This window comes from Apodemus sylvaticus, chromosome 2 (genome assembly GCF_947179515.1).
Source record: "Apodemus sylvaticus chromosome 2, mApoSyl1.1, whole genome shotgun sequence".
In the NCBI taxonomy this organism is placed as follows: domain Eukaryota; kingdom Metazoa; phylum Chordata; class Mammalia; order Rodentia; family Muridae; genus Apodemus; species Apodemus sylvaticus.
Genome location: NC_067473.1, coordinates 131,876,653 through 131,987,470, shown reverse-complemented (window position 1 = coordinate 131,987,470; position 110,818 = coordinate 131,876,653). Strand labels below are relative to the sequence as shown.

Sequence of the window (110,818 nt, the reverse complement as noted above, 5' to 3'; positions counted from 1 at the left end):
AGAGAATACAATTTCAATATTGTTGTTTTTCTTAATTTTCAAGGATCTCCTGTTTCCCAAGATGGAAGATGACCTTATGCTACTTATTCTTCTGATTTCACCTCCCAAGCGCTGGGATGATAGAGATGTTCCACCATTCCTGTTTTTATGGGTGCTGGGATACAAACCAAGTGCTTGGCCAGCATTTTACCAGCTGAGACACATTCCAGCCCAGTATGCCTTCCCTTTAATTTTGTATAGACATCTAGTTAGTTATGTATTGGGGGGGAGGAGGTGTACTACAGCATGCATGTGGAGATCACAGGATAAATTGGGGAGTTGGTTCTCTAATTCCAGCTCGTGGATTCCATGGATGAAAACACAAACCCCTCAGGCTTCTGGTAAATGCCTTTACCTGCCGAGGCACCTCCCTGGCCTCTCTGCGTTTTCAAAATAAAACAGATCTGGACTCAACTTTGATTTTGGTGAGAAATAATGGCTCCAGCTGAATATCTAGAATCTGATAGAATCTAGAAGAGCCTGAAAATCTAGAATCAGCTGGAGTCTTCTCTCCCTTGGGTAAGGCCTAGTGGCCTAAAGTCAAGAGTCCCCAAAGCGTCACTAAGTATGTGAGCGCTCCAGAGTCCTGCTCACCTGTAGTCCCCTGGTCCTTACACATGTCCACCCCCCAACCCCACCCCCACGTATAAAAACAAAACCTTTTTTTTTTTTTTTTTGGATTTTTTGGTTTTTTTCGAGACAGGGTTTCTCTGTATAGCCCTGGCTGTCCTGGAACTCACTCTGTAGACCAGGCTGGCCTTGAACTCAGAAATCTGCCTGCCTCTGCCTCCCAGGGTGCTGGGATTACAGGCATGTGCCACCACCGCCCGGCTAAAACAAAACCTTTTAAGCAGACATATTGAACAAATGAAATTGTGGATAGGAAGCACTCGACAGACACATTGGCTAGCATTCTGAAGTGTGCAGGCAGCTGCAGTTTTATTATGGGTATCAATCAGTTCTCACAAGGAGAGAGCAAGAATCTCTGAGAGGATCTTCAGCCATGGCGGATGGATGCAAAGTGTGTCAGGACACTTCTAGAACTACTTGACAAGTGGAGACAGAGTGTGTCAAGACAGTTCTAGAACTCAGGACAGCTGGCTCTAAACCAATATGGAGTGCTTTGTAACTTTTTCTGTGGGCCAGCGAGGTAGCTCATCTGGAGAAGGTGCTTAGAGCCAGAGTTCAGTCCATTGGGTTCATGTGGCTGTCATCTGACTTCCATTTTAACACGCATACTCGGGCACACACAAAATAATTTTTAAAAAAAGAAAAAAAGAAAAACTATTGCTTGTTCTACCTTCTCTTCCCGAGGCCTACATACCATGCCGTCCACAAGGAAGGGGTGAAGCCTGTTGCCAGACGGAACTGAGATGCTAAGAATCTGGACACAGTCATTACAAAGTTGACATTAAAAAACATGTTTCTGGCTCTAACCTTGGGCTTCAGATGCAAGCAAAATCCTCCCTCACTCAAAATATCTCTGCCAAATTTTGCTGCCAACCAATTGTTCTATGTCTTTAGGCCACTATTGATGAACGTGTGTGTTCAGAAATCACAGAAAGATTTCAGGGGAGGACAATGTCATGAAACTACTGGCGATGACTTCTGTGTGCCCAGGTCCCTCTGGCTCTGAATGGAATCACTAACTCCACAACACAGTTTACCATCTCCTCTCCCCTCTCCTAACCACCACAGGGCCCAGTTTCTCACACAGAACAATCTGCTGTACAATACAGCCACACTAGCCAAGTGCAGATATTTAAATCTGAAGAAAAAAAAACTCAGGAAAATCTCAAATTCAGTTTCTAGATTCTTCACTTAAAACCAGTTCCTCAGGCCCCAGCCCTGTTTCAAGTGGCTGGTAGCTCTCATGTTCCATTGTTACAGGGTTCAGGGAGTTCTACTAGAACCTTCCAGTGGAGAACAAGCCAGATCCATTCCTGCCACTCTGCTTTGTCCCTTGCGTCACTCTCAGCTTGGGTCAAATTAAGTTTGTTTTATGGCTAGTCGGAATCCACCTGCCGCTTTTCTGTACACTGGGGATCAAACCCAGGCCTCTCACATGCTAGGTAAGTGTGGGTCACTGAGCCACACCCCACTAATTAGATGTCTCTCCCCCATATTCCTTCCTCTTCCTCCTCTCCCCCTTCCCTCCCCCATCCTCTTCCTCCCCTCTCCTTCCTTCTCCCATCCTTATCTCCTCTCTGTTCTTCCTCTACAACCTTTTCTCTCCCTCTCCACTTCCTCCCCTCTTCTCTTAGTCTCTTCCCCTCGTCTTCCCTCCATGCCATGTCCTCCTGTGTCTCCCACTTCTCCCTCTGGTCTCTCTTCACCTCCTTCTCCCCTTTCCTTCTCCTCCTCTCTCTCCCGCTGCACGGCCGTGCGCCCTTCTCTTCGGCCTAGTACCTTATCTGTTATTTGGAGGTCAGGCTTGTGAAGACAGTAGAGGCAAGGGAGGAGGGCCTGGCTTTTTGGGTTTCTTCCTACTTCCTCCTAGAACTCTTAACTGGGCGGCTTCCTGCTAAACTTTGTTTTTAATCCCAAAGATGGGAAGAGAAAGACCACCCACTCAAATCATCATGGCCAAATCAATTAAAGCAAGCAATTAATTAAAGCGATCTTTTTTATCAGTGTAATTGGGTTGCCTCCCTCTAAGGCAGAGTTCGAGAGGTCAGCCTTGGATGCGAGGAAGACAAAGTTAAAAAGCTTTTAAAGCTCAGGGGTAGAGGGGCTCTAATGGGGGGTTTGGCAAGCAAAATACTTAGTGTTACAGGAGCAGAACATAAGAATACACATTAGTCCTAACAATCTCTTGAAACAAAGGCATAATTGCAATGTGGTCATAACAACAGGTTGTCAGGACAAGGTAGCCATAGCAATCCTTTGAAGCAAAGGAAGGAGGGTTGCAGGATGCTTATTAGCTTTTTGAAACAAAGGCATGACTGCCATTCCTGGAGCAGGCAGCACAGAACCATTTGTAGTTAGGGTTACAGGGGCCATAGCCCAGTGCTTAAGAAACAGGTTTAATCATAAAAAGGAATGAACCTAGTTTGTCTAAGATGGAAGCAGGCTAGGTGGGCAGTGGTGGTGCACGCCTTTAGTGCCAGCACTTGGGAAGCAGAGGCAGGCGGATTTCTGAGTTCGAGGCCAGCCTGGTCTACAGAGTGAGTTCCAGGACAGCCAGGGCTATACAGAGAAACCCTGTCTCAAAAAAAAACCAAATCCCCCCCCCCAAAAAAAAGACTTTGATCATAAAGACATGGTAAACATTTGTGAAGATTGATAAGCTTACCTTGATTTAAATAGCACACAAAAGCCAGACCAGGTGACATACTCCTTTGATTCCACGACATGGGAGGTGGAGGCAGGTGGATCTCTGAGTTCAAGGCCAGCGTGGGCTACATAGTGAGTTTCTGGACAGCCAGATCTAAATAAAGAAACCCTGTCTCAAAAAACACAATATAAATAAAATCACATGATACATAGATGATACCCATAAATGCTTGCAATTTTTATATATTTATATATCAGTTAAACTAAATTCAAATGTTCTATATAAATCCTGGAAAGTTCTGTGATTCCTGTGGCCTTTTGTTTATGCCTTTGAGTCCTTACTTGTACATCACAAAGCATAGGGATATAAAGCGGAGGTAGACAAATAGACCGGTTATAACGTTCTAAACAGTATGGCCACTACTTCCCAAACCCACTGGGTTTCATTCATCTCCCAGACTCTCACAAGCTAACAGGTTTTTAGTGAAAATACGGGGAACTTAGGTCTGCTCTTAAAGACTGGGGATTGCTTTCTGTAGTACCATGGTCAATGCTGCTGATGACCTGCAGCTTTCAAGCAGATAGAGGAGAGACGGACAGGCTAGATAAATGTGTCTTCATTCAGCCGGACCGCCATTGTGGAAGTGGGCTTCCAGAAATCTGGAAAAAGAAAACAGGAGACTGTTGGGAGGGTGGAGTATTCTATGAGATTGGGACTTCCACCCTGCCCACCAGCTATCCACTACCCCCAGCCCTGACCCTTTCCTTCCTCTTTGCCTCCCTATCTTGCTCTCTGAATCTCCCACCACTTCATTCTAATTAGATTGCTAAGGATACTAAATAATATGGTTCAGCTACAGGCAAAGTATCTGGTTGACTGACTCAGGCCAAGTGTCCATACCACTATACTAGGAACCAACGTCTCGTATAAATTTGGCTATTGCTGGCCGCTAAGGCAGAGTCCAGGTAACAGAAGTTCCCAGAGAAGGGGGTGTGTAAAATTTGCACACATCTGTAAGTATGTTTCTGCATGGGGGAAGCGTCTGAATTGGAAGCCAGAGGGGAACCGCTGGTCTTCTTTAATGTGGGCTGGGCCCCTTTTAATGAGGTAAAGTCCTCAATATAACAATAGTCTTTCTCTTCCCCAAAGTGATCTTAAATGACCTCTGTCTGATTGGCTCTGCCCAGGACCTGGTTTGTCAGGTCACCCTGTAGATTGTAGGGCTGGCAGCCTGCATGATGTGAGCCAATGTTCTGACAATGCTTATAGCAATTCTCAACCTTTCTCCTCCCTCTCCTCCTCACCTGCTCGCCTTCCCCAGTGCTGTCTGTGTGTCTGTACACATCACACTACAAAGCACAGAGTGTGGGTGTCTAATCCTAGTGCTGGGGAGGTGGACAGAAAAATCTTTAGGGCTCACTGGCTCACTGAGTTCCAGGCTCAGTAAAAAATCTTGTATCCAAAAAACCCCCCAAAACAAAAAACAGTGTCTCTCTGTCCCATATTCACTATTTCTGTTTCTTAGGAAAACCTCAGACACACACGTATAAACATAAAGATACACATACACTATCAGTAATTGAATGTTATTTCATTGAATGTTCTCCTGGTTTACATAAAGGTCTAAAATCTGACATCTGGGTTTAATTCCCTGCTTCCCACTTCCTGATTGTGTGAACCCAGGTAAATCATTAATGTCTAAAATGCCTGTTTCTTCAGCTGTGACCCGAAGAGGTGACTTAACCAGTTAAGCCAGTGGCTTGCCTCAGTGACTACAACCTGATGTTCTTGTTTTGGCTGACTGACAAAAATATCTGTGAGTTTGCTACTTCTGTCTTCTGACTAATTTCAAATGCAGAGAGTCACAACACTAATACAGGAACACTTTCTCTGAGATGCTTGAGACTTTGAGGTGCTGAGCAGGTAGCCACAAGCCCCTGCAAACCTTAGTGTAAATTCTTACCACAAGGACCACCGTGTTTCTCTTCATTTCCTGAAGAATTGAGCATTAGCATGCTGCCTCCATCTGCCACAGAGCCCTTCATCAGAGTAGACCCCAGAAAGCACCATGGAGGGGCCCCTGGCAGGAACACCATGGAGAAATGCTGTGCTCTCTTTCCATGACATTGCATGGCACACCGTCCAGTGTGTCCCATCATTAAAGATAGTGACGTTAATCATGTCATCATGAGTGTGTCGTGTTTCTATGTGCGTTCCTTACCTACCCCCTATAACTATATTTGTTTTCTGTAAACTGCAGTGATGATTTACTACTAACTTCAGTTGCTTAAACTAATGGAAACAAACTATCCTTCTGCAGCTCTGGAGAAAGGGGGTCTGAAGTCAGGGCAGAGGATCTGACTCCTGAAAGCCAGTTCAGGACCTGTCTCCTCCTCTTCTGCCAAACATTCTCTGTCCCTGTCACCTTTCTCTTTATGTCTGTGTGTGATGCTGATATATCTCTGTGTCTGTCAATCTCTCTCTCTCTCTCTCTCTCTCTCTCTCTCTCTCTCTCTCTCTCTCCCGCATTTCATCTCATGTAACCCAGGCTAGCCTCAAACTCCTGTATCAGAGGATGACCTTGAACTTGTAATCATTCCGACTCCACCTCCAAAGTGTTGAAATGGCAGCTGTGGGAGCTCCTGGGTCATGTTTTGTTCTTGTTTTGGCTGACTGACAAAAATATCTGTGAGTTTGCTACTTCTGTCTTTTGACTAATTTCAAATGCAGAGAGTCACAACACTAATACAGGAACACTTTCTCTGAGATGCTTGAGACCCTGAGGTGCTGAGCAGGTAGCCACAAGCCCCTGCAAACCTTAGTGTAAATTCTTACCACAAGGACAACCGTGTTCCTCTTCATTTCACGAAGTAATGAACATTGGCACGCTGCCTCCATCTGCCACAGAGCCCATTTGGGAGCTCCTGACATCACCCCTGGGTCATGCAGTGCTGGGGAATCGAACCCAGGGCTTCATGAAAGCAAACAGCTCACCAACTGAGCTATCCCCTTACCCCTCTTTTGATTATTTTGGACAAAGTCTCATGTAGCCTAAGTTGGCCTCAGACTTTATATGTAGCCAAGGATAACCTTAAATCCTCAGTCCTCCTATCTCTACTCCCTCACAGGCATTCCTGACCTTGTTTGGCAATCTTTACTCTTACTCTTAAAAAAAAAAAAAGATTAAATTAGTGTGTGTGTGTGTGTGTGTGTGTGTGTGTAAGAGTGGCATACAAATGCACCTAGGTGATCTGAGCACTACTTGCAGGCATCAGTACCGTCTTTCCACAACGTGAACCCTTGGGGATCAATCTCAGGTTGTAAGGTTTGGCAACAAGTGCCTTTCTCCCATCAAGTGGTCTCACCAGCCCCACCCTTTGCTTTAAAAGAACTCTAATTGGGGGGGGGGGCTGGGAAATGGCTTAGTTACTAAAACTAAACTAAACTAAGCTAAACTAAGCTGTTGCGGTCAAGGAGGTGAGAAGAGGGCTGGTGGGTGTGAAAGAACGGAGAAGGAGGGGTGGAAAGGCCTGTGGGGCCTCGATAAACTCTCAGAGGACATAAACTGAAGGGTTACTTGGGTTTGAGTTGCGTATTGTGAGTGAGTGACTGCACCCCAAGCACACTGGGGCAGAGGGCAGGGCTCAGCGTGAGTGCCTTCTTTTGTACTTCTCTGCCCATTGCCTTGACACGGGGTCTCTTCCTGAACTGGAAGCTGCATGCATCGGCTAGGCTGGCCACCCAGTGTGTGTGGGGGGGGAGGGGGTGTGCTTGTGCTTGTGTGCCCCTCAATGCTGAGCTTACAGCACACACGCAACCAGAATGTTGCCTTTCTGGTTGGCCTTTGGCCTGCGTGCTGGGGAATTTGATCTTAAGTCCTTGTGCTTGCAGAGCTACACCAGCCCCTACAATGGAATGGGTTTTTCTTCTGATGGTATATTTGTTTTTGTTTTTAAACAAGATCTTACCATATAGGCTGACTGACCTGGAACTCTGTCTGTGTAGACCAGGCTGGCCTTAAACTCACTGAGATCTGTTTTGCCTTTGCCTCCTGAGTGTTGGTGTTAAAAGGCATGTGCCACCACGTCTGGTGACAATGGAATGTTTTATACACCCAAATGACAGACGCTGGTTCATGCTTGTCGAAATCCTCAGTGTTCTTGTTGAATCTTCTTTTCTTGGACTCTCAAGAGAACACTCACCTTTTAGAGATGCCCATGTCCTGACACTCCTTCAAGTATTCTAAAATCTGCCACTGATAAGACACCACTAGACTAATAATTCTCAATTTGTAGAGTGAACTGGAGTTACCTGGGAAAGTTTGACAGGAAAGGGGACATTCTGGCTCCTAAATCCCAGGATTCCAAAGGCCTTGGGTAAGAGCCAGCACTGTCCAGTTCATCCAGAGACTAAATCGATGGTTCTCAAGTTACCCGACCGGCTTATTCAAACACAGATTGTGGGTGTGGCTAGCAGTTCAGAGGCAGAGTGTTTCAGCTTGCCTGAGACGGTTGTCTTGATCCTTAGCACCACTAAAGTGGCCACCAGCACCACCCAAGAGCTGGCTGTGCAGTATACTTGCAGGTTTCAGATTCAGTTAAGTCTGTGGCAGAGTCCAAAGATATTCCTTACTATCATGTTATCAGTGATGCGGATGCGGATGCTGCCAGTCCAAAATGCACACTGTGAGAACCATGGTCATGGGGTTTGGGATGGGGAATACTAGTAAATGTGGCCCCTGAGACTGCGCTTGGAGAAACATAAGCTCTTAGAGAAAGTAGTTTCCCAGAAGTGGTGGTGCACACCTTTAATCCCAGCATTCAGGTGGTAGATGCAGGCAGATCTCTGGGAATTCAGGTCCACTGGTCTGCATAGTGGATTCCAGGCCAGCCAGGGGTACACAGTGAGATGCTGTCTGTGTAAAATAATTTTTTTAAAAAAATCTTACCCATGGCAGATGATGAGTCAAAGCTTTGGGTTGTTTCCAAGTCTATAGAACTGTGGGTAGATAGGTTAGGGGTCAGAGAGGAAAGCAGGGGGGCGAATACAGCACATACTATCAAGGAAGTCCCCACTGTTGGACTCTGAACTCCTTCTGCTGGAGGATTCTGGGGTGAAATTGTGGAGCAGGCAATTCTATTACTGACCCAATGGGAGCTAGCCAAGTTATAGACATACTATATTGGTCTATTTAGAAGACTACTCCCGGAATTGTTCGTTTTCCAGTGCCTTCGGCATGCCATTAAGCAGGCAGAGCAGGTGTCACCATCACAGAGGATGGCCTTGAGACAGCCAGGGCTGGGGAGGTGAAACCGGAGCCGCTTTGCATAGAAATCATGTGTGCAGAAAGGAAGAAAGTCAAACGAGAAGCTGTGCACGCACACACTGTCTGAAGAGACGGAGGGCAGCTTTAGACAGCTCCGGTACTGATGCACAACAAACCAACTACTTTCATTTCTTGTTCTTTTAACCTTTATTTATGTTTCATGTGTATGGGTGTTCTGCCTGTATGCCAGTGTAAATCCAAGGTGTTGGGGCTAGAGTTACAGATGGCTTGTGAGCTCCCCTGTGGGTGCTGGGATTCAAGCCCTGGTCATCTGAAAGAACAGCCCGTATTCTTAACCACTGAACCGTCTCTCCAGCCCTCATTAATTTTGACTTTAAGTGTTTTCCCTTTGGAACACAGCTTAGTTTTTTTAAACTATTGCCCCTATCACTGCACACATGCCAGCAATAGCAAGCCATAAGAGGGCTTGTTCTAATCACCAACCAGGTTTCAAATACTCGTGTGCCCAAACTGGTATGATTTCTTCATTTTTCTTTTAGCTCTGTATTTTTTAAATAATTCCTCATAATAACTTAATGAAAAACCCGGTTTCTGATTCAGTGAGATGGCTCAGCGTGTAAGATCACTTGCTGACAAGCCTGACAGCCTGAGTTTGATTCCTGGGTCCCACCCAGTGGGAGGAAAAAAATTCATTCCTACAAGTGGACCCCGGATCCCCACACGTGTTCTGTAACACGGGCATGTTACAGGATACTTGACCCTGTTTCTACTTAGTGTATGGCTCAGCCCTTAGCACACACCTTTAATATCCCTGGCTGGAATACAGACACATCTTTAGGACACACCTTTAATCTCAACCAATTAAGGTAAGGTTAGTTTGTAGAAGGAAGCACTTATATTTGAAAGTGATGTCTAATTAAGTGGCAGACAAGGTGATAAATCAAAGAAAATTTTGACAGATTAGGATGTTCCCAGTTCTCATTAGAAGAGGGAGGAAAAGGAAGCTACTTAAAAGAGCAGTGCAGAGAGAAGGGGGGTGGAGGAGGAAGAGGAGGATGGGAAGAAGAAGAAGAAGACAGTTTTACTGGGGCAGTTGTGCAGAGACAGGTTACAGAGAGAGAGCAGCTAGACACAGGTGAAGACAGAACAAGGCAGAGAATAAGAAGGAGCAAGAAGATCCAAACAGATTGCCAGCATTAGTATGGAGAGGCCAAATCATTTTTAACTCAGACTCCATTTTAGAGAACCTGACCTAAGTTTGAACTCAGATAAACTAAGAGGCCGGTACCTAGCATCAATTTCCAAGTTAACTCTCAACAAATCCAAGCCTAGCTCCAGTCTCCAGGTTACACCCCCAACAAGCAACTCCAGGTTATTATCCCAACAGATTTCACCCCCAGGTTACAAGCCCACCCCTGCCTAACTACCGCCAGTGCAGAGGGAAACAGAAATTAAGTTTATGGTATGACTTCCAATACCAGTCAATTATGTTAAAGGCCACAGAAGCTCTCCAATTAGATGTTTAAATATACCCCTACACACACACACACACACACACACACACACACACACACACATTTGTAACTTTATAAATCCTTGCCCCAATACATACTTTTGGCTCCCCACCACCAAAACTGTCCTATGTGAAGGCATGCTAGCCCCCTCCTCCCAGCTAGCTTGAGTTGAATAAAGACCTTGCCGTGAGTGGCATTAGATCAGCTCCTGTCTGGTTTGGAGGAGGGGGCACTAACCTGTCCCTGGCACTACAGTATAAGGCCAAGCAGTGAAATTCAGGTGAGGACAAGAGAGAAAAGCCAGATTGAGTTAGTCAGCTTGGAGACAGCTTTGAGCCAAAACAACTCAAAACAACTTTGAGTTGACCAGCCAGTCAGAGATCCAAAAGAACAAGAAAGGGTGAGCTTATTCAGCATTAAGTATCAGAGGCTAAAAACATTGTAGGCCTAGATAAGATTGTGGTGAGGCAGCTAGAAGCTAGGACTAGGTTAGCAGACACAGGCAATAAGCCTCCAAGACAGCAGTTAGAGCAGGATAGTAAAAGTTACATGGATGTGTGTTATACACAGATAAAAATATTTCAAAAAGGATCCAAATTTTGCTGGGCAGTGGTGGTACACACCTTTAATCCCAGCACTTGGGAGGCAAAGGCAATGGATTTCTATGAAGAAATCATATATATATGTATATATATATATATGATTCTTTTTTATTTTTGGCTGGTTGGTTGGAATATATATAATTCAGGATATATATATATATATATATATATATATATATATATATATATATATATAATACACACACACACACACACACCTGATTCATCATTTAACACAACATGGCCATCCCAGAGAAGGAGAATATTAATATTTTGATATGTCCTATATGTTCAGTAAGAGTAGGTGTTCTCACAAGGCCTGTCAGTCACATTGTACATGTCATAAATGACACACACTACAGGTGTGTAGAGGATACATTTACACTCATGACTTTGCCTATAGTTGTAGGGACTGCTAAGTGAGTCCTGCCCAACAGATTGGGTTTATGACAAGATCCCTCCAATTATCTCTTTGGTTAGATTATGGATTTTTTTTTTTCTGAGGAGGGCTTTAGGTGGCCAATGGTTGTTTACCATTCAGGGGAATTGAATGTTGTAATTATATTAAATCAAACTCCAGGAGAATAATTTTCTTGATTCTTTGGCGGCTTAGCTTGGCAATGTCATTTTTCATCTGGATGTGGAGACAATGTGTTTCTGCAGATGGTAAGATGCTATTGTAAGGACATGAACATTTTATGGCTGGGATCCTAGAAGGATGGCCAATGGATTTCAATAAAAATGTTAAAGACAAAAACAACTTGAAAGATACATTTCCCTTGATATTGTGTGAGCCTTTGAATACACACAGATTGCTGGGGTTGGTTGAGGGGTGGAGTGGGGTGGGGCAGGAACCTTGTCACTTACATGAGCCAGTCCATATTCATATTGTCTCTTTGTCTCTCTCTCTGGCTCCTGTCTTTCTGTCTTTGTCTCTGTCTCTCTCTTATGCGTGTGCACGCGCGCGCGCGCACACACACACACACACACACACACACAGAGTTTCTGACGGGGTCTCACTACAGAAGCCTGGCTGGTTATAAACACATGATCATCCTACCGCAGCCTCCCGAGTGCTGGGATTGCAAGCATGCGCTGTGGTGCTGGCTTAGAAATGTATCTTTTAGCCATTATTATTTATTTGCTTTCTATCATAGCAGCTTGCTTTCCTTTTTTCCTTTCCTCCTTCCTTTTCCTCTTCCCCTCTTTATTTGGGGGCAGGGGTTGCGGATTGAACCCAGGTCCTTGTGCATGCTAGGAAAGTTAAGTTACACCTCTACCTTTAAGTAGCACCACATTGAATATAGCTTCCACATTTTCAGAATGATACCTTGGGGAGACATGCCAGCTTCACGCATGGTTGGCACTGCCACCTCCTTTCTACTTTGTATAGAGCTTTCAGGCATTGGCTCTCCACCTGTGGGTCACGATCCCCTTTACATTACAATTCATAGCAGCAGCAAAATCACAACTATGAAGTAGCAACGGAATAATTTTATAGTTGGTGTCAACACAACATCAGGAACTATATTAAAGGGTTGCAGCATCAAGAAGGCTGAGAACCACTGCAAGGGAAAGCACGTGCTCAAAAAAATGTTCCCTTATTCTGTATACATTAAGAACAATGTATGTGTAATGGTGGTCCTACCGGTCTAGAGTCAGACAACATTGCTTTTACTCCCTTCACATTTTAGCATCAATAACATATTCACCCACTAAAATGAGTTTAGAGATGCCATGAAATCTCAGATGGAAAACAAGAGATATAGTCAGCCAACCTCCCATCCCATGCTACCTAGGTCAAGGGCCAAAGAAGTCAAGCCTTTGGATTTGGGTTGGTACAATTGGGTTGATTGTACAAGTTCCTATTTTGGTAGATAGGTCCCTGGTGGTAGCATTAGCTAGTGTTCATGAGTAAGCTGAGTGTTTATCACATGACAAGCATTTAACATACATTTCTTTGGTTATTCCTCAGAATGTCACATAAGGAGAATCAGAGTTTAGTCCCTTAACAGACGGCTGGTAAGGTATAGAGGGTTACATTCTATCAGACAATGGTGGCACTAGTATTTAAATTTAATTTTTAGAGGTTGGAGAGATGGCTCCCCTTTTAAGAGCAGGTACTGCTCTTGCAGAGGAAGTTAAGTTTGGTTCCTAACAACCACACTGAGCTGCTCACAACAGCCTATAGCCCCAGCTTCAGGGGATCTGATGTCCTGTTCCAGCCTCCTCAGACTCTGTACACATAAGCATATATGTGCACACACAGACACATAATTAAATTTAAAACAAAACACTTAACATTTAATCCTAACTATGAGGAGAAAATTCAGTAGATGAACTGAACACCTTGTGTTGATTTTAAAAAGAAATGATAGAAAAAAAATATTTTGATGAGCTGGAAACCTTTGAAACAGTTATTTTTGTATGTGCTGAGGTCAACAAGTCAAGTACAACTTTGCTAAACACAACAAGGGATTATAGACAGCTCATTTTCACACTTTCCAAACTCCGTTCATTCTTCCTCAAACAGAGAAGACTACTCCAAACAAATAACTTATGACAACACTATTATAATCAAGGTAAAATTTTTAATGGTTTTTTAAAAAATAAACTATTCTACGTATTAAATACTCTTTACTAGTTATACATACTTAAGATACAGTTTTAGGCTTAAAATCGTATGAGGAAAAACATACATGCACAATTCAAAAGCAATATCAAATAACACATATTTAAAGCTTTTAAGTTGTTTTTTTTTAAGGTAATAAGCAAGAGATGAAACATTTAAAAAGCTGAGACAGGTCATCTTAGTTCTTGTCTTCCATTTTAGTAACTGTAATAATTCCTTTTCTTTGGATTGTTCTTTTTAAAATGTATTTCTTTGCAAATAAAATTACAACAACAAAAACACCAAAGTTATTTGAACAAACAAAACAAAACACAACCTGTGTTCAGGGACTCCTTAGGAACTCTGAACAGCAGACAAGCTTTTTCAATGACAATGCAAATGTCAACCCAGTGAAGTCAGCAATGCATCTGGTTCTCACGTGTTCACACATATGGTGACACACACAGAGCTTTATGCTGCAACTCAAGAGAATATTTCCAGTTTTGACGTGTGAAAAACCAAAACTAGATCAAAGCTCTCTCTTTTGCCCAAGAAATCTTGTCAGAGGTAAAGGGGTACAAGGCTGTTGTGAAATGAACGATTTTAACGATGATTCTTCAACTCACAGACAGAGTAAAAGGTGGTGTCCCTTTTAAAAGGAATGTGGCGTGTGTGTATGAGTGTGTGCAGGTGTTAGCCTTTTAAAATGTCTGAAACAGCCCCAATCATAGACGAGTGGATCTAAGGTCTAGTTAGAACTCTCTTCTACCTACACAGCAGTTCCCAAGTCCTGTCACATCTTCCAAGAAAGCCCTGGTTCCTATACTACCCAGAAATGTATATCATAGACAGAAAGGGAAAGGCAAAAATGGAAAATATGAAAATATAGCAGGAAACAAAAACATAAGAAGAGTTGCCTGCCACCCTGTTAAAAGACACTTTCACACTGAGAATGAGAATGAATTTCCAAATCAGATCATAAAATGATGCCCATTTTGGTTCATCAAATGTGGCATCTATTCTTTATGAGTAAATACCAAATATTACTTCGTATAATTCTACAACATTTATGTGGCAGGTGTCCTGTTTGCAGATCAGGCTATAATGATTTTAACTTACTGAATCATTATTTTATGACTACTCAGTAACTTTTTTTCCCCCTCAGACATAACCATGTGCATGTGCACTTGGTTTTTCTTTTTGAGAAAGGATCTCACTATGTAGCCCCAGCTGGCTTGGAACTCACTCTATAGACCAGACTAGCCTTGAACTCAGACATCACCTGCCTGTCTCCGGAGTGCTGGGATTAAAGGCATGGGCCCTGCTTGGGTGTCTTTAACTATTTAAAAAATCACATGTATGGGCATTGAGTCTGCATATATGTCTGTGAATTACACACCTGCCTGTTATCCTAAGAAGCACAAGAGGGTGTCAGATTCCCCCTTAGAACTGGAGTTACATATGGTTGTAAGCCATTAGTAGGTACTGGGAATTAAACCTAGGTCCTCTGGAAAGCAGGACAGTCAGTGCTCTTAACCATCTCTCCAGCCTCTCCTCCAGCTGTTTTTGAGAAAGGCCTGAGTACCAGGTCGACCAGGCTAGCTGCTAACTCTCAGCCATCTTCCTAGGATGATAGTCTCGCGCCACTGTGCCCAGAGCTACCACTCTGGATGGAGATTTGATTATGTGCGGTTTGCTGTGCTTGTTGGCTTTCACTTATGGACACCACAAACACATCGGAGATACCAGCCAGCCTCTGGGCACACATATATGTCCATTTCAGAAGCAGACAGTGCAAGTGCAGATGGTTCACAGTAGGGCGCTGAATATGGCATCCAAATGTCACAAAAACTGAAGCCAAGAGCATTGTGCTAAACCACAATTGTCAAAGTCAAGGAGACAGTCAAGTTGATTTTGCAGATGGGACATATTCAAGTATTAGAATTTTCATGTAAGTCACAATTTCTCAGATTTAATAAACAGTAAGAAGCAACCTCAGCCTTCCTACTAAGCCTGCCATTGAAATGTCACTTCCAATGCATGCAAAAGCATGATCTTTTCAATGTGCTCTGACACTCTACATAGACAGACACAGTCATGTCTGGGAAGCAGACTTATATATCTATATCTATATCTATATCTATATCTATATCTATATCTATATCTATATCTATATCTATATCTATATCTATATATAAAAGAGAGCAGGCAGCAGAGAGGCAGAGAGGAGATGTCCTGGTTTGAATCATAATGCCCCCCATAGGCTCATATACTTATTTGCATGTCTCGTCCCCAGTTGATGGGAGGTGTGCTCTTGTTGGCAGTGTGTCATTGGGAGTCTCTCTGCCTGAAGAAGAAGCAGTGGAAAGCTATCAGCTTCAGTCTCAGCACCATGCCTGTCTGCTTCCCAACATGGTGACAAAGGATTAGCTGGTGAATCTGTAAGCAAGCCCCCAATTAAATGCTTCCTTTTATGAAAGATACATTGGTCAAGGTGTCTCTTCACAGCAATAGGACAGTGACTAAGACAAGAAGGAAGGGTGAGGAGGGGAAAAGAAACAAGGGCAGAGCTGGAGGAGAGGAGACACCATCCTCAGCTCTTGCAGGGGTAAACGCAGTGCGGCCTAAGGACCTCAAAGGCAGCCTTACTTATTGCAGATCACAGGTTTTAGAAGTTCACCAAATAAACATGTGCTCTCAGATTTCAAAGGTGTTTGCCAGGAAATACCAAAGGCAGAGAAAACCCAATAATTACCACTTTTAGGTACAAAGGGTTGGAAGAGATTTTTTTTGCCCTTAAATTCTCTACTGAACCTAAAATTGTAGGCCATACCGTGGGGAATTCCACATGGGGAGTGGTGTGTGTGTGTGTCATACTAGATTTTTAAGGTGTCACATGATCATGGCTGATCCTTCTAGAATGTTTTCAAATTCTGTCATTGAGCTTCCGTGCCAACAGGGCTGTGTATGCAGCTGGCATCAAGCAGTTGTCAGTGCGAGTAGACCTGCTTTCACAAAACCAAAGGCAGCGTTGTATTTTGTATTTGAAGGCTTCTCCACAGACTTGATGGAAGGCCTTTGGATCTGGTAGCCAGTGAGGAGTCTAAACAGCACTCATGGGTTCACTGAACATACGACACAGAGCAAGACTGGAATGGACGTCAGGGCTTTGTGTGTACATTCTGGTCCCATCACTACAACCCAGACTGTGGGTAGTTACCCGACACCCGTGTGCCCGCAGCCGGAAAGACCCAAATCAGATGTCACATCTGCTGGTGAGGACACAAAACAACAGTAAAAATGAGAGTGGCGCACCACGAGGTGATTTCCCTAACGGCAGCAGGTGGTAGGCAAGAGGAGAGAGTGGCTGGACCTTAATCTGCGACTACAACAACTGTGCCATACACTAGCTGCCACCGCAGGGTTCCTCTGTAGTACTTCTGCTGATCCAGGGGGCTGTGATAACCTACTGATGGATGGGCTCTCACACTTCATAAATAAGAGTTTTATTTTGTTTTCTTAAATTTTCACTTTCAGATTGCTGTGTAGGATGAAGAGAACTCAAGATGTTTATTTTTAAATGTTTTCCTCCCTGGAAAATAGGATCCATCTTATACCAACCTGTATTTTATAGAAATGTACTTATATTGGGGTTGTTCCTTTTGCTGTATTAAAAGCAATTAATTAAAAGAAGACGACTTTCCTTCTCTTAACCTCATGGAGATGCTATGGCCCCCTCCCAGTTCTCTAGGCTGCAGGAAATAACAACAACAAAAGTCATGTATGCAAAACTCATTATGCAAAATGGCCCTACATGGATACCTCCTGTATAAGCATCTAGGGATTAAGTCAGATCCCTTTGGGGGACAGAATAAGAGCTTTCTCTCTTGTAGCTATGTGCTAGGGTTGTAAGGCTTCTAAGCTAAGAGCTGGCTAACCACGGTGAAAAAGAGTCCTGAGGCTGGCAGGAATTTGCATTTTCTTGGCAATGAAATTATCTGAAATAGCTACTTTGAGCAAATTAAATCTGCAACTGGAGCTGGGTGTGGGGGTACACATCTGTAGATCCAGGACCTACCTGGAGGTGGAGGCAGGCAGGTTGTGAAACCTTGTCTTTAAACTACAAAACAAAACAGCATACAGGGATGGGAGATGGGTCCATGGTTAAGAGTGCTTGCAGCTCCTGCAGAGGACCTAAGTTTAGTGTATAACGCGTAAGTCTGGGGCCTCACTGCTTATAACTCAAGCTCAAGGGGATTTAATGCCCCCCCTCTTCTGGTCTCCATCAGCACCTGCACTCACACACTGGCACAGACACAGACGCGTAGTTAAAAATACGATTAAAACCACAAAACCCAAACAAACATCTAAAGTTGTCCTTTGATTTCTGACCCCTGCCCAGTAGTCTAATCAAGTGATCTTGTCTGTAGAGAAACACAAACTCACACCTCTTTGCTAAAGAGATCCCTTGGGCTTTTAGAAGCTTTTGTGGCATAGAAATCTCTCATGATTGAGTCCTCCATGGAGCTCAGCAAGCCTTCTGAGATGCGCCCTCAGACACATGCTTCATCTCGAAATGCCGTCCAATTAGCTGGTTTGAAAGCCTTTTCCAGACACAGCATACCGTAATTATCTCGTCTGACTGTTTAGTCTCCTATATGAAATCTCGGCAAACAGGCTGCGCTTGACTGAGGTTGTATGTTTTCAACATGTTGCAGTGGGAATTACAGAAGCCACGGGAGTTTTAAGGAATCTGGAAGGAAACGCATTCAAATGGTAACAACCTTCTTCAAGTGGCTGGCAGGATTGGGTCTAATCTAATTTCGATTGGGCCACATTGACCTATATTCTCTTCAAGTTTGTTTGTCCCATAACATATTATTATTTTTTAATTTTTTAAAAAAGTTACCATTTTATTTTATGTGTAGGGGCATTTTCCCTTCATGTATATCTGTGCACACTACTTATGTGCATAGTGATTGTGAAGAAGAGAAAGAGCATTAGATGCCCTGGATCTGGAGTTATAGATGGTTGTGAGTCATTTATGTGAGTGCTGGAAATGAAACCCAGAACCTCTGGAAGAACAATCAGTGCTCTTAACCCCTGGACCATCTCTCCAGCCCCTATTATTATTTTGATACTACATTTCTTTACTTGTTGGTGTGAGTGTGGGCACACATGCAGGTCAGAGGATAACTTGGTGGAGTTAATTCTCATCTTCCACCTAGGGAGTCGACCACAGGCCATTAGGCTTGGTGGCAAATGTTTTTACCACCTGAGCCATCTTGCCAGCCTCAAAACATACTGCTTTTTAATAGGATATGAGCGCAAGTTGCCTAGGAAGAGTCTCAAGAAATCCAGATAATTATGATAGCTGCATATATCAACAGGGGTTCATATTCGAGGGCTAGAAACAGTTCCCCTTTCTCTCTCAACCGACTGGCACAATGTAAAATTCATAAAATAGTTTTAAAAATAAAAGATAAATAGGATATCAGGAGAAAATAATGAAAAGCATATTCCCTTGTAGGGATAATTAACTTAGCAAAATACAATCAGGCTTTTGAACCTCAACAGTCACAGAGCACCATTAAATATTCACACACAAATATCCAGGCAGTGTAAGGATCCTCGTCCTCGGTTACAGACACCAGGCTGGCTTAGCGCAAGAGGACACACTCAGCTCCTGGGGTCAGGACCCATGTGGATGATGACGTGCTTCTCGTAAGCTCTTCTCATCGTTTTCTCAATCTGCTTGAGAAAAACCTGGGGGATCCGTCCACACAGGGTATGCACCATCTCCAGAAATTTCAGCTGCAGAGGGTAGTACATAGATTGAAAAAGATTGTCCTGAAAGGGAAACTGAGAGATAATAAAGAGAGAGAGAGAGAGAGAGAGAGAGAGAGAGAGAGAGAGAGAGAGAGAGAGAGAGAGAGAGAGAGAAGCTTATTATTCAAGTGCTGTTTATTTTGTTTTTTGTTTGTTTGTTTGTTTGTTTGTTTGTTTTGAGACAGGGCTTCTCTGTGTAGCCCTGGCTGTCCTGGAACTCACTCTGTAGACCAGGCTGGCCTCAAACTCAGAAACTGCCTGCCTCTGCTTCCCAAGTGCTGTGATTAAAGGTGTGCACCACTACCGCCCGGCTCAAGTGCTGTTTAAAACATTAGTCACTCTTATTAAAACACATAACACAGTGTAAGCTTACTAAGTTTTGGCCCAGTGGTACGGCCCTATGGAATCATGTAACTCTCTGGCCTCTCAACTCTGTTTTCTCTATTGTTCTTTGACGTAGTCTTCTATAACTAAGACTAACCTTGGACTTGGAATTCTTTTGCCTCCACTTCTAGTGTATTGGGATAATAGGCCTAGACCATGGTGCCCAAAAACCCTCCCAAAAACCACCAAATATGATTTGCTTATCTTCCTAAGGCTCTTCAAGTCTGAAGACGCTGTCTATATCTAAGGGGTAGAACACAAGGTTAAAGCAGACAATCAGCTGAAATCTACTACAATAAAACATTGAGTTTATTATTTTCAAAAGGGTTATTTATTTTTATTTTCTGCATATGTGTATATGTGTATACACTACCTGCATGCCTGGTACCCACAGGGGTCAGAAGAGGGTACTGGATCCCTTGGAACTAGAATTACAGGCAGTTATGAGTCACTTATGTGGGTACTGGAATTTGAACCTGGATCCTCTGCAAAAGCGGCAAGTGCTCTTAACCTAGGAGCAATCTCTCCAGCCCAAATTAATAGTTTGCCATCCAAGAAACTTAAGGGAATATCTATGGTGGCTATAGAAAGCCAAGAGTTGAGCAAATACAAGTGTCTTAGAAAGCATTCTGGGCACCAGAATGGGGATCCATCATATAGGGTCAAGTGTGGAAGGTTGGGGGTAAAGTAATCAAGAGGCCAAAGGTCAGTGAGTCATTTTGAGTTTTAAAAATTCACTCAGTATTGAATGTGTGAAGATTTGACTTGTTTAATATCTCTTTACTTCCCCATGGGATATACGAAAGACTAGTATTTTCCAAAATAAACCTTTTGGACTACTTGGATATTAGCATGTGCCAAATTTTATCACCATCCTATTGAAAGAGAAAGGGTAGCTGGTAGATCAAATCAGAGTTTAACTCCTGCCAATAAAAACCCTGGGGAGAAAAAGAGGGAGAAACAGAAAGGTCAAAGGCCAAGCCCTACTCTAGCCCCAGAGCAGAGTGGATGGGTATCTACTTTCCTAGAACAAGTCCCTCAGTCATCCAAGGTCACCAGAAACATTGCTTCAGCATGTAGATCGGCAAGGCAGTAAGGTAACTTGAAAATGTGCCACGTACCAGCTATGGCTTGGAACACAGTTGCTTTCTGCCACAACCCCTAGCCAGACAACCAGAAGTCCCATTCTCACAGCCCTGGCCTCCTACCTTCCTACTTCCACACAAACTCCCTCTAGCTCAGTTCTCAGCTGTATGGCTGCTATCAACCTCACAAACAGTCTGGTGCCTCCCTTTTGCAAGTCAGCAATTAGTTGGCATAAGCCACCATTAAGTCACAGCTGTCACTTTCCTGCCCAGACTGTAGTCTAACTCTTGCTTCTAAAGCTCCAGGTGATCTGGAACCCTGCCACATCTTCCCTCCCATTCTTGCTCTATGGAGGCCGAGGTGATGATCCTCCTGTGCCCTGGTACAGCTACTTCATTCCCCACTGGGGAGTTTCCTGATTGTGTCTTCTGGTTGGCAGGATCTTCCCTGGGTTTCCCCATGAATGCCCCCACCTGACCCAGTCCCAAGCTGACACAGGTTTTTTCTGACAACCTGGCTGCTGAAACATCCCACCTGTTCCTCTTAGAACTTTAAACCTTTCCATTCTGATAGGATCTTTCTTTCTTTGTTACAGAAAACTTTTACATCCTCTACTGGAACAGAAATTTTTATTTGTTTGTGTTTTAAGATAGGGTTTCTATGTAGTGCCTTGGCTGTCTAGGAACTTACTCTGTAGACCAGGCTGGCCTTGAACTCAGAGATCTACCTGCCTCTGCTTTCCAAGTGCTGGGATTAAAGGCATGCACTACCACTGCCTAGCTAGAACAGATTTCTCAACCACAGGACTTGGTCTATATTGCTAGACTCCAAATTCCGGGCAACTGGAATTATTTCTGCCTAAACTAGGCTTTATAGATGACTGTTGAAAGAATTACTGAAGAGTATGTCTGATGACTGTTGAAGGGTCATGATGGGGGAGCTGTTAGACCAGTCCATCATACAAACACATATATGCAGGGTTTGGCTGTGTGTATGCGAGAAAGACAGAACACCAGGGAAAGAGGTGTTTGCCATTAGGACAATGACTACATACTGAATCCAACTGTCAGGTGTGTGATTAAAGTTTAAAAGCCATCATTTTTGTTAGTCCTCATAACTATCTCATTAGGAAGATAATACTTTTTAAAAAAAGTCTTTCTGTTGTACATGTCCACAGAAGCCAGAAGAGTTTGTTGGACTCTGTTGAGCTGGAGTCGTAAGTGGATGTGAACCCCCTGACGTGAATGCTGGGGATAGAACTCAGGTCTGTGGAAGAGCAATTGTTCTTAACCTCTGAGCCATTTCTCTAGACCTTAGAAGGTAACATTATTATCTTCATTTTATTTTTTAACTTTATTTTATTATTATTTCATGTGCATTGATGTTTTCTCTGCATGGATGTCTGTGTGAGGGTGCTGGATCCTCTGGAACTGGAGTTATAGACACTTGTGAACTGCTATGTGGATGCTGGGAATTGAACTCTGGTCCTCTGGAAGAGCAGCCTGTGCTATTAGCTGCTGAGCCATCTCTCCATCCCTCCATTATCTTCATTTTACAATGATGAAATCAAAGAGGCTCAGAGAGGTAACAGCAGTTAATGACTAATCAGAGGGAAATAGAATTAGGGTTTGAGCTCAGGCGGAAAGCCAGCTCTGATCCTTTTCTGTATGGTAAAAAACCATGTCAGAGCCTGGTAGAAGAAGGCGGCCATAGGGGAACACAGTGGAGCATATTCACTCCTGTGTTGATTTGGAGCTAGTGATTGTCCTGATGGAAATGCCTGAATGAAAGCTGTCTTTTAGGGCTAAACTGTCGAACCCCATGGAGTGATTATGTAGAACCGTTTAAGACACAGAGTCATTTGGCTGTCTTTCTGATCCCCGAGAGAACAAAGCAAGATGAGTCAGAACTCAGCCACAGTTGCTCAATCCCCAAGCAGGGCCAGATCACAGGGGAAAGCAGAGCCCACTCGGCTGCATGCTTTCTTGATTTCTACCCGTGCCAGGGATGGGTTTCCCCCTTGAGTCAATGTTTGAGTAACCAAGTGTGAGAATGTCGCAGAGTGCATAACAGATTGTGTAATTCAATCACTTGCCCTTTGAAAACTAAACAGCAGGAAGCAGGAGAGGTGCTTAGATGCACGACAAGTGATCCCCTGTGAGGAGGACAGCCCTGGCATTTCCAGAACTGGAATTCTTTAGTAAAATGCTCATCTTCATACAGAGGGATGTGCTACAGGCTGGGGGATGGGTCACGGTAGCCTGTATCTCTAATTCCTGTGCTCGGAGACAGAGATGGTGGAGGCCTCAGAATCTCACGGACCAGCTATTCTGACAAAGGAAGTAGTAAAGGACAGAGAGGCTCTGCCTCCACCAGGTAGAAGGTGAAGAGCAGCATTCCCAGATCTTCAAGAAGAAAGAAAAAACTCTCTAATACAGTCTATATCAGGGAATCCGCAAACAGTTCTTGTCAAGGAGGTGGGGCAGACAATAGTGGACAGCAAACGGCTTGGGCATTGTAGACCCCATAGTCATTCTGCTGTTGGAATGCCAATTCATCCAGTGTCAGTACATGAATGGAAACGCTTACTGTGCTCCTCCGTGACCTTATTTATGAATGCCGAAACACAAATCTTCTATGGATTCATTTTGGAAAAATCTGCTGATCCCTGCTCTATGTCTTGGAAGGACAGTTGAAGGAGGGAGTTCCTTGTAAGTACCTGCTATTGGCTTCCTACTAGTCATTGCAATATCAAGGTAAAAGGTACTGGGCAACACAGAGCCCTGAACCACTCCTTAGCCTGTGCTCACACATCTCTTCAAGGAAGAAGGAGTGGGCTCAATCTATTTGAGGTTCCACTTCCTCCATGTCAGCACTGCACATACTATCACCCTTTATTCATGGGGGTACATTCCTACATTCTTGGTGGATGCCCAAGACCATGATGAGTAAGTACCAAACCCTACAGGCTGGACATTTTGTGGCTACTACATTAATGGTGGGTAACAACATATCCCCTGTGGATACATGTACAAAGAGATGATTCACATCCCTGGCAGGATGGAGCAGGATGGCATCAAATTCCATGTTACTGGGAATAGCCCACAGCTTACAACGAACAAAGTGTGTAACTCTGGAATTTTCCATGTAATATTTTTGGACCATGGTTGGACATGGTGACTGAAACCATGTGAAATAAAACCCTGGGGAAGGGGTTCTACCACGCGTGATCTCTGAAACCAAACACATGCAGCTACAGGGTACTAGCTCCCTATTCCTGATTCATGGTTCGGGATGTATATAGCTCAAGACCCCTGGGCTATAAGAAGATTCCTATCATCTGGGAGGCATCCATGCAACCCTTACATATCCCCTTTGACGGAAATAATGACAGGCACCTCTTTTTTTGCTTCTTGATTGCACTTTTTAAGTCAATAAGGTCCGGGCAGTGGTGGCACACGCCTTTAATCCCAGCACTCAGGAGGCAGAGGCAGATGGATTTCTGAGTTAGAGGCCAGCCTGGTCTACAGAGTGAGTTCCAGGACAGTCAGGTCTATACAGAGAAACCCTGTCTCGAAAAACCAAAAAAAAAAAAAAAAAAAAAAAAAAAAAAAAAAAGTCAATAAGGGCTTGGTTGGCTGATGATATGGCTCAGTTAGCAAAGAGCCTGTATACAAACTTAAGGCCCTGAACCAACCTGATCCCCACGCCCATATAAAAAGCTGTGTGCATCGGAGTATACCTATAATCCCAGGACTGGGGAGGTACAGATGCTAGGATCTGGGTTTACTAGCCAAACCAGTGTACTCTAGGTTACGTCTCAAAATATGAAGAAGAGGGCCTGGAGAAATGACTCAATAGTTAAGGGTACTGGCCGCTCTTCCAGAGAACATGGGCTCAATTCCCAGCATCCACATGGTGTCTCACAATCCCCTATAATTCTAGTTCCAGGAGATTCAATGCTGTCTTATGTCCTCCAAGGACATCAGGCACACATGTGGTGCACAGGCATGCATGCAGGCAAAACACCCATACACACATTTAAAAATGGTGGATCGTGATTGAGGAAAACATCCAGTGTCAACCTCTGGTCTCCATATGCACACTTGCCCACCCATGCAGCAGATACAAACATGTACACACACACACACACACACACACACACACACACACACACACACACAAAGCAGAAAAAGAAACCAACTAATTGCTGCTTTCAATGTAGCAGCTTCTGATTGACCAGCCTGAGACGTGATTGCTTAAGAGCTTAGAGCTGGTAACCAGGCAACATGCTTAGCTTGAACTAAAGAAAACAATCTTATTTTTGTTGCATTCTCTTTACCTGGAACTCTTACTCTACAGGATGGCAAAAGGCATAGGAGTTATCTTTAGGAGTATTTGGCATTCAAGGTACCCATGAACCCCAGCACTTGCAGTGCATCATGTTGGTAAGCGTATGTCTGCTGAGAGGTGTTTTGAAGAGCACACTTACATCCCGGATTGCTTCATAGAGCGCTCTGAAAGTGGGCTGCTTGTCGTCGTGGTAGACGCCACGGTTGCCATGCAGAACAGACACGCCTTCCCGCTCAGCCTCTTTGCAGTTGCTTCCATACATGCAGTGATCAGGGCGGTAGTTCCACTGGCAGGGGAACACGTAGAGACACTCTGGTGGCAACAGAGGAAGAGATACGGCTGCGGTCAGTGCCAGCTGTCACCTGCTATAAATAATAAGCTTCAAACTTATTATTTATAAACCACACACGGTGCACAATTTCAATGCTTAGGAGTGTGGCTATGAGTCCCAGGTCAAATATACCACACTTGTTTAAATTCCGAGATCAGTGATGGAAGGGGCACCCATGAGTGAGGGTGGGAAAGGCAAACGGCATCTAAAACAGCACCTTATCCGGGGCGTCCAGTAGCCTAGTGCCTTAGTTTGTTTCTCTGTTGCTGTGATGAACACCATAGGGGTTTATTTCATACCAACAACAGTTTGTCACCAAAGGAAATCGGGGCAGGAGCTCAAGGCAGGAAGCTGCGGGAAGGCACTGAAGCAGAGGCCATGGAGGAATGCTGCTTACTGGCTTGCTCTCCATGTCTTGTCCACTTTGCTTTCTTATACAGTGCTGGACCACTTGTCCAGGGGAGGCATCACCCACAGTGGGTGGGGCCCTCCCATGTCAATCATTAATCAAGAAATTAATGCCCCACTGATATGGCCACTAGCTAATATGATGGAATTAATTCCTCACCTGTGGTTTTTCTCCTAGGTAGCTTAGCCTGTGTCAAAGTGACAAAGACTAACCAGGACACTTGAGGTCTGAACCCCAACTCCTCACTCATGAACAGTGAGACCTGGAACTGGCCCCTTCACTTCTAGACACCCCAGTCTCCTCATTTATGAAATAGAACTAACGGGATCTCCCTGATTTTGTTTATTAAAGTTTTAAAGGATGTCACGCTGAGATGTGAGAAGTTGCTTAACATTCATGAAGCCCTATGTTCAATTCCTGGAACTCCAAGGAGGGCGGATCAGATACACAGCAACCATGTACCTAGCACACAGGACTACCCAAGAGTGTCAGCAATGAGTCATTTCTCATTGAAAGGTTTTGTCAAGTGGAGAGACTCACAAAAGAGGGTTTGAGATTCCAGAATTCTCTTCGGATTCAAAACAACCCAAACACACTACTTTCAGTGAGGCTCCACCTCCTAATGGACCTCAAAACAGGCTGGATTAACTGTCCAAACACAGGCATCTAGAGGGAACATTTTATTTTAAGGCACGCCAGTGGACAGCAGCACATAGTACACCTGTGATCAGTGTTAATGACAACCATTCCTGGACATGCAGGGCCATTCTTTACCATCTCACGAGCCACAGGTCTCTTTGACAATTGAATGGAACCTTTAGACCCTGAGTATTGAAAATGACAAGTCAGGAAAAACACAGACTTAAAAGAACCGTTGCTTGTAAGTTCAGGGCCTCGCACGCTTAAGTATCCCAGCTACCAAACCTCAAATACAAAACGAAATTCAGGAAGAAATTCAATTCACATTTTGAGAGAATTTTCTGAAGTGAGAAATCTAAAATATACATGTAGTCATGAGAAGAATCTGTCCCCTGTGTCACTTGCAGGAGGGTAGTGATGTCCAGTTTTGACAGTTTCCTTTAAATGCGGGCTTTATTCAGGATGCAGTTCTGACAGAAACAAAGGCTTGGAAGAACACTCCAGGAAGAATCATGTTAAAATTTTGGAGATCAGAATGTGTTTTAGAGGAAGATAAGTCCTCATCTGGGTTTTGCTGGAGAGAAGATCTCTTCAATGTGGAAGATGACAAGCTATTAAATCCATTGCTTTGGTCTGAAATCATCAAGGCAGAAATCTGTGCTGGCTGCAGATGACTAAGCAGCTGATAAAATCTGAGGTGAGGCTGAAGTGGAGCCAGAAGTGGAGCAGGTCCCAGCTTCTGGGGTGGGGTCTAATTACCATTGGCTTTTCAGCCCTGCCGCCTGGGTAAACCAACCATGGATTCTGCTCTTGGGTTTGCAGGACGTAGAAACCTGGGAATGGATAGTCTGACTGGTTTAGCAGGGATTCACTGGAGGGCAGGGCTCTCTTGGACAGCATGAGAAGGGGAAAGAACAATTCTGTCCAGCAATGGGGACACTGTTACCAAATTTAAAAAATGAAAAGAAGAAAGAAAGAAAGAAAGAAAGAAAGAAAGAAAGAAAGAAAGAAAGAAAGAAAGAAAGAAAGAAAGAAAGAAAGAAGGTGAGAAGGCATAAAAAAATAAGATCTGATCCAGGGGATAGCTTAGTGGGCAAAGTGTCCATTTTACAAGCTTGAAGGCCTGATTGATTCCCAGAACTCATGTCAAAAATAGTCAGGTATTTTCTTTTTTATCCTTTTTTTTTTTAAGTTTTTCGAGACAGGGTTTCTCTGTGTAGCCCTGACTGTCCTGGAACTCACTCTGTAGACCAGGCTGACCCTGAACTCAGAAATCCACCTGCCTCTGCTTCCCAAGTGCTGGGATTACAGGTGTGCGCCACCACTGCTTGGCTAGCCAGGTATTTTCAAGCAGAGAAGGCAAGAGCCCTGTCTGTGACTCACTGGCCAGTAAGCCTAACCTATGTGGTGAGTACCAGGCAAGGAGAGATCCCGTCCCCCAGCCACGGTGTAGAGTGCTTGAGAAACTACACCCGCGGTTGTCCTCTGGTATGTACACACATATCACACATGTACACATGCACCTCCTGGTGTATCCCCTCCATCCCTCCACCTTCTCCAAATACTCAGATGTGTCTGTTTATTTACAGGTTAACTTCATATGAGTTACTGTTTGAACTGTGCATCTTAGGGCTAACCACACACCACCGAGAAGGTTCAATGCAGGTTGCACAGGGAAACCCTGAATGCAGACTACACAGTGAAACCCTGTCCAAAAGTAAATTAAAACTATAAAAGACAAATGAAAATTCAAGTCACTGTTTCTTGAATCCCTAGGTCTTTGCTATTTTCTCTCTCAAAGTTTTATACACAGTCTACACAATGCCAAGGCCTACTTGTAGTTCTGATGATTCATACGCAGTGGGTGCTGAAGATTTCAGAATGGTTCATGCCTGGTCATTTTAAACTTCACAGAAAGATGAGCTTGCCACTCAATTACTACCCTCCAGCAACAGAATGGAGGCTTTTACACCATGATAATTGTGTTTGGTTGTGGTGGTGCTGTACACTTATAATCCCAGCACGCAGGAGGTGGAGGCAGAACTGTTACCTGAAAGTTAGTCTGTGTGGAGAGATGCTCATTTTTTTCTCTCCATGTGTGCATGCATGTGCGTGCGTGTGTGTGCGTGTACACGTGTGCACAGGCATGCTCATGTATACATGCTGAATGAATGAATGAATGAGTGAACTTTACATACTATGCAGTAAGTATCTCTGTCCTGTCTCTTGCTATATTCTTCCTTCTGCCCCCACTTCCTTTTCCCCTCAGTTCCCTGCCTGTGATTTCGTTTCTCTTCCTTTTACATCACACCTCACTCTATTTTCCTAATTCCATCCATTCAATGGACTAACTCTTCTGAGGCCTTGCTCTGAAACGATAAGGAAACCAAAACCATAAACCGCGTCTTTCTCATATGGACCCTAATATCCTTCTGATCTCTTGTGCTGTACATAGTCGTGGTTCATGAGCATCTTAGTCCACCAATATCCAGAATGTGAAATAACTCAATTGATCACCTGCACAGTACTGTAAAGAGAACATCTTGTGTATTATATGGATGCATCACCTGCCAATTAAAAAGCCTATGGCCTATGGCTTAGGCAGGAAATGGAGGCGGGGCATCCAGGAGGAGAAAGAACTCTGGGTTAGAGCCAGGTGGAAGAGTAGCTTTTAAGATGTGACATGACAGACGCATGGTATCTGAGGACAGGTAACCAGCCACATGGCAGAATGTACGCTAGAACAAATGGGATATTTTAAGTGATATCTAGTCAAAGAAGAACCTAGCTATTTGGCCAAGATATTTGTGAATATAATTTGAGTCTGAGTCTTATTTCTGGAAGCATGAGGCTGAGAGGAAGAACCAAGGCCCTACTTTAACACAGCCCAGCACAGCACAGCCCAGCACAGCCCAGCACAGCCCAGCACAGCACAGCACAGCACAGCACAGCACAGCCTAGCACAGCACAGCCCAGCACAACCCAGCCCAGCCCAGCACAGCACAGCACAGCACAGCACAGTCCAGCACAGCCCAACCCAGCACAGCCCAGCACAGCCCAGCACAGCCCAGCACAGCCCAGCACAGCACAGCACAGCACAGCACAGCACAGCACAGCCCAGCCCAGCCCAGCCCAGCCCAGCCCAGCACAGCACAGCACAGCACAGCACAGCACAGCATAGCACAGTCCAGCACAGCCCAACCCAGCCCAGCACAGGCCAGCACAGCACAGCACAGCACAGCACAGCCCAGCCCAGCCCAGCCCAGCACAGCACAGCCCAGAACAGAACAGCACAGCACAGCCCAGCCCAGCCCAGCCCAGCACAGCACAGCACAGCACAGCACAGCACAGCACAGCACAGCACAGCACAGCACAGCACAGCACAGCACAGCACAGTATAGCACAGCACTGCACAGCACAGCGCTGCACAGCACTGCACAGCTAAGGCCAGAGCTCTGGAAGGCCTGGGAAGGGTGAGGATTAGGACCCAAAATAAAGCCATCAATGAGATTTGACCTGTGTGACGGGGACCCTCCTATGTGTGTCCCACTGGAGATCTTCTGACTCTAGTATCACATACCTGACTCCTGGTCTACTCTGCCCATGCCGTGGGCACGCTGACTCTTCTCTCTCCCTTAGAGAACTCTATACTTCTCCTCGGGTGGGATCCTCTGCCTTGTCGTTCACTCCTGGCTTGCTTTACTTTCTTTGCAGTATTTTCTGGAAATTTGTCCAAAGTGACAGTAGACGTATGTGGTGGGCAGGAAAACTGCTCCTCTGGCCCCTTGCACAGACCAAGGTTAGTCTTACAGACGATCTATTTCTTTCCCACTTGAACTGTAAGAAAACCATCTTTATTTGCTGTGGTCTCTTATGTATTGACTGACAATCAGGCTGAACTGGGCAAACAGAGAATTCTGTCAGACACTGGAATCTCTTAAAAAGAAAAGTTGCCACAGCCAAGTAGGACCCTGGAGTCTGAAGGAATTACCACATACAGTTCTTGACAGCATCCCCAAAACAGCCCCCAGAAAGCCTGGCTTCACCAGACCCATGTGGCTATTTCTGCCCTCTGTAGCTAGCTGGTCTGAGTGGAAAAATACATCTGTGTTTGTGTGTGTGTGTGTGTATGTGTGTATGTGGTGTGCATTGGTGTTTCCTGAGTTCTCTGGAAGAGCATCCAGTGCTCTTAACCACTGAGCCGCTTTCCAGTCCCTTGGGTGGAGTTTTGATCCCTGAGACTGAAGCTCATCCCAACAGGGTTCCCTTGGGTTTTGGTCAGGTTTTCTCTTTCTATTAAACTCTGGCCAAGACTCAAGCCCAGCTGTCAGGATATGAGCTCAGGGGCCGAAGAGATGGCTCAGCTGGTGAAGTGCTCGTCTTGAAAGCATGAAAACCTAAGTTTGATCCCCAGCACCTGGAAAAGCCAGGTGCAGCAGCATAAACCTGTAATCCTGCGGCTGGGGAAACAGAGACAGGAGGGGAACCCTGCAGGTTTGCTGGCCAGCCAGTCGGGCCAAAATGGCAAGTTACAGGTTCAAGGAAAGCCTTGCCTCATAAAAAGAAAATTAGGTGGAGTGTGATTAAGAAAGACTCCCAAAGTCAACCTCTGGCCTCCATTCTCCACATGCGTGTACTACACATACATGTGTGCACTACACATACATGTGTGCATATACATGAACAACACCCTCCCACACACACACAATGCGCTCAGCCTTTCATTCTGGAAGAAACAACCTTGGCTCACATACCAGGAAATGCCCTGTGGGACCAGCTGCCTGCACAGGCCCCGTGGGCTCCATTAGCCTCCTCTGAGGCAGCCTGTAACCTAGCCACGCACTCACACACCCACAAGCTTACTCTCTAATTATGGCAGGAAGTTTACAACAGTTTTTAGCTAATGACTTTTAAATATATCTAAGTAAGCAGGTTACTGGCTACAGGAGCCTCTCATCAGTGCATGGCTTTATCCGTAGCAACCCAAGAAGCTTCAACAATAAACATGCTTATTTCTTAGGTTGCTGCTGGTATCACCACCCTCTTCTTTACAGTGCCAAAAATAACACATCTTAAAAAGTAAAACAAGATGGTTCTAGGTTACAGAGAGTCCACATACAAAATAAATGAATGAAAAACATATAAGGGGTGGTTATCCTTAGATGTCTGTTAGAGAGAGCTAATGTTTAATACAGTGCCCAGGTAAAGTGTCAATGCGATCAAACAGCCACACGAAGAACGGTGAGTAAGTTCACCCGAGACCAGAGTTCTTGGTTCCTTACCAGGCTCTGCTAAGAACCAGGATTTTGAACAACTTCATAATTATGTCACAGTATCCTTGGCTCCATAGTTCTCAGAAGGACGCACCCAGGCCATCAGACCCAGCTTGGTTCAGCCTCAATTAAAGACAAGGCACTCAGAGTTGAAGTACAAAGGTATTTTCAGTGTTACTCACTGATCCTGCTTAGTCAATGTTCTAGTGCTGTGAGGAGACACTGTGACCACTGCAGCTCTCACAAAAGAAAGTGTTTAGCTCAGCTTGCTTACACCTTCTGAGGTTTAGTCCAGCCTCGCCATGGCAGGGGTGGGGGGGAAATGGTGCTGGAGGAGAAACTGAGCGTTCTATATACATCCAGATCCCAGGCAGCCAAAGAGAAAGCCTCTGGAAACCGGGACAGCATGGGTTTTGAACCACCAAAGCCCAAGTTCAGTCTCACACTTCTTTCTAAAAGGCCACACCTCCTAATCTTCTAAATGGTGCCATTCCCTAGGGACTAGGTATTGTGTTTTATAAAAAAGATAGAGAAGAGGGCTGGAGAGATGGCTTGGTGGTTAAGAACACTGACTGCTCTTTCAGAGGTCCTGAGTTCAATTTCCACCAACCACATAGTTGCTCATGACCATCTGAAATGCCACCATCTGAGATGCCCTCTTCTGGTGTGTCTGAAGAGAGAGACAGTGCATTCACACAAAATAAATAAATATTTATTTAAAAAAAGATTGAAAATAAGGAATGAATATACTTGGTAGAGGCATGGTATGGTGTGGGGGAAGGGGGTGTCTCTGCAGGCCCATGCTGAGGCATCCCTTTCCCCTCTGACGCACCAGCCACGTGTATTTTATAAAATAGAGTTTATTCAGAGCATGGGGAGGGGAGTTGAGAGAAAGACAGAGAGGGAAGGAAGAAAGGAGGTAGGGAGGAAAGGAGGGAGGGAAGGAGGGAAAGAGAGATAGGGAGGGAGAGAGAGGGAGAGAGAGGGGGGAAAGAAAGAGAAAGAGAGAGAAGGAGGAAGAGGAAGAGGAGGAAGAGGAGGGGGAGGAGGAGGAAGAGGAGGGGAAGGGGGGGAGGAGGAGGAGGAGGAGAAGGAGGGGTTAGTCATGAGCAGGGGAGAGGGAGGAGGTAGGGGAATGTGGAGAGAGAGGGTAAGGATCAGAGGTAAGAGGAAAAGAGAGGGGACCAAGAGAGCAAGAAAGTGAGGAGGGGACACTTTTCTAGCGAGTCAGGCACACCTGGCTACTGCCAGGTAACTGTGTGTCAGGCACACCTGGCTACTGCCAGGTAACTGTGGGGCGGAGCCTAGCTAACCCTAAGCACTCAACTCTCTGAGCCTATGGAGGCCATTCTTATTCAAGCCACTGTGGTGGTTAGACTCAGATAATAAGCTATGCTCCATAAGCTAGGACGATTTGTGGCTAAGCCGCTGTGTCTTTCCAGCGGTTCATTCTCAGCTTGAGATTATGGGTGGAGATGCTCATGTCAGATAGTTCTAACCATGTGATAGGGAAAAAACACCTTTTAAAAAAAGATTCATTTTTAAGGGTGGTGGTGGTGTGTGTGTGTCCACATGGGTATGTGCGTGCATGAGTGCATGTGTCTGTGGAAAACAGAGGAGTAGCGTCCTTTGGAGCTGGAGTTCCAGGCAGTTGTGAACTGCCCGAGGAGGTGCTGGAAACTGAACCCCGGGCCTTTGCAAAGAGCAGCACATGTTTTTCACCATGGAATCATCTCTCTAGCCTCCAAAGCTTAAATATGCCATATTTAAAGGAAAGAAATAACAGAGTCAAATGCCCGTGCTAGGAGACCTGTCTGGTGTTCTAAGGTCCTCCACCCCAGTCTAAGATGCTCCGTGCCGCCTCCCTAGGGGTGGAGTTGGAGCGTGTACCTTGGTTGTATACACCTGTGTGGGTATTCATTAGCTTTGCTGCTCATTAGCATCATTGCCTCTTTCCTTTCTGTAAGACGCTGTGTCGTCGTTATGGTGGTTTGAATGAAAATGGCCCCAATAGGCTTATAGATTTCAATACTTGGTCTTAACCGCTGAGATGGCTCAGCTAAGAGCACTGACTGCTCTTCCAGAGGTCCTGAATTCAATTCCCAGCAACCACATGGTGGCTCACAACCATCTGTAATGGGATCTGATACCCTCTTCTGGTGTGTCTGAAGATAGCTAGAGTGTAGTCATATAAATAAAATAAATCTTAAAAAAAAAAAAAGGTGTGGCTTTGTTGGAGGAAGCGTGTTACTGCAAGAGTAGGGGGTAGGGGGGGTTGAAGTTTCAAAAAGCTCACTCCACACCCCAAGTCTCTCCCTGCTGCCTGCAGATCTGGATGTTGAACCCACAATTACTTCTCCAACACCACGTCTGTCTGTGTGCTGCCGTGCTTCTGCTGCTGCTGATAATGGACTAAACCTCTGAATCTGAAGCAAGCCCCAGTTAAATTCTTTCTTTTATAAGAGTTGCTGTGCTCATGTCTCTTCCCTGCAACAGAACACTGACCATGAGTAGTTATGAAGACTGAGTAAGATAAGGCTTAGACCAGCACCTGCTGCTGTAAATGAAGAGCTTTGTCACTCTGTCGTCCAGCTACCTAGCACCAGCAGCTATGTCAGCACCCACTGCCACCAGGTACAGTACATTTCCATTGTTGCTAGTAGTTGCATAGCAACACACACACACATCCTTTAAAAGGTCCCTCTGGACCATCATGGCTCTATCTCTCTCATTCTTTCTGTCTCCCTGTCTGTCTGTCTGTCTCATGTACCCACTCTGAGATGGCCTTTTGCTGTCCCCTAATAAACCTCTTGGGTTAGTTATGTCTGTTGGATGGCAGGATCTTTAGATGTACACCTTGACCTCAACCTGCTGCTCTATCCTAACACCTGCCACTTGGTTACTTGTTGTTATACTGTAGATATAAAATGCTCTGTAAGCTCAGATGGTGAGCACCGCTCTCTAGCTGGTGCCACTAAGTGGAAACTTTAGGAGACTGTGCCTACCTGGAAGAAGTAGGTCAGTGGGAATAAGCCTTTGAAGGCTCTACCTGCCCCAAGCCCACCCCCCCCCAAGCCCTGACAGCCAGGAGGTAAGCTGCATTTGGCATATTCTCTGAGAACATGGCAAGAGCTGTTTCTCCAGATTGTCCCAGATTGGTAACTCCAAAACCATGAGTTGAACAAATCGCTCTTCATAAAGTTGTTTCTGTCAGGAATTTGGTCACAGTGAGGAGAAAGCTAACGCACTGGTACAAGCCAGCCATTATGCCCGAATTCCATGCTGGCCCCGCTAATCCCTGCCAGAGTCCTGTGATGTTTCCCCCTGGGAGTGTAAAACTGGCATAAATCTAGTCTCTGTGGGTGGCTGGAGCCATAGCAGATTTCAGTACTTCACTCTGAGGCCTGAGGAGCACAGGAAAACCTTCAATGAGAGGAATATAGAGTTTCGGTGAGAGGGCATATGTGTCACCGGAATTCCCGCTGGGCCCTACAGAATCAGGGAGGGGTGCATGTCACCTGAATTCTCTTCCAAGTCCCCTACTGCTGCAGTTGCTGGGCTGAGCCTTGGGCATTCCTAATCTTAGTTTCTATGAGACACCATCTGTTTATTTAACCAGCACCTACTGAACTATCTCCAGGATCCTAGAACCCCAGCTGACGCACCTTCCCCTGCAGAAAGAACAATCTCTGCTTAAGAAAGAAAAAGAGGTGTAGACTGTGTTCTCTCTCTCTCTCTCTCTCTCTCTCTCTCTCTCTCTCTCTCTCTCCTCTCCCTCTCCCTCTCCCTCTCTCTCTCTCTCTCTCTCTCTCTCTCTCTCTCTCTCTGTGTGTGTGTGTGTGTGTTAAAAGTCACCCATGCTGACTTCCTTATTTTCTTTCCTAAGATTTGATTATTTTTGATCCAGAGACATACAGAATTAGACATAGCAGATGCTTTTCTTAGGGTGACATGTAACACAGGCCGAATCTTTATCTCCATGGGTCTCTACTTCAGGAAAGGAAGGACCAACGGGAGTATCCAGATTAAAATATATAAATAAAGGATTACTTTATTTCCCCTATAAAAATTTCTTTTTCTTTTCTTTCATTTTTTGTTTTTTGGGTTTTTTTTTTTAATTTGTTTTTTTAGAGACAGGGTTTCTCTGTATAGCCCTGGCTGTCCTGGAACTCACTCTGTAGACTGGGTTGGCCTTGAACTCAGAAATCTGCCTGCCTCTTCCTCCCAGAGTGCTGGGATTACAGGTGTGCGCCACCACCACCCGATGAAATCTTTCTCAAAGGTAGCCATGGTTTTTATTTTAATGAAATTAAATAAGTTTCTAGCAAAGGCTAGGCATGGGAAGAAGGAGCTGTTATTAGATTTAGGTATTAATATGAAAACGGAGACAGAAATTTTCATCTGCCTTTGTTCTAATTATGCTTCTATTCACTGCAATAAAGACCATGATATATGGGGAGGAAAGGGTTTACTTCATCTTATACTTCAGGTAACAGTCCAGTTCTGAACTCAGGGCAGGAACCTGGAGGCAGGAACTGGAGCAGAGACTGCAGAGGAGCCCTGCTCATTGGCTTGCTCAGGCACTCAGAACCAGTGGCCCAGTGGTGGTACCGCCCACAGTGGGCTGGGCCTCCCACACTAACCGTTAATCAAGACAATGCCCCATAGAGTTGCCTACAGACCAGTCTGAAGGCGTCATTTTTCTCAATTGAAGTTCCTTTTCCCAAAGGACCCTAGCTTGGGTGGGGTTCACAAAACAAAACAACAGTCAGGATACCCTTCCCCACTCCCACCCCCAACCACCAAGTTAACAACATAATAAAATTTTCTTTTGCTTTAGATAACAAAACCCTGGGAGCCCAAGAGCTTATTCCTTCGGACATCCAGCAGTTGCTCCACCTCGAGGGTCTTGTGCTGAGATGACGGTGGAAGCATCTGGTTTTGTGGCTTCTGCCACTTTGCACTGCGCTTCAAGGAAGAACGGTGAGACAAGACTGCAAAGATACTCTCTATAACCGAGAGCAGCGCTGGAGGCTTTGACATTCGGCCTTTTGTCTCAGTTGCTGGGGCCCGGCCTCCGCAGATACCCAGGGGCCAAATATAGGGGGTGGGCAAGAGGAACACAGGCCTCTCTGTGCACCGCGTAGGTCCATCAATAGCAGTCTCAGCATGGAATGTTCCCTGTGAAATGTGCTGGGTGTACTCCTACACAGTGGCACTCTGAAAAGAGCACTTACCTGGGTTGAAATAAAAAATAATATTTAATAAATCCTGGTCTCCCCACGTGATGGCATTCTTATACTTCTGGTACAGCGGGAGCAGCATCTCCTCCCAAGCCAGGCCTGTTGGAATCAGGCTGTTCTGGAAGAGACAGAACCATGAAAGCAGGTGAGGCAAAGCCGGTGTGCCTTGTCCCGTGAAAATGCGGACGGCTTCCCTTTATCCTAAAGACAGAGCAAAGGCAGATCACAGAACCAAGCAAAGCAAAGCAAAGCTGCGGTAGAGTTTGGGCGGATGTGCCTGTGGATGCAGAGTGGACCAAAATGTGGAGAGGGCCCTGAGGGTTTCTTATCTTTTCCTGTTTATTTTAAATATTGTTTATTAGTGTGTGTGTGTGTGTGTGTGAGAGAGAGAGAGAGAGAGAGATCATGCGCTGTGGGGTACATGTGGAAGTCCTGGAGGACAGCTTTGTAAAGTTGGTTTTCTCCTATCTCCTACCTTTATGTGGGTTACAGAGATGGAATTTAGGAATTCAGGGCATCAGGCTTGTGTTGTCAGGTGGAACCCCCCCTCCCCCCAGGCTGTTTCATCAGCCTTTTCTTTTCTGAGGTGTGTGAGATGTGTAAGAAGACCCATTTGTGTGTGTGTGTGTGTGTGTGTGTATGTGTGGATACGAGCACACGTGTATCACAGCACACATACACGGGAATGAGATGGCAGCCTTCGGATAGCTGACCCTGCCTTTTCGACCTTGTCTGAGACACAGTCTCTTTGCTGCTAATTGCAGGCTAGCTGACTGATAACTTCCAGCATTGCTCCTGTCTGGACCTTTAGCGTGCTGGGGTTGCAGGCCACTGGATGACTGTGTCCAGTTTTTCAGGGGTTCTGGGGTTCTGAACTCCAGTCATCAGTTTGGTGATGACATATACATTTTTACCCACTGAGTCTTCTCTCCAGATCCAGCCTGTGATTTCTAAAAAACCATGCTTTATTCATTAAAAAATCATCTTAGAACTATTTTATATTTGTGAAGAAACAAAACAGTGATCACAGAGTCAAGGCATTTAATGGAAACCATCTTTCTTTCCCTATTCCTTCATTTAATTAACAAAATTTGGCGTGTCTTGCACTGTATCCAGGCTGATCTTCAATGTGGGTCCTCCGCATTTACCCCCTACATGCTGTGGTTATAGGTGTGTGCCACTATATCTGTCCTGTCCTTGTTTCAGAAAAAATTACTTTTAAACTAAAAGTAGCATACCCACAAGTGAAGTATTCAACTAGTACATTCAGATAAAAAGTTGCAAAGTGTATTTTTTTCTGCTGCCCTTTCTAGATCCTCCTCCTACTTTCCACCAAAGCATCTGCAATGATCAATTCAAGGTCTCTCAGGCATTTTTCTGGAAATTTCTAAGGCATAAAAGTATTATTTTTTCTTCACTTGAGAATTTTGTAAATTGAATTATTGATAGTATTATACAGATTAGCCTGTTTTTAATTTCTTTTTTAATTTATGTGTATGGGTGGGTGTGTGGTGGTTTGAAAATGCTTGCCCCATGAGAAGTGCTACTCTTAGGAGGTGCAGCCTTGTGGGAATAGGTGTGGCCTTGCTGGCAGAAGTGTGTCACTGTGTAGACAGGCTTTGAGGGCTCCTGGTGCTCATAGATGCCTGTGGAAGAGTGTCTCCTGGGTGCCTTCAGATCAAGATATAGACCTCTCAGCTCCTCCAGCACCATGTCCACCTGCACGCTGCCATGCTTCCTACCATGATCATAATGGACTGAATGTCTGAACCTAGCCCTAGTTGAATGTTGTCCTTTATAAGAGTTGCTTTGAGCCGGGCAGTGGTAGTGTATGCCTTTAAATCCCAGCACTTGGGAGGCAGAGGCAGGCAGATTTCTGAGTTTGAGGCCAGCCTGGTCTACAGAGTGAGTTCCAGGACAGCCAGGGCTACACAGAGAAACCCTATCTTGGAAAAAAACAAACAAAAAACAAAAACAAAAAGAGTTGCTTTGGTCATGGTGTCTCTTCAAAGCGATGGAACCCTAACTAAGACAGAGTGTTTTATGTGCATGGATGTCTGTGCACCACATGTGTGCCAGGTGCCCATGAAGGCTAGATGAGGTTCTTTGGTCACAGATGGCTGTAGGCTGCCATTGAGTGCTGGCTCTTTTAACTACAGAGCCCTTAGCCTCTTCTTTTTCATTTTTCATTGTTTGGGCATGCTGTGAATTGAAGCCTTGTACAGACCACACACCAGCTATTCTTCCTCTTTTTGGTATATGTGTGTACAGGGGTGTGGACATTCGTGTTAGTGGTGGTGCAAACTTGTAAGTAAGTGGATGTGAACATGTGTGCAAGTGCTGGTGGAGGCCAATGAACATCAAATGTTGCTTCTTAGAGACCATCTACTTATTTTATGAGACAGGATATCTCAGTGGCCTAGGACTTACCACATAGGATAAGCTAGCTGGACAGTGGTCCCCAGAAATCTCCCTGCCTCTGCCACCCCAGCATTGGGATGATAAGCCACATCTGGCTTTTGTTTTATTTCAAGACAGCGTTTCTCTGTATAGCCCTGACTGTCCTAGAACTCGTTCTATAGTCCAGGTTAACCTTGAACTCAGAGATACCCCTGCCTCTGCCTCCTGAGTACTGGGATTAAAGGCATGTGCCATCATTGCCTGGATTTTAAAAGATATTTTCTGGCTTTTTAAACACATGGATTAATTACAGGCCCTCGGGGCTTGCAAGGGAAGCACTTTATCAACTGAGCTGTCTCCCAGCCTTCTATGCTTCTTAACAGGAGGAGAATGGGGACTGTCATCTAAAGACCTTCATTTTGGTTCTTCTTATTCATGTTTTTACTAGTAGGGAAGAGACCCCAATCAGCGAGGCACAGAGATCAGCATACTCACATAAATACACATCCAGGGTCATTTGGATTGGACACGAGCTCTGAAGCCTTGGGTAAGCACAGTTCAGACACTATACAATTCAGAAACATCACATAGTATTTCTGAATGAAGCTTCCCATTCCACCCCCACCTGAGCTTTTCTGAGCTAAATTCCACCATGTTTCAAATACTTTCCTCTGGATCCTTCCATCCACATCCACAGGCCAAATCACCACAGCCACACCCAAAGCCTCCCAGCATGTCCCCACTGGAAAGGTTAACTCCTGGTCTTTTATTTTTTATTTTTTCCTGATACAGTGTTTCTCCGTGTTGTCCTGTCTGTCCTGGAACTCACTCTGTAGATCAGGCTGGTCTTGAACTCAGAGATCTGCTTGGCCCTGCCTCCTGAGTGCTGGAATTTAAGGAGTTTGTCACCATTGCCCTTAACTCCTGGTCTTTAGATGGCATTTTGAAGCTCGTCCTTACCTTGAAGTGGGTACTTCTTATGCGAGTCAAGTTCATGAGCATGACCCCTGAGTTCACCCCTGCGGAGCCGTAGAAAGGATGCCTCGCAAAGCGACTGTACCAGCCAATCTTGGGGATTTCATGCTCTGGGGCCATGGCAGCAAGCTGGGTGGAGTTAAACTGCCTCAGAAGCTTCCAGATGTCGTCCACGGGCCGCAGAAAGAGGACATCAGTGTCGACGTAGAGAAGTGAGTCCACATCCTTTAAGATCACCTTTGCGTACAAGGGGCGGGGACAAAACAAAGCCAGAAACAATGAGAGTGGCTCCACAGGAGAAATGCCACTGTCGTGACCAATGTCAGATTCTATACCAGGTGCCACTCTTTAAAAAAAAAAAGATTTATTTACTTATTATATGTAAGTACACTGTAGCTGTCTTCAGATACACCAGAAGAGGGCATCAGATCTCATTGCAGATAGTTGTGAGCTATCATGCAGTTGCTGGGATTTGAACTCAGGACTTCTGGAAGAGCAGTTGGTGCTCTTCACCCTGAGCCATCTCTCCAGCCCTCCAGATGCCACTCTTAGCTCCCATTCATCTCTCTTCCTGTCACCTGAGGATGAGTATCAGCCAAGAAGTAGAGACTTAAGGGCAGATAAACCCGACTCTAGACTGACTCGACTTCAGAGACCCTGGTCTAGTTGTTTATGGGCCAGGGTGTTTGTAATCCAAACTGAAAGAAGGGACATTGAAAGTGGAATTTTGTATAATTTTCGGATGTCATAGAATATTCTTGCTCTGAGTTTTAAAATAAAACAAACACACACCATAGACTTTTATTTACCAAGAGGCTTGCTACATATATTTTCCCTACCCTTCTTGGTTGCAGGGGACAACCCTGCATCTACACCCCCAGCCCTGGAGTGTAAAACTTTAAAGCATAAGTTAACAGTAATACCAGTGATACTATTTCTCTTTCTCTCTCTCTCTCTCTCTCTCTCTCTCTCTCTCTCTCTCTCTCTCTCTTTGGTTTTTTGGATTTGGTTTTTCAAGACAGAGTTTCTCTGTGTAGCCCTGGCTGTCCTGGAACTCACTCTGTAGACCAGGCTGGCCTTGAACTCAGAAATCTGCCTGCCTCTGCCTCCCAGAGTGCTAGGATTACAGGCGTATGCCACCACCACTGGGCTATTGTCTCATTTTGTTGTTGTTCCCCAAACTTCGGAACAACTTAGCCAAGGGAAGATTTAACTCTTTCTGAGTCCTCGATGTAATCATACAAGTTATAAATTAACATGTGTGTGTCTCTGGGTCTAAATCCACAATGAAACCCTGACACCTCAAGTGACAGCATTTGGAGACATGGCTTTGGAAGACCACTGGCATTAACTGAGGTTGTAAGGACACCATCGTAATGCATTAGTGCCCTTTGGGCAGCAGGGACCAGAAAGTGCCCTCTCTTCCCGCCCCATTATGACAAAGTGAGAAGGTGGCCAGTCACGCACAGCACATACGGGAGAGAACCTTTGCTTAAACCCAACCCTGCTGGCATCCAGGTCTGGGACCTTTCCCGATCAGAACTGTGGGAAACATGTTTCTGTTGTTTAAGGATCCAGTTACTCTTGTGTCGCTGGGGAGCTGAGCAGGTTAACACAGCACTTGTTCGGTTCCCCAGCATTTAACACAGGTACCATGCGATCCAGTTTCGCAGGGACTTAAACCCGAGTTATTTCAAAGCCTACTTGACTAACCTCAGGCTCTTTCTCTCCTCGTCTATTAGAGGAACAAATTTTATAAATTAGTATATAAAATTAAAAATAACATCTACCATCATATTAAAACAAAATAAAACAAACTGGTCAGGCATAGTAATGTATCCCAGCACTTAGGAGGCAGAGGCAGACAGATAGCTGAGTTCTAGGGCACTTTGGTCTACAGAGTTTCTTGAGAAACTCTGTCTCAAAACAAAACAAAAAACAAAATGAAAACAAAAACACTCTAAGATCCTGATTTCATTCAGACTTATGATGAATTCTGCAATAGAGAGTATAATCCCCTCCCTTTTTTAAAATCTACCAATCAACCACTCAGCCTGGAGTAGTGTCGCATGCCTTTATTCCCAGCACTCTGGAAGCAGAAGTTGGCATATCTCTGAGTTTGAGGCTAGCTGTAGTTTACAGAGAAACCCCATCTCAAAACAAACAAACAACTACGCTGAATTCTCCTTATTTTCCTTATTTCCTATGGAAAGGTAAAAGCTGCCACAGGTTGGCACTAGTCTGCCTCATTCAGAAATCCTAGTGGAATGTGGAGAGAGGGCAGACTCTCCACAAAAGTGTTAACAAGCATGTTATGATACTAAATTACACATCACATGTAATTAGGAACCTGTTGTCTTACGCCTATCCCCAAGACCATCCCAAGGACTTCATGTCCTGCTGATCTAGTCTTTCTTTGGAAGGAAACCAGAACACACCTGCTCCAAATATGAAGAACTGCTCAGCTGAAGACAGCACACAGGGGAGCTATCTGCCTGCCCTGTCTGATTTTCTAGAAACAGGACAGAGACTCCTAAAAACATAGACCCTTCTAATCTTCCCCCACTAGTTCCTACCCAAAGAGAGGAGGTATACTCTCCTCTGCAGACCTCAGCAGCTCAGAAACTGAGACTCTGAAGACTTTTCTCAACTAACCTTCCCCCCCCCCCACTATCACATTGCCCTTCCCAAAATTCCCCTGGAAATTCACAGCTGCTTTGCTTTGCCTTGTCATTGCTTTGCAATTTATTATTCTCAAAGGGCTGGCAGGAGGGGGGAGGAGGGGGGAGGGCAGAAAGGCTTTTGCTGAAAGCTGATGATCTGAGCTGCATCCTAGAGACCCATATGGTGGAAGAAGAGACCCAAGGCCAGCAGGGTGTCCTCTGATCTCTGTATTCAAGCCACAGCATGAATACCTGTACACAGATACACACACACACACACACACAGACACGCACACACATACACACACACACAGACACACACACAGACACACACACATACACACACACACACAGACACAGACACACAGACACACACACACATACACACAGACACACACAGACAGACACACACACACACAGACACACACACAGACACACACATACACACACACATACACACACACAGACACACACACACACACAGACATACACACAGACACACACACATACACACACACACATACACACACACAGACACACACACACAGACACACACACACACACACCCAGACACCCAGACACACACACACACAGACACACATAGACACACAGACACAGACACACACACACACTCGGGCATGCACGCACGCACGCACGCACGCACGCACGCACGAAATAAATAAATAACAAAGTGGTGGTTTGGATAAGGGCGCCCATAGTCTCATAATATTTAAGACATAATATTGCTTAGTCTCCAGGGAGTGGCACTTTTTGAAAGGATTTGGAGTTGTGTGGCCTTTTTAAAAGGAGGAAGTGTGTCATTGGGGGAGGGCTTAAGGTTTCAAAAGCTATTGCCAGGCTCCCCCCCCCCACCTCTCGCTGCATCAGGATCTATCTCTCAGTTACTTCTGCCATGCCTGATGCCATGCTCCCCACCATGATGACAATGAACTAAATCTCTGAGACTAGGCAAGGCCCCAACTAAATGCTTTCTTTTATAAGAGTTGCCTCGGTTTGTCTCTTCAGAGCAATAGAACAGTGACTGAGACAAATAGCGTAATGAAATGTATGGTTCTCAGTTAGATAATTAACTAAGCCAGTCTCCTGCCCTGGGACCCTGTGTGTCCTCCTGTGTTATATATGTGTCATGTGCTCACAAACTTCCTTCTCTTATTACTCTCCTGTTTTAGACTCTGTTTCAACAATGAACTTAAGATGATTGGAGGGGGGATTATATTTCCTCTCCCTCACAGGGAAGAAAAATTGAAGTACAAAAGTATTCTAAGTTCATGTGTTAAATAACGATTGTCTGAGTGGGACCCATGAACCTAAAGCAAGATGAAGTCGTTTGCCAGAAGGGTTTAAGTGTCTGACACTGTAGAGTGTTAAAAAGAAAAAAACTAATTTAAAACCTGAGATGTAGAGAGGGGGAGAAAGGCACTTCAGCTCTTGGGGAAGTTCTCTTTATTGTTGTGTAGAATAAGACCCAATTAAGGCATGTCCTACCAATGCTTTAATTAGCTACGGGTCTTGCAGAAAACTACTAGCAAATTGAAGTTCACCGACTAGATTACCTTCACTGTTTTCCTTGGTCTTTAATCATTGCTATATTGATACTTATTTTAATAAAAAAAATTGGTTATCAACCCTCATCAAAACAAAACAAGGAAAAAAAAGGAAAAAAAGATAGGCGGAAGAGCTAGGAAAGATGAGGAGGCAGGGAGCTATTGTACCAGGAAGGAATGTCGCTCCCGAGGGGAAACCTGATACGCTTGGTAGGACTTTTATAAACAGTCCTTTTCTATCCCATTGTGGTTTTAGTTTCTGGCACAAGCTCTCACTACATAGCCTATGATGGCCTTGAACATGACATCCTCTGGCCTCTGCCTCTTAAGTGCACCACCATGCCCTGGTAGAATGAAAACGGGGCAACATTTTTATTTATAACAACATCTTATTGTTTCACATATTTGTTTTCTATTACAGACAAAGTACAACTTGCTGAAGTCAGTTCTCTCCTTTGACCATGTGGATTCTTAGGACTGAACTCAGGTCATCATGACGACTTAGCAGGAAGTGCTTCTACCAGACGAGTCATATTGCCAGCCCTGCCTTTTCCTTTCTAACAGTAACCATTTAATTGGTTCAAATATATTGTTTGGCTGTCCTGGAAGTGTTGGAGATGTGGCTATTATGGTTAGCAGTAGCAGAGAAGCTGGGCATTGTGGAGAGCTGGCCCTGGGGTCATGAGAGTAGGAGAGATGGCCCTATCTGTCACTGGCTGCAGCACTCTGGAAAGTAGGCCCTGCACCTCTCCTGAGTAACAGGAGGACAAGTGGCCTGGGCTTCAGGGATTGGGCATAAGCCCCCACAGGCATGAGTGCCGGAGAGCTGGCCCAGCCCCTTGCCTGTTGCAGCATTTGGGAGAGCCAGCCTTGCACCTCCTCTGGGCAGCACAGTAGAGCTGGCCCTGAGGGTGTGGGCTTGGATGAGCTGGCCTCTAAGGCATGAAAGCTGGAGTGCTGGGTCTGCCCCTTGCTGGCAGCCGCAATGGATGGGTCAGCCAGGGCAAGGCAGGAGAGCTCGCCATGGTGATGTAGATGTGGAAGAGCTGGTGGGCTGACCAGATCAGATATGTATCAGGCCCAGATCCAGGGCTTTGAATTGTCCCACCCCAGCATCTACCCAATTGGTGAATTGCCAGAAGGCATGAAGGGGCCAGTTCTCCAGTTCCAAAACTACAGCCATTGTCTCCATGACACAGGGAGACAACGGGATATCCGAGAGGAGTCCCCAGTGAAGTTCTAGGAGATTGAGTAACAGAAGCCAGAGGCGTCTCAAACCAGACCAAGGAGTCATTGCCATGAATGTTTTCAAGCAAAGACGTGTGGACCAAAGAGTATACTGTGGGACATTCTGTGACACGCTACGGTTTCCACAATGAGATTTTTTTCTCTGTTGTGGGGAGGTTACAAGGGTAGAGGGCAGAAACAAGGGGAGAGGGAGATGATGGGAATGGGGTGCATGATGTGAAATTCACACAGAGCCAATGAAAATTTAAACATATATTGTTTGATTCTAAAGACTTTAAAGGTTAGAACTGAGAAATGAGAAAAATTAATACTGTTGAGGCTTGGTCTTTCAGTATAGTGTAATGTTAAGTGTGGCCCCCAAGACCTGGAGTCTGCACATAGACCCAAGAGAACTGCCCCTGAATTATTCCTGAATGGCAAACAAAGATGCCAACAGCTGTAGAGAGCCTTATTGGGGTGCAGTGCTGCCTGGCAGGAACTTGACATTGGCCAAGGACAGGGCTTCAAGCAGGAATCTGACATTAGGGCATCATAGGGAAGTAGGTTAAGGCAGGAATTTTTATCTTAGAGTGGAACGGAAAGAAGCAGACTTCAGGCAAGATTTTGGGCTTGGACAAGGAAGTAGGCTCAGGTATTTTGGTCATTCTGACAAGGCCTTGGAAACAACTGTCTCAGGACTTTGCTTATTGCCTTGACAATTTTGTTTTTATTATCTTGCTTGTTCCTCGTTGTACCATTGATCTTAATACCTGCATGTAATTAAATTGTTATAAAAGTGGATTGGAAATTATTAAACCCACCTTCAGGCTCAGAATTGACTGGGGTCATGCTGCAATGTTGTCTAATTGTCTTTTTCTTTTTAATCCTCACACCTGCGCTGGAGAACCTGTTGACTGACTGAGCGGGCTTGGTCAAACAGCCAATACATGGGCAGAAGAGACATAGTGGGGTTTAAGATTTCCTGGCTTGGTGTCCGAGGAGAAGGTGGGGGTGGAGAAGAGGGGAAGGAAAGGGAGAGGGGGAGAGGGGAAGAAGAGGAGGAGGAGGAGGAGGAGGAGAAGGAGGAGGAGGAGGAGGAGGAGGAGGAGGAGGAGGAGGAGGAGGAGGAGGAGGAGGAGGACGTGGTGAGCAAGACGTTCTACCACTGAGCTACATCCCCAGGCCCAGACTTCATAAATTCCCATTTCAGGCCACTCTGTTATAACAACAGAAAGACTATAAGAGGTTGCAGAATCAGTTGGAAGTAATCTAAAAATGACAAAATTAGAGGCATATGTGTCAAGTTCAGCCCAAAGCATGATGATGATGATGATGATGATAATGATGATGATTTAAACATTTTGGCATAAAGAGACTTTTAAAAACTTTGAATTACCTGCCTACTTTTTTAATTACTTGCCTAGTTTTTAAAATTTTATCATTATTTTATGTATATGAATGTTTTGTTTGCATGTATGCAGGTGCACTCATACATGCCTATGCTCATGGAGGCCAGAGGAGGGCAACAGATACCCTGAAAGTGGATTCATTGTCAATGTGAGCCACCACAGTGCTGGAAATCAAACCCGGGTCTTTTGGAAGAGCAGCAAGTACTCTTAACCACCGAGGCATCTCTAGCCCTACTTGCCCAGGGTAAAATTTTTTTTCCTTTGGTGCCAAGCATGGTGGCACAAAACTTTAACCACAGCACTATGGAGGTAGAAAAAGGCTAAGGTCAGTCTGAAACCAGCCTGGTCTACATAAAGGGTTCTAGGCTACATAGTAAGGCCCTGTTTCAGATTGTTTAAAATGTTTACAGTTATCTACTTATTAATTATCATTATTATTATTAGTAGTAGTAGTAGAGTAGTCATAATGTGTGTTGTGCATATGTGTCGGGGCACTCATGCTACAGTGCACACACAGAAGTCAGACTATTTGTAGGAGTTCGTTCATTCACTATGTGGAATCCACTAGGATGGAATTCACATGGTCAGGCCTAGTAGCAGATGCATTTATTTACTTGTTGAGATTTCTTGCCAAGATTGTTCACACTTTCTTAAAAATAAAGAGCTCACAAAACCACCTAAAAATCTATTTTACCATAGGGCAATGTGCTGCTCTTGGTGATAGACACCTGCAGGGTTCTCAGTTCAATGAACTAAACAGTTATGGAAGTCTCCATGAGTACCAGGCATAACCCAGCCAAACAAATGTCTTTACCTATAGGAGTCAGCAAAAAGATAAAACCACTGATTATATAGTATATAAGCAGGTAAAAAAACACATAAGGGAGTTTACAGTTTATTTATTCAAGAAAGGGTTTCACTATGTAGCCCAGGCTAATCTAGAATTCACAATACTCCAGCCTCTGCCTCCTGAGTTCCGAGGTAATAGGCTTGTGCTACTTTAGTTTCTGATCTAAAACTGCACAGCTCGGAACAGGTTCACATTGGGCACATGAGACCAGGACGGGTGTGTCTGACACACTGATAACAAAAGACCACATGGCTGGACACAGTGCCAGGAGCCATTCTCATAGAGATCTCAAAATCCCCCTCCTCTTAGCCATTTTAAGCTTGCTTTCTCTAGGCTGCTTTTAGAAGGAAATGTACTAGTTTAAAGATTAGCCAAGTAAGCTAGATGGTCAGTACATACAGTCTCACCCGAGTGGGCTCGAACAAACAAAGCTCATCTGTGGTTAGGTTACCATAGCAACTCCTTTCCACTTCACCTCCTCATGATCGAAATATGATGCCAAGTTCCTACTGCATCTGCCAAATCTTCCCTGAGATCCTGAGAGACAATTCTGAGAAACTGTTCCTGAAGAATGATGCTAGCCCCCTGAGATTGTTCCCCGAATACAATGACTTTCCCCCTTCACCCCTCCCCACACCTGCTTGCTTGCCTTTATAACGCCTTGTGTGAAAATTAAAGTTTGACAGCTTGATCAGAGTACAGACTTGCTGTCCGATTCTTTTGTGTCTGTCTTGTCTCTCACCTTCCATAGGTGGTTCCAGGGACCCTGTTGACTGTCCTGCGGGTCGGGACAACACAGCAACAACAGGAAGAGCCCGAGATGAAGAGAGAGAGGTATTGGGGCGGATGGTTTAGGGCTGAGGACATGCTTGTTTGGAGTCTGTGGGACGGTAGCCACCAGAGGGCTCTTTACTGAGGGGCTCCATCACTCTGTTGGCTCATCTGCTGAGACCAGACTGTTGGGAAACATAGACGAAGCAGGGAGATTTGTGAGCTGAGATTGGAGGGTGGACAGGCTCTGGTGACAACCAGCACAGAGTTGAAAATGGCTCAGTCCTAAACAGACAGAAGCCGTGGGGATAATAAATGGACTAACTGTGGAAAGGCAAGGTCAAGGCAACTCCAGGAATGTTTGCTCAAGCAACAGGAAACCGTGGTAACTGAGATGGGTCTACATCACCCTGAGGTGCCTCGGAAACACTAGAGTGTGCAGGTGCCAAAGCCTAGCTCCCTCCCTCCTCCTCTTCCTCTTCCTCCTCATCCTCTTCCTCCTCATCCTACTGCCTAGCACGGGCTAGCCTGGGACTCTCTGTGTAGAGCAGGCTGGGTTTGAACTCACAGAGATCCACTCTGTGACACCATATCTGGCTTCCTTTCTTTTCTTTTAGCAGTGACACATATACCTCAACGAGACCAACTTAAGGGAGCAATGGCTTACTTTATCTGTGGTATTGAAGATGCTGTGAGAGCTTGTAGGAGCAAGTCCCATTGCATCCACAAGAAGCAAACTGAAACAAAGTGTTGCGCTTATTTGGTCCCCCTTTTTCACAGTCCACCATTTGTAAACAGCAGAGTTGAAGTGGAAACTTAAGGGCTCTTTGGAAAGTTGGTTGGATGGTGTTTTGCTGGGGCAGATACATGAAGGAACCTTTAGCCAAAGTGGACACAGTTGAAAGACTAAGGCAGATTCATGAAGGAACGTTTAGCTGAAGCAGACACAGGGGAAAGGATGCTCTGCTATAGCAAGCACATGAAAGGACATGTGATGGATTCTTTGCTAACAATATGCATGTATCGGTCCACTTTACACTGTGTAGTTTAGCTGCATTTGTGATATCAGCTGCAGCCAGACCTGTGTAGAGGCAAACACATAGAGGAGTCCACAGACAGTGATGTAGGCTGAGCTAGGCTTCCTTATACAGCTAGCTGTGCAAAGCTTGTTCTTCACTGATCTTCACTTCAGAGAGAGGCACTGCTGAGAACTGGCATTCTGCTGGGTCCCTCCTGCTGACTCTGCGGGTGCTGAGGCTGAGTCCTGGCTGTCTCTGCTGAATAATGCTACCACCACCGGTTCCTGTTTGCTAACCCTACTCTACCCAGTTGGACTGCTAGTGAATGATCTGAGCTGCTGCTGCTGACCTGAGAACCGAACTGCTGATTTCCTGACAATGCGGACAGGAGTTGCTCCAAAGAACCTTCCTTCCTCCTCCTCCTCCTCCTCTACTTCTTCTTCCTCCTCCTCCTCTTCCACTTCCTCCTTCTCCCCCCTCCTCTTCCTCCTCCTCCCCCTCCTCTTCCTCCTTCTCCCCCACCTCTTCCTCCTCCTCCCCCTCCTCCTCCTCTTCTTCTTAAAAATTATTTATCTTATGTATTTGAGTACACTGTAGATATTTTCAGAAGAGGGCATCGGATCCCATTACAGATGGTCGTGAGCCACCATGTGGTTGCTGGGAATTGAACTCAGGTCCTCTGGAAGAGCAGTCAGTGCTCACAACCGCTGAGCCATCTCTCCAGTTCCCCAAAGAACCTTTCTAAACAGGTTCAGTTCCCCTTTTCTTTCTTTTCCTCCACCTCTGATGGACTAAAAGGGAGGGTAAAGCATTTAAGAACCATCATTAAAAATAGGTTTTGAAAAAATTAAAGTTACCTAGAGTCATAGAACTAACGGATCACATGGACATACAAGGCTCTCATATAGCAGCCAGGTAAGTCAATAAGCAGGAGCTTTGTTAGCAGAAACTTCTTCCCTTCCATCTAAACCATCAAGGGCAGGAAGTTATGGTTCACATCAGTGCACACGGCACATGCAGACAGGCGCCAAACATGGGAAGTGTTTTATGTCATCAGAGTCAAGAGGAAAAGAAATGGAGTTTTAGGACCTTCCTAATATCACAATGCACAGCTTATCTTGACTAGAAACTGGTATTAAGCCTTCTCACAATTAACCTGTAAAAAAAAAAAAAATACAAAATGACTGAAATCACACTCCATCCCGGTAGGCCTGCAATCATTGCTAGTTTCACCGTGAAGGGGATCATTGCTGGTTGTGATATAATGGAAGAAACATATTTACCAAAATATATAGAAGTTGCCGTTCTGATTCCTTTATGGAAATTAATGAACACTTGATGAAAGGCTTTTTTAACAAAGAGAAGTAGGGTGGCACACAAAGATCATTTGTCCCCAGTGCTGCTCAACCCTTCCATTGCCCCAACTCTGGACAGCTACTACAAGTGACCTAGCTCAGAAAGATGTGCTAAAAGCGTAGGAGAGATCGCTCAGCAGGTAAGAGCATTTCCTGTTCTTCTGAAGAACATGAATTCAGCTCCCAGCATTCACGCTGGGTGGTTCACAACCACCTGTAACTCAAGGTTTAGGGGGAAGGTGATGTCCTTTTCTGGCCTGTGTGGGGACTTGCATACTTGTGACATTACTCACACAGACACACACAGACACACACAGACACACAGACACACACACACACACACACACACAAAAAATCTCTTTTTAAAAAGAAAATAGAGAGAAAGAAACACATGCTAAGAGTACTAGTCACAGACCGCCTGGTTATCGGGAACTCTCTGGCTCTCTGTCAAATTCATCTTGCTCCATCTGTGAACCAATTTCCACAGTACAACTGGGTACAAATTGTGTGTGTGTGTGTGTGTGTGTTAAAATCTGACTAACCACATTCAAAACAGCTGAATCTGCCCATTTCGCTCCATTTTCTGCCCAACACCAAGGCACGACAATAGTCCCCCAGGAATCTGACATGCTCTGCTTCTGTCTAACCCACTCCTCTCAGATAGCCACGGAGACTCTTAGCTTGCACGTGATTTCATGTTGACCCGGTGGGGATTTCCAGCTGCCGTATTTAATTACTTCGCATTTGGAAGTTACCGGATCTTTGCGCATCCACTGCTGATTAGTTCCCTTGTCGTCAGGGAACACTCTGCATGACTTCAATCCACCCAGCCTTGTTTTATGGCCCAGCATATGGTCTATCTGTGAATGTTTCCTGTAGATTTGTAACACATGTTCGCTCAGCAGTTGGTGGGTGGTGTGTTCCACAAGGTCTGTGGCTGTCCCTGAGGTCACGGGCTTGATAGTGTTGCTACGGTCTTCTCTATCCACACTGATGATAACCATGTGCGCCCCGTGGAGCATCTGCTCCAGACACAGAGAAAGAAGGAAGAGTGAGATAAATTATGGTTTTACCCATGACACTATGTCTGTCCCCTTCCACACTCTGCCCCTTGTCTTGGGTTTTAGAAGAAGCCCCAGCAGGGCACTTGTGACTTAGGAAGGTCAATTTCCCAGCACTAATCATTAAAGGCCATTGTCTTAATTAGCTTTCTGTTGTTGTGATAAAGACCTTCACCAAAAGCACTCTATGGAGCAAAGGGCTTACTTGGCTTACACTTTGAGGCAATGGTCCATTATCAAGGAAAGTCAGGGCAGGAACTCTAGCAGAAATCTGGAGGCAGGAACGGAAACAGGAGCCACGGGTGAACACTGCTCACCAACAGGCTTCTTCTGGCTCGCTCAGTGCAGCTTCTTAGATACTCAGGGCCATCTGCCACATCAGGGGTGGCATGGCCTCTAGGGGGCTGAGCCCCTAAGCATCAATCATCAATAATCTGCCCACAGGTATTCCCACAGGCCAGTGTGGTTGGGACATTTCTTTCAATTCAGGTTCTTCTCCCTAGATAGCTAGCTGCTGTTAAGTTGACACAAACACAAGCCACTCTAGGCTTCCCAGATGCCAGGCAGAGCTGTGCACACACTGGGTAGTGTCCCTAGCTCTGATCCAATGTCGCTTAGAAAGCCCTTCCAAGAACCCCTCTTCTTTCCCTCTGTGTGCCCTTCAACACACCCCAGGACTCCCTTCCTCCTTCCACATCCCAACACCAGTGGTCTTTTCTTAAATCGCCCCCTCCCTCCATTAGAACCGAAGCCCCATGGGAGTTAGAATGGCGTACCCCTCAAGCTCAGGTGTCTGGGACAATGCTCCTGCCACACTGCCTCAGAGCCACTGCCATCTTATTTATTTAACATGCAAATGAAAACTTTGTCATTGTTTTTAAAAAAACTATTTTATTTCCATTGTTTTATGTGTATGGGTATTTTGCCTGCATATATTCACCCCTTGTGTTTCTGGTGCCCATGGAGGTAAGAGAGGGGCATTGGATCCACTGGAACTGAAGTTACAGATGGTTGTGAGCTGCCACGCATGGCTGGGAATTCAACCTGAGCCCTCTGGGGCAGCAACCAGCACTCAATGGCTGAGCCATCACTCCAGCCCCATTCTAATCTACTTTTATTTAGTTGTTTATTTATTTAATTCTTTAATGTTTGTATTGCAAGACCCCCCAAAACCGAGGGTGCCCCAGCACCCCACACCCCGGAAGGTGACACCCAAATCACTCTCGAGAAACGGTCTCGATGCAATAGCATGAGGATTTCTTTATTCCAGAATTCTGGGTTCCACAATCGTACACCATGCAGGGGTAGAGGACTGAGGACCACGAGTGCCGAATTGTGACAGCTTTTATAAGTTTATGACAGAATCACAAACCAATCATTTCTTAGCATGGAGAGCCCACGAAATGCGAGCCAATCACCACAGCTTTTATAAGCTTACAACAAAGCCCGCGAATTACAAACCAATCATTTCTTAGCATGGAGAGCCCGTGAAATTCGAACCAATTGATTTGTACCACTCCATAGTTTTTAGGCCAATCAGTTTAAATTATCGGAGCCCGCGCTCAGTGGACCAATTAGTTTCCTATAATGTCTACAGCTGTGTGAACTCCTGTATAGGGGTAATGGCATTAACTTTACAGAAGCAAGATAAGCTTAGCCCATTTCCAGTTAATTTATGGGGCCAGAATCACCTATTCAAGGCCTGTCTGCTAGGTCTAAACAAAGGGCGGGCTCTGGAAAGTGACCTTTTACCTAGTTTCTAACAAAGCGAGATAGCATTTTAAACTTCTGATTTCTTGGGGTCATTAGAGTTAGGCTGTGTTATTTTGTATCCTTTCATTACAAGCACACATAAGGCCATGGCATGCACCTAGAGGTCAGAGGGCAACTTGTGGGAACTGATTCTTTCTCTCCACATGTGGATCCCAGAGTTCAAACTCAGCTCATCAGGCCTGGTGGTGGCAAGTGCCTTAACCCACTGAACCATCTTGCCAGCCTCACTCTCATTTAAAATACACTTCAAGACTGATTATAGGACACAGAGACAGACTCGGCAGTAGGAAGTGTGTAAGACTCAAAGTCTTGAAGGAAAGCTAATATGCCTACCATACAGAATATTGTTCTTTTGCTATGTGGGCCTGCACATCACCACCCATCCCCAACTGACAAACATCAGTGTCTCCAAGAGCATAACTGCCTTCCCCGTGCCTTCATTTTAAATGGTTCTGTTTTTGTTTGTTTGTTTTATTTTGATTTGTTTGGGACAGGATCTTACTACATAGCCCTGGCTGGCCTCGAACTTATAAGGAATTCCCTGTCTCCATCTCGCAAGTCCTGGCTTTAAAAGCATGGGCCACCACAGCCAGTCATCTTAAATGTTTTGTTAGCATTTATTACTTATATATTACCAGGTTTCCTTATAGCCTTTCATAAGGTACATAAGGTAGTTCTGTCATTTTCTTTTTTTTATTTTTTATTTTTTAGTTCTGTCATTTTCCCTGTCACGCTCTCCTGTCTACCCTCCCCCTCCTGCTGATCCCTTCCGCTTTCCAACCAGTTCTCCTTGCACTTTCATGACTTTTTGTTTATGACCTAATGAGCTTCACTTTGGGTTTTTACAGGAGCATGGGTGAGAGCTTATTTACGGGAGCATAGACACCTTACCAGTGTCTACACCTCTGAAAGCATGCCTTTCCTTCCCTGTCAACCATTAACTGGGTATAAAGCCTTGAGGGGAGTGGGAGTCCATCAGATGCCTGATCTGTGCAGAGTCACGCTGCTTTGAGTTCAAGGATGCATCAGCAACATCATGCCCGGAAGCTGGTGCTCCACACCTCTCCCCATCCTTCCTCTTCTACACAATCTTTCCACATCTCACCTCCATTTTTTTCCAACTAAAATGTAGTTTTCTTCATACATGTCTTTAGAATGTCTAAGGAACATTCTAAGATCATCCTCGATGTCCGTAATGGCAGCAGGTCCTCATCCTATTCCTGTCTGGAAGCATCTGTCATTCCTGGAGCATAACATCTTCCGGTCAAACGCCGTTCCCAGGCTGACACAAACCACCCTTGCCAAGACAGGCACAGGAGCAGGCTCAGTCAGCCTCTGCCAACCTGCCTTCTCTCTGTCTGGGCTTCTCCCAGGTGAGAGACTCCAGGGAAAGTGTCCCATGGTCGCTGCCACCTCACATTTCACAGAAAGATCACAGGCTGCAGCAGGGATTTCAGGATGACGTGGGCAGTTACACAGACGAGAGTTATTGAGCAAACATTGGAAGCCAGGTCTGGGCAGCTATTTGCACTGATGTTTGGCAAGCTCAGACCGCTCCTCTAGCAACAGATGCACTGTGCTTGAAAGGGGCACGAGCCCAGCACTCCAGTACAGGAAATAACAGTGTTCTAACTAAAGAAACTAATTGTAACCATTTGTAACCAGGTGCTACTCAATTAACTATCTCATAAAAGATAGGAAAGAATAGAGACAATTTTATTAAGTTTTGGCCAGCTAAAATAACATTTTCTTTATGCCTTGTGCTTGATATGGAGACCCGAGAGATCTGATACTTTTGGAGAGAACTGGTTGATGAGTCTGAACTCAGGTTTCCAGGATGTAGTTCTCAGGTACTGCTCCAGCACCATGCAGGCTGCATGCTTCCTGCCATGCTGAAGGCTCACCCTCTGAAAAACTGTAATCGAACCCTCAGCTGCTTTATAAGTTACCTTGGTCACAGCATCTCTGAGCAGCAATAGAACAGTGACTAAGACAATCAGCTTGCACAACAAACGTTTTTGCCTGCCAAGTCATCTCTCTCAGAACATTTACATCTGTGGAAAAATACAGGAACCCAGTGTACTTTTTGAGGCAGAGTGCCTTCCCTAGCCGGGAACTGCCTATTCAGGTAGGCTGTCAGTCTGCCTACAGAGCCCCAAGGAGCTCTTTCACTTTGCTTCCAAACGCATGCCACCATACTCGGCTTTCTTATGTGGTTCTGTAACTTTGAACTTAGGAACTCTGAACTTTGAAGTTCATAAGAACTCTGGTCCTTATACTTTACACAAGCTGGGCCATCTCCACAGTCCTCTTTCTATTTGAAAACAAAAATAATTCTAATTTTTCGGTACCATAGGACACTCCAAACTCATCTTGTATTTTCCTCCCCTAAGCCCCGGAATCAATCAGCCTCCAGGCAAACATGGTTCTGAAGAAGAAGCTGCAAGCTCTATGTCTTGGCCAGGAGACTGCCTTCTGCAGTCTTCTGCAGGAAGAGGCTCTAATTCCACACTGGGAAGAGCTTGAGCATAGGAGACCTGAAAGCCCACCTACACAGTGACACACTTTCTCCAACAAGACCACACTTACTCTAATAAGGCCACACCTCCTAATAGTGCCACTCCCTCTGGCGAAGCCTTGAAACATATGAATCTATGGAGGCCAACCAAACCTATACAAACCACCACAAGGACAGTACTCAGAAGCCCAAATCTAAGTGTGAGGTATAATTGTCTCACTACTTTTGACCTCTCTGTCAACAGAACTATTGTGATATGTACCAACCAAGGAATACACCCACTTGTGCACACTCATTCCCAGTCTGGGATTGTATTTAGCTTGGCTGGCTTCACACATGTCTCTCTCTCTCTCTCTCTCTCTCTCTCTCTCTCTCTCTCTCTCTCTCTCTCTCTGTGTGTGTGTGTGTGTGTGTGTGTGTGAGAGAGAGAGAGAGAGAGAGAGAATATGTATGTGCCTATGTAAATGTATCATGTGCCACAGTGGAGGCCAGAGGGCATCAGATCCCCTGGAATAGGAGTCACAGGCAGGTTAAGCAAGTTTAAGAATGCTGGGCTGAGTTCTGAGAAATAGGTATGATCACTGTGACATTGGAAATAGGACAGTAATGGCCATGCATTGCCACCAAGTAGAGGTATGAGGCAGGACATGTGCACCCAGAGGGAAAGACAAGGACAGAGCAGTCTGGCTGGAGCGGGAAACTGTCAGGAAAATGCTGATTGTTTTCCCAGGAGACCTTGCTTGGGTTATGCTACGACTTAGTCATACAAAGCAACAGATGCTCCTAAGCCATCTGATGAGAAAGCCATGCAGGATGGAAGGGACACAGGTGCAAAGGAGGTAGGACAAGAGGCCATTACAATAACCTTTTGTTTTTGTTTTTTTATTGTTTGTTTGTTTGTTTGTTTTTGTTTTGTTTTGTTTGTTTTAAGACAGGGTTTCTCTGTGTAGCCATGGCTGTCCTGGAACTCACTCTGTAGATCAGGCTAGCCTCGAACTCAGAAATCTGCCTGCCTCTGCCTCCCAAGTGCTGGGATTACAGGCGTGTGCCACCACTGCCCGGCCCATAACCTTTTGACCATGTGTTCACCTGGTGCCCATGGAAACCAGAAGAGGGTATCAGATCCCACAGAGCTGCAGTTACAGACAGTGGTGAGCTGATTTGGGTGTTGGGAGCCAAACTCAGGTCCTTTGGAAGTGCTCTAAGCTGCTGAGCTCTCTCTCCAGCCCTCCACAACTTAAATTCTCAACATACAACCCCACGTCTTATGTTATAAAACTGCAGACAATTCAGTGGTTGACAGAGTAAGACGATGTTGAACTAGCCATGGTTATATGTGCTTATAGTTCTGGACCTATGGAGGATCTCAAGTTCATTCAGGGTCATTCTGAGTGACACAGCAAATTCAAGGCCAGCCTGGGCTACACAGGGAGACAGCACAACTCCAAAACCACCAAGGGCTGGGGTAAACCTGAGTAGGATCTGGCTGGTAGAGTACACTAAGAAGTGTTAATGCATTGCAAAAATATTTGAGTGGTTAAAAAAAAATGAGACAAAACCCAAGGGCTAAGGATGAAGATATAATCAGAGTTAAAGAATTCACCAAGTACATAGGTTCTGGGTTTAATTCTTAATCCCTAGCATTGCCAATATAATGACAGTGGCAATACTACTGTTACTACTACTACTACTACTACTACTACTACTACTACTACTAAATATTATGATCATTGGTTTTTACCAGCACTCACCCCTGTCATACCACCATCCCACAGCCTTATCTCCTCTCTGTATAATGTGACAACATACTGGTACAGTATCAGATATTATAGTGTCTGTCTTAGTTAGTGTTTTATTGCTGTGAACAGACACCATGACCAATGACACCTCTTATAAAGGACAACATTTAATTGGGGCTGACTTACAGGTTCAGAGATTCAGTCCATTATCATCATGGTGGGAAGCATGGCAGCATCCAGGCAGGCCTGGTGCAGGAGGAGCTATATCTCATTCTGAAGGCAAACAGAAGACTGGCTTCCAAGCAGCTAGGAGAAGGGTCTCAAAGCCCACCAGTGACACACTTCCTCCAACAACAAGGCCACACCTCCTTAGAGTGCCCTAATAATTCACCCTGTTATTAGTTAGTTAATTGTTAGTTAATTTTGAGGCAAGGTTCATTATGTAGCTTGAGCTGTCCTGGAATTTACTATGTAGGCCAGGCTAGCCTTAAACTCACAAGAGGGCCGGGAGGTAGTGGTGGTGCACGCCTGTAATCCCAGCACTCTGGGAGGCAGAGGCAGGCAGATTTCTGAGTTTGAGGCCAGCCTGGTCTACAGAGTGAGCTCCAGGACAGCCAGGGCTATACAGAGAAACCCTGTCTCAAAAAAACCAAACCAAATAAAAACAAACAAAGAAACAAACAAACAAAAAACCCAAAAAACAAAAAAACAAAAACAAAACAAAACAAAAAAAAAACTCACAAGAGATCTATTTGTATCTGCCTCCTGAGTACCAGACTAAAGGTCAGGCATATTCCTGAGGTTCAATAAGTATTATTGAAGAATAACAACTACTCACATAAATATATATGCATATATACTTATATATACACATGGATATTGTAAATATCAATGAGGTCCTAGTATCCATTCCTCTTCTACTTTGAGGTATTTTTCCTTCATATGTCCAAAGAACAGAGAGCTTTCTATTGAAGCTGCATATGTCTAATCATCCCTCTTAGCATTGCTGAAAGAATTTAAGTGAAGGGAGTAACATGGGGGCATTAGTCATGTAAAATTCTTTATGGTTTAAAAAATAAATATACACTGGAAATTTTCACAAAAATATGTAGTAGGGTGTGTGTGTCTGTGTGTCTGTATGTGTGTGCATTCAGGTTTAACACAGGTTTGGTTGGGTTTTTTTTTCCATAAAGGGGCACATTATGTACCTCAGGCTAGCTTTCAGTTGGCTATGAACTGCTGTGTAGGCCCTGACTGAACTTACAACCTCCTGCCTCAGCCTCCCTAGGGCTGGGATGACCCGTGTGAGGCTAGAGGGCTGTACTGCGTGTCCTCTGTCATTCTTCACCCTGGTTTGTGGAGACAGAGTCTCTCACCGAGGCTGGAGCCTTCCATTTCAGCTAGACCAGCGAGCCCTGGGCCCTGCCAGTGTCTACCCTCCCACCACAGTGAGGGATCTGGGGCTCCAAAGTCAGGTCTTCATGCTTGGGCCTTGAGCACTTTACCCCTGGGGCATCTATCAGTCCCAGTAAGTATTTGCTCTTGGCTAAATGGTATTGCATCATTTTAACTTTTGATTTGAGATTTTAAGGTTCTTTATTAAATTATTAGCCTAACACAGGGTGTTAAAAGTCAAACCATAAATAAAGTTGGTTTTTTTTTTGAGGGGGGGGTTCGAGACAGGATTTCTCTGTATAGCCCTGGCTGTCCTGGAACTCACTCTGTAGACCAGGCTGGCCTCGAACTCAGAAATCTGCCTGCCTCTGCCTCCCAAGTGCTGGGATTAAAGGTATGCACCACCACCACCTGGCTATAAAGTTTTTATTGTTACTTCTACTGTGCCCCCTTGTGGAATTCCAAATAGTATAATGGTATTTATATCATTTCCATGGCATGTTTAAAGACAGACTACCAGTGTCAAGGCTATACTTTGCAAGATTTCCACTGTGGAATAGAATCTGGTGATCCGGCCATCCTGACAAACAAGATTCAGACCTCCTCTGCACCAGACAACTCTAGGATACCGTTGTTCAAGATGGGCTCCCTAAAACCCTGATTCATTGAACTTTTCTTTGGCCCTTGATTTCCTTATCTCAGCTGTGTTGGCCAACTGTTGGCACTGCAGCCCATTTTCCACATAGCTGTCGTAACTGGAGGGATCGGGTTTCTCTGGTGCGTTCTGAGATAATGGCTTTCTCAGATCTTCCATCTGTCCCCGTGTGCCCAGTTGCTTCTGTCCCTTACCAGGTGTTGACATTCGAGCCAGTAAGTTCACCCTTTCCTTATTGGTATCCCAGCGGCCATGGCAACTGTTGTTTAAAGCAGAACTGAGTGTCTTAGTCAGATGATGACTCCCCAGTGCATGTGCTCTCTGCCCAAGTTGCTGAAAATCTGGTCACTAGGACACAAGGACCAGCAGGTCATCAGGATACAACTGAGTTTCAAAGGTTTTCCCTTTCTTTATACACGAGAACCAAATTCAACTAACATTTTCTGAATAGATGTTAGGTTGAAGGTTGGGCACTTTAGGAACCATTTCATCTTTAAATCCTCTTGCCAGCATTTGAAGATATTCTTAACGTTTCCCCATGCACTTTGTAGGGCAAGGTGTAGCCCAGGTTGGCCAGAAGCTAGGACCATTTAATAAGACCATTCATCCATATGTCTTTTTGTCCATCATCCATCCATTTATCTAACAACCCACATTTTCTTCCCCCAATCCTTCCAAATAGTTTTAGGGGATGCTTTCTGTTAACAGAGGCATGCACTACTCTAGGGAACAGAAATCAAAGATCTCAGCACTGACTTTCTATATTCAACAAACAAACAAACAAACAAACAACATCATCAATGGAACAAAAACCAAGTAAATTATCTACAGTCTGATTCTGAGGGTAGCAGGAGGTGGGGAAGCAGAGAGGGGCAATCAGGAGCACAGGAGCCTCACTGCCTGGTAACTGAGTAGTGGCAAACGCTAACAGAGTCCTGCACAGTGATAAGCTCAGGGGACGTTCTGGAACGCTCTGGGAATTCTTCCTACAAATGCAGGAGGAAATGATTCATGAACCAAGGCAGAATAATAACACTAGAGGAGAAGCTGGGCTCCTAACTAGAGCCTAGAGTAGAAATGGCTAAACTTGTTGGAGCAGCATTGTTCTTATTTGCAAAGGGGATGCAAGAAGACTCGTGCCACAAAGAATGGAAAGAGCATCAACTTAAAGGTCCTCAGAGACCTAAGTAAGTCTAGCAAACACTGGCTCTTTGGCTACTTACCACCATACACCTCTCTTCCATGGTATGGCCAAAGATACCTCAGTTATCTTTTTTGGTGCCCAAGCATGATCACCTGAATTTAAAAACTCAGGACCCACATGAAAAGCAGGATATGGCTGTGCATACATCTTGGAAAGAAAGACTTTCCCAGGCTTATTGGCCACCAGCTTAGTTCCTGGTCAGTGAAAGACAGTACTTCAAGGGAAAAAGGCTGAGAGTCATGGAGCAGGACACCCAGAGTCCTCCACACATGTGCATGAGTATGCACACCTGCACCCACACACCACATACACACACACACACACACACACACACACACTAGTTAAGAAAGGATTTCTACTATGTGTATCTGTGGTAGATGCAAACTGTATTCATTTTTATTACACTTTTTTAAAAATTTTAATTTGTGTATGTGTGTGAGCACAGACACCCCAGCATATGTGCAACAATCAGAGGACAGCTCATAGAAGTCTGTTCTCTCCTTCCACCATGGGAGTTTGGGGACTACACTCAGGTCTTTGGGCTCAGGAATAAGCACCTATACTTGCCCAGCTATTTTTCTTCCTGTTTATTTATTTATTTTTTGGTTTTTTTTGAGAGAGAGCTTCTCTGTGTAGCCCTGGCTGTCCTGGAACTCACTCTGTAGACCAGGCTGGCCTCAAATTCAGAAATCCGCCTGCCTCTGCCTCCCAAGAGCTGGGACTAAAGGCATGCACCACCACCTCCCAGCTCTGCTCATTTTTAAAATTCTCTTGTGCCATACCAGCTCCTTTATGGTGGGTTTTATGGCATACCATTTTCTATCCTTTAATATCTATCCTTTCTGTCTATTTAAATATTCAACCATACTTATCAACTCTGACGATCTTTGCTTGTGTGTGTGTGTGTGTGTGTTTAAAAGCATAAGATAAGTGTGGGCAAATGATAACTTGAAAGAATTTATTCTTTTCATATATCATGTGAATCCCAGGAATTGAAATCAGATAATCAGGCTTGGTAGCAAGTAATCTGTCTTATTGACTCCATCTCTGCCTTTTGGATTTTTTCATTTATATTTAGTATTATTTGTATAAGGAATTTATGCAAAACATTTTGCTTTTTAATTTTCCCCTTTTTTATTCCTCTGTTTATTTTGTGTATCCAGTATTTGCTAATATAGAACTTTAAATTTTTCAATATTTTTAGAGTTCAGCAGGACACAAATTGCTCTACAATCTGATTCACTGAACTTTTCAGGCCAAAGGTGTAATGTTCATTCTGACACTAACAAGGTACTACTTAGTTATTGTTGGGTGGGGCTGTGTGTACTTCTGCTTGCATGTTGTGAGGTCCTCGAACAACTTTGAGGTGTCAGTTCTCTTCTTTTACTTTTCGAGGTTTCAAGTATCAAACATAGGAGCTGGGCTGTGATGGCGCACACCTGTAATCCCAGCACTCTGGGAGGCAAAGGCAGGTGGATTTCTGAGTTCGAGGCCAGCCTGGTCTACAGAGTAAGTTCCAGGACAGCTAGGGCTATACAGAGAAATCCTGTCTCGAAAAAACCAAATCCAAAAAAACAAAAAACAAAACAACAACAAAAAAAAGTATCAAACATAGGTTGTCAGACTTTGTCAGAAATCTCCTCACACCTCTCCTTAATGAAGAAAGAGGTTGATTTTGTGGCTTGTAGAATTTAGCCTCTTCAAAACAATGATTGTAAAATGAGAAGTGCTGATGACTTGTCTCTCCTAAGGAGATCCTGGGAACAAGAGAAAGAGGGACCCCATGTTCACCTGCCTGGAACTGAGTTTCCATCACAGTGAGCTGGAAGGGTGTCAGAAGCCACCTAGGACAGACTAAGGTATGCAAGTGAATTTTCTGGAGATGGACCACCATTTCGCATGGCCTGTGATGAGTGAACTCTGAGAATGCAGGGTCCTTAGAGACCTCATCCCAGGATTGCTTTTTTGCTGCTGATATAGCCTAATGATTCTTGGGCATCAGCCCATTCTATTGAGCAAATTTCCTGCAGATCAACAGGAAGATGAACTTTCATAAATTAACCCTGTTTAAATGAATTAATCACTTTATAGATTTCCTATTATGATTCAAATAATTTCAAGAAAAAAAGTTTAAGGAGATGGGTTTTAGTTTTTTGCCAGCAAGACATAATAAAATCAGAATCAAGAATAGAATGTGATCCCTCTTCAAAGAATACTAAGTAAAGGATACATAATAAAAAATAAAACGAGCTTTCACAATTCCACTAAGAAGAGAAATAGGCTTGGAATAAATATGTTGTCCAGGAAAAACATTCATTCTAGGTTAGGGTTACAAGTCCAAGGTTGAAGCCACAGGTGTGCATAGGATAAAGCAAGGCCGTGTAAAACTGTTGCTTTGAACTTATAATGAGCTTACAGAAGAACATTGCTTTAAACCTTCTATCAATATCCTACTGTAAACACCCTTTTATGTAATATTTTATCCAGGAGGTAATTCTTTTTTTTACATAGACAACTTTTTGTCTAAATGCTATAAAAAGCTGAAAGCAATAATAAAAATTGAGTGTGGTCATTTCCATTACATCCCGAGTGTGTGTTTTATTTTGTGTTTGTGAACTCCTTCCTCTCTTTCTTTCTTTCTCTTCTTTGCTCTTTGTCTCAGCAAGAGTTAACCAACTCAAGAGAAGGGACTCTGGAAGCAGAAAGAAAGAGTTCTAGCTATTAAACTTTTTTCTTAATCCCCTGCTGCTGAACGGCAGGAGTTAATCACCAGGCATCATCGGCCTTAGGCCTTAAAATAGCAAAGATCTAAAGAAAGCATTTACCAAAAGTAAGCTACTTTTGCCCCAGCAATCTCAACTTTGCAACCACAACCACCAGTCCCACATTGATGCCTGCCTCAGTTCACCTAAATGCTGGGAATGTCATTGGTAAAAGGGGAGGGAAGGAAATATGTCCTGGAGTGTTCTTTTTGAGTTTAATAAATTTTATTAAACAAATATTTTATTTCTTTAGCCCAGATAATTTAGACAGTTAGCTAGAAAACAATTTCCACCAGTTCTCCTTGCTTCACTGGGATGCAATTTCCCAGAGTTCCCTATTCTACCAGTTTGAATGTTTCTGTCTGGCATTTTTTTTTAAGTGATACAGGATCTCTTTATGTAGTCCTGGCTGTCTGGAAACTCTCTATGTAGGCCAGGCTGACCTTGAACTCACAGAGGTCTACCTGCCTCTGCTCCCCAAGTGTTGGATGACAAGTTCTTTAGATGCTGCTGCTTTAAGCTTGTAGAATTTGGAATCCAGGAATCTTGAGCCATCTTTACGCTCAGCAAATGAGGCTTACACAGGCTGTAGACACAACAGATGATTTTTTTTTTTTTCGAGACAGGGTTTCTCTGTGTAGTCCTGGCTGTCCTGGAACTCGCTCTATAGACTAGGCTGGCCTCAAACTCAGAAATCTGCCTGCCTCTGCCTCCCTAATGTTGGGATTACAGGCATGTGCCTGTCACATGAGCCCCTGGATCTAGCTATGCTTAAAATTAGCCCTCTGAGCTGGACTTCTCAGATTAACCAAAAAAATGATTTCTTTTTTCACTAAGCTAATGTAATAATGTAATAGCGATTTTTCTGTGACTGTGATGAAATACTGTAACCAAAAGCAACTTATGGAAGAAAGGGTTTATTTTTGCTTACAGTTCCAGAGAAATAAGATTCTATCACAGCAAGGAGACATGGCAGCAGGAACAGGAAGCTGAGAGCTCACATTCCCCACCAAAAGCAGGAAGCAGCATGAACAGGAGGTGGGAAAAGATTCAAAACACTCAAAACCGGCCCCAGTTACATACTTCCTCCAGCAAGGTTTTGCCACTTAACCCTCCACCAATTAGAGACCAAGTGTTCAAATATAGAAGCCAAAGAGGGGCATTTCTCACTCAAACCACGACAGCTAAAGAGGTAGGTATCTTCCTCATGTAACCAAGAGCTGGATTTGATATTCTGAGTGCCAAATCTTTAGTCATATGTAAATAAACTGTGATCCTGTAAAAAGTTAACTCATAATTAACACAACCATTTTGCTAGCAATGCTCATTCCAGTGCTTTCGTGGCCTCTTGTTGCTCGGTAAGATTGCAAGCATCACCCAAGGTGATTCCAATATCCCTCTTAGCAAAAGTATTTAATATATCCTTATACATTTGTCAGTGAGTGTTCATAGCCACAGGACTGATTCCCAGGTGTCTTGATGTTAATTGCTAAAATGCTGAGGTGTGACACTGCAAATAACAAAGGTCTGACCGTACACTTAAAAAGTTCAAACAAATCTAACAGGTCACCCCTTCCATTAGCCCTATAGCTCGCTCATTAGGACACCACATACATTCTCACATATTGGAACCAGTTATAGAGCCCTTAGCAAGCTGTAAATGGGCAAGGAAAATGTTGCAATGTAGTTCCCTGGATAGAGAAGACACATGTAATATGTTTGTTTATTTAGCACTGCTTTTGAAATATTTAAAAACTGAGGCAAGTTACCAGGAGTAGCTTGGAGTTGGACTGTGCTCAGGATAAACCTTCAGACAGGTCTCAAAGCAATTTCTTGCTAACTCCTGCCAAGAATGCAGATGCTTGTGCAAGTAATGGTGGCAAGAACTGAAGCTCTTTGCAAAAATCCACATTTGTGTTAAAGATTCTTCAGACTCAGGGACCAACTAGAACTTCCTGCTTGTGGAGAGTTGGAAGACTGTTCATCAGAGGCAGCATTATCTTGTGTCGTGGTTAGCACCCTTAATTGTTCTTCATCACCCACCTCTGTATCTGGCCTAACATACCATTGACTATCAGGCAAAAGCGTTGGCATGCTTAACTCAGCTATAACTAAGTTCTAACAACCCAAATGTAGCTGTAATTAGTTAAACAGGTTTGGCTCCCGGCAGGTCGCACATGCACACCTGCCCAGGAGCTATCTGGATTTGGGAACAAAACACACACACACACATGCATGCACACCTGCATACACACACAAGCCAGTTACTTTTACTATGTCTTGACTAGCTCAAAGGCTGGGCAGTTCTTATCCTTCCCACTGCTAGCAAACACTCCGCACCGGTACTTCTGAGTTAACATCTTTTAAAATCTAGATTTCATCTCTGGTTCTCCAAACATAATTGGGGAAATGGCCCTTGTGATTACTTTTCCTGATTCTCACATGTCCATGGGCTTTTAGGTCTGGTCTTTCTTCTTCCCCATCACTGTGATCTCTCCCTCTACTTTCAAATGTCTAGGTCCTGCCTCAGTCTACCTGTCCAGCCGTTGGCTGTATGGCAATTCTTCATTGCCAATCAAATCTAGCTGGGGGTGGAAACCCTCAGAGTCTGGGAACAAGGCCTTTGGGAGACAAATTAAATACTGACAACATGAGAACCAATCCCTAACACCCAAAGCTAAGAAAACCATCAGATAGCATGGGAAACCCATTGCAGAGACTTCCCTACTGCACTGTAGTTTGCCTGCCTAATGCCGCCAACCTACATGCTTAGGCATTATGGCTGTTTTGTGATGTGACTATAAAAATTTGTGTAGCCACTTCCATACTGGAGCACACCTTTCAGAGCATCCTGAGTCCATGTTTGGAGGGCATTTTCACAATTGTTGGCTCAGAATAAACTATCTCTTATTTCCTTTGGCATAATAGCTGCAGTTTGCATTAATGTGACATCACCAAGAACGACGTCAGATGTTGTTGTAACCAGGAGCACATCAATTAAAACTCGGTCAAATCCTCTCTCCCCGAGGAAAGTCTGAATAGCGTGCTCCTACCACACCACGTGCTCCTTGCCACTCCTGAACAGCCTGCTCCTCTGTTACTTCTGTTGTATTCTAAATATTATTATGTTGCTCATGCCCCTACATTCCCCAGGACCCTTTGTGGCCCAGTGGGCACAGTGGGTAGCGATAGGTGCAGCTGTTAAAAAACACTGCAACTCCCCATTAACTGGGGAAGGACAATGGTCTGCAATCACTGAAGACAATTATCTGAAGAATGAAGGGCTTTCTGATTTGTTTGTTTGTTTTTATTAAATTTGATTTATTTGCAGTTGGCATATTGTTTGGAATACTTTAAACTACCAAATTGCCAGGAAGAAAGATGCATGTTAGAGAATGCCAATCCCCGTAGTAGTGTAGCTTCCCCAATAACAGTCCTACCCCTTGGGCCATTATCCCCAGAAGCAGAAAACTAAACTGATCTCCAGGGCTTCATAACCTGAGCATTGATGAGATTTGAATTCCCCTAATAGTGTGTCAGAATCTGATAGGCATGAGATGTAAACATTTTTTTCTCTGATGGTAAAATATTAGTTGAGGAGTGGGGAGAAGGCTCCGTGAGTAAGAGTCCTTACCGTTTAAGTGTTAGAACTCTAGGACTTACATAAAAGGCTGGTTATGGTCATGCGCACACTGAAGACAGGAGGATCACTGGGTCTTACTAGGTTGGGAGCCCCCAACCTAGCTCTAAGTTGAGAGACAGGCCCTGGCCCAAGGAACAAGGCTGAGAGATGAAGCAGGCCACACAATGTGGTCTTCTGGCGTCCACACTTACGCACCAGCAGGTACACCCTCACAGGTGCAGTGGCCCAGATCCCATACACACTTATTGTCCTATCCAGAGAAATGTATATTAGTTAAGAAAGGGTCTCTACTGTGTGTGTGGTGTGAGGGAGAGGTCAACTAGTTACTCTCCTCACAGTTGTGACAAAACACCCAATGAAAGCAACCGAAAGATGGAACAGTTTGCTCTGGCTCACAGTTTGAGGACATACGGTCCATCGTGGTGGGGAAGGCAGGGCAGGAAGTAGTTTAAAGCAAATGGTCACACTGGGTCTGCAGTTAGCAATCAGAGAACAGGCAGAACATAGGCCAGGCTCAAGGTCCACCAGGCCCACCCCTTGTACCCACTTCCTCTAGCACAGTCCACACACTAGTTCCAGAACCTTCTAAAATAACATGTTCAGCTGGAGGCCAAGAGTCCAAACACTGACGGTGCAGAGGATGGCCAGATCCAAGGTTCTTTCCCAGTCGGCCACCTGCTACAATGCTTGTATCACAAGGCTCCATTTTCCACGTGCAGCCTTAGCAGCACATCAGATCTGGGTTCATAGACAAGGGTTTCATGGGACATAGGACTTAGACTTTACCCTAGATGTCCCTGAAGGTCAATACATCTCAACAGTGCTCCCCAAAGCTACTCCTAATCTGCCATTATGATGTAGTACTTGGGAGAAGGTGAGCATCCCGTCTCACACAATCTCTCTTTATTATTTTTAAAAAGGGCTGCTTTCCATTCTCAGAAGCAGATAAGGAACACTAGCATCCATTTGTCATTCAAAGCAGACACTCACTTAGCTGTAATGAATCATTTTCACTGGGTAAAAAAGTCACAATCCAAGGTCAGAGAGAATTCAAATGTGTTTCCATTGAGTTGCCCAAACCTTGCATAGGGTTGGTAGGCAATTTCCCAACAGTCACTCTGCCTTTCTAATACTTCCCTTTGCCTTAAATAGAGAGAAAAGCAGAAGCTGGGTATCATTTGTCACCTCAAATGACGATTACGAGGGACATCATTATTCTAGAGATTTTAGCTCTGTTTTCAGGCAGTCAATCCTCACCCATGTTTTTGTACAGATAACTCATCTCACATGATGTAGATGGGACTGCATGTGGTAGAAACAGGCCCTTTAATTAAATGGCAGCGAGTCAGTTGAGATGGCTTAGTGGGGAAATGTACACCCTGCCCTTGCAGAGGACCTGAGCTCAGTTCCCAGCACCCTGACAGGAGGCTTACACCCCCGGAATCTAGAACCAGGGAATCGGATGTCCTCTTCTAGCCTCTGTGGGCGTGTACACACATGCAGTATATATACACATAAATAAAAATGAAATAAATACATCTTTAAAAAAATAAAATAAGTGGCAGCAGAGTGGCAGCAGCCATACGCCCAGGCTATGCCCTTCTCTGTGTTAGAAATGCCAAGGTTATCACTTACTATTAGAGTTTCCAAATCAACAGATGGGGAAGCATCCCACCCTCGATAACCCTAGATACCTCCAAATCAAACAACATGCAATTTAAACTTTCTTACCCAAACTGTTGGTACTGTACAACTTCCTTATTTCTTTACAATATCACTATCTACTTCTTAGACAGAGCATTATGGGAAATTGCCCTTTGTGTAGGTCATTAATGATTAGATATTGACAACTGTAACTGAATCAACCAAAACATGGATGAAATCCATTTATCCCCCCCCCCCCCCCCCCCCCCGCCGCCCAACCCTCTCACTTCAACTCCAGTATGAGTTGGTAAGTCCATTCATCAAGAGGGCCTCAAATCTATCACTAACAGTTTGTCTTTAAAAAAAAAACAAAACAAACAAAAAACAACAACAACAACAACAAAAAAACCACCAATCAGGCCATGCGCTTTCCACTCTAGATTCATGCAGTGATTTCCCTCTGCCTTTAAGTAATCAGTGGCCAGCTCAAGGGGCTTCCAGAGCCTGCAGTTTGAGCTCCGGCTGACATGTTCAACCCAATCTCCATCTCTACTATAGTTCCATGAACCTTTATTTTGGGAAACATGTCTCTTCCCACACACTGTTCTCTTGCCTGAATATACCTCTCCCTTGTCTTCCTTCCTTCCCTACCTCTCTTCCTCCCTCCATTTTTCTATCCCTTCCTCCCTTCCTCCCTTGCAAACCTTCCTCACCCAGTAACTTCACTTCATTTATGTCTTGCCACAAATGGTCACTAAGATGTCTTCCAGGACACAGTAGGGCTATCTATAACATATAGTCATGGTGCTTTCTCTCTACCTCAGTCCTGATTAGACTTAAACTCCTGTCAGACTTAAGGTCTAGGGAGCAGGACCATGGTCACTTAATTGACACTGTTGCAAATCTCTATGGGAAGGCATGGATCCCACAGAAATATAAAGGTCGTAGTTCGCAGCGCATTTTCCCTCCCCATTCAATACCTCAGTTTTAATGACCCCTTTCCTATTCTCTCCACTCCCTTTCTCTCTCCCCTCCCACCTCCCTTTTCTGTGTGAACAGGGATTAAACCCAGCTAGGGCCTTGTGCATTGTTGGCAAATCACTGAGCTATATAGCCCCAGCCTACATTAATGATCTCTTTTTTTCTTTTTTTTGTTTTGTTTTTTCAAGACAGGGTTTCTCTGTGTAGCCCTGGCTGTCCTGGAACTCACTCTGTAGACCAGGCTGGCCTCGAACTCAGAAATCTGCCTGTCTCTGCCTCCCACGTGCTGGGATTACAGGCGTGTGCCACCACACCGGCTTTACATCAATGATCTTTAAAAACAAAATAAACAAAAAAAAATCCTATTAAAAGTTTCAAAACTGAAAGGCTGAGCTAGAAGTCTGGACCCTTGTGAATATCTGACTTACATCTAATTGTGGTGGTTGCTGTTTGAGAACTGCTAATAGCAGCTAACACTGACCAAGTGCTACGAGCCATGCAAAGGGGGAAACTGAGGCTGAGGTTCACAAACCAGTAAAGCCACAGTCACCATGCTCTCAGACCCAGAATCTTGAGGACAGCCTTTGAGACTAGAGGAGCCATCTGTCTGCACACTGCAGGCTGAGGACATCAACCACAGAATGGAAAGAGGCCCTTTTGTCCCACCCCACCCCATCCCCCACAGTAAGGGTCTCTAAACATCTCAGTTGATGTCACTGTTTTCAAGTGGAAGTCTTTCCCAAGCTACATCTTGTAAACAACAGGGTTCCTACCGGAAGAAAGAGTCTCTGGGCCGCACAGGGTTTGAATAGTTTCTTCCATTCCTGAGGGTTTCCGACAGAAAATGTGATAGGGTAGAGTCTGTGCTCAAACTTCTTTGTATACGAGTCAGGCCACTGGCGCAACTGCAAAACATGGAAGACACAGATGGGTAGTAAGACACTGAAATAAACAGAGAACACCTGAGAGGCCTCTGGCTGGCACAGTGGAAATCATCCAGGCAAGTCACGAGGAGTCTAGACTCGGCACTGTTCTTTTTTTTTTTTTTTAAGATTTATTTATTATATGTAAGTACACTGTAGCTTCAGTGTCTTCAGACACCCCAGAAGTGGGCATCAGATCTCATTCTGAGATGGTTGTGAGCCACCATGTGGTTGCTGGGATTTGAACTCAGGACCTTTGGAAGAGCAGTCAGTGCTCTTAACCGCTGAGCCATCTCTCCAGCCTCCATCACTGTTCTTGATAGTCATTTTCCTATAATATTGCTTGGGACTGATGAAAACAAATAACATTTGCTGTTAGCAGAGGAGTTGGGAGACTGGTCCACAACACCACCTAAGGGAATATAAACTTGGATAAACTGCCGGGAGGGCAACTCAGAAAAATTCAGAAGGTGGCTGACAAGATCCCAAAGATAGAGAGGTGCATTGGCTTTCATCGTAGTGTAGTAGTGGTAACAAAACCTGAGAGAGTCTAAATTTCAACTTATTAGGAATTGAGAAAAATAAAAGTTATGGAAGACTTATCTAGTGAAATGATGTAGAATAAAGAAGATCTGCATGTTTCTATTTGATATATGCAAAACCATTATATGACCTAGTGCCGTGGTGCATGCCTGTCAGATCAGGACTAGAGAGGTTGAGGTAAGAGAACCTCAAGTTTGCGGCCAGCCTGGTCTATGTAAAATACCGTCTCAAAAACAAAAAAAAGATTCTAATGCAGATCCATCTAATTGCAAAAATACGTGCATTTTTATTTCAAGATTTATTTTTATGTGAATGAGTGTTTTGCCTGTGTGTATGCGTATGCATGTGCATCATATGTGTAATGGGTGTGCCTATTGTCTGCAGAGACCAGAAGAGGGTATCGGATCCCCTGGAACTGGAGTTACAGTTGTAAGCCACTCAGTGTGGGTGCTGGGAACTAAACCCATGTTGTCTGCAAGAGCAGAAAGTGCTCTTTAACTACTGAATCATATCAGCATCTCTTGTGCACGTGTCTTTTACTTGTGGAGAAAAACCTAGACAGACAACATTCTATTACTAAAAGTGGACACCACATCAGTTGCTGCTGATGGGTCTCAGTTCCTGTTAATATTTCTGTATTCTTCAGAACCTTTAGAGTGAATGTGATTCTTTGTTGCATATGTTATTAAATTTTAAAAGATTTATTCTTCTCTGTGTATGAGTGTTTTTTTCTACATGTATGAATGTGTACTACATGTATGCCTGGTGCCTGCAGGAGACAGAAGAGAGCATCAGATGCCCTGGAATAGATGGCTGTGAGCGATTGTCCTGTGTACGGGAACTGAGTCCAACTCTTAACTGCTGCGCCATCTTCGCTTCTGAATATGTTAAAGATAAATTCTTAATGGAACTTATTTTTTTTAAATACCACACGTGTAGGTTTAGAGAAAAATGGAGCAGAAAGCCAGCCACTAGCCTCCTCTCACCCCTCACACAGTGTATCAGCACACACTGCTATGGCACATTTGCTGCAACTGATGGGCCAATGTTGATCGCTATTTTTTAAAAACCTTGTTTTTATTGAGACAGGGTCTTGCTTTGTAGCTCTGGCTGTCCGGGAACTAGCTATCTAAATCAGACTAGCCTTAAACTCAGAGAGATCTATCTGCTAAGTGCTGCTTTTTTAACTGATGGTCCAATATTAACTTTTAAACTGAAAAAATAATTGATTTCAATTCTCTGTGGATGGTTGCTTTGCCTGCATGCATGATATGTGTACTGAACATGGACACGGTGCCCGTGTAGGTTAGGAGAGGGTATTAAATCCTCTGGAACTGGAATTTTAGATGTTTCTAAACCTGTAATGTGGGTGCTGGGAACTGAGCTCACAAGAGCAGCAAGTGGTCCTGGCCACTGAGCCACCCGTCCAGCCCCATGATTAGCATTATTAACTGAAGTCTGTGGTGTATATTAGGTTCTCCCTCATGTCACAGTTCTGTAGGTTTGGATACACACATAAGGCAGGTTCCCACCTACAGCACACACAGAGTGCTTTTACCACCCCAGAAAGTCTTCCTTCTACCCACTGACCAGGCTCCACCCATTCACTCTTCTCCTCCAAGCAACTGATCTTGTTGTCATCTCTTAGATTCCCGTTTTCTAGAAGGATTCACATAGGTGCATTACCAAATGCTGCCTTCTTTCTCTTAGCAATATGCACTTAACATTCCACACACCTTTTTGCAAGGTGACAGCTCATTTATTGTTGTAAGACTTTAACCTGCTCTTTTCTGAAGGGAAATGGAGCAGGAGTGGATATGGGGGAGAGGGGAGGAAGGTGAGGGAACTGGGAGGAGTGGAGAGGGGAGGGAAACCGAGGTTGGGATGTATAAGAGAAGAATATTTTTTTTTTATTTTAAAAAGGTTTCTTAAAAGTTTTATTTGTATTGGTGAAAAATTTTATATTACTAAGTTACTGGTAACTTATAAGTTATGTCTGAATAACAGAACACAGTGCAGTTGTTAGTGACCATGTCATAGAACTAGAGTCAGCAAACAACGACCTCAAAAGACCAATACCCCAGCCCACCACACCCAGCAAGAACAATTTGACATTTTAAAGTAGTCAAAGAAATCATGGGGACTGAAGATGGCTCCGTGGTTAGTAGTGCAAACTGCTCTTCCTGATGATGTGCATTCAGTTCTCAGCACCCACATCTGATGGCTTCCATCTCTGGTGATTCAAGTAACTCTAGGGGGACTCTAATGCATCCGACCTCCACAGGCACCTGTAGTCATATGTACACACTCACACACAGACACATGCACATACACAGAGTTAAAAATAAAATAAATCTTTAAAAAATCAAAACAGAATCAATCATGCTTTGTGACAGGTAAGAGTTTCCTGAGATCTGAATTTGTATCCCTACATACAACGAAATGCAGCCATGCCCTCTCATGTGCACACACCCTCTCATGTGCACATGGCTATGACTACTTTTACACTTAACAACAGAGGCCAACGTAGTTGTGATATGCAATGCCTGTAAAGAAATAGTTGCTATAGCCACTGTTTTGCAGAAAAATTTAGAAAAGCCAACCCCTGCTTTGGAAGCAATTAATTATCTACATATTGTTGATGGAAGAAAGAATATGGCATATTATTTAATTTCTCATGTTTATATAAGATGATGTTCTGTTTTGCTTTATGGTACTGTGATAAAGCACCATGCCCCCCAAAGGGCATGAAAGAGTTTATTTTAGTTTAAAGCTTATAATAGGTTGATCAGGAAGGGAAGTCAGGGCAGGAGCTCTGGTCGGGAACCTGGAGGCAGGAGCTGATGGAGAGAGAGGCTGTGGAGGATCCCTGCTGATTGACCTGCTCCTCGTGGCTTGCTTAGCCTGCTTTCATACACAATCCAGCACCACACACTCAACAATGTCAATTATTAACCATGAATATTCCCAAGATTGGCCTATAGGCCAGTCTGAAGGGGGCAATTCCTCAAGTGACATTTCCTCTTCCTAGAGTCTCAGCTGTGTCACACTGACATAAAAACTAGCCAACACAGACACAGAATAGAAAAAGAGGTGAAAATTGTTCTCCCGAGCACTACTGTGGTCCTGTGCCTCTTCAATTTGTGATTCACAAATTTAGTGGTTATTTGTTTAAAATGTATGTACACACATCATTTTCATAAACACAAACGTTTAGAGACTTTGGAAGCAACTGAAAATTACCGAATGACAGTTGAAAGTACCTGACGATGGGCAGTGACTGAGCTGGACCTACTCCAGCATGGATACCGAATCCAAGTGTGCCGGCTCAGGAGAACTGACACCCACATATGCTCTTAGTGCAGTTGTTCTCAACATTTCAACCGTCGCATGTTCCTCATGTTGTGGTGATCCCTCCCCCATCATAAAATTATTTTTGTTGCAAACTTCATAACTATAATTTTGCTGCTATGAATCAGGATGTAAATATCTGACATGCAGGATTTAGAAAAGCCAACCTGTGAATGGGTTGTTTGACCCCCAAAGGGGTCGTGACCCACTGACATAGTACAATAGTACTGACCACCCAGCAAACACAGGCACCCATGCTGGGCACAGACTGAGCCTTAACTTAGAACTCTGGGAATGTGTGAGGGTCTTCCTGACTTTGAACCTCAGTATCTATCTAATCTCTCTTTTCTAAAGCCTGTCTGAGCAGCCTCGGTCCATTTTACCCTTCTTACAGTGCATATCTAAATCTCTTCTACTTTTTGGGTTTCTTTCCCATCTCCAGTCTTGGTTTCTTATACATGAAGATTTTCTCTCTTTTTCTGCTTCCATTTTCTATATACCACATTTTTTTTTTAGTACTTCTGTTGAAAATCTCAGCATCCATGTGAAGTCAGATGTTGATTGCCATCACACACCTGATGTACAGAGGACTCACAGAATGCTTATGATTCAGACGATATATTTCAGTTTGATTTTTAACATTCACTCTACAACTTAGGCATTACTTTTTAAAAAGAAAATCATCATTCTTCCACTTATCCTATTATAGAAGTCTCCTTTTTTGTTGTTGTTGTTTGTTTGTTTTTGAGACAGGATTTCTCTGTGTAATCCTGGCTGTCCTGGAACTCACTCTGTAGACCAGGCTGGCCTCGAACTCAGAAATCCACCTGCCTTTGCCTCCCAAGTGCTGGGATTACAAGCATGTGCCACCATGCCCAGCCCTTTAGAAGTCTCCTTAAGTGAAGGTCTTTGGCTGGTTACTTATTCCGTCATGCTTTGTGATAGGTAAGAGTTTCCTGAGATTATCTGTTGAGATAATCTATTTCCTGAGATTACTGAAGACAAGCCAAGTTGATCTATTCTCTGCATTTTGAAGGTATTATCTCATTATGTAGTAGCTAGTGCTACTCTTGAGAAGTTAACCATTAGGACTGTACTTCTAATAAAACAATTAACTGGGAGGCTGTGGTAGCTTGGATGAAAATGTCTCCCACAGGCTCAGATGTTTGAATGCATGGTCACTGGTTAGTGGCACAGTTTGGGTAGGTTTAGGAGGTATGTCCTTGCTGGAGGGCAAGGACTAGGTATTGTTTCTAGGATGTGTGTTCCTAGGTATTGACTTTGAGGTTTTTGTAGAGAGCCTTATTGGGGTGCCGTGCTGCCTGGCAGGTCAACTTGGCATTGACCAAGGACAAGGGCTTCAAGCAGGAATCTGACATTTGGGCATAATAGGGAAGTAGGTTAAGGTAGGAATTTTAATCTTACAGTGGAATGAAAGAAGCAGGCTTCAGGCAAGATTTTGGGCTTGGACAAGGAAATAGGCTCAGGTATTTTGGTTATTCTGACAAGCCCTTGGAAACAACTGTCACTGGACTTTGTTTATTGCCTTGGCAATTTTGTGTTTACCGTCTTGCTTGTTCCTCATGGTACTACTATTGATCTTAATTCCTGTATGTAGTTAAATTGGTATAAAAGTGAATTGGAAATTATTAAACCCGCCCTTCAGTCTTAGAATTGACTGGGGTCATGCTGCAGTTTTGTCTAATTGTCTTTTTCTTTTTAATCCTCGCTCCTACACTGGAGACCCTGTTGACTGACTGAGCGGGCTTGGCCAGGTTTTAAAGTCACACACCATTCCATTTTTGCTTGTGGTTTAAGATGTGTCCTCAGCATCCTGCTCCAGTCTGTGCTGCCATGCTTTGGGTCATAAAGGATTCTTACCCCTCTAGAACTGTAAGCCCAAATAAACCATTCCTTCTAATACATTGCCTTGGTCATGGTGCTTTATCACAGCAGAGGCTATGAGGCTATAGGTTTCTATCTAAGCAACTGAGACCCACTTAGTTTAAACAGTCACATCCCAGGGCAATTCAAAACTAGCAACTAACCTTTGGGGACTTCTCGCTACTTAAGCTCACCTAATCAAAGACTGTCAACAAAACCCACACTAGGGACTTCCCTCTGGTATAATCCAAATATGGCTACTGATCTATGCTAAACTATTTTTTTCTGGCTTGTTTTCCTTTCCTCTTTACAAGGCATTCATTCTCTCTGGCAGCCCTCACCAGGGCCCAGAAACACTGGCAATCTTGAGTGGTTTGCTCATGAATTTATGAAGGTGTGTGTAGGTGGTTAAACACTTGATTGTAACTCTAGGAGTCAGTTCTCCTTTCCACCAGGGGTTTCTGGGTGGAACTCAGGTCCTGGGGTTTATGTTCTTTTCTGTTTGGTTCATTTTTCCCTTCAAAGTTCAGCCCTTCTTGTCCCAGATTTTGTGCATATGCTAGTGAGTGAGTGAGTGAGTGTGTGTGTGTGTGTGTGTGTGTGTGCATACATGTGGGTATGCATGCACATGCAGGAGTGAGAGTAGCACACACATGGAGGTCAGAAGTCAACGTCCATGAATCAGCTCTCCCCTTCCACGCTGTGGGCAGTCTCCTGTTGCTGCTGGCCCCTATATTCCAGGCTGGCTGGCTTGTGAGCTTCTGGGTGGTTCTCTCCTTGCTATCATCTCACAGTAGGAGTTCTGGGCTAACAAATGTGAGTTACTTTGGCCTTTTTACTTGTATTCCAGGGATCAAACTAGGGTCTTCAGGCTTGCTCAGCAAGCCCTTGTACAAGCTGAGCCTGTCGCCCCCGCCCCAGGATACCTTTTTAAAAGGAGCTGCTGGGGCCTTTGTTCTTTTTTCTTAAAGAGAGGCTGCACTTAATACAACCTTTTTAAAAAGAAGAAAGACTGTCTAAATATAGAAGACCCAAGCCACGGTGCAGCATCCCAAAGCATTGTGATGGTGGTTGACTTTTTTTTCCTTTTAAATCTCATCCTAAGGTAAAAAATATGTGGTTCTAAATATCCCAGGAAGTTTGGAATTCACCAACAGTGCTCAGTGCTGGGTGACAGAAGAGGAAAGCAACACTGCCCACCTTCTCCCAACCCAGCCTCAGCCAGCTGCTGTAACAAAATACACAGCGGATAGCTCACAGTCCAGAGAATCATAGCAGAATGATACAATAAATGTATTATCAGACTGGCCCCAAAGTGATACTCTAGATACATAGTTAGACGAAGAATAAGTTGTCCCATAATACAGATGACAAAAACCAAAGTGGACAGTCTATAACCCACATAGAGTCTCAGTCTCAGGTTTTTTTGTTTTGTTTTGTTTGTTTTGTTTATTTTGTTTTTCTCCAAAGGACCCTGAAGTTTCCACTTCAGCGAACCAAGTTTTGAATGTGCGTTCTTTGTTCAATGGTTCAGGGGGGTGTATGGAGTTGTGGGAAGTGCTACTGACACTTGAGCCAGCAAGTTTACCCTGACATTTAGTGTGAGCAGACCAATAGAGTCTCTGACTCCTGGGTTTTCTCAGTCTGCTACAGTTTGAGTTCATACCCAACCAGTTCATGTGTCAGGAGCCTGGTCCTCAGTGTTGCAAAAGTTAAAGAAAGTGTCTTAGGTGTCTAAAGAAAGTAGCTTAGGTTGCTGGGATATGACCCAGAAGGGATTGAGGTAGTTCTTGATGGACTCTTGAGTTAATTCTTGAAAGATCAAGCCCTGACACACCCTGCCTTCTCTCTGGCAATGCGATGCTCTGCTATGGTGGGGCACATTCTGCCCTACCTCATCATTCAAAGATCATTACAACTAAGATGATACCAGGACTATAGCTATGAGTAAATAAACCTCCCTTCTTTAGAATGGTACCTAGTCTCAAAGAGTAATACAAAACTAAAATGGAGTTTCTTTCTGTAAAAAGTTGCGAGAAGAAATCAGGAATCACTAGCTAGTGTAATTACTATAATTTTAATATTATCACCATCTATTCCCTTCTAACACCACTTTAGAGCAGATAATTAGGAGTGTTCCAATCTTTTCATTCCCCTGTCCCCTGAGGTATTTCACAAGGCATTGTTCCAATTGACTCTAAAGCCCCAAGGCTATGGGTTCCTAGCTTCTATTGGTGACATCTCAAGGCAACTTTCCCCTTAGGAAACAAAGCTTGATCTCTAGTTTTCTGTAGTTAGTCTTTCTCTGCCCAATATGTTGTTTTTGGCATTCCTCAGGAGCTCCACTAGCCTGGTGACAGGATGCAGAACTGTTGACTCAGTCAGCAGAAACAAAAGTAGATTGAACAAAGTGGGTTCAATCTCTGCCAGAATCCAAGACCTTGGCACAGGAGAAAACTTCCAAGGTAAACAAAGTTTGACCTGCTGAGGTCAGGCAGGCCTCTCCCGAGGGAACTGCCCTTTCTGCAGCTCTTCCTTGTGGGTCAAAACTAAGAGAGGTAAGAGCCAAGTAAACAGAGACCCAGCTGCACAACAAAATCTTCACAGTTGCTAAAAAGGAGGTGAGGGTGTTGGAGAATTGACCCAGAACAAAGCTGACTTGGCCTCAAGGCTGAGAATCCAGGAAAGCACGCCTCTGATCTACATATGTATGCATACATGTGAGTAAAAGGATGTGAATCTACATATAGAAACCTAGAGAAGCAGACGCTCACTTCTGGGTACAAAGGAAAACATGGTAGAACTTCCCCAAATTATTAACTCTGACTTCTCTCACATGAGACTGGAGAGCAGTAGGGACTCTATCTTCTATCCTCTATAATTTTTGGATTTATTCCATTGAACCTGCTACTTGTTATTCTCTCATCAATACATAAAAAACAAGCTATTTGCCCCAGAAGGGTAGATAGTCCTAATAACCCAACACAAACAAAACGCCATGTCATTTGCTCACATGCTCCCAATATGTCTAAGGGAAGGACATGATTTCCCCAATTAAAAAAAAAAAGTTGTACATGCGTGTGTAAGTGTGTGAGTGTGTGTGTGTGTGTGTTGTGTGTTGATGTATGTATATTTGGGCACACACTTATGCCATAGACCACAAGTGGCCACTGTTGGACAACTTTGGGAGTTGGTCCTCATCTTCCATCTTGTTTGAGGCAGGGTCTGTTTGTAGCTGCACAAGCCAGACTTGCTGGCCCATGAGCTTCTGTAGAGTCTCCTGTCTTTACTTCCCATCTCACCTTAGGGGTGCTGTATCACAGACACATGCTATGGTGGGTTATGGAGACCCAGACACAGGTTCTCAGGATCAGCAAGTAAACGTGGGTTATGGAGACCCAGACACAGGTTCTCATGCTCAGCAAGAAACGTAGCCACCTCCCCAGCTCATCTCTGAATCACACACTCAAAATTGAAAGAACCCTCCGAGCCCAGGATCCAAGCTCCTACTAACTAAACACGCAGCCAGCCCCAGCCGTGAGCCACATTTGCAGCTTGTCCACTGTGAGCTCATGGTCCTCCCATAAACACTGTGCCTCAGTTCATCCTGCTTCACCTGTTTATCAAACTCGGGCTTCAGAGCATCTTCCGTGAAGATGTGAAAGCGCATCTTCCTGTGGCTGAAAAGCACAGCTGACTTGAGCATGACCAGAGTCTCCTCCAGCCGGTTGCCACAGGCCACCACAGCCAGGTGAATCCAGAGCTCTGGTGGTACAGAGTGCAAACTCCTCACTTCCCCAGGCCTCCTAGAAAGAAGAAAAACAAACTGAACTTAAAAAAAAAAAAGAGCCCCACTGAATGGTTGGATGGAACATTTCAAAACATGACCAGGCACAATCTGTTATATTTTATAAAGTGATAAGCGTTTTGACAATTTTTCCTGCTTGTAGAAAAACACCATTTATTCCCATATTTATCCTGGCCATAATGAGATGAGTCACCGTTTGGATGGCTATAGGTGTCTAGGACCTTTTCTGCCAGCACTCAGCTGTCTAGTGCCTGTTGGCTGCCTACAGGCCTGTGTTTGGAAATAGCATTTCCAAACTCCGACAGCTGACTGGGGGCTGTGAGGCTCCCACTTGCACAGGGCCGTGGAAATTAGATTCGATGCAACTTGAACAGGAGGAGGGTGGGTTGTGGCTTTCCCATGTGAACCTCGAAACATGATACTCATCATCTGGAGGTTTTTAGGTTGCGGTGGAATGCGTGACTGTTGGCTGCAATCCCGTGCAATCCCGGGAGGTGAGGGAACGGAACAACCCACATGCCCCCACTCCCTTCTCGTCCCAGGATAGTCTTAAAGAAACAGGTGTTAATCCTAATTGTCTGGCCAAGGAAGGGTGAGGTAGTGGGTATGAGACTCCTCTTAACAGGATGCAGGCAGGGGGGAGGTGGGCAAACCTGCAAACATGAAGGTATCTAATACTGAATGAACAGCTGGGAGGAGAAATGAGACCCAAGAGTCTGGGATCATCATCCAGCTATTTCCTAGGACTAAAAGGCTGGTCCCAGCTAACGAGATAAAGCCAAACCTCAAATGCACCACTGAGAAACATTTGCAAGCAAGCTGGAAGAAGTTGGGCTGGAAAAGGTGTCTTGAGACAAATGAAAGCAATTTACTTGCACAAAAGACTTGGAGAGCACAGGAACTTGGATGTCAAACGCCACCTCCCTTCCAAAAAACCTTCCAGTTCACTCTGCCGGCTGCCCCGCTGCTCTGGCGAACTTGGAAGGCTCGGTCCAGATTGCGTTTACTAAAAGGGAAGTTGAACTTGAGGGTGGAGCTCCCTGGAACAGGTTCCAGGTTGATTACTTAAGAGCCTGCTTGGCAGAAGCAGCCTTGTGGCTCGGCCCAGGGTAGATGCAATGCAGCCAGTTCTTGGATTTCACTAACTTAGGGGGTCACAGGGAAAGATGGTATCGTTGTAAACTGCCCACTTCTCTTTAGTCCCCTTCTCTCTTCAGATGTGGGTACAGACTTCTCTCCCCTATTGCCATGACAGCCCTCTGGGAGATCCCGTCTTCAGTCTTCTCGCCAAATTACGTGCTGTCTTCATGGTGTGTGGGTGGGAAGGTGGGGTCCCGGGATGTCAAACTTATTATTTTTCCAATTAGAATCACGTGAGGCTCGCCTGGCTTTAAGATCAAGCACAAACTGTCAATCAGGGATCCAAAGTCCATCTCCTGACTGCCATCCATGCCCCGGGTGGATGGCCAGTCATCGGCACGCTCTGTCACACTTCTAGTCCCATTCACAGTAACGATTCAGTCCATGCAGTGTCATCTCTAGGACTTGACACATGCCGATTCATTCGATTCCTTCATCCTCTTTCCTCCCGAGAATGTTCTTCTCTCTTTGACCTTTACTAACCTCCACCCATTCCTTTATTGACAAGTCTTTATTAATGACCTACTATGTGCAAGAGAGTATTCTAGAATAGAGGTGTGCAAATAGATTCACCTCCTACAGAGGACAGGGGTGGGGGTGGGGGTGGAGGGAGAAATAATCCCGAGAAGGTGACAGAGCTTAGCTGGTGAGGAGCTTGCCTGCCAATCATGAGGGTCTCGATTTGATCCCTAGAACCTGTGTAAGAAAAGCCAGGCCTGGTGTTACCCCCTTGTAATCCCAGCACTGGGGAGGCAGAGGTAGGGCCCTAGGGACTCAATGGGCAGTCAGCCTAGACCAGCTGTTGAGTTCAGGCAAGCAAGAGACCATCTCAAGAAAAAATAAAAGTTGGATGGATCTTGAGCAACAGCTCCCAAGTTTGTCTTCTGGCCTGCATGCATGCACACATGTTCCCACGCACACATGTATACACACATTGGGAGAGTGATGGTGCCTACGTGTCTTGCAGAGTCCTGAAGCAGGTGCTGACAGAGCACTCAGTGCTGACAGGGTGGGATCCCATCAGTGACTGTGCAGCGAGATACCGAACAAGTGAGAACAGGCCTTCCTGACAAGAAATCCATCAGTGGTTTCAGGAGGATCTCTGGAGACTGTGGTAGAGAGAAAGCTAAGTCAGGACGAGCCTGGACGCCATCTGGACTCCGCCCTTCAGGACCCACATGCCTGTGGTCTTCCTATTCTTCATGGGGTGTCATGCCTGTTCTCAAACCAATCTCCAATGCTAACTTATGTGGATCGGGGGAAAGGTGATCTAAACAACACTAAGATGATGATTTAAACACGGTTAAGGCACCAGCCAAGAGGCCCATAATGCTCTGGGGCCTCTGAGATGTTTCTTTTAGCCACACCCCAGGGCCTGAGTTTGAGTCCCTGGAACCACATGGCTCTCAAGAAGGGAGCCAACTCCTAAACTCCTGAAAGTGTTCTCTTATGTCCACATATGTGTCATCACACACACACACACACACACACACACACATACACGCACTTGTGTGCGCACATGTGTTTTAAAAAATGCTACAAGACCCAATGTGAACAGCTGGTTCAAATGTGCCCTGTATTTGGGAAGCTGGGTGTGTTACAAAGGTCGTGGCAAATGGGGCTGGAATCCAGTGTGCTGGTAAAGCGCCTGCTAGCATGCAAGAGAACTTCCCCTCCATCTCAGTACCCGAAACATGAGCACCTTTCCCACCCCAAAACAAGGAGTCTGCTAGGCTCAGCTTCACGCTAGGAGCTTCTGTGTCGGTCACGAGGTGAACCTCAGTAAGCTGGGACATACAAGTTTAAGTAAATTAATTATTTTAGACTAGGAAAGATAACAAAATAAATGAACAAATGAACTTGATGAGCTTCCCCAGGGATGGGAGAGGGAACAGGCAGCTTGGGTACCAAACAATGGAAGCTGACCCAAACTTTAAAGAGACATATGGCATGTCAGCAGGTATAGACACGAGGGACACACAACCTGTTCTTCCACATAGATGCCTACTGGAATAACCTGCAGAAACTCTCATGTTAGTACAATCCCATGCAAGAACATGCAGAAAAGATCTGTTTAAAAAAAGTGAACCAATGACCATGAAAGGGAAAACCACCAACATATTTGCCATGGAGAGAATATGGAATACCATACAGCAGTGAAAAAGAATAAACCAGACCTGCTCGCTCCAGCAGAAGGTCTAAGAGGAACTGAAGAAGTCTGCAAGGATTGCAACAGGATAAGCACATTGAGGTTTTTCTTAAGAGAGCGTATTGTCATAGCATAATGTCACTGATCCCTGGGACTTGAAGTGTGTATAAGTGCGAGAGTGTCTTTGTGTGAATGTGTGAGTGAATTATGCGGGTTAAAGCACCAGACCTACTCGTGTCAATTTTCATCCAAGATTTTTATTCTCTAATGTTCTTGGTCCCATTGACACATTTTAGTATCTAAAAACACTGCAATGTTAATACCCAAGAGAATGGCCGTTTTCATAAGTCTGCTGGCCACCGTGATCAGTGTAGTACTATTTTGGGGGGGGGTTTTAGTTTGTTTTTGTTTTAAAATGAACCATCTTGCCTTTAAATAAAAGGAAAAAAAGTGTTGTATCTTCTTAGCAGATGTGTATGGAGTAAAAATAAAGTCTACCAACAAGAATGGAGCAATCCAGTACAGGATGCTAGTTATTTCCAGAGGCTGGCTAAAGCTGTATTTCTTTCTTTCACAGATAAAGTCATTTTTATTTATGTGAATGGGAATGTGTGTGAGTGAGTGTGAGTGTGTAAGTGAGAACGTGTGTCTGGGTGTGTGAGTATCCTTGTGTGTGAGTGTGTGTCTGTGTGTGAGAGTTTGTCTGTGTGTCAGTGTATGAGTGTGTGTGTCTATATGTGTGTAAATGTGTATGAGTGTGTGTCTGTATGTGTGTAAGTGTATATGAGTGTGTGTGTGTGTGTGTGTGTGTGTGTGTGAATAGGTGCCAGCAAAGGCCAGCAGCAGTGCTGCTCCTCTGGAACTGAAATTGTAGGCAGTTGTGAGCCACCCGCTATGGGTGCTGTGAACCGTATCCTGGTCCTCAGTAAAAGCAGCTCTCTCTCTCTCTCTCTCTCTCTCTCTCTCTCTCTCTCTCTCTCTCTCTCTCTCTCTCAAAGGCACAGCCATCTCTCCAGTCCTGAAGTTGCATTTTTTTCTTTTTTTCTTTTTTTGTTTTGTTTTTTGGATTTTTTGTTTTTTTCGAGACAGAGTTTCTCTATGTAGCCCTAGCTCTCCTGGAACTCACTCTGTAGACCAGGCTGGCCTCGAACTCAGAAATCCACCTGCCTCTGCCTCCCAGAGTACTGGGATTACAGGCGTATGCCCCCACCACCTGGCCTGAAGTTGCATTTCTTAAGCTGAGTGTTGTGCATACAGAAATTCACTTCATTATCTGTATTTCTGTCTCTCAAACTGTTGGACAAATACTTATTCCACTGAAAATAAATACGTTAGACCAGGGATGGACTTGATGCTAGAGTACCTGCCTAGCAGGCTTCAGGCTCTGGTTCCTGCCCACAACACCAAATCCTAAAGGAGGGAAGGAAAACTCCCCCTTCCCAAGGCAGAGCCCAGCCCGCCATCTCTTCCCTTCCCCCCAGGCTCCAGTATTTATGTCTGCACAGTACAGAAAACAAGGGCTGGGCTTGCATAATTCATGGTGTCTGGTAACAGGTAATGAAAAGCCACTTCTGGTGCCAGGTCCCCAGCACCAGTGAGTGGGATTTAAGGAGACCTCCACGGCCCACTGCTCCCTCTCACATTACATTACAAACCCCAGGCTCTGGGTCACAGGCAGCCCTGGTGTGCTGTCACATGAATAATGAAGGGATGTGTGTGTGCTGTCGTGGTGTGCCTCTCACCGGTTCCCACCCACAGCACACTCACCACCTCTCAAATGTCCCGAGTCTGCAAGGATCCAAGGAGCTCTGTCCAAGAAGCTGGAACTTCTTAACCCTTCAGGGCTCCGGACTCAGTCAGACGTAGGGTGGTTAGCTATGCTCTGCCTTGGGATTTCTAAATAGCAGCTGGAGTGGGTATTTGCTATTTTGGAATTTAGGGGACTTTGGTGTGTGTGTGTGTGTGTGTGTGTGTGTGTGTGTGTGTGTGTGTGTGTGTTTGCACAAGTGTACATACGCATTGTTTGTACGTACACGTGCATACATGTGAACAGTGTTTATGCAGGCCAGAGGACATCTTCAATGTCGTTCCTCAGACACCATCTACCCTTTCAATTTTTATACAGGAGTTGTCATTGTCCTGGAACTCACCTATGAGGCAGGGTTGACTGGTCAAGAGCTCAAGGGTCTCTGCCACACCAGCAGTGATGTTACAGGTATCCTGTGTGCATCACCATGCCTGTCTGGGGTTTGAACTCGGATCCTCCTGCTTGTAAGGCAATCACTTTACCAACTGAGCTGTGATTGGTTGGTTGGTTGGTTGGTTGGTTGGAGCAGGGTCTCTTGTTGCCCAGGCTGGCCCAGAGCTCATTATGTAGCTAAAACTGGTCCTAAACTTCTGATCCTCTGCTGCCCATTGCTGGATTTTCAGACATGGCCACCACACTCTGCCTTAATCCATCCTTTGAAATCCCACTGACTCACCTCTTTCCTGGTGGCCCTGACCCACACCCTATCGTGTCTCCAGCTGTGACCAGAAGAAATGGCCTACACCACAGATGATGGGAGACTCCCTGTCTGGCAAAGCACACTCATCTGTTGTTTGTGATCAGGTAGACACACACACATGCACATGCACACACAAGCATGCACATGCACACAAACTCACAAATATACACATAGAAACACACCCTCTGAAAAGCATACTATACACATACACAAACATATTCATGCATACACATACATGCAAACACACTAACTTACAAACATACACACATAGAAACACACCCTCTGCCAAACACACTACATACATATACAAACATATTCACACACACACACACACACACACACAGAGTCTTGGGAGCCCCTGGAGGTTGCTAACATACATGCACAACACACAACTATTCCACCCACCGTTCAGCCCTCAGCCAGGCCAGGGACCTCAGCCAGGCCAGGACTCTCTCTAGGACTCTTTACCTTTGCCCACCCCGCCTTCCTTGGAACATCTGTCCTACCTCGGCTCTTGATTAACGGTCCCTTGTCTTGCCTTGATGAAGTCAAAGCTGTCTTGGGAGGGCCTCACCTCCTCGCTGTGCATGTCCTGTGGAGGGAACTGGATGTTCCTAGCTCCTCGTGGCCATCCCCAAACACTGCCTTGTTTTCATCCAGAGGGTGAAGGGCACTGAGACGCATTCCTGCATTTTCCCTCTCCTTGTGGCATCATCCACTTCCAGGCCACGCCGCACCCAATGGAGTGTCATTCTGGATCGCAGTGTTTCTGCCCAGCCAGCTTCCTGACACCACTGCTGAGGATTCAGCCCCGACTCAGCGAGCGCCTTCAGCCCCCTGCCTCTCCAGCTCCCGGCCTCCACACAGAGCTAGATCTTCCTCTTCTCCCTGATAAACTCAACACAGATTCTGTTCTCCAGCCTGGACTGCCTCCAGCTCCCTCCTGGCTGCCTCCTACACGGGAGAAAGGCCGTAAGGAGAGCTCGGACTTTCGTTCTCTGGTGTGGATCTGAGTTTCCTCTCCCAAGCTTATCTCAGCTGGTGATTATATATTTCATTGCTTCATTGTTATTTACAGTGAATATTCAACATTATATATTATAGGAGATCATATAAGCAAACACTTATCCTTAGGAAAAAGATGAAAAATGTACATTTGAAATTAAAAACCATAAAATATATTAAAATACTAGGGCTGGCAAGAGGGCTAACCCTGATAACCTGAGTCTGATCCCTGAGGCCTGCATGGTAAAAGGATGAACTCCTTCAAGTTGTCCTGTGACCTTCACATGTGCACCATGACACACATGCATGGTTTCCCCCAAATAAGTAATCAAAATGTTAAAAATCATATAAAATATTAAAGCTGGCGATGCAAACTTCTCCCCCCCCCCCCCCCGTGTGTGTGTGTGTGTGTGTGTGTGTGTGTGTGTGTGTGTGTGTGTGTGTTTATATACAGACATTTGAAAATCTCACTTTGTAGCCCTGTCTGGCCTGGAACTTATTATGTAGACCAGGCTAGCCTCACACTCACAAAGATCCACCTGCCTCTGCCTCTGCCTCCTGTGAGCTGGGATTAGAGCATTTGCCAGCACATCCAGCATGCATATAATTTTAATTGCTGTTTCTTATTTGCTTCTTTCATTTTTCCTGTTCCTTTTAAAGTAGGAATGATCATTGTATTTATGGGCTATCTACTATTCCACCCAAGGAAACACCATCACATATAATATTTTCTCTCATTGGTTCTTTCTAATTATCCTGTTATTTTAAAAGTCTGCACCAAGTGGTTATAGCCAGAAGATTTTCCTTCTTCTTCTGCACTATTTCTTTAGACTGTGTTCTTAGAAATGGAACCACTGATTAATATCTATCATCTTATTAGGAAAGTCTGTTTTGCATAGTTTCTCAAATCTATCTGGACCTTTCTGGGGAAACAGGTCTTAAGAAAATATCTAAACCAAATAGGACTAAGCCATGTTGAGCCACTGGTGAATGGAATCACAGAGTCCGAGACTTGCACTCCGGTTCCCTGGGGTGATAGTTGGTATTGCGCTGGACAGACTCTGTGAGACAGTCACCATTCCCAGCCCCTTTCTAGCAACATCAATGACTAAGTCTCAGTCTGGTGCTGATATGCCTTGAACACTGTGCTAAGGATTTCTTAATCCCCCTTGAGTAGACAGAACCTTGGCGGGAGAGAGGACAAGACTGAAAACCAACAACAGTATTTTGTTCTCTGTCAGTCATTACCGACCTAAGTGATTACAACTATTCCTGGTACTGGCTTGGTGTATCTTTAAGAAAAGAAAAGAAAAAAGGAAAGAAAGGAAAACAAAAAGAAAAAGCTGGGAGGCTGAGGCAGGAGGATCATGAGTTTGAGGCTGGCCTTGGTGGTGTGGTGAATTCAAGCCAATTTAGAATACACAGAGAAACCCTGTCTCTAGATATGGTTCAGAGAACATTGCTAACCTGGCGCATGCGGAGTGTAGGATTTGATCCCCAGCACCAGGAAAATAAACAAAGGGACTTCAGTCCTCCTCCTTCTTGAGCTTCCTATGCTGGGTGAATTGTAACTTGTTTATTTTGAGCTTTTGGGCTAACATCCACTTATCAGTGAGTGCATACCATGTGTGTTCTTTTGTGACTGGATTACCTTGCTCAGGATGACACTTTCTAGTTCCATCCATTTGCCTAAGAATTTCAAGAATTCATTGTTTTTAATAGCTGTATAGTACTCCATTGTGTATATATACCACAGTTTCTGTATCCATTCCTCTGTTGAAGGACATCTGGGTTCTTTCCAGCTTCTATGCAGCTATGAACATAGCTTTGGTTCCTCTGAGAAAGGGAACAAAATACTCACAGGAGCAATAAAGAAGACAAAGTGTGGAGCAGAGACTGAAGTAAAGGCCACCCAGAGACTGCCCTACCTGGGGATTCATTCTATAAACAGTCACCAAACCCTAACACTACTATAGATGACAAGAAGTGTATACCAAAAGGAGCATGTGATGGTTGTCTCCAGAGAGGCCCTGCCAGAGCCTTACAAATACAGAGGCAGATGCTAGCAGTCAACTATTGGTCTGGGCATGGGGTCCCCAATGGAGGAGCTGGAGGGTGTTCCGGAGGAGCTGAAGGGGTTTACAGCCCCATGGGAAGAACAACGATGTTGGCCACCCAGATGCCCCAGAACTCCCAGGGACCAAACCATCAACCAAGGGGTACACATGGTTCCAGCCAAAAATGTGGCAGAGGAAGGCCTTGTTGGGCATCAGTGGGAGGAAAGGTCCTTGGTCAGGTGAAGTCTCAATAGATGCCCCAACAAAGGGAAATCGAAGCGGGGAGTATGTTGGGTGGAGAGGCATATATGTGGAGGCAGGGAGTGAGAGGAGGGGTTGGGGGTCTTTGGGGAGGGAGGAAATTGGGAAAGGTTTTATCATTGGCAATGTAAATGAAGACGATATTCAATAAAAGAAAAAAAGAAAAATGCCTGTCATAAACAAAGAAACAAATAAACAAAACAAAGGGATTTAGCAAAGGAGAGCCCTTGGGCACAGCTGGTGGGATTTTAAACTATGACAGCCACCCTGGAAAACCGGCAGTTCCTGAAAAAAATGCTAAATATAGAGTGTGCCACCTGACTGAGCAATCTCACTCCAAGTACAAGAATTGAAAACATATGCCTACCCCAAATCTGTACACAAATGTCCACGCCGGCATTAATCACGATCACCATGCCCACCCTGCAACACCCCTCAAACGAGGAATGCTTAAGTAAAATGTGACAAGCTACACAGTGAAATATCATTGGACAATAGAAAGGAATAAACACTGGCTGACGTGCGCTGTAACATGTGTGGAAACAGAGAACAGCAAACCTCAAGTCTTTGGATAACTCAGTGGATGTAGTTTTCTTTAGGGGTGGTGATGAACATGTTCTGTAATTGAACAGAGGTGGTGGTTGCACAATTTTATAAATAACAACAACAACAAAAAAGCCACGGTATTGTATATGTGTCTAAGAGTACTGAATTAAAACACTGTTGTTAAGAAGGTAAACAAGCGCACAAAGACTTATCACACAGATTTTGTAGAAGAGATTTTAAAGCAGGCCATGGTGGTGCAGCCATCGCACATGTGACATGGGTGACACTGGAAGCCGCTGTCTCCATCATCCAGGCTCCAGCTTCCCCACCCTCACGTGAAAAATGATCCTTCAAACTCCAGAGGCAGCTCAGGGGAGCTGAGGCCCCCACACCTCCCCTGCCTGCTGTCTGAGACAAGCAGCTCCTTAATCGCTTCAAAGTCTCAAGTGTGTGACTTAATTAAACTTCCATTTCTGGAGTGTACAAATAATAGAAAACAGCATTTACGCATAGTGCTGTTTATTCTGTAGCCTATTACTAAGAAAACACTAAATTATTAAAGTGGGTAATTGGTTCTGCTCATCCCATCTTCCCTACTGCCTCCTGCCACCTCTCTTATCGGAGCTCCCCTTAAGTGACAAGCAGAATTAACTCAGGCAAGCCTGATGTTGTGATAAGGCCAGGGAAAGCGGCAAGCATGATCACACTTCTTTAACACACAGCCCCAGACTGCCAGCGAGGAGCCTTACGTGGGGACAGGAAATGCAGAAATGTCCTCTAGAAGATAAAGTCTAAGAAACCGATTGTGCTCACTGTGGGCAAGAAGGCATTGGAAGCGTCTCTTGACTGCAATGCGCTGCAAGATGAAGCCTCTCTGAATATGGAAGAAGGCTGTGAAGGAGCCAGAGTGGTGGGTGAAGAAATGGAAACACCAAATACAGCCCCTGGAAAGGCAATCTATTGATGTGGGATCCTAGTCAAATCACAAGTGGGCAGCGGCAGTCACTTACAAATGTTCTTGAAGCCAAGTTTTATTTGTGTGTGTGCATGTATGTGTATGTGCACATATGTGTGTATATGTGGAAAGGCCAGAGGACTATCTCAGGCTGTCATTTTTCCTTAGGAGGCTTCTTATTTATTGAGTCAAGGTCTCTCTCTCATCACAATGTAGAGCTGCCAATTCAGGTAGGCTGGCCAGCAGCTATGTCCCCAGCACTAACCTGCACGCTTTAGAAACATAAATGAACACAAGCAAAGGAGTCCCAGGGAGCCCCAGGGATCTACCTGTCTCTCCCTCCCCAGTGCTAGTGTGTGTGTGTGTGTGTGTGTGTGTGTGTGTATTTTTCACATGACTGCTTGGATCTTCTTCCTTACGCAGCCAGGATTTACTAACAGAGTGATGTCCCCGGCCCTAATCCACACGCTTCAGAAACATGAATGAACGCAAGCACTTCCCCCACTGAAGCTGCAATCAGACCTTTCCCTTGGAAGGCAGACATGACAAAAACTTTGCTAACGCTTAAATCACTTTTAATGACCCGTGGTTTGGAGTCAAATCAAGTGTCATTAATCTTTCAAGCTGACAGCTTGCCTTGGAGTCACAGTAGAATATGAATAATGTCAAAGGCATGCCAAAAACCTGCCACAGGGGGCTTAATAAAATAATTTGATGAATGCATTAATGAGCAGTACACTTTAAATTTGGTTTGTGGTGTCTGAAACATGGGCGAGTGCCTAAACAAAGTCTAGAGCTAACGCAGTGTAGGTGTCTGATGTCTGGAGTGGGTAGCCATGCCCACGTGGGGATGTGTGTGCATTTGCTTTCTGACATCTCTGCACACACATACACATGTTGCATGATTAGTGAGTATCCCAGCAAGAAGTCAGACCCAGGGAACACACTTAAGTGGCCAGGCTCCCCTGCCTCGCTCTTGGTGGTTTAGCCCAACAAAAGTAATTCTCTCATGATGCTAAGAGATAAATAATCAAGGTATGGGCAGGGCCAGGCTTCTTGTACAGGATAAGGAGAAGACATCTTCCCCATCTCCCTCTAGCTTCTGGGTCCCAGCAATGCCCAGAGTGTCTCAAAGGTGTAGCCATGACACTTCATCTGCCACCGTACAAGGCGCTTTAGCCCACATAGCTTAGGTTTTAAGCCTCTTACTTCCCTTGCTTCTTTTTCCCCTCCTCTTTCTTTATTACTTATTCATTTATTTATTTTTGTCTTTTGACATATGTATTTTACTTATGTATCCCAGGCCGTTTCCAAACCTGCAATCCTCCTGCCTCAGCTTGCTAGGTGTTGGGTTTAGAGGCATGTAGCACTCCACACAGCCTGTATGTGTCCTTTGCCCTTTCTTCTCATAAGGACATCAGCCTTCAGACTCAACTCCCTGCACCAAGTCTGAGATCTTGGGATCCTTCACTAGTTGAATCTGGGAAGACTTCTCTAAGTGATGCGCTCACACTCTACAGCAGTTACTGTGAGCACAGGCCATGCTTTCAATCACTGCACTAAACGTGCTACACAGCTGAGTCAGACAGAGCCCTCTGTGGACTAATAGAGCTTCCATCCTGGGCTCCCGGGGTAGCCTGGCCTCCAGTGCCGGACTCACAGCCTTCTTGGATGCCCTTATGTAGGGTGTGATTCCCATAACCAACTCTCTGCCATTATCTAATACAATTTGGCTTTCCAATTGCAAAATCCTGGGCTGGAGCCTTGGCTAACGCTCATTTCACTGTTCTTCGCCTTGTGGTTGTTCCGGCCCAGGGGGTCTGATTTCTCCACCTCCTCTTCTGTTCAGATTAGGATGTTGTTGGCATTTTTAAAACATGGAGTAGTAGAGTGAGCTTGAAATAAACGACACTAGATGTAGGAAGGAGGAGAATCAGAGGACCATATAGAAGCAGAAAATGTCATCTCCACCTCTGGAAGAGTAAGAGTTACCTCCTTGAATGGGAAGTGGCGGAGAAAGGTCTCTCCAAGTACTTTCCATCCTCCAATGTCTCACAACAATCACCAGGTTTTCATATTTATGGTCCTTTATAAACTTTTAGCTTGAGGGATTTTTTGTTGTTGTTGTTCTTGGGTTTTTTTTTTTAATTTTCTTTCTTCTTTTGGAAATGATACAAGTAACTGTTGAGTAGCAATTGGCTCCAAGTTGAATGTTTTTTCTTGGAGGGAGGCTGTGAAGACCCAAAATGTAGGGCTTGGAGAGATGAGTTAAGAGCACTGGGGCTCTTCCTGTGGACTAGGGCTCTGTTCTCAGCACTCGCCTGGCAGCTCACAACTACGAGTACCTCCAGGTCCAGAGGATCTGATGCCCTCTCTGGCCTGTGTACCCTTACACACCAAACACTACAATAAACAAAACAAACGCCAGGGGGTGGTGGTGCACTTCCTTGATTCCAGCAGGCAAATATCTGACTTTGAGGCCAGTCTTGTCTACAGAGTGGGTTCTAGGACAGCTGTCTCCTGTGATGAGGTGGGAGCAGGGAGTGTGAGGACAGCCTGGTCTACAGAGTAAGTTCCAGAACCATCAGGGCTTCACAGGGAAACCCTGTCTCTGGTAGGGGGAGGGGACAAGAGGGAGAGGAGAGAAGATGGGTGGGGCGAACACAGGACAATTGGACAGGGAGGAGAGGGAGTACAGACCGTGGCCAAGATGGGATGGGGACATTGACTGACACTAAGTACGTAACAGTTCACGACTCTCAGGAAGTTCCTGAAACAGCAGATTCACAAGGTGCCCCCCCTCCCCCTTAGGGTTATCTAAGCAGTCAGGTTGAGAAGTAGGGCCTTTCCTACCTGTAAAGCTGCCTGTGAGCTCTACAGTGAATTCCAGAACTCTAGCATTCAAGAGTTGTCGCAGTGCTAAAGAGAGCTTTGGTAACATAGCTGCCTTTGAGTCCCCATGCTCTTATAAAGTCACTGGTTCCCCAAGGGGGCCTTTAGTGGCACCCTTACTCTGTCCTGTCATCAGTTCTATCTGGGATGCATAGATATTTGGTTACATCTCCCCAAAGGGTGTCACATAACAGTGATAGACATACTCATTACAGAAAGCTTTGAAAACTCAGACAGGCACAAGGAGAGAACTTATAACCATGGTTTCATAACCACTACTAGCATTTTAGTTTTAAAGAACTATATACAAGCTGGGCAGTGGTGGCGCACACCTTTAATCCCAGCACTTGGGAAGCAGAGGCAGGCAGATTTCTGAGTTTAAGGTCAGTCTGGTCTACAGAGTGAGATCCAGGACAGCCAGGGCTACACAGAGAAACCCTATCTCGAAAAAAAAAATATATATATATAGACATATAGACATATAGACATATAGGCATATAGACATATAGACATATAGACATATAGATATATAGATATATAGATATGTACAACACACATGAGGGTGTGAATATATGCATAGTTTATTTTTAATTACAAAAGTTTAAGCATTAATTGTATGTGCGTGTGTGTCCATGCATGCTTGTGCTTGCAAGTACATATGTGCCATAGCCCACACATGGAGGACAGAGAAAACAAACACCTTTATCCACTCATCTGTCTCCCTGGTCCTACAATTTTTTTCTAACCTGGAAAAGGACAGTTTTTATAACTTGCCTATGCCCTTTACAAATACATTTCAAAAGAAAAAAGAAACCAAGAGACTGTAAAAGAGAGATCTTTTCCAAACGAATTTTCAGTAGTGATAAAGGGTTCAGAGTCTGGGATTTGTTTCTAAGAACAGCATGTGGTTAGCAACTTTTCTCTTTGAAGGCTATGGACATGGTTCAGTTTCTAGGTCTGCTGTTTGGCTGTACTGTCTAGAGCAAAAGCTTTCACCATCTCTAACCTGATGCTTCCCATCTGCAAGATGGACACACTAATGATACTGGATGTCTGCTGGCCCTTGCCTTTCTTACCAGCCACTATTTTCAGGAGTTTCAGGGAAGAGCACCTCAATTATATTTTAAGGGAACTGTTCTTCAGTTATCAGCCCAGGAGGTTTGAACCAAAGCCTCTTACCCTCACAACTGTAGGCGCATGTCCCAGGTGTGGCCATCATAAAGTGCAGATGCCTGCAACTTAAAGGCACAAGCCCAGATCAGCTTTTCCCATAGGGGGAAAGCGCCTGAGAGAGTCATTCACACAAAGCTTAATGACAGGGTCAGGGTGGTCTTGGTCACACCTGCAACTGGACTTTTATTTCCTCTGTAGTCTCTGGTTTTGAGTAAGTTTTCTGTTCATGATGAAGTGATACTGTGTATGGGCCAGACCCCTACTACTTGCTAGTGAAGATGTTCTGACTTCTTCCAGTAACAGTTGTGACCTTTCTGGTGACAGTGGAGATTCAGTGAAGTAATGCTGCATAGAACATGCTTATCACCTGTCATGGCTTCTGATGTCAACCCTGGGGAGAAGGAATCTCCACTGAGGAATCAGCTCCCCTGGACTGATCTGTGGGCATTATCTGTTGGGCTTTCTTGAATGATGATCGATGCTGGAGGGCCCACTCCTGGCCTACTGTGGGAAAGGGAAGCGGACTGGGCAAACTCTGAAGCTCAAGCCAGCCAGCTGTGTTTCTCCTCAGCCTCTGCGTCAGTTCCTGACTCCAGTTTCCTGCCTTGGTTTCCCTTGATGATGGACTGTGACCTGTAACCTAAACAAACCCTTTCCTCCTCAAGTGGTTTGGACAGAGTTTTATCACAGCAAAAGAAAACAAATCATAACAACACTTGAGTGCTCTCTCTCTCTCTCTCTCTCTCTCTCTCTCCTTGCCTCCCTCTCTTTCTAGTGGTAGGATTACAGGTATGTACCAGCCTTCCTGCCTCAGTCAGTACTGTCCCTAAAGTAATGATTAAGTATCCATTATCATCATGATTATAATTAGATATTATCTTTATCATGCATCCTTCTGTTTCTCTAAATACTTTGTATTCGTGCTCAAACCAGGCTGGGATGCAGCTCAGCCAAAAGCATACAAGGTCTAATTTGCTGCCAACCAAATTAAAGGGTGGGCACACTTTGCAAAATTCTTAGACAATGACCTAGGTTTCCACTAGCCCATTCTCTCTTCCGATAAGGAAGTCTATTTCTTGAATGTGTATGACTTTGGGGTCATTAGTCTGACAATGTTAAGACCTTGAAACTCTTAGAAAAAAAATGAGAGGAAGAAAATGGAGCACAAAGGTTTGTATCCCACCACATCCATGACTCTCAAGAAATGTGTCCTGGATAGAATCTGGCATGGAGTCTCCAGAGCGCACTGCTTAATTCTCAGGAAATGTGTGGCCTACACCCTTTTTTAATTAAGACTAAAAACACTGGTTCTGTGTCCTTGAAGAGACATAAAATTCTAATTGGCCAAGATACCAGGTCTGGAACTCTCCAGGAGACAGTCTAAAGGTTTCTGTCTTACTCTATCAACTGTTAGTCACTCCAGGAGACAAGGCCTTGTGTCCATCCATATATATGGAAGGCAAGTCTCAGTGGCCTCATGTCTGACTCCTCCCCCTTCCAATAGAGCCTGCTCGCAGGTGCCTCTGTGCCCTCTCTAGCACTCACAGCTCCCTGTGCCACATGGCCTTCATTTGTACTACCTCATCGCTTCAGTGAGCTTGCAAGAGACCCAGGGATGTATGGAGATTGATGTATTCCGAGTCACACATGAGGCATCTGGGCGCAGTTTCAGTACTTCCTAACAAATGATGGATGGGCACTGATAGAGTCCAGGACAAGCACTCTGCGGGGCACGGTGAGTCAGCCCTGCACCAGACGCTTTCCTCCAATCCTTATTTGACTTCTATGGGCCTCGGTGTCCACATCCATAGAAGGAAGACATATTTTTGATTATGCATTCTTTATGTCTTGTGGAAGATGTGGGTCCCATATTAAACAATAAGCATCTTTGCCAGAAGATCACAATATCTCATGAACTAACAGTCACGTCATCATGTAAGAGTCACGTTTATACCCACAAGCCACTCTACTGGCACAAAATCAGGGATTCTCAATAGAGGGGCTATGATGGTTACACTTTACTGTCAGCTTCACCGGAAACACACATCTGGGTGTGTCCATGAGGGTGTCACTAGAAAGTTGTAACTCAAGTGGGAAGACATGGGGGACATTATCCCTTGGGCTGGGATCCTGGACTACTGAATAAAAAGAACAAAGAAATCTGAGCACCAACTTCCTCTCTTTCTCTCTTTCCCTCTCTCCCTTCCTCCCTCTCCCTCGGTCTCTCTGTCTCTGTCTCTGTCTCTCTCTGCTTCCTGATTGTAGATGCAACATGACCATCTGGACTGGATCTTCAAACTATGAGCCAAAATCAACCCTTTTCTAGTTAAGGTGCAGTTTTAAGTTTTTTGTCACTGCAACAAGAAAAGTAACCAATACAGAATCAAGTCAAGACAACTCATTTTTTGTCCAGGGGTAGTTTTCAGAACCACATCTAAAATTAGCCAAATTCTGGGAAATATTCTGAAAGAATATATAAAATGAACTTTATCATCAATAAAATTATCATCTTTTGTTGATTTTTACAATGGGACAAAACACAGGTACTGTAAAAGTTTGATAATTAAACTGTAGATGAAAATATAAAGAAAAATAAAGCTTATAAAAAATCCTTTCAAAGAATCTTGCCTGTTTATGTGTGTGGAGGAAGTGTTAATTTGTCCAGTGTTGGCTGAATTTAGTAAAGGCATTAAGAACAGGTGCTTTGAGTCCGAGTTAGTTTTGTTTACTCGGGGGTAGGTGGCAGACAGGCAAATCAAACTAGATTCAGAGAGCAGGGGAACCTGTTAGGTTCTGGGATCTAGAAATGGCTGGAACAGCACTGTGGGTGCAAAGCAAGCTGACCTTGGAACCAAAGGTGGGACCACCATCAGCCTGATCCAGTGCCTCTGCACTGCCCTGTAGCCTGGCATTTCCACCCCATGTGGGTTCCCATACTCTCTCAATGCAGTTCAGGTTTCTCGGTGGACCAGAGCTCACCTACCTCAAGGTCACCCACAGCTTAGGATGCAATGCTGCTGTGGAGCAGCAGATGCTTACTTCCTGTACACCCCTAAAACTATTCTCCCATCTCCATCAATGGCTCCAAGATTCTGATTATGGAGATCTAGTTCAGCTAGGTACAACTCCAGCATGTATGACAAGAGGATCCCAGTCTGGATGGACCTCATCATGAGTCCTGGATACATTCATTGAGACTTGACAATGTTCTCAAGATACCTACAATGGCTAATATTGGTTGCCAACAGGACAGGATGTAGGATCGTTATGGAAACAAATGTCTGTGTATATCTGTAATGGAGTTTGTAGGCTAACTGAAGGACAAAGACCCACCCTAAGTGTAGGAGGCACCATTCCACAGCCGGGAGCCCTAGACTGAATTAAAGGGACAAAATGATCCAAGCACCATCCTTCATCTCTCTGCATGCTGACTGTGGTAGCTATGTAATCCTGTCTCGGGTTCTTGCTGCATGACTTTCCCACCAGGATGGACTGTACCCTCAAACTAGAAGCCAAACTGAACACTTCCTTCCTTAAGCTGCCTGTGTCGGGCAGTGTGTCACAATATTTAGAAAGATAACTAATATAGGCCCTTTTTTTTTTTCTTTCTCTACTGCCCCGAATGAAGCTTTTGTCCTACAGTTGATTTTCTCAGGAGCAGCTATGGAGATTCCTCTGGTTATATCTAGGAGATAGAGTCCTCTGTCTAATATTCTAAGTTGATTTCTTTGGGTGAATAACTATAGCTAGAGAAATGAAAGGGTCTGACGTTCTTAGTCCTGGATACACAAAGCTTACACATTGGAGGGAATGGTTATCACGTGGACTTCAGTCATCTATCCCTTGGTGCCCTGGTTCACAAAAGAGTTGTGGAGGTACTAGGAAAATGGAGGTCAAATGCCAAGCATAACATCTATCATACGCCCTCTTCCGTCCCCCTATTCCAGAACCAGGGGCCACTCCTCCATTCTTTTTGGACATCATTTAATTTGTGGATTATGTCCTGGGTATTCAAAGTTTCTAGGGTAATATCCACTTTTCAGTAAGTGCATACCATGATTGATCTTTTGAGACTGGGTTACCTCACTTAGTATGATGTTCTCCAGCTCCATCCATTTGTCTAAGAATTTCATGAATTCATTGTTTCTAATGGCTGAATAGTACTCCATTGTGTAAATATTCCATATTTTTTGTATCCATTCCTCCGTTGAAGGACACCTAGGTTCTTTCCAGCTTCTGGCTACTACAAATAGGGCTGCTATGAACATAGTGGAACATGTGTCCTTATTGCATGCTGAAGAATCCTCTGGATATATGCCCAGGAGTGGTATAGCAGGGTCCTCAGGAAGTGCCATGCCCAGTTTTCTGAGGAACCGCCAGACTGATTTCCAAAGTGGTTGCACCATCTTGCAATCCCACCAGCAGTGGAGGAGTGTTCCTCTTTCTCCACATCCTCGCCAACACCTGCTGTGTCCTGAGTTATGTCCCATGCGGGGAGTGGGGACCCAGAAAAGGGGAAATCATTTGCAATGTAAATAAAAAAAATAAAAAAATAAAAAATAAAAACATCTATCATACATGCTCCCCCAGGTGGTGTGTATCAAGGGACGAGGCTTGCTCAGCTTACAACAGTTGGCTGAGATGATCTAAATCTGACCTTCCATCCTTTCCTTCTCTTTCCCTCCAAATTCAGGCACTCAAATCAATGAGAAGTGATGGGATTTGAGAGGAGCTCCCAGGACACTGAAGCCCAACCCTCCTGCACATGGGAGGGAAGGAAGCAAGAAGGAGCCATGGAAGTGAGAGATGGAGACATCAGCAGGAACCCATGTTTAGCTTAATTAGACATCGATGTTCATATATGGGAAGACTTAAAAGATGTGCAAATGCACAGAGAAGTAGATACGCGCGCGCACACACACACACACATATTCATTTTGCTCTGTTGGCTTTAAAAGCCTATAAGAAATAGCATCCCAGGAGCAGTAGGCATGACTAGTGTCCAAGTACTGCTCCTATTCCCTACCCTGATGCACACAAGTTACTGGAGCTCCTTGAAGAAAAAGCTGATATAAAGACTGTACAGGATGAGCCTGGAGCATTTTACATAATACCAGAGAGAAAAGGAGTACCTAACACCCAGCCAAACTACAAATAAAACCAGGCTTGTCTGTGGCCTGGCGGGAGAGTGCTTCCCTGGTATGCGTGAGATCCCAGGCTGGATGCTGAACAGAAAGCCAAACCAAAAATGTATTAAAGGGGACACACAAAGTCAATCGGACAAAATGGGAACAGTTTTCCCAACAGTCATACTGCGGTACAACATAAAGCATGGAGATGCTTGTGTCTAGACTGACAGAAACAAACAAGAAGATGACAGGTAAAGAATCAGAAGAGATGCCAATCTCCCAGAGGGAGGACCTCAAATAAGTTAAGACAACACTTCGGTCTCAAAGGTCAGAGCAAGGATCAGAAACAAACACAGACCATGGTTCCTTCTCGTATGCAGACCAGGAAGGGCGGCAGGACAACCACCCAGAGCAGAAACCCAGCTAGTCCCACCTCAGCCAGGTGGCCAGGCCCAAGTTAGTAGCTGTTATTCTTTCTGTTTGTTGATGTGATTTGGTTTGTTTTGGTTTTGTAGCCTTGGCTGGCTTCAAACTGTCCACATAGAAAAGGCTGCTCTTAAACTCACAGAAATCCGCCTGTCTCTCTGCCTCTTCCGTGGTGGCAATAAATGTGTGTGTACCACTGTATGCGGCCCATCGTGAGCCTTATAGACAGTACACGTGAAAACTGATCTATGAAGATGGTGTCCCTTGAGAACTCTATAACTCAGAAGCCAGATGATCAGAAAACATTGCATGGATTCTGATGAGACCTTCCCAGGACAACCGCCAGTGTACTTCCATACTGCCCAGATCCTTACACTTCTATAGCAAAACCCAAAAGCAACCCCCAAACCTGTCGGAAACAGGCAGTCTGAGAGACTACGGTAGAGTCCAGCCTGAAAGGCCAACAACATACAACAAAGTCTGCTAAATGAGACCTTGGATGTTAGTGTTTCCATTGCTATCAAGAGACACCATGACCATAGCAACTCTTGCAAAGGAAACCATTTCACTGGGGCAGGTTACAGTTCCAGAGGCTTAGTCCATTATCATCATGGTGAGAGGCATGGTGACACGCAATCACACATGGCGCTGGAGAAGGAGCGCAGAGTTAGTTCTAAGGCTTGATCCACAGGCAGCAGAAGTGAACTGAGCCACTTCGCTTGAGCCTCTCAGACTTCAAAGCCCACCCCCTAGTACGGCACCTCCTCCAGGGAAGCCATACCTCCTAATAGTGCCACTCCCTCCCTATAGGCCAATGGGGGACATTTTTATTTCAAACCACCACCCCCTGGAACAGGGAATCTAAGTGAACATTAATAATAATATCTCAGTGTGACCTCATTAATGCAGTTGAACCCTAGCAGAGGAGGATCTTATTGGTCTGAGACAAGGTGGACCCTGCCTCTATTCTCAAATCTGTTCCATAAGTATTCACTGGGTACCCACCATGAGGTCATCTGTATCTCTCAGCTGTCAGGGATAGCTGATTAATGACACAGGCAGCGCACCCAAGATGGGAGGAGTTTGGACCTGATGAAAACAAACTACTGGCCAAGATGAGTCAGGAGATCTAGAGGGGTGGGGCCTGTGCACATCTGCACATCTTGGAAGGCAGCTTGCAATTAAGACACTGGGACATAGACCCAAAAGAGAGGTGGATCCTGCTGCCTGAGGATGCAAACAGGGAAGGAGGCCCGGTGATGGAAGGGAGGGTAGAAAGATATGAGGCTAGAGGATGAAGCTGGGCTGATGTAGGTAAGGAGTCGACGACCACAGAGAGAAGCTAAACGTAAAGTGTATTTGTTTGCTTACTTATTTGAATGGGGGACATGTACGTGTATGGGGGTCAGAAGACAACTTTTGGGGTTTCCCACCTTGCTGAGTAAGGGTCTTTCTTGTTGTTTCTAATCATGTGCTGCATACTTCAGGTTAGCTGGTCCTCAAGCTTCTGGGAAATTCTGTCTCCACCTTTAATCTCACCACAGGAATGCTGGGACTGTATTTTATGTGGATCCTAGATATCTAACTTAGGTCATCAGCCGTACAAGGAACATGCTTTTACAGCTTGACCTATCTTTCCTACCCAAGGAAATAAATTTTATTCTTAGTGTAATGGGACACACACACACACACACATACACACACACACGACAGCTTTAAACCTGCATAGTGACCTGCTTTGGTCTAAGCTGTTCAAGATTATTTCAACAGCTATATGGAAAATGAACTGTAGAGGGCACTAGAATAGACCCACTCAAACCAGAGCAGGCTACTGCAGCATCCAAAGGATGTATGTCTTGCGGCAAAGCTGATAGGACTAATTTGAGTAGTTGTGCATGTGTGTGAGGAAAAAAACAAAAACAAACAAACAAATAAACAAAACCTGAGCTCTGTAGTTGACAAGATGTCTCAGCAGGTAAAGGAGCTTGCCACCAAGCCTAACAAATTGAGTTCAATTCCTGGGACCTACATGATGGAAGGAAAGAACTGAGTCTGGAAAATTGTCCTTGGCCCGCCTACTACATGTGTGCACTAGAGCATATGCATGTGACTGCTCATGTGCCCTCTCTCTCTCTCTCTCTCTCTCTCTCTCTAATCACACACACACACTCAATTAAAAACAGATCTCTAGAGCGCATCAAGACTCAAGCTACATAATGTCATAGATATTGCTCAAGACCTTGAAATCTTGACTGTCCTCTGAGGCTGCCATCTAATCCCGAGAGGGCACAGATAGATTCTGCGACATGACATCATCCCTGTTTATTGAGACCTTTGTTCAGGCATGAACCCTCTGATGAGACTCCTCTCCTAGATCAAAGGGAACTGCAGGAAACCGGTGATGAGCAAAGATGTATTTCCTCTCACTGGGGTGGCTGGGGAGGCGGCCAAGTGCAGCCAGCTTCTCTGTTGGCTCCGCCTCCCTGCAAATCCCAGGAGGGTGGAGACTCCATCCTCCACTGCACAGCAAATACTTGGCAGTCTATGTGCCAGAAACATTTGCCCAACAACTGTGGACTGTGTATTGACAGAGGCATACCACGGGACTAGGAGGGAGCTGAAGTCTTTCTCAGAAACCACGGTTTAGGGGCTGGCTAGATGATTCAGTGGGCAAGGAACTTGTCACTAAACCTGACAGCTTGAGTTTAATCTCAGAATCGACGTGGTAGAAGAACCAGCTCCTTGTCATCTGAACACATGCACCCTGCCACAAGCGCCTATACAAATACTCACAAAATAAATGCACGGAGCATTTCTTTTCCCCTGAAAGAAGCCGTATTTTAAGAGAAAATAGGCTAGTTCAGAAGAGAAAGAACAGAGTTCAGGAGGGGGGTCTGGATCTGAGCAATCAGTAAGGTGGGATCGTGCTGGGGAATGAGGAGCTAATCTTGCAAGTGACAGTCATGGTTGCGATCTTGCAGATGAACTCGACCCAACTATCACAGGATCATCACGTCAGAGCTGGACAAGATCTCAGGGAGCTTGGGACAAATCTGCTCAATTTTATAAATGAAGGAAATGAAACTAAAGTGGCTTGGAACCAGAACCACCCAGTTTGCTGAATTCCACAGGCCATGCTCCTCCTCTCCTCCTCCTCCTCCTCCTCCTCCTCCTCCTCCTCCTCCTCCTCCTCCTCCTCCTCTTCTTCTTCTTCTTCTTCTTCTTCTTCTTCTTTTTATTTATTTATGTGAGGCCACTCTCTCCTCCTCCTCGTCTTCCTCCTCTTCTTCCTCCTCCTCTTCTTCCTCCTCCTCTTCTTCCTCCTCCTCTTCTTCCTCCTTCTCCTCCTCCTCCTCCTCCTCCTCCTCCTTCTTCTTCTATTTATTTATGTAAGTACATTGTCCTTGTCTTTAGACACACCAGAAGAGGGCATCAGATCCCAGTACAGATGGCTATGAGCCACCATATGGTTGCTGGGAATTGAACTCAGGATCTTTGGAAGAGCAGTCAGTGCTCTTAACCACTGAGCCATCTCTCCAGTCCCTTCTTTTCCCTTCTTAGTATTTGTGCGTGCATATGCCTGTGTTTGTGTATAAGAGTGCACCACCATGTGTGTGCTGCACAGCATTGTGTGCTTGCGGGAGGACAACCTTAGGGGTGTGTCCTTAGACAGGTGTATATGCTAGGCTAGCTGGCCCTTAGGATTCTGAAGTTGTCTCCTTTCTAAGCCTCCCACCTCAGCATAGGAAGCCTTGGGGTATAGATGCTACCGCACCCAGCTGTTCCTGAGTTCTGGGAAACCAAACTCAGGTGCTCACCCCTGCACACCAACCACTTTGCTAACAGAGCCATCCCTTCAACCCTATTTATATTGCTGATTCCCAGTTAAATTCAACTTCTTTTTCTACATATAGGCTCAAAGAGTTTTCTGAGGCAAAATGGAAACACAGTCTTCTAAAGTCTGAAATCTATTCCCAAGTAAAACTCTTATTTTAAAATTTAGCTTCTTTTTGTTCTCTCCAAAAAAATCTCTTTGTGAACTTCTCTGACCATTGACTGAAGATTAGGCAGCTCACCATGTTCCCTTTTCTATAAGGCTGCCAGGAAGCTCAGAGCTAAATTTAGCTCCTAGTCTCTCAGTACTAGTGGTCTCAATTTTACCAAGCAGTGCTTACTACTCCTCCCACGGCCTTCTCATACAACTATTTAAATGATTTTATTGCATATGCATTTTTTACTATAGTCACCTCAAATTCTTTTTGGAAGCCAGCCAGGTTTAAGTAATCACTAAACCAAAACAGAAGGAGAATTTTATTTCTCCTGGGCTCTACAGGAATGGCTACTTCCAGGATGATTTCCATTTTGAGATCGGACTCATGACTGGAAAGCCCAGCCCCTACCCCCACAGCTTCATGTTTATATAGAAGGAAGCCACCCCAGGACAGATTACATACAAATGGCTAGTTCTAAAATTGTAGGGTCTGCCTGCTAACCAGGCAAGCCCATGGAAAATTCGCTGAAAATGAAAACAAGATGTGGAAGAAGAAGGCTTCGTTCTCCACACTGCTGTGGCAGAACTTCGCTCACTCAGAGCAGGGCCCTCGGGAGGCCAGCCTGGGCTCTGTGTGGTCAGCAGGTGGCCGGCTGGGTCCCGTCCACCCTCAAGCTTTCTGCCAACTACGGCCACAAATCTGACCTTCATCGGGCAGGAGAAATGAGACCAGGCAGCCTCCCATCGCCTCTGGATTCTGGCCACGTAAAAAGATTAAGCCACGAGGCTTTCTCTTCCTCCCTACATGAAATTCCTTCTCAACCACAAAAATTTCACCCAGGCAGAATTTGAAAAGCAATAACGGAGTCGGTGGGGATCTGCCCCCCTTCTGCTCCCCTTTCATTTAAAACCTTGAGTTACCCTTGCTATGGAGGTAGCAAAAGAAAGAAAAAAAAAACACCCCTCGAAAATGTCAACCACTTATGTATTTGAGTCTGAGATGCCCACTGGCAGGTTTTGGGTTTTTTTTTTTCCACTCTTTTCAGAGTTTGTGAAGTAGTTTTTTATTCCTGTAGCACTGGACATCATTCCCATGATCATCTAAGAGATATGTTCAAAAGAAAAATGGCTTCCAGGATCTTGTTGCCTGTGGCAATATACCTTCTCTCTAGCACCCATTGGGATTCTATTCATGATCTCCTGCAAGTCAGAGCCAATTTGTTCATATCGAGACAAGAGGATGCTGCCCCAATGTTCCCAGGGCCTTGACGAATGAGACACAGTCAAGAATCCATGATGCTTCTTCAGAAAAAAACACCTCAGTGTGGTGATGAATTGCAGGCAAGGTTGTCGCCTGACAGCAGCTCAGAAGGTTCTCTCCAGTCCCAGGCTGCCTGGGTGGCTTTAGCCTCATCTAGCTCTTTCCTGTGAGCCCTGCACAAACTGTTCTTCTGATCTGTATGCCTTAGCTAATACTAACGGTGCGTGGCGGGGCAGCCCTACCTCACCAATGTGTCCCTGAGCAAAGGGCTCCATGGATAGAGAGCAGGCAGGCCCAAGGAGGAAGACCTGAGTTCAGTTCCCCAAGCAGGTTCTGGATTGTAGCTATGGGGAGGTGGAGACAGGAAGATTTGTAGCACAGCCTGGGGTTTGCTGGCAGCCAAACCTGCAAGCTCTATGTTCAGTGAGAGACCATGTCTCAAAAATACATACATGCATACATGCATGAATGCATGCATGCATACATACATACATCACACATACATACATACATACATAAGGTGGAGAGAACTGAGGACGACGCTGGTCTCAGCCTCTGGTGTTCACATGCACAAACACCTACGAACGTACTGAGTGCAAAGGAGAGAGGTGACCACATTGATTATTGATTCTGCTCCCATGTTTTAAGATTCTGTGGACCACTATCAAAGAGTTACTGTGTGGATGGATTGCAGTGTGTGTGTGTGTGTGTGTGTGTGTGTGTGTGACAGAGAGAGAGAGAGAGAGAGAGAGAGAGAGAGAAAGAGAGAGAGAATGTATGCATGTGTGATTATTAATATCTATTTTTACATGGTGCTGTCGACAGACATTGTTTGTTTGTATTAAGTGATGCCAGGTCTTATTATCTTAAGCATCATAAAGATGCTTACCTTTACTCTGAAATAATCTACCGTAAAACCGTAAATAAGAACCCCAACAAACTAGAGGGGGGAAACAGCCCTTCTACTAATTATACAACAGAAATAACCTGATGTTCAAAAGTGCATTCTCAGAACTTGTCAAGAGTTCTTATAACTTTAAGGTCTTAAATTGGAGGAAACAAGATACCTCAGTGGTTAAAGGCGTCTACTGTCAAGCCCGAGGACCTGGTACCCATTCCCAGGTACAAACCAGATGGAAGGAGAAAAACGACTTTCTGACTTCCACACATCCCTCCCCCCCCCCCAACATACACACACAAAATAAATAATTAAAAAAAAGACTTAGATTTCTGGGGTATTTTCTCCCCTGACATATCCATCTCTGCATTTATTGCAAGGGGAGGGAGAAAAGCTGAGCCAGCTAATTCTTAAGGTTTCATGTTTCTCCTAACTACGATTTAAAAAAAAAAAAAAAGCGCCCAGACTTCGTCATTATGGTCAAAAAAGAATTCAACTTGTATCAAGTAATTTGGGAGCCCAAAAATGTGGTCGTTGAAAAGCAGTTAGAAGAAGCAGAGGAAACAGAGTCCGAGGAAATGTTCAAAACTCCCCCAGAACAAAGGAAAATCCTTAACCTGTAGACATCTGGTAACAACAGGACCAAAGATAAAACGCTGCGATGAAAGGGAGCCGCGTGGACTGCCTCGTGTGCGGAGAGGGCAGGGTCAAAGGTTAAGAAGCTTTCCCAGCGGGAACCTTTGGCGGCCCCGCAGCTCCAACAGACAGAAACCAGGAAACCCAAAGTGTGCTTCTCCCGTGCCACGCACCACTCCTTCCAAGAAGCAAACTTCTTTCTAATCAACTAGAGCCAGCCGCCCGCGGGCAGCACCCGGGTACCCGGGCTTGCAAGGAAAGCAAGCCAGTCCTGGCTCAACATCTAACTTTTCCAACTCCACCAAGATCTAGGTTTTCACTCTGAATTCTCCCGTGAAACACGAGAATGAGCTCAAGTTGCCTGGCGATTGCTTTTGAAAAAAAAAATTAAACAAAGAGCACATGTTTGCAAGAACACAACCAGACTTTCGCCCTGACACTTGCGACCCCTAATCTACAAGCCATTTTCCCTGACACTTCTTCCAGGAGGTGCATCGCTGTCACCAGGGTGGGCTGCGTGTTTGGCAGGGTGGGAAGAAGTAGAGAGAGGGTCATACTTGGAATCTGCCTTTCTATCCATCCAGCCCCAAGTCGCCCTTGAACTTGGCACCAGAGCCGGAAGCGAGCCGCAGGTCCTCAGATGGGAGGGATCCAGGCTGCCACGACTCACCTCGCCAACTTCTGGAGGCTGGCGGCGTGCGGGCGGCCCGCTCGGGGGCGCAGACGCGGGGGCCGGCGCCTGGGGGAGCGCGGGCCAGCGGCTCCGGGGAAGGCGCGGGGTTCCGGAGGGAGAGTGGAGACCGGCGCGTGTCGGCGCTGAGGGGCAACCTCGGGGCGCGCGGGGAACCCAGGGGGCTCCGGGTCCCGGCCGGCGCGCAAGGACAGCAGCGCCAGCAGCAGCACGGCCAGCGCGAGCAGGAGCAGCGCTGCCGCCTTGCTGCGGAGCTTCATGGTGCCGCACGGCGGCCCCGGGGCGGCGCGGACCCTCTGCGCATCGCTGCCCGCGGTGGCACAGCGTCCAGGCCGGCTCGCCCGGGACTGGGGTCGAAGCTGGCGGCGGCGGAGGTGGACCGGGAAGAGGAGGAGGGGGAGGAGAAGAGAAGCAGGGGGAGGACTGGGAGGAGGCGCGAGCTGACCCGGGTGGAGCAGCCCTCCTTACCGTACTGTGTAGAGTAGCGGCCCTGCAGCCCACCACCGGCACTCAGGCACACAGAACTCAGGTAGAGCAGGCTCACCACATCTTCAGTTCGTCCACTCGAGTACTCAGACTCGCCCACACCCTCTGAATTCTCCCGTGAAACACGAGAATGAGCAGTGAACAGATTCACTCTCCTCCAGTTCACCCAGTTATCTTCAGTCTCTCCAGCTCAAGCACGCATTCACTCTCTGAAGATTCACTCTCCCACCCACTGACTCTCCCATTGTGTCCACTCACCCATCCCATCCACCACTCCACTCAATTCCGTACTGCGTTTGTTTATTCCATGTGTGTTCCTATTATTGGTTTCATCCATCTATCCCGCAGGCTTGGGCACCAATCCAGTCCCCAAGGTCGAATTTTTGGTACCAATGAGGATACAGTCCCTCTAGATCTATGTACTCTACCGCAATTGTAGATTGGATTGCAAGGCTTAAATCTAAAATCTGATACTCATTGGCTTGATGGACCTGAGAGAAACACAGACCTTTTCCAAGCTTGCAAAATGGGAATGCCTAGGTTATTACAACAGGCGACTATGAGCATTAAGTTAAATAACCCTCTCATAAAGAACTTCACAATGTGGGGCTCAAGGTGGGGACTGAGTGGAAATTGTGGTTATGAACACAACAAAATCATTTATCATACATACACCCGTGCACATTTAGTTTCCCTTCTGGCATTGAGATGAGATCGAGTAATAATTTCACAATTCAATGTTAAGAATGGACTCTTCAGAGATGCTATCATTTGCAATCACCAAATCCAGGTCAGAAATGCCCAGCTATTTTCCTTCAGCATCTCAGTCAGGATCTGAAACAGTAGGGCATTCTTTTTTACTCTGCATGAACCGACAGGAGTTCTATTAACCCTCTCTGTGGCACATCTGTTGAATAAAAAACACCAGTGACCACATGATGGTTCCTGGCTTCTAGAAGACTGCATGTTGTCTTATAACTCATCTAAAATTTAATTACATTATAAATCATTCAGTTAGCATCTGATTATAATCCACTGGGGACCTATTATACTTAAAGTTCTAGCAGTAAGGTTATCTAGTAAATGGGACACTCTTACCAAGCAAGCATCTAAGAGATTGCAGGGGTGCCGTTGGAAATCTAAGTGGCAAACATGGGAAGAAAGGAAGTAACTCAGACAGTGCAGTGGTCCTCTGTGGGTTCTGGAGGAGCCTAGGTGTCATAGATCCCACTGTGAAGTGTCTAGACTTTGGATGGATGTCCTGGGTGGTCATGGTAATTAGCAGGTTTTCTGGCACGTTCCTGACACTGCAGTGATGATCAGAACATTTGACAGAGTAAAACATGGCCCTGGATCAAGGGCCAACGCAGAAACTCCAGCTAAGATCTGGCGTTTGGGCCTTTAAATTCAGAGATGCAGTTGTTTTGGAAGATGGAACAAAGCTCTCCTGAGTCTACCTCAGTACCTTCCGACTTCCATCAGGAGAATGCACGCAGCAGAGACCTTGTAGGGCAAGTTGGGTTAAAGTAATGCATCAGATTTGTCAGGGTTAGGGTGTAGAACAGGAAGGAAGAGTCTGAAACAGATGGTCTCCATCAAATCTAGGATGTGATTTGGCAA

The 110,818-nt window shown here is 44.9% G+C and overlaps 1 protein-coding gene across 1 annotated transcript; it reads right to left on the bottom strand.

The window, feature by feature from the left end:
- Window positions 1-16,725: 16,725 nt before the first annotated feature.
- Window positions 16,726-109,072, bottom strand: Gxylt2 (glucoside xylosyltransferase 2). The gene is made up of 7 exons (XM_052174438.1): window positions 108,692-109,072; window positions 80,804-80,993; window positions 71,260-71,391; window positions 40,238-40,489; window positions 36,872-36,995; window positions 25,122-25,294; window positions 16,726-19,192 (listed from the first exon to the last, which is right to left on the bottom strand). Exons 1-7 carry the CDS (start codon window positions 108,970-108,972, stop codon window positions 19,010-19,012), a joined length of 1,335 nt encoding a protein of 444 aa, XP_052030398.1. The 5' UTR covers window positions 108,973-109,072; the 3' UTR covers window positions 16,726-19,009.
- Between the last annotated feature and the right edge of the window lie 1,746 nt (window positions 109,073-110,818).

Coding starts and splice junctions, on each gene's coding strand:
- Gxylt2 (XM_052174438.1), bottom strand. CDS start 108,972: ATGAAGCTCCGCAGCAAGGCGGCAGCGCTGCTCCTGCTCGCGCTGGCC. Junction 80,994..108,691: donor AGCCTCCAGAAGTTGGCGAG/GTGAGTCGTGGC, acceptor TCTTCTTTCTAG/GAGGCCTGGGGAAGTGAGGA. Junction 25,295..36,871: donor TATTTTTTATTTCAACCCAG/GTAAGTGCTCTT, acceptor TGTTGCCACCAG/AGTGTCTCTACGTGTTCCCC.